Source organism: Thermobia domestica, chromosome 11 (assembly GCF_964235325.1).
Source record: "Thermobia domestica chromosome 11, izTheDome1.hap1.1, whole genome shotgun sequence".
In the NCBI taxonomy this organism is placed as follows: domain Eukaryota; kingdom Metazoa; phylum Arthropoda; class Insecta; order Zygentoma; family Lepismatidae; genus Thermobia; species Thermobia domestica.
In genome coordinates this window covers 65284461-65424616 of record NC_137464.1, presented here as the reverse complement: position 1 = coordinate 65424616, position 140156 = coordinate 65284461, and the positions used below count along the sequence as shown (strand labels likewise).

The 140156-nt window shown below is 36.5% G+C and overlaps 2 protein-coding genes across 2 annotated transcripts; both read left to right on the top strand.

Annotated features, from left to right (window-relative positions):
* Positions 1 to 60051: 60051 nt before the first annotated feature.
* LOC145665153 (uncharacterized) lies at positions 60052 to 120622 on the top strand. Its single transcript, XM_081732433.1, has 7 exons — positions 60052 to 60119; positions 66187 to 66194; positions 67981 to 68135; positions 91410 to 91547; positions 99683 to 99830; positions 109998 to 110164; positions 119456 to 120622. Exons 1-7 carry the CDS (start codon positions 60052 to 60054, stop codon positions 120527 to 120529), a joined length of 1758 nt encoding a protein of 585 aa, XP_081588559.1. The 3' UTR covers positions 120530 to 120622.
* Positions 120623 to 125924: 5302 nt separating this feature from the next.
* LOC145665152 (uncharacterized) lies at positions 125925 to 133066 on the top strand. Its single transcript, XM_081732432.1, has 3 exons — positions 125925 to 126038; positions 130962 to 132156; positions 132963 to 133066. The coding sequence occupies exons 1-2, from the start codon at positions 125925 to 125927 to the stop codon at positions 132036 to 132038; spliced, it is 1191 nt and encodes a 396-aa protein (XP_081588558.1). The 3' UTR covers positions 132039 to 132156; positions 132963 to 133066.
* Positions 133067 to 140156: the final 7090 nt, after the last annotated feature.

Below are 140156 nucleotides of genomic sequence, written 5' to 3'. Positions count from 1 at the left end.
CTTTTTTTTATTCAGATCAAAATTTTTGAACTGATGCGTAGGTCCATTAGTGGAATTCCTTAAAAATGACCAGTTTCAGATATAGAAGCTATGATTTTTTTTAAAACTGATTTTGTAGCACTTTCATGTTATGAACCATATCTTCCACACTTAAATCGTACTAATTTCCAAAAGTCATTTCATTTCAAAAGTCATAGCAGAACCACCAGTAAGATGCATCCCATCTTACAAATAAGAAAAGTTGAGTTGTGACGGAGTGCTCAATGGACAGTGAAGCAGATTATTCGAGTAACTAATCGTTGTTGGAAGCAGAGATTGGTGGAAGAAAAGCAAGTATATTCTGTTCTCTCGTAAACGTCGAAATGTACACGAACCTCTGCATCTTCCAGATGTAACGCTTTCTCCGGAGACTCACATCACGTACCTTGGAATGACACTGGATCATCGGCTTCACTGGAATCCACACTTTGCTTCGCTTGTTACCAAAGTGCGACATATACTCAATTTACTCACAGGACTGAGCACCAAACAGTGGGGCATGGATATAGGGGCACAACTGTGCATCTATCGTCAATGCCTGGAGGCAAAACTCTTTACAGTAGTTCAGCTTTATCGCTTTTACCCCAAAGACTTAGCGCTACGTGCATCAAGCTGCAAGCCACTGGACTCCGCATTTTATTACGACAACCTCGGAACGCACCGACCATGGCCCTTCAGAAAAAGCAGGTTTCATATCCGTATCAAATTAGTGCCTTCCATGTAGCTAAGATATTCCTCTTGACGCGTATGGCTATGACAACCTCGCCGATCATACCCACAACGCAATTATTATACTTCAGTGATCGCCGGAAACGCTTACCTAATCGCCACCAACTTCCTTGGACCTACTTTGTCTACGTTAAACTTCAAAAATTATGCAACTGTATTCATCGAGGACGTAAACTTCCTTATTATCAATCTTCCTACCAGACGTCTTTAACTACCTGCCAGGTGGAATTTCCTTTCTGTACCTCTCATGGACAACGCACCGTTCCTACATTCATGATAGCGCATTTATGGGAGGACTGTATTACTCAGCACCACCCAGACGCTGTTTTCATATACACGGACGCCTCTAAGCAGTACCGAGTAGGACGAACATATGTAGGTATTGGAGTCTACATTCCTCACATTAATCTGGGTATAACTCAACCATTATCTAATTACACATCCATCTTCCTTGGAGAAGCAATGGTGGTTCGAACTGCACTTCTGCATGTGCTCCGTCTACGCTTAATTAACACCTGCAGAGTGATAGAGGGTTCTTCGATGTCTCCAACCCAGCGCTCCCACATGCAGAACAACTGGATTTTCCACAACATCTTTCAACAGGTAAATCAACTACAAGAACGGGGATATCAGGTAACCTTTTTGTACAATTATTCGCACTGTAACATACCTGCAACAAAACTGCTGATGAACTAAGTAAACTGGGGACATTTCTACAGCCTCCGAAACTTAAACTACCGTCCAGTACCTTCCTATCACAACTAGACGATCAACGACACCGAGAGTGGTACAATTTCCAACGGCAGACACGAGGAGGACCAGGTAAATATTACTGGCAGATTGAACCATCTCCTACTACCCGTAAATGGCCTCATTATTCCTCCTGGACACACTCACATCACATTTTATATAGTCGCCTCCGACTGCATACGAAGAAACATGAGTCGTGGACTCATTTCAGTAATATTTTTTCGTATGGCTTTGAGATTTATCAATATTGTCCCCTTAATAATTTTGTAATGTATGGAATGGGCCCAGGGAGTAACAAACGGAACCGCATACTTTGACGTGCGGGAGGGCCCACATACTCTGGGGGGCCCATACAGATTAAGAGAAAGTTGGAAAGAGGGAGCCCAATAATTAAACAACTTTTTCTAGGGGGCCCAAATAATCTTATTAATACTTGCCTCCCCAGATAAGAATCTAAGTTACGGCGCTGGTCATCGGTTGCAGGGACGGTCCCGATTTACATTACATTTCGTCTTTTCCATAACTTCTAATTTCCAAAGAAGAAAAGACGACATAAATTATTGTCACATTCCTTGAATTGTATCAACACTTGTAGAAATAGACAGTTCTATGTTATGTTCCATAACTACTAGTTTATTTTCTTATATTCATATGAGGAGTTTGTGACAAATTGAGCCGGGTGATCTCGGGCGTTCGGCTTCTGATCATAAGGCGCAATCCACTAGGGTTTCGAATTCCTCTGAGGAGCAAGGTTGGAATTTTAACTGTCCTCAGTATTTCTGTGTTCATATTCCTGTAGTGTTTAGAATACGTCGAAAGGGCATGAAATATCGAACAATACTCCGGTTGGGGCGATTTGTTTTTTAAAAAAATGTGAAAGCAGGAAACTGTGACATTTTAAATAGGATCATTCTCGTGACTAGCGATCAACATCGTAAGTTTGATCACTATTTGCAATTTGTGGACAGCTAGGAACAATTCCTTGGAACTCATTTTTCTTCCATACTACAGCAGTAAGGACGTATTTAGCCCTTACGTGTTCATCAATTCTTGTCCAAACACGTTACTTGCCAGACAGTTACGAACGAAGGTTGGTACGGATGACGTAATTTTGTGTTGTTGGCATTTCACCTTTAAAGGAAGTCATCTTAACTCTTAGACCCAGAGAAATTGAATATTTTTCATGTTAGTGTACGTCAAAAGTATATGTTTTGTAAACTATAAAAACTTCCTAAATTGCCACAGCCGGAATCTAACTCGCGTCCCCAACATGAAACTAACGCGTAAGACACTACTCTAAGACATCACTCTTCTGGGAGAAGGAAAAAACTGGATGTGTAATGAATTTAGTAATTACACACTATTACGATTCCAGTGTAATAATGCTGAAACTTTCTGATTTCAGTCATGATAAAATAGTAAAGTACTGTGCAGAAAGAATATGCCTGAAACTTTAAATTGTCAACTCAAATGTACGGAGGCGCTGCCGTGTGCTCTTGCCTTGGGCACTGATTTTTCACTTCACGGCATTGGACAGATACTTATATTGATTGGAATCTGATGTTTCAGGGCACTAGATTATTTTTTTAAAAGTTAACTAATTTAACGAACCTTCCTTAGTTCCTTGTTTCCTATTTTGATGCGTTTTACTAACTTTTATAGTTTTCTCACTAACTCTTTAAGAACAGAGACAAAAACACAGAAACATTGAGGAGAGTAAAAATCACAAACACTATTCGCGCGTACTTCCTTTGTCTGAAGTAAAACAATAAAATATGGTGAACATGCAATTTTTGCTCTTCCATTTTCTACGTGGTGTCAAATCCAGAGTTGGAGTGGGTCAGTGGGTCAAATGGATCGAGTTTTCTGAGTGGATCAGTAGGTCATGGGTCAAAAGCATGTGACCCACTGCGACCCACCACCCACCGTGAACTACCACTCACTATTACGCACTCTGACCAACCGACTCTCTCTGCTCACTGCATTGTAGACAGCATCTTCTGACGCGACGAAACGAAAATGAACTACAAAATTACTCCCCCAAAATATGTTAAATCGCCTATATGTGTGATTTGTTTACATTAAAGTGAGTCTAAAAATAATAAAAATAGTACCAAACAAGTATCCCGGAGGGGGCTCGAACCACCAACCTTATGATTACTGAGCGAGTGTTCTTCCGACTTCGCGACAGAGGCGATGAAGGAAACGTCGCTTGTAAAGGGATAAATTGTTGAGATCTTTAAAATTTGATCAACCAAAGTGCTCCTTTAACCCTGTATATGAGAAGGGGTAAGATAAAATGCCTTCGCCATGTAATTTCATAAAATAACGCGTGTCTATTTACTTTAGTTCATAATTCTCCCATAGTCACTTTCTAATGATCGACGACAGTTGCCATCTAAATTCATACAATTGTCGCGCTCAAGATTTTTCGCTTCATGATGTTGAGGCAGAGGTTATTCTTGACCCCCGGAGCTCTCTTTAGGAACAATTCGTCAGGGAAAAATAATTTATAATAATAACCGCATGCACATGACTGGCGAAGGTTCGGTTGGTCTCTTCGTGACTCTCCGCGATGAATCAAAGGAGCACGAACCAAAACGAAGTCCTCGCTGCGACGCGGTGGTAACTTCAACACCCAGACGCGAAATATCTGTTTCGACTCGACGAAACCTTGCCACCAGTGGAACACTAGCAGCAATCCTCTGACTCGTCAGTATATTGACGATCTACGTTTACCCGCAAGTGGCCCATTACGTGTTGGCGACATTTACGGCATAGGGTAGATCCATGTTTCATATAGCCTCTCTGCTGAAAGGGACGTTAAACTCAAAATCAACTCAACAAAAAATACAGTGCTTCGCATCATATATTCATAATATTTTTACCATGCGCGTTATAATTGCTGAAGCTTGTTTATTGTATGGAGCGCTTAGAGCACAGGGCAATCAACCCATAAAGTTGTGAGAGAAATAGACATAAAATTTCTAATGTAAGCTTCTCTATGTTGGTCTACGTACCTTAATTTTGGACTTTCAAATTTCATCCCTTTTTCCACTGAAAAGTATCGATAATTCAACAAGGAAATAATTAGGCCATGATAATTTAATTAAAATTCATCGTAATTTTGCCCATGACAAACACTTTACTATTTTATATCGTAAAGGTGAGATCCATCATTATTGTAACAGTGCTGTGCTTGAGCGATTGACCATAGAAATTCAAACTCCGATTACTTAGAATTTGACAACCTGGTTGTATTACAAGTATAAACTCTTTAGTCGGTAAAAAGGAGGCCGTGGATGATGTGTCAGAGTTGATGACGATGTGTTTTGGTGGGTCAGTGGTTCATGGTGGGTGATGGGTCCGAGTGGGTCATGGTAGGTAGTGTGTCAGAGTGGGTCACGGTGGGTGGTGGGTCAGTGGATCGTGGGTCAAGTTTTCATTGACTCACGCCATCTCTGACCAAATATGTAGAACCAAACCAAATAAAGAGCAATATTAATACGCAAAACGCTCAACATCTTAGCTATTCATGAAATAACTATTGCATGATCCGAATTACTCTATTATATCCACAATCATTTGTCATATTTTACCGAAATACATCATGACAACCTGATACTCTAAATGTTGTTAATAAGCAAAGTTCGTTGATCTCATCACTTATTCATTTATTCTCTTATGATCATCACAACCCTTAGGGTACTTCCCGTAGATATAGAAAGATGAAATGTAGTATCCAGGCTTGGTGTAGCGTGCAAGCAAACAAATGAAAAGCAACAGGATATTTCCCTCCCTCAAACCCCCTAAAGTGGAGTGTTTTGATTATTCAAGAAAAAGACTTGAAATCCAATCAGAAAATTCATGAAATATAAAATATGTAGCCAAGTCTCGACTTTGCAATAATAATAATAATAATAATAATAATAATAATAATAATAATAATATTAATAATAATAGCAGCAGCAAAAGCAGCAGCAGTAGTAGTAGTATTAGTAGGAACGGGTTAGGATCCTAGGTTGGTTAGTTTCTGATCTCTTGCTCAATTTTTTCTGTACATTTTACATGACCAACTTTAAACAGCTGGCTAGGATAGCGCGTGAATACTGAAACTCTTGAAATCGGTGTAAATGTTGCCGGCTCTTCTTCTTTGGAAATTAGAAGTTAGGATGAGGAAGAATAGTAGTAATGCAAATCGGGAACAGTTAAAACGACGAGGTAGCCTCAACTTGAAGAACGTTTCGTAATATTTTCCTCATTGACGAAGGTCTATATAACTTGCTTTTGAGTTAAAGAAGGAAATCTTGAGTAAGTCATTGTAACACTCATAAGGAACGTCTTCTCATACGAACATTAGAATTTTGTATAGTCTTATATGCAACGACTTTAACTAGCTAAATTTTAGATACAAGTTTAAGTGGCGCGGTAGATAAGTGGTTAGCGTATTGAACTTCTGTTCGGCGGGCCCGGGTTCGAATCCCGACCAGATTGAAACTTTTTTAAATGTTTCAATTTCAATTTCAATACATACTCAGTGTCACAAGAAAGATCTTCTCCCCTCCAGAAAGAAAATGATGTTGGAATGAGGATAATTGGAGAAGATCTCTTAATGGAGGCAATCATTTACAAACATATTTCCAGCAGTTGTTCTAGATTCGATATTTTCGTCTAATTTCAAGCATTTCCTGAGAAGTGCGTGGTCAGTATTTTTATTTCTCTAAACATAGAGTATACAAAGAAATAATACATTACATACACAGCAATATTGAGATTAATATATGGTGTTCTTTGGAAAACACGATCCGAACCATGGAGATTCATCTTAGAATGGGGTACTGTTTCGTTAGTCACCTACTTTACAATTTTACCTGCATAAACACCTGGATCAGGTCTACCAGCTGCTGTCAGTGCCGAGAAAAGTTACGTGTAAGTTGGGTTGCATCTGTCTAGGAATCTCACAACTGCAAGTGACCTGAACCCCAAGTAATGGAATTAGAGCACTTAGGGGGAAAATACTTTTGTTGTTGAGTGTACGAGAGTCAATTTCCATCGTAGCTTCCATCATGGTCTTTACTGCCTCTAAATGCTAATGTGTTTTTTTGCAAATGTGAGTGTAATATCGAAAGTCTCAACAGAATCTAGACCCAAAACTTTGCTTCAGATTTCCTTTCGCTCTCCAGTAAGTCATCAATGGTTTCATCCATTTTCCACCTATCAAAATACAAACAAACTGTAATGTGATTTTGAGATTTGCTGTGCTTCTTTATTTTTTGATAATCCTTGCCCAGTCTCTGATCCCTGTTGCCCACCCACTTTTACATTCATCACCAGAGAATAACCAACATGGCAAACAATATACATAATCCAGTTTTTTTTTAATAATTCAGCCATTACCGGCAATGACTGCCCCGCTTTTGTAATTGTTTTGAAATAGACAGAGGAAACCCTCTATTCTTTTCATTTTTTGGGAACTGGACCATTAGGTTGACAGGATCTACACCTGGCAATAAAATGCTTAACCACTTCAGCAGCGTTGAAACTCTTGCAAGAGGCACAACGTGCAGATAAGCTTGTTTTAAAACCGCTCGAAAGTAAGATATTTCGTACGTCGTTGTCAGTCCTGGTAGCTCATTGCTTATTTCAAATGATTAAACTATTGTGAAAATATTATTTTTCAAGTGTTTTAAAAATTAGTATTTACAGGCAAGATGCAGGGGGACCTTTAAAAGTCCTTGGGCCCCTTAGTCTCGGTTCAGACGAGCAGAAAAGTCTGCTGATGGTCAACAGCAGGAAATTTTGCTGCGGATCCGAGCGAGCCAGAAATACATTGGTTCTTATCATTCATGTCATATTAGCTGCGTACCCACAGCGGGCAAAATTGAGTTGCGGGAACTGCTGTCTCGCAACGAGTCCGGGCAAGATGTAGCAGGTCGACAAACCATTACTGGCAATGAGTCAAGCCACACAAGCAGACTTTCCCGCGCCCGCACAAAATGGAAATCGAAGAACTCTATAAACGAAACTCAAAAATATCCCGAGATATGGTATTTAAAATGTGAAAAATATCGAGACAGAAATAAAAATTGAGAGCAATGAAACAAGATGTGTCAGATCGTAGGCCTATGTGAGAAATTTAACGAAAAAAAATAAGAGAAAACAGCATTGATATGTATTATTATTACTTTTTAATGTGAGAATCTAATTTTCACGTTGTGCTACTAGTGACATAGTAACAGCTTAAACCTAGAATCCAGATATCGTTAAGTCTTAATTGTTTTGTTTAGTTATCTTTTTGCTATGTTTTGTTTTTGTTTATCAATTCCTCGTCTGTGGTTGTCCCTGACCTTCCCTTCCCTTTTCTTTTTCTCCCTTTCTGATTTACTCATGAAATAAAGGATACGAAAATAAAAAACATTCCCAATGCTGATACCTCCCCGGCTTTGAATGTTCAAGGCACCGGCTGAGAGGCAGCTGAGCGAATTTAATAATAATAATAATAATAATAATAATAATAATAATAATAATAATAATAATAATAATAATAATAATAATAATAATAATAATAATAATACCGTATTTCTTCGAATATGAGGCCCACTTTTTTGTCAGCTTTTAGACGTCCAAAGTTCGTTTGCGCCTTAGATTCGATGGCGTCCTGGATTCGATGTATATAGTGCAATATACATATTTATTCATTGCACGTAGGTTACAACATAGAATTTACTGCAGTCTTTAATAGTGGTAGTTACAACTAATTTGCTTAAAATTGGTTGTATTACAAGAATGACTGCACAAAGATGGTAATCGCTCACGAACAATGAACTTTTCGTTTTACTGATAAGAAAATGCTTATCGAAATAGGAATGTATTTGACGAGTGTGAACTTAGCAGGACCACTTTTGAAAATTATAAATGTTTGCACACCATGTACCGGATTGTACCGTAAAAATTTTCGTTTGTACCGGTCCCAAATTCCAAAAAATCGAAAAATAAAGTGGTCCTGCTAAGTTCACGTGAACTTAGCAGGACCACTGATAAATTTCTACAAATTTGATGATTTTTCTGTACGATTCGTTTGTAGTGCGTTTGTACCGGATTGTACCGTAAAAATTTTCGTTTGTACCGGTCCCAAATTCGAAAAAATCGAAAAATAAAGTGGTCCTGCTAAGTTCACGTGAACATAGCAGGACCAGAATACAAATTTCTGCAATTCTTAAGATTTCTCTGTTTGAATCGTTTGTTCTACGTTTTTACCGGATTGTACCGTAAAATTTTTCGTTTGTACCGGTCCCAAATTCGAAAAAATCGAAAAATAAAGTGGTCCTGCTAAGTTCACGTGAACTTAGCAGGAGCAGGACCACTGATAAATTTCTACAAATTTGATGATTTTTCTGTACGATTCGTTTGTTCTACGTTTGTACCGGATTGTACCGTAAAAATTTTCGTTTGTACCGGTCCCAAATTCCAAAAAATCGAAAAATAAAGTGGTCCTGCTAAGTTCACGTGAACATAGCAGGACCAGAATACAAATTTCTGCAATTCTTAAGATTTTTCTGTTTGAATCGTTTGTTCTACGTTTGTACCGGATTGTACCGTAAAAATTTTCGTTTGTACCGGTCCCAAATTCGAAAAAATCGAAAAATAAAGTGGTCCTGCTAAGTTCACGTGAACTTAGCAGGACCACTGATAAATTTCTACAAATTTGATGATTTTTCTGTACGATTCGTTTGTAGTGCGTTTGTACCGGATTGTACCGTAAAATTTTTCGTTTGTACCGGTCCCAAATTCGAAAAAATCGAAAAATAAAGTGGTCTTGCTAAGTTCACGTGAACTTAGCAGGACCACTGATAAATTTCTACAAATTTGATGAGTTTTCTGTACGATTCGTTTGTACTGCGTTTGTACCGGATTGTACCGTAAATATTTTCGTTTGTACCGGTCCCAAATTCGAAAAAATCGAAAAATAAAGTGGTGAGCCTAGCAGGACCACTGATAAATTTCTACAAATTTGATGATTTTTCTATACGATTCGTTTGTTCTACGTTTGTACCGGATTGTACCGTAAAAATTTTCGTTTGTACCGGTCCCAAATTCGAAAAAATCGAAAAATAAAGTGGTCCTGCTAAGTTCACGTGAACTTAGCAGGACCACTGATAAATTTCTACAAATTTGATGATTTTTCTGTACGATTCGTTTGTAGTGCGTTTGTACCGGATTGTACCGTAAAAATTTTCGTTTGTACCGGTCCCAAATTCGAAAAAATCGAAAAATAAAGTGGTCCTGCTAAGTTCACGTGAACATAGCAGGACCAGAATACAAATTTCTGCAATTCTTAAGATTTCTCTGTTTGAATCGTTTGTTCTACGTTTTTACCGGATTGTACCGTAAAATTTTTCGTTTGTACCGGTCCCAAATTCGAAAAAATCGAAAAATAAAGTGGTCCTGCTAAGTTCACGTGAACTTAGCAGGAGCAGGACCACTGATAAATTTCTACAAATTTGATGATTTTTCTGTACGATTCGTTTGTTCTACGTTTGTACCGGATTGTACCGTAAAAATTTTCGTTTGTACCGGTCCCAAATTCCAAAAAATCGAAAAATAAAGTGGTCCTGCTAAGTTCACGTGAACATAGCAGGACCAGAATACAAATTTCTGCAATTCTTAAGATTTTTCTGTTTGAATCGTTTGTTCTACGTTTGTACCGGATTGTACCGTAAAAATTTTCGTTTGTACCGGTCCCAAATTCGAAAAAATCGAAAAATAAAGTGGTCCTGCTAAGTTCACGTGAACTTAGCAGGACCACTGATAAATTTCTACAAATTTGATGATTTTTCTGTACGATTCGTTTGTAGTGCGTTTGTACCGGATTGTACCGTAAAATTTTTCGTTTGTACCGGTCCCAAATTCGAAAAAATCGAAAAATAAAGTGGTCTTGCTAAGTTCACGTGAACTTAGCAGGACCACTGATAAATTTCTACAAATTTGATGAGTTTTCTGTACGATTCGTTTGTACTGCGTTTGTACCGGATTGTACCGTAAATATTTTCGTTTGTACCGGTCCCAAATTCGAAAAAATCGAAAAATAAAGTGGTGAGCCTAGCAGGACCACTGATAAATTTCTACAAATTTGATGATTTTTCTATACGATTCGTTCGTACTGCGTTTGTACCGGATTGTACCGTAAAAATTTTCGTTTGTACCGGTCTCAAATTCGAAAAAATCGAAAAATAAAGTGGTGAGCCTAGCAGGACCACTGATAAATTTCTACAAATTTGATGATTTTTCTGTACGATTCGTTTGTTCTACGTTTGTACCGGATTGTACCGTAAAAATTTTCGTTTGTACCGGTCCCAAATTCCAAAAAATCGAAAAATAAAGTGGTCCTGCTAAGTTCACGTGAACATAGCAGGACCAGAATACAAATTTCTGCAATTCTTAAGATTTTTCTGTTTGAATCGTTTGTTCTACGTTTGTACCGGATTGTACCGTAAAAATTTTCGTTTGTACCGGTCCCAAATTCGAAAAAATCGAAAAATAAAGTGGTCCTGCTAAGTTCACGTGAACTTAGCAGGACCACTGATAAATTTCTACAAATTTGATGATTTTTCTGTACGATTCGTTTGTAGTGCGTTTGTACCGGATTGTACCGTAAAAATTTTCGTTTGTACCAGTCCCAAATTCGAAAAAATCGAAAAATAAAGTGGTCCTGCTAAGTTCACGTGAACATAGCAGGACCAGAATACAAATTTCTGCAATTCTTAAGATTTCTCTGTTTGAATCGTTTGTTCTACGTTTTTACCGGATTGTACCGTAAAATTTTTCGTTTGTACCGGTCCCAAATTCGAAAAAATCGAAAAATAAAGTGGTCCTGCTAAGTTCACGTGAACTTAGCAGGAGCAGGACCACTGATAAATTTCTACAAATTTGATGATTTTTCTGTACGATTCGTTTGTTCTACGTTTGTACCGGATTGTACCGTAAAAATTTTCGTTTGTACCGGTCCCAAATTCCAAAAAATCGAAAAATAAAGTGGTCCTGCTAAGTTCACGTGAACATAGCAGGACCAGAATACAAATTTCTGCAATTCTTAAGATTTTTCTGTTTGAATCGTTTGTTCTACGTTTGTACCGGATTGTACCGTAAAAATTTTCGTTTGTACCGGTCCCAAATTCGAAAAAATCGAAAAATAAAGTGGTGAGCCTAGCAGGACCACTGATAAATTTCTACAAATTTGATGATTTTTCTATACGATTCGTTTGTACTGCGTTTGTACCGGATTGTACCGTAAAAATTTTCGTTTGTACCGGTCTCAAATTCGAAAAAATCGAAAAATAAAGTGGTCCTGCTAAGTTCACGTGAACTTAGCAGGACCACTGATAAGTTTCTACAAATTTGATGATTTTTCTGTACGATTCGTTTGTGCTGCGTTTGTACCGGATTGTACCGTAAAAATTTTCGTTTGTACCGGTCCCAAATTCGAAAAAATCGAAAAATAAAGTGGTCTTGCTAAGTTCACGTGAACTTAGCAGGACCACTGATAAATTTCTACAAATTTGATTATTTTTCTGTACGATTCGTTTGTACTGCGTTTGTACCGGATTGTACCGTAAAAAGTTTCGTTTGTACCGGTCCCAAATTCGAAAAAATCGAAAAATAAAGTGGTCCTGCTAAGTTCACGTAAACATAGCAGGACCAGAATACATAGTAGTCTTGGAGACATATTAGTTTTCACAGAAGTGTGAGGTGTTTGAGTTGCTAGGGGTTTTCTATGAATAGCGGCAACAGAAGTAAATGAAACTGGAAGTGAGGTTGTGGGAGCCACGCGATTGATCTTCAGAGATCTGATAGGGAGAACGAACTTCGAACTGGCGTCTGCCATACATGTAGGCGGTTTGTATAGAGTAAGATGTGTAGTACAGACGTTCTCATAGTCTAACACTGTACGCAATTACTGAGACAACCTTTGGCATAGAAAAGCTGAAGAGCAAAAATTAAAGAAAAAGAGCACATACATTTCTGCGTTAGGAGTTACACTGCAATTTAGATGTGTACAAAGCACACAATAGTACATCAGCTTAATTGTATTTCTGTGTGGGATTTCCGGATCCACTGCCTTGAAACTACAGGATGCACCAAGAAAGTAATTACCATGCAGAGAAATTCAGAACACTCAATTCGATAAGCACTTAGAAATCTATAGGACACTTCACTATAATCGTGACTGCCGCAATGACCAACTAGATAAACAGAGAAGACGGAAGCCAAAATATTACCAAATGGAAATACTTTAACAATTTCATCTCCTGGGAGAGCTATGGAGACAGAGCAAATCTTCTTAAAGGAGTCATCTAATATTCACAGATAGAGGATCAGCATCTGTTCTCGATTTCTCTTTTATTGGGTTTCTTCTTCGTTACCTGATGTCCTGTGTGATCGAGTCTTACACTAAACAAAACGTTAACTACAGTAATTCCACAATTAAATCACAGGTTAATGAACTTCTTGGAGGTGTTATATCATGAAGTCACTACAGAGTTGGTGTAAATAGAACATCAACACTACATTGTTGATCAAGAAAAGGAAAAGCATGCGAAGATCTTCCGGCGGAGAATGCGATTAACTTATTTTCGGCATTGGTCTGGTGGTACAAAGAAAGACCAGCGTAATCACAGTAGTCACAGATGCTTACGCGGGGCTTAATCTGTTGAAAGATGTCTTCGTATGGCTTCGGCCCAATCTCTCAACGTTGACTCAAGTGATTTAATGATTTGATATAATGAAGCTCAGTCAAAAATGGATATGCGCTTTGTTGTATTGGTTAGACCGCAATTCGGATGTCTGAAGCACATCTTAGTACGGCAGCATGGGTTTTGTGTTTTTGTGTGGACCGTTGGGATCCACTGCCTTGGAATCACAGGTTGGATCAAGAAAAGTTTTACAATGCAGAGAAACTTAGAACATACAGTATCAATTGAATATGTGTCTTTTAGTCAGATGACACACATTTAAATATGTTTAGAAATCCCTCAATTGAATCATTATCTATGTTCTCGATTTCCCTTATAAAGGATTTAACCTTTGTTACCTGAAGTCCTGTATTATTCGAGGTTTACACCAAAAAACATGGCAAACTATTGAAATGGGATATCCAAAATTTTGTATGTCACACAAATAAGTATCTAACTATTACTTTTATATTAATTTTTGCTTTTCAACCATGTGTAAGGAATCTCAAATTTACCCAGATTTTCGGTATTAGAAACTTTGTGGTTTAAGATTTGGGCAGACTTGTCTATGAGATTTCTAACCTCATCAATGCTGTCGTCATATTATTCGGTAACCACGTTCCTTAGCTACGAGTATCAATGGTACAACACTCAGACTCACGTTATTCAGGCAGTTTCTTGAAAGTGAACAAGACGTCCCCTTCCCTTTTTTCCAATCGTCAACAGATGAATGGAACTGCTACCCTTAAGTAAAGATCAAGAGTAAATAGTTGTTCCATAGCAACGATTCAACAATGAAATTTTTAATCGATTGTTGTACCAAGATTCTATATTAAAGAATGGGTGTTGATTACCTACGAGTTGTATTGTTTTAATAATAATTACCACTGCTTTTTATTAAATAAGAATCAGTTTCAAAGCAGTGGACAAAGATCTAAGAGTATTGCGTGAAGTCTCTTCAAGGAACACGTGGATAAAAGAATCATTGTCACCTTAATTAACAGGACGGCGACTGCTTCAGAAACGCCGGAAGATAACACTTCATATTATTAGAGCAACCCAGCATACTCTACTCGGTATACACCTTTTATTATGGCCTGATAGGAACCGAGCTCGTTTGGGACAAGATGAGACGATGCCTGTGCGCTATCCGAACCAACTTGTCCCAAACGAAATCGCTTAACTATGCCAAACTCTATAGTTAATGTATAATATATAACACTATATAACAGAATATTATACACCTTACTTCCAACAGGCCTTGTTTATGTATGTCGGACACCAAAAGAAGCTTACGCTTTGAGCTGTGCGTGAAGCTGTCATACATGAATTGAACTTCCCCTGTATTCTGTAGATACTGTGATTACGCTTGTCTTTTGCCATGAGTATCATTCGATTCGTTGAGGATTTGGATTTCTAAGCTTTCGGCATCTATGGCCATGTTAGCCTCTCACTTTTGAGGGATGACGTCCCTCGACGAGCACATTATTCGTGGAAAGGGAAGGAATGAAGCGGCCTGGGACCAATATGTTAATTACCACTCCGGCATTTGGCTGGAGTGAATTACGAAATAATATTTTCCCGAAAATTTCATTTTTACCCGGGAAATTAATAAAAATTCGGGTTTTGGGCAATATGGACAAGTTCCCAATTGACACGAGACACGTTCTGAGACGTGGGGCCTGCTGAATAAAATTTTTAATCTCCACTGAGATTCTGATTAAACACATATGAGAGCAACCTCCTAAAAAAAAGAAAAAGAAAAAACTCTCCAAGCATAACAAAAGTATTATGTGCACTTTTGTTTATGAAAACCATGAATTCGCCCCTGGGATATTCTCAAAATTTATATGGGATCTTCTGTAAAGAATTCTCTTTCAAGCACAATAATAGAGTAGGGTCGGGCAGTATCGGACGATTAAGAGTGTTTCAAAATATATTTCATAGGCTTTGGAGTAGAAACCGAAAACTAGTTTAATATCAAGTGCAAACTTTATTCTAACAATACATGCAATTTCCATATGGAAAACGTTCCTTTCCACATCTGAGTAAAGAAAATGAAACTGGACAAAATTGAAGTATTTCTAAACTTTTGTCGGGTAGTATCGGACACTATACTTACCTACAGTTAAGTTCGTAAAAAAAAATAGAGCTATTTATTTCTAAGACATTGATTCATTGTTGTTACATACATGAAGCTCTGGACAACGCTCTAGATTTGTACAGTTTTCATGAACCCAGCCACTGCAACGATAACATTGTATCCAATCTTGAAATGACTCATCACGAATTATGCAACGCGTATCTTCGTCGTCTTGAGCTGGTTCCTGTTGTTCTTCCTGGGATCCATTTCGGTTAGTGCGTTGCTTATTTACATTGACTTGTTTGGCTGAAATAGACCTGAATCTGCCGTTCTCTGTGTTTCGAGTCTTTGTAGTTGCAAGACGGACTCTTGCTTTATTTGACATTCATAAGGATTAGATGTCAATATATCACTTGGCGCAACACATCTCTTTCGTCGCTTCATCGAGTTCTTGGACGATGTTGGACGGCAAAATACTTTGGTTATGATATGTTTGTGCAACACAGGTGACCACAGCGGCTTTCATATTTGCTTTCTCCCATTTTCCTCTCATACCGTGTTTTGCACTTTCCTTCTCTTGACATTTCTCGTGCCTGTAAAAGAGGTTCTCATATTATAACGACATCACAATGTGGAGAATGAAGACCAGTTTATTTTCTATGAATTTAATGACTTTCCTTTGGTCCGATATTACACGCCAATAAAGTGTCCGATACCATCCGATTCACACGTTTGCAATTATTCATGAATTGTGTCGCACACGTTAGTTTTGAACAAAAGGTTAATATATGAACTTACTCCTACATAATGTGCGTTTTATATAATGGGTACAATACTCTCTCTGCTCTTACCTGTTTTACACTCATGCTTCCGACAATTTCGTGAATACACACAGAGAGTGTTTAGGAAATGCAGTCACGCCCGCTTCCATTTACCTGCTTCACGCGCCTCAAAACAAATGACTGCCAGACTTCGACACGGTAACAGGTGTTCACTTTTTGCCTGGAAGCATACTCTAATTACATTAATTTCAGAATAATCTGTTCTGTTCGATACTATCCGACCCTACTCTAAATCTAAACCGATCAACGTTTAATGAAAATATACTTGGGTATACATAAATATAAAATCATGAAGTGCACTAATGAAACACTGCATTTTAGACTATTGAGGCCTATACATACTCGACTGTATTACTTCACATGTTAAACAGAAAAATAAAGAAAAAGGGGGGAAATGTATAGAGCAATATTGGCTTGTTTAAGCTTCGAAGTTTAATGTAAACTAATATTAATGGTTCTTTTGCTATTCTAAATATTTTTCTTTGAATTCACTTACCCTAAGCATTGATTTCTTAGGTTTATATAATTAGTAGATTAGGGAACAAGTGGAAGTCTGACGGACCAAATTTGGAGAATAGGGTGGATGAGGGACGAGTTTAAATACAGATTTGTGAATAGTAGCCATGTCAACTGATAATGTATAACTGGGAGCATTGTTATTATGGTAGAAAAACATGTCTTTGAACATCATTTGTGGTCTTTTGAATTTGCACTTGAAGTTCTTTAAAAAGATCATGTGACCCCCTTTGCAAGTAATTAATGAATATTACGCGTTAGGAATCTGAAATTAGAGATTACCACTTTGTCAGTGTACCTTTGACTTTTTGGGTAGGGGATGCCTGTATTGTTTGGATTATTATTGTTTGTTTTGGTTGGTAACAGTATACCAAACATTTGTCTATAGTATTGAATCGATAAAGAAAATTGTTTCGCATTACGTTCTATTAGTTTGAATTTGTCTATGGTACCGAATACAATTTTGTTCGGGAGTTAGAAGACGTGCGTCCCCTTGAGCAAAAAACTTTTGCTAAACGAAACTCCTCCTTCAGAATATAGTCTGTTTGCTGCTGTGATATGCTCAGCCCGTTTGTTATCTGTTGAGTTAACAATTGCCTATTTTTATAATCATATTAAGCACCAAATCAATGTTTCCGAGGCGGTACCACTTGATTGTCTTTCAGATCACAGCTTATCTTTAACATTTTGCCTATTACGCTTGAATTTTTGCGTCCATCTTTTGACTGCGGGGTAAATTTATCTAAGGCATTGACCATATCCAGCTGAATATCAGACACCGACATTGATTTTAATTGGAGATACTTAATGACTGATTGTACTTGCTTTCCATTTTTCCGGCTTTTACCATTTCACTCACTTCAAAGTCTGTAAAAAACAAAGAAATAGAACCAAGAGATTAATACACATTAATATCAAAGGTTATATTATTGTAATACTCTTGCTGTACTGTACTGTGGGGTTACAACCACAGTTATTTGCTTAATTATTAGTTTTTTACTGAAAGAATGTGGGGATAGCACTTTGCATGGCAAGAGATTTGAGCAGTACAGCGCTGAAGTAATTAATTGGGGATGAATGAAATGAAATGCATGTTTTTTAATAGAAGAAATTATAGAGACATAAAGGTTAGGAAAGGAAAGGGTTTACTGTACCTTAGCCATTTTGATGTGATGAGCTTTTTTAAATATTAGGTGAAGCTTTATTTTTTTAATTTGTTGAGTGGTTTTGTTTGGTATCGATTTTGGACCTCACGTTTGAGAGTGAAGAACCTCTCGACCTCAGGGCAACAGCTCCCAGATGTCCTGGCCTCTTTGGAATGACACCTCTGTCATGCAATGGATGGTGAGGGCCCAGGCGTGCCGACCGTCTCTCAATTGCTGCTAGCACGACTTTTCTAAATAGGGGTCCAAAGTGTGTCTCTGGCGGCTTCTGTTACACTTCTCACCTGGAGGGTTTCGTGTCCCCTGGTTTTGTTTTACTTCCTAGCTTTTGCTTCTTCCTGGTGCTCCGCACGTGGATCACTAGCTCATCACAATTATCTTGGTTAATAGGAAAGTTTAATTGCTGAAACGGCGTGGCTGAGTTTGTTTTGGTAAAGTTACGGAAACTAGGAAGAGAATGGTAAGCATGAATTTGTATTGGGATGAGGTGACAACATAGGGAAGTTTCTTCTTTATTATTTAATAATTACAATTTCTTGTTTGAAGAACAATAACAACATACAGGAAAAATTCAAAATAGGCGCTAAGCCTAATATCCTCTACAATACATATAATTATTTTATTGTTTCTCCTCGTACAAATAGATGAGGAAGAGAAAGAGATTGTATACTAAGTTTCTTTGAGGAGAGAATGACGACATTTTTGGGAACCAATGCCCCATTCACATTAATTCTATTGAACAGTACCAATGCATTTATACTGGTGAAGGAAACTTCAAGTTGTAGAATATGCAATTAATTGCTATAAGTGTCAAGCTTAAAAATGAGATCATAAACGTTTTAGATTTAATTTGAGATCAAATCTTACAGAAATACTGTAATAATACAAACTAAATAGAGATTAGTGTAAAAAAATAAAATAGCATTTAGTACAAATGTTGAGGGATCGACTGTGTTCAAAAGTGTACATTCTCCGAAAGCAGTATTAGTAGGACATATTTGAAACACTTTTTTCAGCGAAGAGATCAAAAAACACAGTGATGACCCATGGGACATAGTTGAACAACACACTATGCACAAGGGGAGTGAATATGTATCAACCAAAGATGACCAAAGAGCGTCATTAATATGTAGAGTATCCTATTGTGTCTAAAAGTAGTTTTTTGTATATTTGCAATGTACTATACACATTTTATGATCATAATAGAACTAAATGTGTTCTGAAAGTGCCACAGGGTGATTTTATTGTGATTGTAAATGACTCAGTTATTCACCTGAGTCGTCTTGAGTTTGCAGTTCCCTATCGTGGGTATATTAGACGTGAATTTGTTGATTATCGGTGGATCCGAAGTACACGAATTTTTTTGATCGGTAATTAAATTCATGTTTCTGTCATTATAGTTGTGTACACCAGACACAAAGCAGCTCAGTAGCTTATTCAGTTGTAATGCGGGTGAAAGGAAGAAATAGATTAATGAATTAGTAATAGAGGGAAGAATGGAGGACACAAGTATATATTTATTGTTGGAAGATAAAGAGAGTTTAAAAGAATCATTAGGGAAAATAAACAGAAGTTGGTGAAGATAAAGTTGTTGAAAGAGAGAGACAGATTAAATTAGTAAGGGATGCAACGCGTAGAGATATATAGTCGGTGAAGTAAAGAAATATAAATAAAGAGAACTGGTAGGAGAAATGCATAAAGAATAAATGAGAAGAGTAAAAGTATAAATGCATTTTTGTTTGTCTTTCTTTAAAAATGAGATGATACTATACAGAAATAATTGCATGTGAGCTTTCAACTTTGATTTAACTGCTCATGACGTAGCATATTGTATTATCTTTTTGATACTTGAAATACATTCGTTTATCTAAATTCATTTATTCGATAAATTAAAGTTGTCTTTAAGAAATTTCAAATGTATATATTAGCTTTAATGTTGCGTATGTATAAAATGAATTTACCTTAGCTAGCCATTGGTATAATATGAAGTGTTTAGAGATTACTTGATCAGGATCTAGTTTATTTGAATTGTGCATGTTTATATATGCTGATTATCTTTTCTCCTCTTTGTTTTCAATGCATTTGTATGTATGTTTCAGTTATACTATAACCTTAACTTCTATACACATTAATATTGCAACATTTTAATTGATTCTTTCCTCTTTTGCTTTTCCTTGATTGTAACATGAGCTAACTCAGTACTGTATGCATATATGGTTTGTCACCTTATGAAATATTTTTGTGCATGGACATGAAAACTTACACGGCAAATATTCAGTAACGGAAAACTTAAAGTACGAACGAGAATACGAATACAAAATACAGTATTCTTGTTAGTTAGCAGACAAATAACATGTATAATAATAACTATCATTTAGTTCTTATTTGTCCGTCCGATCTCTATATTTCGAGTAACTTATTCTTATAGCAAGATTTAAAGTATATCTATTTACTTTAATTTCTATTATATGTTTATCATTGTAATGTTAATTTCATTAGTTAAAGAATGTTTCTTACAATTAGTATTATCTGTTGACAATAATTGCAATTTAATTTTTTGTCATTAGTTTCCAAGTGAAAAGATAATATTTGACATGAAACATACTTATATAGTTAAGCTTATGTAGTAAAAATGGTTTAAAAAAATTAGAAATCTAATCGAAAAAAATGTGCGTTAGGAATTCTTAAACGCAAACGGAAAAATACAAATAGAAATTTTGATGTAGTTAACTAACGAGAAAAGTCATTAAAGAAGTTTCTAAACGCAGCATTATATAATGAGTTACATAAAACACAAAACGAATTGGACGATATCAAATAAACTTCTCTTTTTGTTATATATGCTGCAAATATATTTTCGCGATTTCTATTTTCCTTGCACTTTGTAAATATTATCTTGTAACATTTTCTGAATGAATACTTTATTTTCCTTCAATGTAGTTGATGTTGATCAAATTATCATTTTAGTATTGTTGTAAACATGATCACGTAGCCTACTTTGAACTATTGTTATAAGATATATGTTTGTTTGCATTTTTATAAAAGTTTAATATTCTTGTTAAAGGAGCAGTTTGAGTTAAAAACAGGTTTGGTGCAATAGAAAGAGTAAAAAAGATAAGAGACCCATATTTTTTTAAAATCTTGATAGGCTGTCTCGTTCAGCTTCTATGGGCATTTGTTTTTGATGAATCGCAACTGCTGACGTCATCGGTGGGCTACGCGAGAAACTCAATGTGACTCAGCAACCACTCCCTTGTACGCTGCTGATAAACCTTTAATAGTGTAGTGGAGTTAATAGTTTGTGTTTTGGGTTCGTTAGCAGTCTTGCTTTGTGTTGAATTCGTGAAGGACGTTTTTGTTAGTTGTTTCTCCTACAGCATTAGTATAAACATTATAGAGAGAGCAGTGCCGTGCGAAGTAGTGTTTCTTCCAGACATGTTTTTGGTGGTGGCACTGCCTCCTGGAGCTCTAAGATTGCTCCCAGGAGGATACCAAAATAATGCGTCTATAATGTAATAAATGTAATAGTACTGTGTAAAAATAATGTGCCCTCCGGAACATTTTTTCTGAAAGAAATACTGGTGCGAGGTAGAAAACAGGTGTTAGTACAGCGCGTGCTGTGTCTGTGAAGGGAAGTAGAAATGCCTAACACGTGGTGTTTTCGGTAGTAATTGTCGTCCGATTAAAGCTGAGAACATAAAGTATCCTTTTTTATGTTTCCAAGTGTGAGAAATCACCAAATCGATATAAATTATGGCTCAAGAAAACCAATAGGAAAAATTTGGTGCCAAATAAAGACGTTCGTGTTTGTTTCAAACATTTTGAAGAGTCCGACTTCGAGCAGTCATATTTACTGAAAGACAAGCTAATTTCAGTAGAATTATTTACACGCAAACTGAGAAAGAATGCTGTTCTAAGTATATTGAAAGGTTTAGAATCCGAGCCACTGAACAAGCGCCGATCTATGTACAGTTACCAACGTAAAAATATCGTACAAGAAGCAGTTGACGATTGTAGTCAAGATGAGACATTAGAGATAATAGCGACGGTCACTCATGATTCTGAAGGTACTGGTAAATTGGGGAGTGAAATATACCGGCTTGTAGAAAGAATCAATGATGACAGTGTTTCTCAAGACATTGATTCATCGTTTAATTTTTCTGTTTCAAGTAATACTGATTATGAAACGGGTAGGAGAGTTGTTCAGTGAAAAAAAAAAAAAAACAGTCATTTATCATCTCCTACAGCTCTTCATCCTCAACCATCTTGACCTCTAACTTGTGTCCTGTGGTCCCGGTAAATTTTATCTACGCTATGCCCCTAATCTAATCTCGTTCTAGCAACCCGTTCAGCCTTGTACTACCATTGGTTTGTTCAAGGGACTCTCCGGAACATAAAACGGGAGGGAACATGAGTTCCCCCTCAAAAGAAGAAGAACATTGGTTGTTCGCCATCATTGTTTTTGTTATGAAGGCAGCAGCAGCTTACTCTAGGTTTTTTGAGTACTAATTGTGGAAATTTCGCGCAAATCATTTTGTTTATTAGTCATTAGAATATAAAACAAGGAAAATTAAACTAGATCCGGACATATGTGAAGAAACCAACGTTAAATTGTGTATGTAGGCCCAGGGGTAAAAGTGTGGGGGAATGCGGGGGAACGCCGTCCTCCTGCTTCCAAGAAATATCCTTAGCATCCCCTTACTTTCTAACAAAATTACAATGGAAAAATATAGGCACAGGGGACGGCGTGATGCCATGCGTCCCCCTACCTTTTCAGATGCACTTTTACCCCTGTGTAGGCCTATGTATGTTGTGTATGTATCGTACCGCAGGAGGGTGAGACTATTTTTTTTTTTTAAAGAAAATTCGTGACTAAACCAGGAAATTTTACCGGGATCTTCAGTGATTTACAAAATGGTTTTAGCGCCTGTCTTTGAATTCACCATGAAGTATTAAACTCGATGTTCCAGTTTCCCTAGGAACCGCGATCACACTGACATGTCACTGACCTGAAGTGTATACCTGAATGAGCAAAGGAAGGGGTTGTAAATTACTCACTCCAGTTTGGCACAATAAATGACTTGCGTGCCTTGTGCGCATAAGTTCCAAAATTCATTAAAACAGGGGTTCTCAAACTTTCCAAGAACACAGACCCCTGTTCATTCGGAAAGTGATCTGCGAACCCCCTTGTAATGCTATCTGAAATTTCACATGGTATTAAAAAATATACTAATTAGAATTACCGCTGACAAGGAAAAGATCAAGAAAAGTAATGCAATAACTAATTTATTCTAAAGATACATGATTGTTTCCTAGCGAACGAAATTTCAATTGAAAATACAGTACCTTTCAAGACTGATAATCAATGTCTTTTTAAAAGGAAATCCACCTGATAAATAATGTTCTCAAGTGTAAGGTCACTAATGTGAGGAATTAAATTCTTTGTTTTTCCAAAATTGCATTGAAATCTGGAATAAGTTTTGTCACCATCAATCTTCCGATCCGATTCCATATCAAGAAGACTTTTCTTTAAGGTTTTAATACTGCAAAGAGTAGAAAAGGTCTGCTTACATAAGTAAGGGCAGGAAAAGGCACCAAATGTTGCAATGCATTCTTAGACAACCCTTCATACTTACAGGACAGAAATTTAGTAAAGTAGTAAAGAATTTAAAGGTAGGTATAATTTTTAATTGCTTTCTTTTTAATAACTGAAATAACACTTCTTCCATAACAGCTGCGAGTTCCATTTCATTAAAGCACATTTCAGTTTAGGCGCCGCGGACCCCCTGGCTAGGTCCCATGGACCCCAAGGGTCCGCGAACCCCACTTTGAGAACTACTGCATTAAAATTTCGATCATGTAATTTAGCAGAAAAGGAATTGTTTTAGTATTTGAAGATAGTTTTGTTTCGATTTAAAAGGAACACTGCTCTTTCCTTACACAAAAATGTCCGAAGGTTGTATTCAGGGGTGCCCACATAAGGGGGGGCTATGACGCAAAGTGCGTCATTGAAATATTTGGGGGGGGTAAAAATCTGTATAAATATGTTTGAGGGAGTGTAAAAATTAATCGAGAAGAAGATTTTTTCCATGAAAGAACACCTACGGGTAGACAATTGGGGGGGGGTGCGTCATGGACATAAGGGGGGGTGGGCACCACTGTTGTATTGGTATATTTATAATTAATCTAAAGCAAAATTTTACATGATTCCCACTCGTCATCATTATGTCTCGTACTCCAGCACAAGTAGATTGTGTGGGTCACCATTAATAGCTGACAACGTAAAATTTTTCATAATAGCTCATTCAACATTATTATATTCTGCTAAGATTGACAGTATTTTAATATTATTGAGAAACATAATTCAAAATTTATTCTGGAAGTTAATGTTATCCCAGTTTTTCCATAAGGCAATCGTTTTGATGTCGAACACATCCTTGTAAAAATTATTGATGTGGGAGCTATTGACAATTATAAATGTACGGAGGAATATAATACTACTATTTTCTTGTGTTAGGTTAAGTTAGCTTAGATTAGGTTAGGTTATGCGTAAGTTAAGGGTTTTTTTATTGGTATTTTCGTTTCATTTTGATTGTAAGTGTAGAAACTATATTTTATGTGGTATGAAAATAACATGGTAGAACAGAAATTCCGAGCTATTGTGGCAGGTTGCCATGAAGGTCGTAAATCCTGAAGCCGGAATCAGGAAACCATGTGTGAGAGAACTATGTAAGGCTCGAGAAACGAAAGAAAATATGAAACAATAAAGCAGAAGGTTCTAGCCCACCATACATGTGTTAAAGCTGCCGTAAATAAAAGAATTGGGTATTGTGTAGTAAAGATGTTAAACGGTACTATAAGTACACAAGAAATAATGATTGGAAAAATATTCTTGTTGTTTTAGGTTAATATCAACAGAACATACATATTGCCACATACTGATTTGTTTTGAAACCAAATATCGTAAAGATTGTAAACATATAAATACGAAAGATTTTTCTCTTCTTTTCATTAAAAAAATTTGTACAATTTCGTACTATTTTTCAAATAAAATGTAGAAGCCGTGACTGTGATATTTTCTTCAAGTAGGATTGGAAATCTAATTTTCTGATGATTTATGAAAGTTTAAATACAGTAAAATTTATAAATGTGTTAAGAGAGCAAAGAAAAGGGAGGAGAGCACTATAAGGTATATATTTATAGTTCAATGTGGAATAACGTTACAGCAGTGGAATACACAGAAGTCTCCTTAGTGCAACCGGGAATATATACTACGAAATGCTGTGAAAAATATTTTTTCCAAAATTCTCAATTTGGATCTTCCGGTTTTTTGTTTGTTTATTTTCCGTTGCGCAAAATTCTAGTTCAAGGTAGTGTTGATTTTTTATTGGTAGCAGCCTCACATATCCATTCATTTTCAGTGATCATCAGTGCCAGTCCCAACTGGGAGGTCAATATTTTGTATCGGTAGTTTAGGATTTGTAACCATTTTCACTTAGGGTTACAGATAACAATCTCCAGGCCTTGATGTTGATATCTAAGTTGCGATGGAAGATGCTCTGGAAATCTTCTTTGGGCAAATTTTACTTCTATTTTCCAGGGACAGATGGACGAACAAATATATTATTAATTACTGGCTACGTATTTGCTGTAGCCCGATAGCTGGCGCAATTACCAGTCGATTATACATTTGGAGCATCCATAATCTTAAGGCAAGTGAACGTCGCATTACACAAATACACAGTTCAAATATATATATATATATATATATATATATAAATTAAAAGTAAAATGGCGACCCAGCCAGGATCTATGCTAGGCATGTGCTAAAAAAGAAAACAATCACAGCAAGTCATGTAGTGAGAAAGTATTGTGACAATCGACTTATTTAAGTAATGTCCGATCACTGGTAGGTGAATGTGTGCGTATTTTCTGGGAAACAACTTATGAAAGTTAATATAATGTATAGAAACAGTACATCGAGTTGTGAATCTCCTAACCCCGAAGAGTACTTGTGATAATGAAGTGTCGGGTTATAGTGTTTTTGTGACGGTTGCCATTTAAGGATACATGTTAAGTGTTATGACTTAATGTCGGAACAAGTGCAGAAGTTCGACAGGGATGAAGAACCGTACTTTTGTAAAATCTGTATATTCAAACAAATGACAATAGTACCACTTTCAGATTAACCCGGGAATAAAATATGTAGTGAAGGGAAACTGTGGATCTTAGTTGATCCATGGAACGTAATACGCCAGGCACTAGTGTTTCCCGTCACGACTCAAATGGGAAAAAATGAGATTCAGAAAACGTTGGGATCAAATACTCAAGAAAATATAATTGCACAAACAGGTTCGACTGTAACTCCGGCTGATATAGCTGCAATTTTAGATCAATTCAGATTCTTGAATGTTTTAAGTGAGACGAAGTTCCAAATAATTAGTGACTGCTTTAATGCAGTAAAACCTGTGAACTTGGTCACTTCTTTAAGCTGGCCACCTGCTTATCTTGGCCTGGTTCGTCTTGAACTTGCATTTTCCCATAAGACATTCGTTACTTATTACTCTGTAAGTTGGCCACCTGTCTATTTTGGAAGTTGGCCACATTGAAGCAATGTTTACCCTATGATGATAATGATAAATTTACCTGCGTATCTTGGCCACGCAAAATATCGTTTGGTTATTTTTCTTAACTTTTTCGTACTCTCATATGGGAGGCAGATGTTCTATATTTGTGACTGGACACAAAGAAGCATGGATTAGCACGATTTGTTCTTGGAGATCAATGGCCAGAACACTACCCTTACTAGGGATGCGCACGAGACGAGTCGAGACAGGATTTTCCTGACAATATTCGAGTCGAGATACGGCTCTTCCAATAGAGAAATATACATTTTTCGAGTCGGGACATCACTTTTACAGCACATTTTCGAGACGAGACAGCCACAAATCTTGTCTCGTGCGCATCCCTAACCCTTACAAAGGGTTCGTGAAGGAAGATGTGAATATGAAAAAGTACGCACAGGAATTCAGGTAATGGTTGTATGTAGTTGTTTACCCTGTCTATTTTGCTAAAACCATTAGCTATATCAGCACGGGAAGCTTTAGTAATTCCGAAAAATTCTCAAGATTAAAGCTAACAATGTAAATTGTCAACTATTGGCACCTGACGGCTTGGTAGTGGAGGTTATGAGATATGAATTCCCTTAAGATTTTCTCAAAACATATTTTGCTCCGAGGGAAACACTTGTAGCTAATTAACAAGAGGTAGTTAACTACAAAATTAGAACCTGCATATGTGCCGAAAAGAATAAAAGAAGTACGTTTAGAATGAACCACCAAGAATAAAATTGTATAATAACTGATTTGCTACTTTTTGGAAAGGTATCTACAGAAAATATTTGTCCCTGTCGAAAAAAGTCATATAAACTACACATAAATTGTTCCATTTATAATTTTGCTGTTCTTGAATCTGAATAACTAATCTGAATAACTTAGTGTGCTACTGTAGTATTTTTCTAGTACTGTATATTGATATGATTACTCTATATACATTATTTAAAAGTAGCTGTAGTGCCATTGCTTATTAAAATTTTACAATCAAGTAATACTAGATATCCTGTTTTTAAAATACATCAATCACACTTATTTTCTATAAGTTGGCCACCTGTCTAAGCTGGCCACTTTTTAATTGAACCTATGGTGGCCAACATAGACAGGTTTCACTGTAGTAAATTTCAAGCTATGAGCGAAAAGGTTGACAATGTTAAGCAAACGGGTAACAGTAAATTTCAGACAATAAGTGAGAAAGTAGGTAACGTGAATCAGCCTCTTAATAAGAAATTTTAAATTTGGAAATAGAAATGTTGCAAGTAGTAAATAAAAAGATAGCGAATGTAATAAAGACGTAGACGAAGTCAGGATGGAAGTTCGGGATTTGCAAAATACTGCCGAGTCTTACGAGAGTCAAATAAATGTCAATATGGATGGGGTTCAGAAGGATCTTCGGTTATCAGAAGATAAGCAAAACTGTCGACTTGATGGTCTGGGGAGATCCGCGGTGGCTCAGTGGTAGAGTATTTACCTCTGGAGCTTGGGGTCCCGGGTACGATCCCAGCCCCCGCCAAGCGAACCTTGTGGTGGACAAACACCGTGTGCGTGGGTTTTCTCGGGTTTCTCCCATTTCCTTCCACTTTCTTCATTCCACCATTTCATCCATTACCCATCATCACCGTCTCCTTTAGCGTAACCGGCATAACCATGGGACGTAAAACTCAAAGATTTCATTTTTGATGGTCTGGGTCAGGAGATATCACATCTCGAGTCTAGCAGTTAAGAAGCATATAATCTGCTTGATGCCAAAATTCATTCACTTACTCAGGTCCAAAAACAAGAAAGAAGAGCACACGCTTGCACAAAAGGACACGTGACATTAGTCCTAGTGACCTAATCGAAAGTGACAGATCAGATACTGACATCCCGGTGGAGATGCCAGTTTCCTTCGTAGGGGAGACTAGTACCGTACTCATTATGATGGTGTCTGTCAGTCGAGTAGCATTCATGGCCCGAATATGATCCCTCTAGAATTTCTTCTACAACCTAAGGAAAAGGATTATATTAACGTGTCTTGTACAGAAATTTTGAGATATAAGTCCAAACTTAGAGTGCTGAATCCTCGACCCACTTGTACAGAAATTTTGAGATACAAGTCCAAACTTAGAGTGCTGAATTCTCGATCCACTTTGCCTCCGGTATCAACCACTAGTTACTGTAGGTTCAACCATTCTCTGTTGGTAACCAACCAGGTAATAACTACTTCGAATGCTGGAATTCAGGAAAGAATGCGCAGTCATACAGTAGTTTCGATGCTAAGTGGAACAATTTCAGGTCAAAAGTTTCCAATCTATACAAATTTTCGAACGCTAAGAACCCCGTTGATGGCTGTAACTGTCCCCTAAATGCCAACAGCCACGAAGGATGTATATTTAGTCGTGTGTTAAATTTAAGGTTATCAGAATTGAATTGTTTACCTACTTTCGCGGGGGAATATGGCTTAGCTAGATATTTCTTAGAAAAGTTGGCTCAGACATTTAAATTAATTTCAGCTTTGGAATACGAGAAGTTAATATTGGTACTTTGTTGTCTAGCATCTAGCACAATTTTTCCAGGAACATTTCTTCTCCATGAGAATAGGAAGACTCCAAAAGAAGTTTATTCAGGGAATGAGGTACAGTCGTGCGAAATATAGCCAATCGACCGAATTCACACGGAAGGTAATCGCGGAGTATTATGACATAAGCTCAGAATCCGGACGAGACAAAATTAATAGATTGTCTTAAATTGTTTACCAGCAAGCGATGCTAAGATGTTGAGGACAGTTAAGCCCAAAAGTGTACAACATTTTATAGTCAAAATCACTTAAATCGAGGAACTCCTAGGTCAAGTGGACGCGGTGACTGACAGGAAGTTTAAACTCTTTCATGTCCGTCAGACCAAGGTAATGAGAAAGACAGAGAAAAATCGAAACAGACTACGAAGGATTCTTCTTCACAAACGGAAAAGATAGCAAGAAAGATAGCTAAGATACAGAGGGTAAAAAGGGGAAGAATAGTCAACCTTTTAGAAACAAAGGTCGAACAAAAAATTGAATTTTCAACCACGAAAGTCTTGGAAAATTGTAATAACGGATATCAATGAGGGAAAGAAGATAGAGAAAATCGGTATACTCCGTACGGTTCTAACCGACAACATCATCAGGGAGCGATGAACACTGGGTATAGTAATCAGAGTGAATCCCAGTGATATATGCCCGGTTCGATGTACCATGCTAGAGCGAAAGCCAACCCAGTGTACGCACCTAGCTTACCTCCTGGAGTGGGAGTGGCGGCTCTCACTACCACCCCTTCCCCAGTGGTGAACATGGCTGCATCCATGGGAGAGCCTTCGTATTATCCACCGTTCATTAAACCGGGGGTTAGGCCGTCTGAACCGAATGGGAACAGTTTGGGCAATGCATATCACAGCTCTCAGTAGGAGGAATATAGACCGCGAGATGGATCCTTCAGCTCCCCCCCAAAAAGAAAGTCATCGGGAAATCAAAATTATAGTTAGGCTAAAAACCTCCTTTAGTATTAATCCAGAACATCTAAATCGAAAATTAATTACTTCGGCTAATTAGGAGTATGAAAATAGCAATTGGGCACGCCTTTGTTCTCGATTCACTTCGTAATAGACGGAAAGGAGTGTGACTCCAGTGCAGAGAAAGGTATTCTCTAGCCGTACCTTTCACCCTACACTGATTTGTTGGGGGATTGATTAACTTTGGTTTGTGTTCTCGACTCGGGAGTGAATATAAGTTTGTAGTCTGGCGATATTTTCCCTTTGGATAAACTTCTCTCGCTCTCGCTCAAAGGCTTTGCACGAGACGAGACTTTTCAAGTAAAAAGGTTTTCGAATCATAAGTTTCACTATTCAAGATCATGTCTTTGAAGACCTGGTGTACGTTGTACAGAAACTCAAGGCCGACCGTATTTTAGGTTTTCCATTTTCATAAAATATAATATTCTTTAAATTGTAAATTTAAAGAAATCACTTTGGAAACAAATTCGGGATTGGTCATTTCGATTAGCATGGAACAATAGCATTGCTGTTTAGTACCTATTGCAGAGTCGTCATCAGATACAAGTCTTTGTATTGCCCTTCAGTTACGAAAGAGGAAATTCGAGATTTCGTTTCGAAGAGGACAGATTTCAGTTTCGAGTGTCATGATCGGTTATTTTGCTTATTATTAAATTATCGTTGTCTCTTCACTGAGTATCCAAGAGTTGTAAGGATTGACCTGACCTATACAGCTTTCTAACAACATTCCTGTGGTAGAAAAGTTGTATCCTATATTGGTCCACCCCAGAAGGAATTCGAGTAAGTGCTGGAGAACTGACATGGAAGGCAACGAGTAACATGGAAGTAATAAACATTACTCACAGAAATGTAATAAGATTATGTCACCCATATTGTAAATAATTTGTTTATGCCTACAGTATTTTTCCAGTTACAAATTGTTTTGATTTGCCAACATTAAAAACATAAGCGTAACACATTATTCTGCAATGTCTATTTGCGAAGAGCCTGGAGAGATTTAACATGAAATACCTTCCAAACGGTACAAGCTACGATAAAATTAACTACACCAGTGAATTTCGGAGAAAATTATACATCAATTTGATGTATCACTTGTACGTATTCCCATTTGAAAAACCAAAAGTTGAATCCAATATGTCGGATCCAAGATAGCGGCCGGGGTGAGTAACATGTGTCAGAGAAGCAGTAATTGATCCAATTTGTTTTGCATAAGCCCATATTCATGTCCATTTATATCTAAAGAAACTAAAACCAATGTGTGTCCAGGCGTTTAGTAGTGTATGATTGATTTCCAGATATATCAAGGTCCATAAATATGCAAATTACCCATATGGGCCGCTAAAATTAGTGCAATACACATTGGGGTGCGGAGAACTTTTGAAATAACTAGCTGTGATGTTTAGGTTGGTCAAATCTTTCTCTTAAAGTTAACAAAATTACGTCTAGAACTTTGTAGTAAAAATCGATCTTGTATCTTGTTTGTGGATCTTCAATGGCTTCATCCTCTGCCTCGTTCTGAAACTGTCTCTTTTTCTTTCGACTTCGAGCTTACACTGTATTATCTATCCGTTTATCATCATATCTAATGCTGATGCCAAGTCCATCGCATTAACTAAATAAGACTGAAGCTTTGCATCATTTCTGCTCCTCTCAAAGTATTTAGATATAATTTCAAGAAACCCGACTGCATCCAACACATGAGAATCAATGCTTTGGAGACTTTTGCTTACTATGTTTATGTGAGGTAAAAAGTCATATCACATAACGAGTAAACAAAGGAAAGTAAAGTCTTGGAAAGGAAAGGCTAGATCGGCCTGTCTCAAGTGAGAGTGTACCGTACCTTTTGCATACTTGGAGTGGAGGGTTAGAACCAGTGGCGTGTTTAAGGGGGAGCTTCCAGGCTTAAGTCCCCCCGAAATTGTATTTACTATATTAAAGTAAATTAAATATCTTGGATAATTTTCACATTTGTAGGAACAAAGTTAGCCAAGCCCACCCCACCCCCGAAACAAAATCATAAATACGCCATAGGTTAGAACATTGCTGAATAGAAAAAGATATAAAAGATACCTTGATAATCTTATCCACCCTAGCTGAAAATGTTATCTACGCCGCTGCAAGGGAAATATTGAATGAGATATCTGTTGCTAGTAGTTTGATAATTGAAAATGGAGGAGAATGCTCTGAATTTCCTGAGTGAAAATGTTACTGAATGTAAGTGAAGTGTAAGTTCAATTACATTCTCAAGTGAACACAATTTTATTTTTCCATGTGGGCCTGTTAGGAAGCATTATATTTTGATAGTATTCTTTTCCGTTTCAAATTTTGTTGCCCATTAGACTTGCCACCTTGGGCAGTGGCACTGCTCAACCCCCTTCCCCTCGCGCCGGCCCTGTCCGAACCACATGTATTCTCACAGAGATTTGAAACAGACGCTCTGCTCCAAAGCCAAGTGCACATATCTTTTCTCGCCGTAGTTTATGAGGTAATTAAATTATGACAAATTTTCGAAGTTACTAACAACTTTTTGCTACTGAATTGTTGTAACAATAGATTTTTAAAACTTCGTAACCTAAGATTTAGATGTGCGCCAACCTATATTAAAGAAACACATCTAATTTAGTAGCTGAAAAGCAGAGAAAGCATTACACAGTAATTAACAAAGTAGTAAACGTTATTACAACTACAATGGACGAGGTAAGAATATTAGCATTTCAATCTCATATCTAGCACTGAAATATTAAGCATTTCAACAGAAGAGTGAGGAAAAAAGGACCCCCCCCCCCCTGAAATTTCAAAGGGCGACCGTCGTTCGAAAAAACATGTCAAAACATATTTGCTTACTCACACATTATAGCATATAACATATTTATATCAAATACTATTAGCTACAGTATATTTACGTGAAGTATGTAATGTGCGTAAATAAGAGTTGTTTTATGTGAAGTATTATGTCCCCCCTGCATAAAAGGGGTATATACAGTACAGCATCATCATCATAAGTATTCTCCCATTATTGGCAGGTCACTTGCTGCAACTGAGAAGCTTCCATGCTCCCTGGTCTTAAGCTAACCTCTTCGTATTCACATACGATTTTTGTTATGATATGTCCATTAATTGTAGTTTTCTTCGCCCCTCCCTCTTTTTCTGGCCACCATACCCTCTAGCACGTCCCTCATGATACAGTTCCTTCTTAGCCAACTCCCTCTTCTTAATAATAATATTTAAAATAGTTCTTTGCCCCCACCATTTCTAATACCCTCTTATACGTTTTCCGCTCAATCCAGGTAATTCTTTTCATTCTTCTCCACACCCATATTTCGAAAGCTTCCATTCGTTTTCCATCATTTTAGCGTATCGGCTGCATTTATGTCTTGGTCTAAAATAACGTCTAAAATAACGGTCTAGTCGTCTAAAATAACACTAAAATAAAGAACGTTAATATACTGAGGGATATTGTTTAAGGATTCCCGAGACGGATCGCTTGAAACGCAGGTAGCCACTGTCTTCGAATCTCAACCAACCTTATCCTTATCACAATGTATTTCTACCAACGAGGGTAGGTGAGAAAGGGCTCGGGAGTTTCCATTTCGAGGCCCTCCTCCATGGGCGCCGGCCTCCCTGACTCATGAATATATTGCTGCACGATTATAACAACAATTTAAATTTCTTAAGATAACATTGTTTAAATACAAATAAAAAATACCAAACGTAATATAGCAACTAAGGAGATGACCCCACATAGAAAATTTTCTTCGGGCGCCCTTGCTCTCCTCTCTCAGTTTCTGAATGACACGAGAATTTTCTCGTTTTGTCTCGATTCTCGTCTCGGTATCGAAAAGTATATTTTTAAATTCGAGCTGAGACGAGTATCCTTGTATTGTTTTCGAGACGACAATTGAGACAAGACATTTTTCGAGTCCCATGAGGAACATTAATTCACTAAAATTTTAGATCTAAAATATTGCTTTAGTGTTGCATGATTTATATTATAAAAAAAGACTACAAATTCATAAAATGCTTGCACGAGCACAATGAAGAGCATTTATGAATGTTTAAAACCCTTTCGGCCCTGACTGTAACATATTTGTACGAATTAGTCCCAGAAGCGACAGTCCTATTAGCGACAGGAACTGTTATCTGTCCTATGAGCGACCGATTCACATTTACATTGAGATGATGGAAGATGATATGATTCCATTTCGTAAAATATGTTTGCCTCTGGCGTTATTAGCTCCCGAACAACCTTGGTATGAAATATGTACGTGCCAGTGATACTGTTCGTCAAATATGTTTTTCCTCTACTGTGAGTGCAAATAAAACTTATTTTAATTTTGAGTTAGATTTGACATAAAACATATAAAATAACTTAACGAGACAGCAAGGATATTTCCATGAAAAGAATATTCCTATGTAATTATTGAAAATCCAGTTGTAATATCCCCTTTCTTCAAAACCTCTGTTTTCTGTATTTAACTTGATTCAAATCTAATCACACACAGCACAGTAATATATTTTATTTTGAAAAACTTAAACGTGTAACAGTTTCGCCAACTGTCTACTTTTTAGATTTCCTAAGACTCTATGAATAAAATTTTAAAAAAATGGCAATGATAAAAGATAGCTTTTGAGATCCCTTATATCTGTTGGCTATTCTCAACCAATCCCACCAATTACAATGCAGTTCACTCTAAACAATTCAAAAGGTAAACAAACTCTTTAAACTACCTCCCCCCCCTATTGTAAGCTACTAAAACGTAAACTAATTGCTTAATTTGCCTTCCCTCCCTTGTTTTGACTTTGTCATGTAGCAATCTGAAATAATCCCTTATAACTAGACGAACTGTTAAGTCCTGCGAGAGATTTGTAACTTGTGTAATAATTTCTTCAAATACACCGTATTTTAGATTTCTTTGATATCCTCAAGTGGTGAACACCTTTTTTCCATGGGCACCCGATGGGAAGACAGGGGTCGCCCCCCTGGCTCACAAAAATGTATACGTAATATAGCAAACCACGTATATTAAATACCAGATATACCAGACGTGATACAGCAACCATGGAGATGCCCCTCCATAGAAAATTTTCTTCGGGCTCCGCTACCTCTTTCTGATTTCTTTCTTATGCTATAAACATATTCAATCTAAACTTATGCTCCGTATCATTTTAACATGAAATTTTTAATTATATTAGAATCTATTAGAATCATAGACAAAGGCAGAGCTACTCTAAATGTATTTAGTTAGTTTTCCCCTTGATAGAGTCAATGTATTCATAGAAATTAATTCAAAAATATATTAGGAAAAACGTATAAAAGATTGTTAATGTAATGAGAGCATTCTCACGTATTAAATTCAGGTAGAGGGAAATTTTTCATAGTACATTTTGTTAGGTTCTAAATCACATTAGCATGAAACAAGTTGAAGAAGGGAGAACCTTATCTTCTTCCATTATCTTAGAATGAACGAATCGGTGACTCATAGAGCTGTTAACAGATCGAATCGGTCGCTCATAGGACAGTTAACAGTTCCTGTCGCTAATAGGAATGTCGCAAGTGGGAAGACACCTATTTGTATATCATATTTCAAGATAAATATAAGTATTCTGGAGGATTCAAAATGGCTGGCACCAGAGAAATAGCGGAAAGTGATTTAGACAAATTCAAAGAAAACTGACATGAAAACCCAGCCTTTTTGAATTCTCCAGAGTAACTATAATAATCTTAAAATATGATGTAAACATACACTATGTTACAGTCAGGGCCGAAAGAGTTAAAATTACACAACTCACTATTCAACATACTCCAATAATAAATATGGTTGACATGTTGTTAAATCAAAACCATCGTTGACCTCTCGTGACGCGGGAAGATTTTGATAACTTCTATATGAAATCAAGAAAAATCAGATCGTAAATTTTCAAAACGAGACTAATAGCCCAGGAAATAAAGGATTTTTGTTGGACAAAATTAGTGACAAGCTGAACTAAAAGTGTATTTTTTCCTACCCCTTGAATATGCAGTTTGCAAGTTTTTTTGTTTACTCTTCGTATTTCTGTTATTATTAATATCCCTAAAACTATTTTCCAGTTCCCCCTCCCCCCTTGAATTAAGGTCGAAAAAATAGTCATTGATATGTTTTGCTAGGTCTAATACCTTAATAGATATTCATTCAAGTATGTAAAATGTTATATTTTTGAAGTTCAGTTTTTAAAAATATGTAAAAACTTTTTTTTTTTATTAGGGATAATTTGAAGAAATACTTCAATTAAAAGTTATAAAGTGCTTCTCTAGCTTTCAAACGATGTATATATGTATACACTTAGAAGTATGGGAACATGTAAAAGAGCTTCTTGTAAGACAGAGAAATGCGCACTCGTCATTACCGTGGATTGGCGTCAGACTGCCGCGTTCTCGCTCATCCTGTTGATCAAACAATACTCGTTATTGTCATTGCTGGCCCTAGATAACTTTACGATTTTGTAGAATACATATAAAGGTAACCAAGAAAGTTCTTTTGCTTTTTCACCCACCATTTTCGGACATCGATATCTTACCTAAAACGTTCCTGGAAGATGAAAAACACTCCCCATCAGCATCGACGATCTTCTGCCAACATTCTGGAAGGCCAAGGATCCCATCACGGTAGAACTTGGTGGGCCGTGAAGTGAAGAAGGTATCAAGTGCATTTTGCACCTCTACTGGGGATTTGACCTGGCGTCCTCTAAGATGAATGTCCAAGGAATGAAACAGGTAATAATCGAATGGTGCAATGTCCAGGGAGTATGGCGGATGCAATAGTGTTTCCCATTCTAGGTGTAGCATCGTGTCCTGGGTCATCCTACCCACATGGGGCTTATGCGTTGTCTTATTAACAAGAGAACTCCTTTGCGATTCAGAACACGGCTCAAGTGCTGACAGTACATAGTTGCATTGATGCTCTGACCAGCTGGTAGCAGTTTCCGATGCACGATGCCACGAGCAGTCCACCGAACCCACAGGAGGTCCTTCTTCTGGTGAATTGCTGGTTTCGGCGGCATTGGAACCGGTTCGTGGGATGCTAACGAATGATAATGGCGCCTTGGAGCTTTGTACAGGACCCACTTCTCATCACATGTCAACACAGTCCAGAAATGGTTCCTTCCTCAGACGAGACAGCAAATAAATACAGGTGTCTGCTCGCGTTGCCTTCTGGCCCAAAGTCAAATCATGTGGGAGCCATTGACCTAACTTGTAGCGCTTCCCAAGTTGATGGAGGTGCTGCCGAATGGTTTCTCCACTCACACTGAATATTGCAGTCCCAGTTCCTTACATGTCTGTCCACTGTTCACTCAAGTGCTGCCTGAAGATTTCATTTTGTACGTGAGTTAGTCTTTCGGGACGTGGTGCGTCTTGAGTGTTTCGTCACCGTCCTTAAACTTGAAAACCAGCACTGCACTGTTCACGTGGTCACGACACCCTCACCAAAGGCTTGGCATATCTTCCGTCCCGCTGCAGCGGCACTTGACCCCAGTTTGCACTCGTAGAGCATACACGCCCTTATTACGCTCTGTGGAGGTCCCATGTTCACTTTGTCCTTACGCAAGTTCACATGTAACTGAACTGCCTCAACCAGGTAGTATGTTGGATATACCCACACTAGAACTGACCTTCGCCTTATCTCTATTCGCATTCAACTGACTGTGTGAGGGCCAATTGAACACAGACTTGCACAAAAAGCGCCAGAACTTTCTTGGCTATCTTTATAAATAATTATTCAATTATTCTTATCACTTTTGTTGGTTTGAGCGCGGGGAGCTTGGCCCAAACTCATATATAGGATCTATCTTGCACTTCTTTAAGTGAGTACTGGCATTGATCACTTTTTTCATTGTAATTGCAACATTAAAAACAATTCTTTACCCGTGATCGCTCTGCCTACAACTCCTTCACCTGGATTTCTCTTTGAAAAAGTGGTGTGATATTTTTTATGATAACGTGCTTCAAACACAACAAGATCACTCACACTTAACATACAGGCTCTTATTCTCCCCCTACCCCCACCATTCATAATTTCGTTCTTCACAAGTTTGTATGAATTCTGATGCTGCTACTACACGAATTTTCTTCCTACGATGTAACAGTTTTAGAATCGATTATTGTCATGTTTCCTGACAAAAAAAAAAAAAAGCGATTAGTTTTGTGCTCAAATTTATCTCCCATACTCTGGAGAGAAGTGGATGATTTTGAAGTAAAAGATGCATCAGAACTTGTAATAATGCATTCTTTTCTTTCTTTCTCTCTCTCTCTCTCTCTCTCTTTAATACTCGACGGCCGCATAATTTTGCTTACACGCATTGAACACTCAAAGGCTTGATTTTCCTTCCAACTTCTTTCGCATACCCCATATCATAATTCCGTGTTATACTAGCCACAATACTAGCCCACTAGTAAACAACATACAATATCTACTTTAAGATTTTTACTGCATAGAATACTAAACAATTAAGATCGTCCATTGTATTGTTGTTAACAATTTAAGTTCATGTCAAAAGAGATTCCTTTTTTGAAATATACGAACAGATTAAAAGTCACAGAACGAAGTGGTCGAACCCAGAATAATCGTGAATCAGGGCCGTACTGACCAGGCGGGAACCGGGAAATTTCCCGGTGGGCCCCGGACGGTGAACTTTTTAGTGGGCCCTTCGCCTCGTATCGTAAGTAGCGGTATATGAACAAAAAGGCTTACGTCACACACTCCTCGCATATGAGTGTAAATGAACGAAGAACGATAACACGTCGAGTACCGGCAATACAGTCAGCTAAATCCCAGACTAGCGATTAAAAAAATGTAACGGAAATTCAGAAGAAGCCTTCTTTCCGAATTTCTCAATATTAATCGATGGAGATGAATAATATGTTAATGTTTCTCTTCAAAATCCAAATGTAGTTTAGCTACTAACAGTGGCGTATTTACGGGGGGGCTTAAGCCCCCTCGAAATCTTACTTACTATAATGAAGTATATGAAATATCTTGCAGAATTTTTACATTTTCAGCCAAAGCCCCCCCCCCCCCCGAAACTAAGCAAAGCCCCTCCTGAAACAAAATCGTAAATACGCCACTGGCTACTAAATATATTTGAAATTATAGTAATTACTTAATTTCTTAATGAATGAAAGTTCTGAATTTAAGGCTACTTATTATTAATTAAGATATTGAAAATATACTAACGCATACACACATATATGTTAATATATATATATACTGTGTGTATATGATTGTATATATGTAGATAGATAAAAATATCACACAAATTGACACGTATGCACAAAAAAAATCCTGTCGATGCAAGTAGTTGATGGTGAAATCATTCCAATAAATTCCTTCAAATTGGAAGCATTTTATGTCAAAGGAATAAAAAAAAAAAAAATCATTGGTAGTGCTCAGTCTTTGAAAAAGACGAAAATTCGTTAGGTTAAGTTCTGAACTCTTAAGACTAGTGCTGTCGAAATCGGTTTTTGAAAAAAACCGAAAACCGGATTTTGAAAAAAAGTGAAATTTTATAAAACCGAAATGTCGGTTTTGAAAACCGCATTTGCAGTTTCGGTTTTCAGAAAACCGGTTTTCCCAAAAGCCGAAAACCGCAAATGTCTCAAAAATTCGGCAGCACTAATATCAAGTAACGACGAGAAAACAGCAAAGAATCTTTACCCACTTCGGCTCACAGTTGCCAGATGGAGGGAGATTTCCTTCGGCGTAGGGAAAAAATGCTCAAAATTTGCAGAGGGGAAAGAAGGTTTTTTTTTTTCTTTCTTAAAATGTCTTAAAGTGTAGGGAAATTCTTGTTGAATATACTTTTACAATTGGCAGAATAAAAAAAAATAAGTTGCAATTTCTCACAAAGAGGCACGGTTTATCGTTATTGGGAAGTAAAAAGATACAGAATAAATATGATCGGTGTTTCCTTCAGGTATAAACTATTGCAGGTGTCTGGGACTTGCGATAAGAAACCAGTCAACACAATGCAAAACCACAACATTCACAATTATCGGAGTGGCAATTGTGTATTAAAACCTAGATGTTCTTTCTTTCTTTTCTTTTCTTTTATTTACAAGAATGACGAACGACGATTTCAATTGTAACTTTAAAGTCTCTTATAGAAGCGAATTTACGTTTGTTAGCCAGGGCAGAACTCAGTTTGAAGCAAAATGTACACTCTGGAAAACTCAGTTTTGTTTGAAAAGTAGACTGCAGAGAAGCAAACTGAACCCCACCTGATTTTTATATATTTTGTAAATTAGACCACGAGGAACACGAATCTGAAGGAATTTCGACATTCCGAATTTCGGAACTCGAGATATTCGAACATAAAGCGACCGAGGAAGCAAACTGGACTCCACCTTATTTTTATATATTTTGTAAATTAGACCACGAGGAACACGAATCTGAAGGAGTTTTGACATTTCGAATTTCGGAACTCGAGATATTCGAATATAAAGTGACTACGGAAGCAAACTGGACCCGCCAGATTTTTATATATATTTTGTAAACTAGACCAAAATGAGCAATAATCTGAAGGAATTTTGACATTCCGACTTCCTGAACTCGAGATATTAAAACTTAAAGTTTAATATAGACGCTACGCATCTATATGAAAACACAATATTCTCTATACGAAACATATTATGTCCTGTGATATATATAAAGGTAACCAAGAAAGTTCTGTCGCTTTTTGTGGAGGTCTGTGTTCAATTGGCCCTCACACGTGAGTTTAATGCAAATGGAGATAAGGCAAAGGTCAGTTGTTGGTGTGGGTATATCCAACATTCTACCTGGTTGTGGCATTTCAGTTACAACCTTAACTTGTGTAAGGACAGAATGAATATGGAACCTCCACAGAGCGTCATAAGGGCGTGTATGCTGTACGAGTTCAAACTTGGGTCAAACGCCACTGCAGCGGGGCGGAAAATATCTTATTCCTTTCGTGATGATGTCGTAATTACGCAGACAGTGCAAGGGTGGTTTAGCAAGTTTAAGGACGGTTACGAAACACTCATGAAAGACGCATCACGTGCCGGAAGACCAAAACATGTACAAAATAAAAATCTTCAGGTAGCAATTGAGGCAAACAGTGGACAGACATGTGAGGAACTAGGGCTAACTTTCAATGTGAGTGGAGAAACCATTCGGAAGCGTCTCCATCAACTTGGGAAGCACTATAAGTTGGGTCTATGGGTCCCACATGATTTGACTCCGGGCCAGAAGGCTACGCAAGTAGACACCTGTGTTTCTTTGCTGTCTCGTCTGAGGAAGGAGCCATTTCTGGACAGGATGTAGGCATGTAATGAGAAGTGGATCTTGTACGAAGCTCCATGGCGTCGTCATCATTGTTAAAATCCCATGAACCGGTTTCAAAACAGCTGAAACTAGTAATGCAGCAGAGAGTCCTTCTGTGTGTTTGGTGGACTGCTCGCGACATCGTCAATCGAGAACTGCTACCGGCTGGTCAAAGTAGAACATCAATTCAACTGTCTACTGTCAGCAGTTGAGCCGTGTTCAAGGAAAACTCAAAACCCTGGAGCCAGCACTTCTCAATCGCTAAGGGGTTCTCCCGGTGCGGGACAACGCTAAGCCCCACATGGCTAGAAAAACCCGGGACACCATCCTACGGCTTGGGTGGGAATTCTATTGCATCCGCCATACTCCCCGGACTCCGTAGTAGAGGTGCAAAATGCACTTGATAACTTCTTCGATTCACGGCAAACCAAGTTCTACCGCAAAGGAATCCATGCCCATCCCAAACGTTGACAGAAGGTCGTTGATACTGATGGGTACTATTTTTGATCTTCCAGGTACGTCTTAGATGACATATCAATGCTCTAAGGCAGCGTTTCCCAACCGGTGTGCCGCGAGGAAATCGAAACAAAATTATTAATTCTATAGCAACCAAATTGCAAGACATAAGGAAAAAATGTACATTTTTTTATTTCACATTACTATGAATATTTGTATTTCACATTGAATTTCTACAATGGAAAAATTACTGTAATTGTAATATATTATTCTACATCTATTACTGTGTAGCAGACAGCATTTCGGCTCGTACACATTTCCACGGTTAGCTGCTATGTTACGCTTCAATTGAGAGTCATGCTAACACTGAGAAATGGAAGCACTTGTACGGTACGCTTCAAGTGAATGTTTGTAGAACACTCATTTGCACGTGAATGACAGAACAACACTTTGTTCAACAGCTGTGTTTTGACTTCGACGCATCGCAAGCTGTGTGATTTCAATAATATGCACCGCTTTTGGTTAAAACAGCAAAATTAAATCTACAAGACATTTGTTTGTTTGTTCGTTATTTAGTGATCTTCGTTCTTAGTGAAAGGTTGGATATAGTTTTCGAAAAAAGAAAGCGTATTTTAAAAAAAACTGTCCTATATTTCATTGCAATTGTTTTCTATTTTAAAATTAGAATAAAAAATAAGCATAATGAATTAGCATAGGGGAAAACCAATGATCGAGCTTTCATCTCTGTGAGATGATAAGTAATCACAGAAAAAAATTACCATGGTATTTTATATTTGCAAACAATAATAATAATAATAATAATAATAATAATATCTATGAGTGTGCCGCGAGAATTCAAGTTACACCCGTAGTGTGCCGCAAGTTGAAAAAGGTTGGGAAACGCTGCTCTAAGGTGATAGGTCAAAAAGCGACAGAACTTTCTTCGTTACTTTTATACATACTATATAAAACTACTGTATAAGTTCTTGTATCTCGAGTTCGGAAAGTCGGAATGTCAAAATTCCTTCAGATTATTGCTCATTTTGGTCATTTACAAAATATATACAAATCAAATGAAGTCCTTTTTGCTTTCGTGGTCACTTTATGTTCGAATATCTCGAGTTCCGAAATTCGGAATGTCAAATTTCCTTCAGATTCGTGTTCCTCGTGGTCTACTTTACAAAATATACAAAAATCAGGTAGGGTCTAGTTTGCTTCCATGGTCACTTTATGTTCAAATATCTCGAGTTCCGACATTCGAAATGTCAAAATTCCTTCAGGTTCGTGTTCCCCGTGGTGTAATCTAGAAAATATATGAAAATCAGGTGGGGTTTAGTTTGCTTCCCTGCAGCCGAAAAGTACATTGGAAGTGTCATCAAAGAAATAACTAAAAAAAAAAAAAGAAAAAGAAAGAAAGAAAAAGAAAGAGTGCGAAGGATCCTAGGTCAGTATTTGTAATACGCAAGTTCACATCAGTACTTACGGATTAGATACCCCCACTTTCTGATTTTAAAATATGGCAACTCTAACTTAACTGTGACTTGTAAAACCACATATCCCTTTCGCACAGTGCTGCACATATTACCATAATAGTCTTGGAGCAAATAAAAAAAAAAAGTTAAAACACACACATCATAAATCAATACAATTGTCTCGATTGATAGATACTTTCACAATTGTTAAAAGGTGTAATTAAAAACAGCAAACATTGTTTCTGCTTTGAAAACGACAAACATGGTTTCGCTTAGAAAACTGCAAACAGGGTTTCGGGCGGCTTTCGCTTTCGAAAAGAGCTTTTGCCGTTTCGGTTTCGAAAACCACCTTTGAGGTTTCGGTTTTAAAAACCTCATTTGCGGTTTCGGTTTTGAAAAACGCATTTGCGGTTTCGGTTTTGAAAAACACATTTGCAGTTTCGGTTTTGAAAACCGCATTTGCGGTTTTAGGTTTTCAGAAAACCGGTTTTCTCAAAAACCGAAAACCGCAAATGTCACAAAAATTCGACAGCAGTACTTAAGACCCTATTCTATAGCTGCTTCAAGTTCGAAAATGTGATTATTCCCCTTGTTTACTTTCATACTATTCTCGCGCAAAGAGCAGCTTGCTGCCTTCTATATGACATTGTCATTAACAAATCATATATGGTAACTTTCATTAAGTAATAAGTAAAAGCTTGTTGTGACTTATTGAAACGTTTGGGTTGCGAGCAAAGCGAGGAAGAATTTTTTTTTAACAAATCTATTTCTTTGCAATCCCAGAACAATATTAATTTAATAGGGCTCCAATGGTATTTTACTGTTTTGCCTATTCCTATTCTGCCTGCTAGCCTTCCAGCAATATTTATCAAGATTCCTACTCAATCAAGAGTGTAGGCGAAACAGGAATTCCTGTTTCGCCTACTGTTAAGATAAAGGGATATTTTTAAGTTTGGGATTATTCTTGGGAATTTTATTTTTAACGTGAATTCAGTTAGGAATATTTCACAAAATAATTTAATATTAACGCAAACTCATCAATAGTCGCGATTTAAACAACTACAGTACGATTAACAAAGAATACGAACAACAGTAAATGCGAGTAAATGTACGTACGTTCACTTTTACCAAAAATCATCCTAGCCAGTTGAAAGAAATATTCCGCTCTGATTGGCGTTTCATTTGAATCGAAACTTTTAATGAGCCACCAGAAATGTAACGTGTGTGCTAGTGTTGTGTTGAACTTCGTGTGTGTCATATAATTAGAAGAGAAGAATAGAATATTTTTTCATTGTCATTAAAGAACGAATGTTGTAATAGACAGCGTCAATAATATACAAAAATCAGATTGTCATAACTGACATTTGTATTCGAATTCATTAAATACTATAAATAACATTATTTACAAGAAATGTTTTACATTGGTTTTTGAAATCGACATTACACATTTTTCGAATATACGGTATATTGGTAATACATTATAAAGTTTCACGCCGGTATATTTATAGCTTCTTTGGGTTGTATTTAGCCTAACTTGTGGGGTATTTAAATCATCTTTATGTTTTGTATTATATGATTGAATATTATTGCGATAACCAATACCATCCTGATTTTCTTTATCGTGCATAAGGCACCTAAAAATGTACAAAGAAGGAACTGTCATGATCTGAATTTCCTTAAAGAATGGTCTACATGATACAGTATCTGGCAAATCTTTTATTGCTCTTATAGCTTTCTTCTACCATTGGAAAACAATTTGAGTACCCTTTGAATTACCTCATAAGAATATACAGTAGTGTAAATGACAATGAAAGTAAACATAATACGCTGTAAGAAGCACGGTTTCGGTAATGGTTGTCCTTAGTTTGCGAATTAAAAACAATATTCTACTGTAGATAGTATTTTAAATACATTTTCAACATGTAATTTCCAGTTTAGCTTTGGATCTAGATAGATTCCCAGAAGTTTTACAGAATGACATGCATCTAGATCAGCCACGTGATTACGAAGATAAAAATGAGTGGGTTTCTGTCTTAGATTCATTGAGATAAAGTTTTTTATATTTTAACCATGTTGCAATAATCATGATGGCATTTTTAACGTTTCGTTATTTTAACTCCCATTAAGGTCTTATCTGCACTTAGAAATCTTGTGTCGTCAGCATATAAAACAGATTTACAAGGTAGAAAAATTGGGAAGTCATTTACATGGATAAAAAAAAAGTAAAGATCCTAACAAACTCCCCTGAGCCACCAATGATGTTACATTCTAAAAACTTCACCTTTCATTTGGAATACGGACAGCCTATCGTCTATTACTAAGATAGGAGTTTATTAATGACAACTCAATTCCCCTGATACCATGATAATATAGCTTTGCAACCAATGAATCGTGTGATACTGTATCGAAAGCTTTGCTCAGATCTAGCAGTGTTCCACAGCACAAATATATAAATTACTTTCAAAATTGTGTAACAAATGTATTACTATATTTTCCACAGCCTTAGTCGTGGAAAACCCCGGGCGGAATCCAAATTGCGAAGTATGGATCAGTCAACTCGTTTCTAGATAGTTTAATAATTGATTTTTAATACATTACTCAAAAACTTTGGAAATAATTGGCACTAAGGATATAGGACGATTGTTATTAGGTTTACTTTTATCGCTTTTCTTATTTATGGCTACAGTGGTTGTCAATTTAAGGCAGTCAGGGAAGATTCCCCCTAAAAGTATCCAGTTAAACAGGTAAATTAAATGTTCAATTATAACATCACACTTTTTTTTTTTAACAAGGTGTTAGAAAATCCATAGAAATCCTCACTGTTTGAAGGTTTCAGTTTACTAACGACTGATAAAACTATTCTGGTATTGATTGCAGTCCATGACTGAATGTTATTTACATTTTCTTGTGCTAATAAACTTCTAAAGTCAAAGTTTTGATTTTCGGAGGAACAGTTTTCATCTTTTGATTTATCATTTAATTCTGTTATACTATTCATAAAATATCCATTGTACTCGTTTATGGATATTATTACGGGGTCTCGGACAGCGCGTTTCCCAATTTCCTTATTAATTATAGACCAAGCTGCAGCACATTTATTCTTTGAATTATTCATCAAGTTTTCATTTCCAGTAATTTTTGTTGCTTTAATCTTTCTGTATATTTTTTTAAACAGTTTTATATTTTTATTTATTAGTTCGTAATCCTATAGTAGTGGCAATATTATTCAAAATGATTAGTCTATTCCGTTGTGATTTAAGATGTCGCCTATACCAATTAAAATTGTTTCAATACTTTTACTTCCTTATGGTAGTTCTCTTAACCTTTTCCGGACAGCGTTAATTTAGATATGTAACCAAGGTACGAATAAAAGCTCAGAATTGTGGAAATTCAGAAATTTCCTAGGCTTTGTCCTGGGCCCGTCACGCACATCTTTGAAAATTATAGATAGAATTGTCTTCAGAGTGTTCTGTGAGAATATTTTTGTAACAAGAATCTTTATCCTCATACATATGTCGAACTTTGTTATGATTAAGCGTGCAGGTTAATTGTTTGAATATAAAGATTATTTATACCGGATTAACAGGCATAATGGTAAGAAGACACGTGAAATGTACACTCGGATGCAAAGCCACTGTAGTTCTTAGAGATGAACCCATAAAATCGTCAGGTATACATTCGCACGAGCCGCAAAGAACGTCAATTGAAGCCAGACGTTTTGCGGATAAAATGACGAACAGTGTAATCGAGGATCCAATTCAACCACTTCCAAAGATTTACAGGAATGTTCATTTCTTTGCTGTAAGGCACAACACAGTGGCATTTAGTTTCTTTTTTCGGGGGGTGGGGGTATTGCTATTGTAGTGCAAGCCACAGATTTTCGTAGTATAATAAGCACAAGGTTGATTTGTCAGATTTCACCAATGAACAGTGTAATAGCCAAGTGGAAGAGTGAAGAAAATTTCATAGTCACCCAAATCATCCATTTCTTTTTATTGTATTGTATGAAATATTAACAAATGTGATAAGGGGCAAGAACGACTAACAGTGTTGAGAGATGGCATTGAAAACTGAATAAAAATGGTCCCAATGGGGTAATGAATCATCCCAATATACAGTATTTACACTGTTCGAGTTATTGAAGCAAGGACAGCAGGAGAATGAAGTAAAATGTTGTTGCTGGAGGAGGGAACAGACGAAAACTGCAGAAATTGAAGTACAAATGCTTAGATCAACAAATTAATACTTCGAAAGAGAGATTAAAATCTACAGCTATAGGTTTAATGGAATGCGTTGATACAGTATCCTATTGTATACATTTGAAAAACTGAGTAAGAATGTACGACAGAAAAAAAAAGTACAAATTATTGAACATGTACGATAACATAGATCTTCCCTATTTTTCATTTCTTTTCAATCTATCACTTAGTTTTATTTCATGCTAAAACGTTTTTACTTACTTTTGGTGACTTGCATTAGATCAATATCCTGGATCCATATAAAGCTAAAATCCCCAAGAAAAATCCCCAGCTCAAAAATTTCTCTTTGTCTTAACAGTAGGCGAAACAGGAATAGACAAAACAGGAATTCCTGTTTCGCCTACAATCTTGATGACGTAGAAATATTGATAAATATTGCTAGGAGACGTAGGCGAAACAGGAATAGGCAAAAAAGGGAGGAATCGGCTCCAATACTTTTTGGGGGCGACGCATCGTTTATTCATTTCCAATACTTTTTCTTCCTTCTTGCTCGTTCGGCATTTTCTTGCTATTATCGCCCGGGACCACGGCTTCGCTCGCCCACCCTCTTAGTTACGATTTTGCTGTTATTACAGGACAATGGAGAAGTGTTGCATTTGTATAAAGTATAAATTACTTCTGATGCTTCATATATGTATTTGTATATGCACCAGGGGCGCCTATAAAAGGTTTATGCACAAGTGCGGCATTGTTATTTTAGGGGGATATATGAAATAATCAAGCTTGTGCAGATGATTGTACAGTTGCAAGAGAAGAATGGAGGATTGGGAATTATGTTAAATCAGTCAGTGTCAGGGGAGAAATTACTGCCTTAAAAAAGTTTTAAATCTGCATTTTAAGACTTTTTATCATACTTGATCCGAGTGACACTCCCGGACTCCTTTTATTGTCGCGGGAGGGTGCAGTACGTACATGTAAGTGGACCCCCGAGAAAGTACTTTCCCGGTGGGCTCCTAGGTTGCAGTACGGCCCTATCGTGAATCGTAAATTATTGTTATTTTAAAAAGTATAAGGGCCAAAATATAATGAAATACCGCACATATAATAAACAAGTTTATTTTTATTTTACAATTCTTAAACCAAACCTTACTTTACTTAACCTGAAGTCTGAACTATGTAAAGTGGATCAGTGATACCAACCTGAACAGTTATAAAATCCCATTTTAGGAAGCAGAATTGCTCTTCAATTTCCCATTTTGCTCTTGAATTTCCCACCCTATACTAACAACAAAATTTTCTAAACTTAGAAAACATGAACAGTGAAATTAGTGTATATCAAACATGTTCTTGAATATATGAGTGAATGATTCGAAAATTCCGATTTTCCACGTTTATCAAATAGCTTATAAACGTATTTTCCTTAATTGAAAGAGAGACAATTAAAAATACTGATGAAAATAATGTTAAGTACATTTTGTTGTAAATTTGTTATTCCCATCACGCTTTTGTGCCACGATATGCCACTGATCATAATAAAACTAGATAATTCTTCAATCATTTCACATGGAATGTTTCGGAAGTTAGACGTTTCTCGTTTAACCTTCTTGCGTTAATTCTGGATGTTTGGACCTAAACATCCAAAGACAGTTCGTACAATATCTAAGGGAAAATTCAAACCCAACGTCTCTTTTGTCTCTGTCCCAAAAATGGCCCGTCTCTACATGGAAGAGAACCGACTTATGTATTGGTTCTTCTAAAACAGACGATGAACGCTTTTACGACGGATTTTTTTAATACTCGCAAACGAAACTTAAAAATTAAAAAAAAAAAAAGTTCTGTACAACAATGACAAAAGAAAATATACTTCTTCCAAGCTAACAAGGAATAAAGATTACAGGGAACACTGAACAAAAAACCGGAACTTCCATTCCTAGTTTCTCAACAGATCTCAAAGAGGATTAAAAAAAAGAAAAGAAAAGAAAAGAAAAGAAAAGAAAAGAAAAAAGAAAGATAAAAAGCTGCAATCTATGCTAACATGGAAAACAAGGGATATAAAGTAAAGTTTAATGTTAGATATTTACGAATTGAATGTGCAACATAGTACAAATATCACATATCAAATAAATCTCTTAACTCTAGAATATATGTAAATATAACGTACCTTAAATCATGTACCAAGCCTAGATTTGAATTAAAATTAAAATATGTTATATATATATATATATATATATAGCGAGAGAGAGAGAGAGAGAGAGAGATGGCTATACTAACATGAAGTTTTTATAGTTATTTCTTTCTGAAACTAGCCAGGTGCTGAAGATAGAAGAAGAAGTTTATTTTGTCTATACCCTAGTGCACAATAAATGATGTGTTGCAATGGAATAAAATTATCAGTTACTAGCATCAATTACCCACTACACTAGGTTAAATTTTAAAAAAAATAGTAATGTCATCCGTTACGCAGTCACATTTTGCTACTACTATAGCGCTCTTTGATATCGGTCCTTGATATACAGTATATATATATATATATCCGCCCCACCCTATGTTGCAGGGCACTGCATCGTGATGTCATTCTTCATCTCTGCGACCCCGAAGACTATGAATTCGACACTGATATTCGTCATTTCGATCATTTTTATATATCTACCCCCTTCCTCACCTAAGCTGTGCGACTGAATTTGGATTTAAACAGCATAGGAAGTGTCATTGTTCATCTCAGGGACCCCAAAATCTATAGATTCGACATCAATAGAATATTCGTCATTTTCGATCATTTTTTAATGTTTCTCTTCCCCCTCCCTTAAGTTACACCGTCAGAGTAATATGACAAAAAACATCTCATGTTCAAACTTTATCTAGGTGGAAAATTTGATCGAGATCGGTCCAGTGATTCAAGACTTATTAAGTTACATCTATCTATCTATCTATCTATCTATCTATCTATCTATCTATCTATCTATCTATCTATCTATCTATCTATCTATCTATCTATCTATCTATCTATATCTATATATATATAGGGTCAAGATACCGAATATCGGATACCGAGAAATATTCCGTGTTAGGTGCTGCAGCCTAGTGGCCGTTATCGTAACTGCACACCAATAGGTGGGCCATTACACATTTAAGTTATGATATCTTTTGCAACATGTTTATTTGTGTGGTAAAGTGTTTTGTGATTTTGACCTTATGAAATATTTCCAATACTGCAGTTGATTGCGTTATGTCGTCCATGAAGATAATCTAATCATAATCATACTATACTTATAATATAGGCTAAGAAGAGTGATTTTAAACTACATGATGTTTTGGTAGTTCGTTTCTGTTTACACGATGTATATAGTTGAAAGTTGCCACACGACCTACGTTGCCAAATATCGGATAGTACAGCGCTTCAAAATATCGGATAGTAGATATTAGGGAACAGTATTGCTGGTGTCATTCATCGGTTATTACAGTTGACAGAAATCGCTCGAAGGAAGAAGTGGGATTCTGAGGCTATGCTCCAGGCTGTTGCTGCGTCAAGGGAAAGAAAATGGGATTTCTCAAGCCATCCAAAATCTTCAATGTTTTGTTCACAGCCTATAAACTTGACAAAGGTAGTGAACTATGGATACGATGTATGCAATGTCTTAAACGGGCACACGAGCTATATGCAGGCACTGATTCAGAAACGTGGAAATTCTTTGTTTGTGATTATTACCAGTAATTTAACTTTTTGGTAGAGTAGAACAACGTTTAGTCACAAATAAATCTATATTATTAGAAAGTAGCTACTTTTGTTGAACATTGTTTAAGTACCACAAAATCTGCATATTTAGATAGTTGTATGTTTGATACAATAATGCTTAATTGAAAGTAAATCTACATGTTGAAAACGTCTTCGATTTTGTAGAACAATGTTTAGTTAAAATAAATTTACATATGCACATATTTAGAAAGTAGTCTATTTTATAGAACATTGCAGGGGCGTCATTTAGAAGGGAGGAGGGGGCAATTCCCCCCCCCCCCCAAGAGTTTGAGGAATACCTATACTTTAATCTAATGTCTACTAATATAATAGTACAAAACGTGAAAGTCTTATTTCGGTGGTGCTCTTGCCCTCCTCAAGCGAAGTCTGAAATGACGCCCCTGGAACATTGTTTAGTTAAATCTACATGTTTTGCAACTTTACGTTTTATTTACACCATGTAATATAATTAAAATAATGCACAGTCTTCTCCAATTGTGGTTTTACTTAAATTCTTCTCATTTAATTTCCGTCCGAAATTAAGAACCCTTATTATCCGATATTGGCCAACCTTTTTCAGAACTGACAAAAATGCCACTTTGTACCAAAGTGTATATATCTTTCTTTTAATATTTCTTTATTGCTTCGAAACTTAAAAATTATAAACTAGAAACATAACAGAACATTTAGAGAAGGTTATATCAATGAAATATCTGTTGGTAAAGATTTTATTCCTTTTTTACAAACAGTATCCGATATTCGGCACCTTTCCTATATATATATATATATATATATATATATATATATATATATATATATATATATATATATATATATATATACTGCTTATATATATGTATATAAGCACACGTACTCTGTTTCAAAAAGAATATACGTATTTCGAATGCATATATTTATTAAACTTTAAGACATACGAATATGAAATTTTACACACATATTTACGAACCTCTCAAGTTCAAATTACAGTTCAAAATTCAAATTACAGATGTTCAATATGTACTCCATCAGCGACACGAACAATATCACATCGATACTCAAATTCCTCCCATACTCGGGCAAGCATGTCCTGCGTCACTGATTTATCGCAGTACGGATCCGGTTCTTCAACTCTTCCAGGTTCTGTGGGAGTGGTGGTACATAAACGTTGCCTTTAACGAAACCCAACAGGAAGAAGTCACAGGGTATGAAATCCGGTGACCGTGGAGGCCAGCTGAGAAATGCTAAGTCGCCAGCTCCTTGACGACCAACCCAACGGTTCGGTAGAGTTTCATTCAGATATTCATGCACTTGGCGACTCCAGTGAGGGGGGGCTTCGTCTTGTTGAGAAATGAAGTTGTCTTCGTGCAGCCTCGGAAACAACCAGTTTTGTAACATAGCGAGATGCTGCTGATTGTTAACCGTGTTTCCATTAAAGAAGAATGGGCCGTAAACAGATGATCGGGATATCGCACAAAATACATTGACTTTGGGCGAATCTCGTACATGTTCAATGACTGCATGTGGGTTCTGTAGGCCCCAAATTCGAACATTTTGTTCGTTTACCTGACCACTAACACGGAAAGTCGCTTCATCAATGAACATGATGCGTTGTGCAAAACTTAATAACTCTTGAACCACCCTACCGATCTCGATCTCACTTTTAACATAGGTAATGCTCTGGCTTGGGATGTTTTCGTCATTTCACTTTTACGGTGCAACGTAGGGGAGGGGGACAGGGGAGATATATATGTTAAAAAATAAAAATTAAAATGACTGTCTTTGTAACTTCATCACGCTTAAACCACAAGACCGATCTTAATCAAATTTTTAACATAGATGAAGTTTGGACCTGAGATGGTATTTATCTATTCACTTTGATTATAAAACTTAGAGGAAGAGGAGGAAGGAGTTAAAAAATAAGTAAAACCTAATAACTCTTGAACTAAATTATTAATCTCGATCAAATATTTAACATAGATGAGTTTCGGGCCTAAGATATTTTTTATGATTTCACTTTGACTGTAGAACTTAGGGAAAGTGGATGGGAGGAATATATATATATATATATATATATATAGATAGATAGATAGATAGATAGATAGATTGATGATAAACAGGTTGAATTGGGAATGTCTTCCTTTTTTTAAGTCGGCTAAAAATTCCTCACAAATCCTTTTTTCTTCTTCCTGCAAAACTTCAAAAAATTATTGATTCACAATCTTCCATACCACATGATTTCTGCTAAAAATGTCACCAAACTTTGTTTCCACTAGGCTAACACCAAATGGCATCAGTCCTATAACTTGATACCTTACAAGCAAAACCAAAGAAATATATTATTGTGTATTATTTGCATTTTCCTATGTAATGCATAAAAAAATCAACACAACCAAATTAATTCATGTATTTAAAGTATAAGCATGCATGATTACAATATTGTTACACAGCCCATTAGTATATCTTAATGGCTCTCATTACCATATCTATCTTTTAAATGGTTGTTCTGGAGTAAAATAATATTTCCAGTCATGAACTATTTCTCGTAAGAGTTACGTCAGTAACTCAGCAACCAATCATGTTTTAGTTGCACGTGGATTTGTTTATGGTAGTTTGAAGTAAGCAGAAATAGATAGTAAGTTGCTTTTCCTTAAATGCTACCTCTCAGTATGGTTTATAAAATATTTTTGACATATTTTTTACTTGATGCATTCTACTGGTTCTTTTTCAGCATCAAGAAGAAGAAAACTTACTGATAGATAATCCGAATATCGAAAACCAATTCATAGGATATCAGCACTTTAATCCTAATCTCAATGTACCACATACTCGTTCGCAAGTGCTCCAGGTGATAATAGGTAACGAATACTTCATTTATTTAATTCTATGCATATTAAACCAGATATTGTATATTTACAAGAAACACATATGACTCTGAAAACATAACTTCAAACTTATTTCAAATTACAAATTAGGAGTTATTGATAAATTTAGATTATTAGGATTACGAAAGAGCGCCTTGAGAAATTGTAATGTTAGTACATCCGTTATTTCACACGATAGCTCATGAACGAAATCGAATTTTTCATTTTTTTTTTTCGGTAACCAGCTGAAACAATTATTACGGAAATCCGTTAACATCTTTAGCTGTAACTTCAACATTAATAGTGTAGACCCTTATCCACGGGAGACCAGTCCTCTAATTTTTACTGCCTTCCCCCCTAAAATTTTCACGGTAGGCTTGCTAATGAATTATAATATCATGATATTATATATAATGATCAATAATATGGTTGGATCGGGCCCCCTAACTTCTAACGGTCGGTCCCCCTACATTTTGGACTGGCTATTTACCTAGTTATATCACAGTTTTTTACTCTTGAAAGAAAAGTAGTACAAGTTACACATCGTGTAATTACATGAAAGCAAACACCCTCCAGCGATTTACATCTACTAGATGAAATTGAAACTTTAAGTGCGTGATGCTTTACACTGTCTACCAGAATTTCTTAAGTATCTCATTAATCATAATGTGCATGTCTTCTTGCAAGTATCATAATGAAAGACCAGGGAGATACCTTTTAGAATAAAATTTAGTTAAATAGATGACCATGTTATTAAGTCTTCTGTTGTTGGTCATTAATGACGTACTTTTAGTTACACAAAATTTCACTTCGTTGCTTTTCTCAAAAACTACGCATGAAGATTCATGCTCACATCAGGCATGGGATGGCCTACCGAGACATGCGCCCTCCAAAGCATCACATCATAAATAAAGACTTTTTTTTTTAAATTATAAATTCCTACACTTGTTATTGGTAAAGAACCCGTGAAAGATACAGTGCGCCCTTTACATAAGGCGCCCTGAGAAACATCATATGTAAGTGGTTTTAGTTGTTCTTCTGTATATTAGTTCTGTATACTAAATTCATACAGTTAGTATTGGCAAAAAACACGTAAAAAAATTCAGTTTAACGTTCCATGATTATGCTCGTTAGGCTAAGGGATACTGATGATTAAGGCAAGTGAGTGATAATGGAAGACTTGGTGGAAGGAGAATAGGCCTATGGGAGGAGGCTAAGGGATACTGATGATTAAGGCAAGTGAATGATAATGGAAGACTTGGTGGAAGGAGAATAGGCCTATGGGAGGAGGCTAAGGGATACTGATGATTAAGGCAAGTGAATGATAATGGAAGACTTGGTGGAAGGAGAATAGGCCTATGGGAGGAGGCTAAGGGATACTGATGATTAAGGCAAGTGAATGATAATGGAAGACTTGGTGGAAGGAGAATAGGCCTATGGGAGGAAGCGGAAGTTCCTGAGGAAACTCATGGACTTATGTTGTCCACCAGAAAGTTACTTGACTGGGGATCAATCCAGGTACCCCACGCACCAGAGGTGAGCGTCTACCACTGATGCGTTGTCGCCATTATTATTCAATTTTGCTCTGGAGTACGCTATAAGGAAAATCAAAGAGAGCAACCAGGGCCTAGAGCTGAATGGTATTCACCAGGTTATGGCATATGCTGATTTGTAAATATAATAGGGATGATAGAAGAACAATAGAAAGAAATGCAGATACCTTATTAAACGCTTGCAGGGACATGGGTTTAGAAATAAATGCAGAGAAAACTAAATACATGGAAGTTCATCAGGATAGTAATACGCCAAATTATGGATGCGTTAAAATATCAAACACTTTCGACAAAGTGGATACTTTCAAATATCTAGGATTACTAGACCAAAGACGTATCTACGAAGAAAATAAATGTCGACTAAAAACAGGGAAATTCATGTTATTATTTAGTTCAAAATCTTTTATTGTCGCGAATTCTGTCGAGGAATTTGAACCTTAAAATATATAAAATGATAATCATGTCTGTTGTCCTGTATGGTTGCGAAACATGGTCGCTTACTCTTAGGGAAGAACGTAGATTGTAAGTATTTGAGAACAAGATCCTGAGACGAGTATTCGGACCCAAGAGGAACATGAATAGGGAATGGAGGAAACTTCATAACGAGGAATTACATAATATATACCGTTTACCAAACATCGTTAGGGTTATCCATCTAGGAGGCGGGTCATGTAGCCAGAATGGAAGAAGGTAGGAATTCTTTTAGTTTTGAAGACGTAGGCGCAGATGGGAGAACAATATTAAGATGGATCTCGCAGAAATAGGAATACAAAGTAGAAACTGGATCCAGTTGGCTAATTGTAGAAGTCAATGGAGAGTTTTTTTCTGAACGCAGCATTGGGGCTTGGCTCACATATGTCGTTTTGTTATCATCACATCTCTAGCGATTGATATTTCTCATATTTGGATTTTTTTCTTATTATACACTAATATTGTAATTTTTTTTAAATAAATTGAAAGTAACTTCTGCTCCACATAGGTGATTTTTTTATTGTTACTAGTTGTTTCTTTCAAGCCTTTGGCTAGTGCATATTACCTACCTACTAGCAACAATACTTGGCGTCAGACAAGGGGCACCACAACTAGCCTGATTCTGAGCCACTGTAGGAATTAGCTTGACTGATATACTGAGATGTCCAAATATTTTCGCCTGGATTTTTATACAGGGTGATTTTTTTAAAAAAACTCACGGATTTCATTTGGGTCTAGAATTTCTAACTGAAGTCCAATTTTCATGCGGTTTGTGGCAAATGATTAAGGAAGGATGGGAGATTTATGGAACTATGTTATTCCTTTCCCATGTTATTTATATGGAACGTCTTCTACACCCCCAATTTTTTGAGCACTTCCTGTAGGGCTACAATTATTAAATTTGGCATGATTGTAGCTTTCCGGGACAAACCCACAGGAAAATTGCCAAAAGTGAATATTTTTAATTTTTTAGGGGTCTAAAGGGGGATGAAGAGATTCCCATGTTATTTAAACGGACGTTTTCTTGGGATACACAATCTTGAGCAACTACTGAAATAGGAAAAGAACCTATTCCCATATTATTCAAACGGACGTTTTCTTGGGATACAAAATCTTGTTATATAAAATTAATGATGATGTAAGTAATTAGTCATTCTGACAACTGCAGAGTGTTCCTTATAGTCTGTTCTACGATATCCGTTATTATTGAGAATTAAGAAAGATGTACTAATTAGTCATTCTTACTACTACAAGCTGTTTTTATAATTTAAAGGATATGTTATAGGAAATTAGAAAAAAAACTGTCATTTCTGTAACTGTAAAGGAATTTTATAGGTCTGTACTATGATATGTATTAGTATTGAAGAACAAATAGTAACCATTCTTTCAGTTTTGTACTTACCTTGTTTGCTTTCAATCTATATTTTCTTGTAGTTAGAATTGGTATAAGACCAAGTTATCAATTGGAAGATGGTTACAAAGAAATAAAGTCAAGAAAAAAGCTAAGATTTGTTAAGTTTCAAGTTAAGTTTGGATAATGATATTTATCCTCTTTTACGCTCTTGGTTCAATTTAGCTGTATTTATATGCTTTGAACATTCGAGGCAGAAACGACTAAATCGAGAACCGTTACCTACTAACAAACACAATAGGTGAAACCTAAAAATACGAGCCCCAGGAGTTATAATTTTTGCCAAATTAACTTCCTGCCATTCCGTATGCTGCCATTTTGTCTCCTGCCTTTATTTCCTGCCATTATGTCCCCTGCTATTTTGTCCTCCTGCAATTATGTCCTAAATTCACCTCGACTATAGCCCTCCAGATTCACCTTGTCATAAACAGTAATAGATGCCAAAAAAAAAAAAAACAACAACAACAAAATGCTTGTAACGAGCAGCTTGCAAAGTTTGGTGCGTTGTTTTGAGGCTTTCATTATTTGTACTAGTTAAGTATGTATATGTGTCTTATGCAATTGTACGCGATTGGTTGATAACACTCTAGGAATAAATAGATAATAAGTTTTACGCTATTTACATACTGCATTTATAGACATAAACTTTATGCCCTCCTAAGGTTAACCTTTACTGGAAAATTATTTAGAAAATACATTCTCAAAAATACTATGGGCTGATTTTGTCAAAAAAAAAAAAAAAAAAAAAAAAGGTACAGTGTATATGTAATTTATTTCTAGTGGGATCTATATTGTAAAGCTACAGCCTCACACGTTTTCTAGCTACATATCCTGCTTTTTTTTTTTCTTTCGAGTTAACTGTCTTTACCGGAAAATTAAAAAAGAACTGTATTCCTAATCTACACCGTTATTTTTCCACCTTTGCAAGAACAAAGTTCAGAGAATTTATTTCAATTTTTTTTGATATAGCATACATTGTATCTATGCAGTTGCTGCTTACGATGTTAATGCTTTATCATAGTAGAATTGAGCTTTGGAGTGTTACCTTCAATTTTTTTTTTTTTTTTTTTTTTTTGACAAGATTTTAGCCTCGCTCGAGATGTGGCTAGACCAATCAGCCCTCAGTGTTAACCGTACCTAAGGGATCACTTTGGAAGCTTTATGCATTGCATAGTCAAGGGGAAGGTTGAGGTATCCCACAGGTACGGTTAGTCTAGGGGACCCCTACGTGTGGTCTACTATGCATATGGCCCAAGTGGTTGCACTCTCTTGACAACCATTAATCAAACAATTTACTTGCATAATAGTTACGAATTTCTCCACTTTGCAGCGCTTCACTCAACTTTTGTTTTATGTATTGTGGATAAATATACGAGTGGAAGGAAAAGGGAGAATAAATTATTGACAAAAACAAATAAATATGAGCGTGATTGTGGTGCACAGAATTGAATCAGTATTTATTAAAAGAACGTAAGTCACTATTTTCATTTTTCGTGTTTTTCACAATATGTACGGATGACCGCAGTGACGTAACTAAGGTTGGGAGGGACAAAGCTTGTGTCCCGGGCACCGGATTGAGGGGGCGAAAAATTGGGCAAATATTTATTTTCATTATAAGACAAGGAAAGGACTTTTAGCCAGTGGCGGCTTTAGCGGGTAGGCCAGGTAGGCAAGACCTACCCCAAAATTTTGAAAAATATATAAACGGTAAGGGATACAATAAAGAGTAAATATACTTTCCTCTATTTATATTAATGGTAGATAATTTAACAAATAGCATCAACCACTACTGTAAAAGTAATTTTCTTTTGTCATAAATCAATTAAATGTGTATATGTATCCATAAGCGAGGGAGCGGACCTACCCAAAATTAAAATCCTAAGGTTTTAGGGAACTAAAGATCACAAAAAAGTACCGGTACCTCAGAAACTTAACAGGACAACAACGACTTACCAAACTTAAGATCACATCCGTAGAGCATAAGTTAGTTTCAAAGCTATCTTTTGAGGACATTGTAAAAACTTTTGGAGCCAAAAGAGCCCGGAAAGTTAAATTTTATTTCCAGCTTTTTGTTTTTATTTAACTTACATCTATTTAAGAGATTGCAAAATGTCCGAGTATAATACTCGAGACAACAGCTTGACTATTTGTCATAATTAAATATTCTATTCAGTAGCGTACGCAGGAATTTATTTCGGAAGGGGATCCAAACTCAATATGAGGGTATGTTATATTAAAATTCCTAAAATTGTCCTTAAAATTAGACTAAATTTACATAAAAGTCCAAATTTCGGGGGAGGGTTCGGACCCCCAGAACCCACCCCCTGCGTACGTCCCTGATTCTATTCTAAATCAGCAGACTGTTGATTCATTCTACACATACGCACATCCCGACTAAATTCCAAAAACACTGTGATTTGCAGTTATTATGATAAGACTATAAGAATATGTCAAGCATGCTACTTTCACATTATTTGGCAATCTGATACTAATTAGTTTGGTGTTTTATCTTGTACTATAAATTATGTAATGCAATTTGGAAATCAAACTTTACCACTTAAAGAAAAAATAGAATAGGAGAATTACTGTGTGATGCCAATATCAGGTGTAGTTGGGAAGCGTTTTGCTTTAGTTGGTCAGGAGTGGCGCTTGGCGCTAAGGTGAGTTCTTGCACCGGACGGCAAATTGCCTAGTTCTGTCGCTGGATGACCATCTGCAACGGACGGATAGATGGAAGGGGAGCAGGTACCTCCCTTTTGGACTCTCGATGGGTGCTCGGTTCTTAGAAGTACCGTATATGTCAAGACACTAACTCACACAATGTTTCTACCAGACATGTTTTTGGAAGGCACTGTCCCCCCCCCCCCGTAGCTCTGAGAGTGCCCTCCCGGAGGAGACCAAACTAATACGTCTATAATATGATAATAGTACCGTGTGAAAATAATATGCACCCCTCCGAATACTAAATGTGTCCCTACGGAATATTTTTTCTGAAAGAAACACTGAACTCACATACTATAGTACTTAATATATTTACATTAAATACTATAGGACTGTAGCTGATAAGGATATGTGCGTAAATATTGTTTTATATGATGCATGCATGCACATAATGCATCATATAAAACAATATTTACGCAAAACATGTGCATTGTTATACAAAGTGTGTGTGTGTATTCGCGACTGTGCTTGTGTGTTGGTCGTTTGTCCCCCTTGGAAAGAATCCTGCAGTCGTCCATGGATAATGGCAGGCACGTACGCAGGAATTTAATTCGTGCGGGTTGTCCAAATTTAATATGAGGATAAATTCTATTCAAATTTGTAAAATTACCCCGTAAATTAGACTGAATTTATAGAAAAGTTAGGATTTCGGGGATGTGGTTCGTATTTCCAGGAACCCATTTCCTGCATACATCCCTGAGTATCATTTATTGTTACAATAGAACAACACCGGAAGACAAGAGAAACAAGCTGTTGAGTGATAGCCCTATCGATTCAGAGTTTGAAATAGTAGAGAACAAAACAGTAATCTTTAAAGCAATGAATGCCATTTTTTAATAAATACTGATTCGAGTTATATCCGAATTCAGCCAGCGAAGAGTTTTTTGAAATGTTCCGAGTGTGTTTCTAATCCTATAAAATGTTAACTACCGTGCATTGTTATACTGTTTTACTGGAAGCATATCTGGAGGACGTGGTAATGCTTTTGCTTTCAATTTTGCAAATGAAGTGGAGCACACGTAGGCCTAATTATTAATATGTAGGGTGATTATAAAGTTTCGACCCATTTCAGTGAAAAACATATATTAGAATCAAAGCAATAATGATAATGTAACATAATTACTAAGAATCCATCAAAACTGTTGACAATTTAAATCCTAACTCACATTAACACATAACAAAATCCCCCAACTTAGCCTCCTAGGTGATTCTTTGGAACTTTTAATAATTGCATCTTCTTTCCGTTGCACAGTGTCAGCTGACACCCTGGACCTAATGAAACGTTTTACGTCAGGACTAGCTCCGGAGTGTAATACTTCGGGAAGTAGGAATTTAATACACGTTCTGATTAGTTGGCGTTATCATTTTCTTCACGTAGTATACATATAACAGAGACTACTATTGGTTCTCGTGGCCGAGCGTGCACCGCTACGGCCTAGTAACGAAAATCGCTTTTGGCGTGGGTTCAAACCGGGCCCAAGGAAAGTTTTTTAAAATTTCATAATACTTTTTTCATTAAAATTAGATGTCAACCATACTCAAAAGAGATATTTACTTACTTTTGTGGAGATAAGTAGTAGTAGTAGTATTTTTCTACTTGTAGTAGTAGGAGGCAGTGTTTCTTCCATACACGTTTTGGGGGGGGGGCACTGACCTCTCGAAGCTCTGAGAATGCCCCCCGGAAAAGACCAAAATAGTACATTTAAAATATAATAATAAATAGAATAATACCAGCAGTTCCCCCCGGAATACTGAATATCCATCCCGGAACATTATGTCTGAAAGAAACATTGGTAGAAGAAGTAGGAGTAGGAACGGGTTAGAAGCCCCGCAGGGCTCGTTTTGTTCCACCTTGACCCCCATGATATAAATTTTGTGACCAACTGACTAGGTTAGCGCGTAAAACAGCAGGCTAGGGTAGCTCGCGAAAAGAACATTTCCGGGAATATTACTCTCCCGAGCAGGTCGTTTTTACATCCTGCAAACTACTTATGGTTCTTGAATTTCTCCATCAGTAGTCTGATATTAACTGGTGGGAGCAGCTTTATGGAATGTGTTCAAAGTTTTGAATCTCCTATGGAGTACATCTCTCTCTTCAAACACTCACAAACCACAGCTATTGTGTCCTTCCGGATAGTATGTATTCGATCACCTACTAAAGAATGTTTTACTATGAGTTAGGATCAGGGTTTCCGCCAGGATTTCAAAATCAGGGGTGTTCAAAAATTTAAGGGGGGTGTGGGTGCTTGACTTTTAGAAAACTTATGCTATTATTTTTACCTTTCTCGTATTATCCTAAAATTCTGCAATAACACAAAAAATGACACCTTTCCACTACAATCCTAATTTCAACAAAGTAGAAAATGTTGAATTGACCTTCATTTCGTTTTTTGTATCAAAAAATGCAATATACTTCAGCCAAAAAATTTTTTGTAGGCCTTATATCTGGAGAACTGCATATAGTGTAACCAAATCCAAACTATCACTTAACTTATTATGATGTACTTACTCCGAAAAAAAAAAAAAAAAAAAAAAAAAAAAAAAAAAAAAAAACCGATTTGGGGCAGTTCAAAAATATTGTGGCCCTTGATCCAAAAAATCCAATATATTTCATTCAGTCAAAAATTTTCTTGTACGCCCCATGTCTGGAGAACTACGTATAGTGTAGCCAAATCAAAACTATCACTTAACTTAATATGATGTACTTATTACGTAAAAAAAATACGAAAACTGGATTTAAAAGCCGTTCAAAAATTTTGTGGCACCTGATCCAAAAACTAATTAGTGGCCAAGGTCGCAATCTTTTGATGCGTTTTTTTTATCATTCCTAAAATTCTTGGCCAAGATCGCAATCTTTTGATTCATTTTTTGGATCATTCCTAAAATCCTTTTTATTTATTTATTTTTATTTTGTGTGAATACCCATTACAATCAAGGTAAGTTATAGTATTAACGAATTAATTCACTTAGACTAATGTTGAACTAAAATCCATCATAGTTTTCTTGATTAATATATGCATGGACAAATAAAAGTCAGATGTTCTAAATTTATCATTTCTCTTTTCGTTCTTAAATTTCTGTTTGCTCTGCCTAAAACGGAAACTTTTTCGCGACTGAGATCCGTCAGTGGTTAGGTTAGGTTAGATGAACTCGATCTGATAACTGAAGTGCTAAAACAACAACATGATACACTAGAACATTTATTGCTAACTGCAGATATTGTACACTCATCTCCAAAATGAGTGTCGCATATCTATAACTGTCTTCTGGTAAGAATATAATTTGATAATGATTTTGCAGGGTACTTTTAATACTGATACTATGTGTACAATCGGGAAATGTATGTTTGTGGTAAATTTCATAAGAAAAGAATTGTAAATACGAAAATTAGAATGATAAAATAAAATGTTGCTAAATGAACAAGGAAGCTTTATTTTTGTTTTATTGTTCTTATTTACTGCTCTTTTGACAGGAAATTTGCCACATACATGTCTTTGCAATTATACACATACTAACATTATAAGAAATACCGTGCGAATTCGTTATCAAATTATATTCCTATATCAACATATTTATAGACATACGACAATAAGTTTGGAAATGAATGTACCTTTTATTGCAACATTGTAGGTAACTAAATTCGTTTAAATTTATAGCCAATGTAATTTTGTACTTTGTAGTTTTGTAATTTTTTACCAATGCGACTCATATATTCATGAATGTATTAAAAGTCTTGATGACTACCGTATGCATATTTTGACAAACTCTCCTCTGAACCGTCATTAGGCTTTTTCACATTTTCACACATTGTAACACCACTTTATAACCTAAACATGCCTTATGCGAGTTTGTGATCCTAATGAAAAAAAGTATTATAAATATATTTACAAGCATACTTGTGAACCGCGGCGCAGTCTTACAAAGATTGAAAATCACTGTTCCAAGTTCTTTAATGTTCTTTGAAACGCAAATTCATTTATTTTGATTCACTCATGGCCCAATTGAACCAATGCCACTCGTATAGGACTTCTCAACCATTTCAAGTAATCACAAACAGGCCGGTAGCCAGCCCGAACATGTAGGGGGGGGGGGCGGAAGAAGTTAGAGATGGCCCGATCCAAACATATTATAGTTCATTTGCAAACCTACCGTGAAAATTTTAGGGGGTAGCAAAAATTTAGGGGAGACCGGCCCCCCTAGACCCCCTTGGATACGGGCTTCTTGGCACAAAACATGAAATAATTGTGAAAAATTATCTATTCAGGCTCGGATCAAGGCAGAAGTTTAGGGGGGTCTGGCGGAATCCCTGGTTAGGTTTTACATTATCAGTATTGGTTTAATTCTAAAATCTGTTTTTCAGTGAAATGAATCGAAACTTCGTAATCACCCTGTATATACTTAGTGTTTTACAATATGTGCTATATTTAATTTAAGTAGTGTTTAATAAGATTAATATAGCAGTTTTGCGTAATCACCCTGTATATATTTAATGTTTTACAATATGTGCTATATTTAATTTAAGTAGTGTTTAATAAGATTAATATAGCTAGGAAATATCGTAGGATTTATTTTCGGAAAAATGTTATGACATATCTCGTAGGAAATACTACCGTTTTTTGCCATACACGTGAGGAGTTTTCCTGTCTGACTGAATGACGTTTGTCAATATTATGAAATAGTTCTATTTAATAAAAGTGCAAAATTGATGAATTCCTAAGCTAACCACACTGCATATCTTACTAATAGTAATACCAGGCGCTATATTATTAAATTGGATACTTCTTAAAAAAGCATAAAAATCAGAAGGGTGTTGGTGTGCTTTTGGTGCAACATATTTTAGAAGATTTATAGGTAAAATTCAATACTTTGCATGAACAGACACATTTATAAAGAACAAATTTCTGCAACCATAGAATTAAATACAAAGTAATACACCTATATTTTACGTTTACAAGTGTAAAATCATTATAAGTGTTTTACGACGGATAAAATAAGTGAGGGACAATGTTCAACAGAAGGGCCCAGCTATTTTTCCTAAGAAATGTTGAAATTTCGATAGTTTCTGTTCACATTAGTTTAGTTTAGGTTAGTTACGATTAGGTCTTGTTATGTTAGATTGTATTAGTATAGAGGTTCAGCATAATTTTCAAAAACTGATATAATTTCGCTTTTTTCTGTCAATATAAGGTTAGTTTAGTTTCATTAGGTTAGATTTGGTTAAGTTGTGTGAGGTCTAAGTACTTCCATTTCTCCTGTAAATTTTGTATTTTTTTACGTTCTCCTGGCTTCTTTCTGTGAAACATTTACCTGAGTGCATATAAAATATTACAGTTGGTACTATTTCCACCACCGGTGTATTTCTGCACAGTTTACAGAAGCTGTACGTTATGTTTACAAGTGGAGCGCTACTAGCATGATACCATGACAAATGCTATTCAAACTCGTGTCATTGCTAAAAAAACCTACTCGTTTTCAGTACCTTCACTGACGCACCTGCTTCCTTCCTTCGGGGTGCCGCATCATCCTGCTCTGACTCGGTTAGATAGCATTCGTGTTTTTCAGTGGTCACCTAGCACAGGTGAAAGTAACAAAAGGAGTACTACAAGGATCAATATTGGGTCGTCTTTTGTTTGTTGTATATATTAATGATTTGGTAAACAGTCTAGGCTGTGTGAAGTCAACTTTGTATGCTAATGACATAAATGTTCTTGTCAGTGGAGACTCAGTAAATGAAGCAGAAAGGCTCACTACAAAGACGCTAACAAAAATTATTAATTGGTTAAACATAAATAAATTAACTATGAATTTAGGAAAAACTAACATTGTCAAATTTCGATTCCCGGACCAAAGAAATGAACTTGTACTAATAACTAAAGACACTGTAGAATTTTGTCAAACAACATCTATTAAATTTCTAGGAGTATATGTTAATGAAGATTTAACATGGAATACTCATGTTGAATACATTAATATTAAACTTAATTCAATCTGCTTTACATTCCGTAGGTTGCAAGGTAGTTTGTGCAAGGAAGCTGTCATGTCCTTGTACTATGGCAAAGCTTTTCAATAATTAACTATGGTGTTATATTTTGGGGGAATTCGAGAATAAGTGCTAGTACATTCCGAATACAGAAAAAAATATTAGAATAATGTTTAGTATGCCTGAACGATCCTCATGTAAAAATGTTTTTTAAAAATATAAATTATTGACATTACCTAGTTTATATATATATCGCACAATTATGTATGTAATCGAACACAAGGATCTATTTGCATTAGCTAACACGATTCACTCATACAATACTAGGCAGAATTGTAATATGTATATTATCCAGCAGAACTATGCAAATTTTAGCAAAACTGTATATATGAATTCTATAAAATTATATAACAAATTACCAACAAAGTATAAGGACATCAACGAAAAATTGATATTCAGAAATACTCTGTTAGAATTATTGTTAGGAAAAAGCTATTACTCTGTGGAAACCTATCTTACTGATAACATATAGAGAATGTAAACCATATCTGACAACTGTAATGCTTAATTGGAAATTGTCCTTATATTGTAAGCTATGAACAGGCAAATAAATATGAATATGAATATGAATATAGTTTTTATACTATACATCCGGACGCCGTATTTATAGGCAAATCGTAAACGAATTGTAGTTTTTTAATAATTGATTTGGATGGTCTCTCTGAATTTTATCTATGCCATGTGACATATTTTCATGTTGCACAGTCAAATCATTTAGGAAATAATAATAAGGAAATGAGTGACAGATTATAATTTTTCAACAATTATTTCGAGTGGTGCACCAAAAGTAAACCTGCACGCTCAAAAGATAAATTAGCAGAACATACCGCATCAGTTGTTTGTTTCACTTTCTTTCATCTGATGTCGCTTAAATTTTCTTTTCGAAACAGAGAGTGCTCTAAACAAGAGATATCTCATACAATACCGGACAATATCTCATACAATATCGTTCAGAACATAGGAAATGGCATGCGCTCTGATGTCATACACGTTGAGATTTTGGCTCTAGGACAAATCGTAAGAGATTTCCTAGGATATATCCTATAGTGTATAGTGGACCTAACACTTGAAAGCAGTAACACTAGAGTGCGCTCATACTTTTGATAATATAACCGTTGCTTTCACTGGCCAGAATCCCTACTGCTTCTTGTTGTCCATGATGACAATATAGAGTAGCAAGAGAAAAATCAAACTTCAATTTTGAAATCGTTCGACTCGTTGACAGGCTGTCTCTGGTTACTAAGGTTCATTGGACAGTAGTCCTAAGCAGTGTGCGAATTGAAAAATTTTCCCAGGGGGGGATGAATTTCACCCATATGCACACCCAGTTAGTATATATATATATATATATATATATATATATATATATATATATATATATATATATATATATATATATATATATATATATATACTAACAAATACAAAACAGTTGAGATGTGAGATCTTTCATAAATTTTCACTCAAGTAATATTTAGGTTAGCTACGCAAAGTAAGAATTGTTCCCTTTTTCTATCTTATCTTTATGTCCATTTAAAAATACTCCAGAGGGAGAAAAAGTTATCCCTGCCAGGGATAAAATTTTTCTTCCCCAGGGTGGGAAAGATTTTTGTCAGGGGGGGAAATCCCTGGCATCCCCCCCGCCAATTCGCACCCTGGTCCTAAGAATAAGAAAAGCTGATTTAGTCTGTAAGTCAATTGTCAATGGAAAGGGCTTATTATTGATTCATAAATGTTTTATTTCATTTATTTTCACACAGTTAAGAGAAAAGCCATAAATGTCTTACAGCAACAGATAGCTCGGATCGAAAGGCAAGTTTCCTATTTACGAGAGGAAATGGAACTAGAAAATCTACGGTACGAGCCCCTGAGGCCCTACGTTTACTGTACTGATAGATATCAGACGAAACAACAGGTAATACTATAAATTAAATTTTAAATGTAAGCTGGGTTTATTCGTGGCTATGTGAATAACGTACATACCTTTAGTGCGGGAGTCTTGGATTCCATTCCCGGTGAGAGCTTATGGGGTTTGGAGATCCTGGATTAAGCTGTAGAACTAGGTCTCGTATAACCTCACTGGTCACTGCTGAATACCAATGTAGACTCTAATTCCCCTCTTATAAAACTCTGGAGATGCCATTGAGTGATACAAATATGAGGTGAAACAATAAGGCTACCTTCCTGCGTGGACCTTTTAGTGCAACTCCATATTAGGGAGATCTTAAGTTGACAAAACCAGAGCACCACACAATATGACGTCACTAAATGTGATAGGAAGTTGAGCAGTGTTTGCAACTGATTTGGTGTCAACTTATTAATTTTATACTAGAGTGACAGATCGGTAAAGAAAATATGTTTAAAAATGATTATCTGTTAATGAAGTAATATACTTAAAGAGATATTTGTATATTTGTATGAAAACATAGCATCTCCACACGTGAAATTTGATGATGTGCTCCGCGAAAGATTTGTTGCCACAAAAAATTTGGACATCCATAATATATAATTGACATAAAAATTAATGATAGGTTTACATCATATCAGTATGTGACAGGCCCGTATCCATGGGGTCTAGGGGGCGGGCCCCCTCTAAATTTTTACTGGTCCCCTAAAATTTTCACAGTACGCTTGCAAATGAACTATAACAGGGTGAAAAATTTCAAAGTCATACGCACTCGCCAATCCAAAAATAATGGTTGCCAGTATCTCTCATGTACAAATTTAGATGCCCCCCCCCCCAAACGGCCTTTGGTTTGACAAAGAAAGACTTCACATTCCGTGTTTTCTCTCACTCAGTGACAATTATTTTCTTACGAAACAGAAAATGCGCTGCCCTGTGAGTTCAGGCAGAAACCATTTCTACTGAACACTGGTCGCAAGCCCTAAATTTCTAATCGCCAATGGCGACTTGGCGACCGGAAAATTTGTGCGCTGAGCTATAATATGATGATTAACTATAATACGTTTGAATCGGGACCCCCTCCCAAACTTCTACCGGGCTTCCCCTAGATTTTTGGGCAGGCTACCAGCTTAGTATGTGATAAGTGACAGGGCCGTAACTTGAGGAGGGAGGGGCAAATCCGCAAGGAAGCTCCTCGCTGTTCGAGGGGACCCATTTTAAGACAAAATTTTCTTACTCCGTATACGATACAAACATGAAATTATAAATGAAGCATCGAATATGTCCACTACATTACATAAACAAAACAACACATAAAAGGTAAATAAAATAAAAATGAGTCGTGGGCCCATTTCAATAAAAAAGTTTAATATTAGGGGCCCTAGAAATAATGTTTATTCGTATGGCTTTGATATTTGTCAATATTGTCCCCTTAATTCATTTGTCATGTATGGAACGGGCCCAAAGATGTAACTAACGACCCGAGCCCATAAAGTGTGCGAAAGATGGAAAGAGGGAGCCCAAGAATTAGAGAAACAACTTTTTTCTAGGAGCACCAAATACGCGTATTAATGCTTACCCCCCTCCCAAGAAAAAAATCTAAGTTACGGCGCTGGATAAATGGATGCAGGTGTAGAATACATAGACATAAAACAGTAATTTATGATTAAAATGAATGACTGCGTGTGAAAGAGGACTGTACTACTAATTTTTAAAAATTATATAACGTTTACTGTATGTAGAAAACGATGATGCTGTCCTATTTTATGAGTTTGAATTTGCAAAATTTACGAAAGAAATATGTAATATATTTCTCGGGTTCTCTAGGATTACGGGGGACCAACACTTAGTAAAAAAAACAGAATGTTTATAGGTAGAATGAGTTGAAGTTGCGGAAAGATAATTGATATTGATATGTGAGTAATTTGTGAACTGAGTAAACTGGAAATGCCGTGTGCGGAATGGAAAATTTTGCAATTACTATTTGCTATTAATCATAATGGATGAATACAACGTGCATTGCGGCGCTCTAACCCGACTTCGCTTGCTAGCGCTCGCTCGTCAATACTGATTTATTTATTTATTTATTGATACAAATCATGGCCATTACCGGCATCTATGGCCTTAAGCACGTCACGTTAGAGGGATGACATCCTCGGCGAGCACACAATATCGGTACGGGGGAGGGATATAAGGAACGGATAAGGAAAGAAGCGGCCTGAGGCCTGTAAATTAGATACCATCTCTTCATTTACCTGGTGTGAATGAGGAAATCACAGGAAAACCTTATTTAGGATAGCTAGCCTGAAAAAGCTGTAACACATTTTCGACCGACTGACCCTGCCGGAAATCGAGCCCAGGACCAAAGGCGAGAGAATTAGCGACTACTCATACTGCTCAGCAATACTGTCTGAAACTCTTTAGTTAGTGGTATGTTTGGCCTTAGGTAGATTAACCTCAAAATCATTTAAGAGAACAGCAATGATTTTCAACAAAAAATGCTTTCTCCCCGTAATCCGACATATGGCTAGTTTTCAAAGCACATACTGAGGGAAAAATGTAGGTAGCGTACTTAAAACGGTAGGTTACATGCGTAATTGCTGTAGTTTTTAACGTACAGCAAACGTATAACTGAAAACGCATGTTTTATAATACTTTCCGTATAAGTGTTCCATCTATACACACTTTCCGTATGAAACAATATAGGCGGTCAGGATCTCACATACAAATCGACGCAGAATGTCCATAGTAGAATAGAATATAGCTGCAGAATGTAACATAGGTGATATACGGAAAACTGTTAGATGTCAGACATCCTGCAATGGCATGATGTAACATCTATAAGGGCAGTGCGTATGTAGCATATGCTCCATACTGATTTCTGTAGTAAGCAAGAGGATTTCGTTGTCCGGAGAACGGATTTATCTTAGTGTGCAGTTCATAAGCAAGGGCACCCATGTTGTGGTTTCCAAGGGGGGGGGCAGTATAAGCGACGTTTCAAATATAGTTTCAAATTTTGCTGTAAGTAATGTAAAAGTTCTATTGGGTTTTCAATATTCCCAAGTACAGTTTCCTCTTAGGGGGCGAGCGCCCCACCTTGCCCTCCTGATGGGCGCCTTTGTTCATAAGTAATGCAGTTATATGGGTGCTGAACCTGTGGGTTCAGTATTTCTTGATAAATCCATTAAATGTTGTGCATGTAATCCACAACGCTCACAGATATAGGCGGGAATTCATGTCACTTAATGACCTTCCCATTTTAAAGAAGTAATAAATGCGAAAATTGACGATAAGTGATTCGCCTACTTTGATTTTGCGAATAGTTCGTACTATGTGCGACTTTATCCATGCGGCGTCTGGGGTATGGTCGACGTCGATAAGCTAATAAAACGAAATACTTCAAAAGTTGAACCAGTGGGTGGGTAAACGTAAACCTCGTGTAACTTAGGTATAGGCTGTATAATTACTTTATTACATCAGTGTTAATGTGCATCCTTAAATTGGGATAGAGCAGCTTCCGCAGTTCAGATCAACAATACGTGGACAAATTCATATTACTTTGAAACTAGCATTTCTTGATGAAAATAGTGTCATCACGCCTTCTAGGCTGTACATGTGTTGGTGCATGCCAGTGATACACCAGGAACAGGTAAAATTCAGAGGCGCTACGAAAGATAATTGTTCAAAAACTACATTAAAAAAAAAAAAAAAATATGGGTGCACACTTAGTAGTAGTAATAGTAGTAATGATAGTATAATAGTAGTAAGGCAGTAGTAGGGTAGTAATTCAGTGGTAGCCAGGCCCGCAACCAGAGGGGGCTAGGGGGGCCTAAACTTTTTGTGGCCCCTCCAGACTTCAATACAAAATTTTATTATTAATACAAAAATACAATTTAGATATTTATAAGATAATTTTATTGACTTGGCCCCCGTAACATATTCACGGCCCTCCCAAACCTTCTCGCTGGTTTCGGCCCTGGTAATAGCAATGATAGTATAATAATAGGCTAGTAGCAATAGTAGTAGTAGTATAGTAAGGCAGTAATGGTAGTAGTTGAGTAGTAGTAGTAATAATAGTATACTACTAGTAGTAGAGTAGCAGTAGTTCAGGTTAGGTTAGGGTAGGTTCAGGCAGCGAAATAGTCATATATCAAGTCTCTTGTACATTAGTTTGCAGCCCTGGAATAACGCCCTTATGGAGAGTTTCTTAGAAATGAAAGCAACATCTTATTGCTGTATCTATGTTCACAGATGACTTACATATTCTGCGCCTTCATAAATAAATTCCCTAAACATTTGTCTTTTGTTCTGAATTAACACCTTTCACCTGTAAATTGTAATTTTAAAAATGTCCACGTATTCTTAATCCCGTTCTGCCACTCCAAAACACTTACTAAACCTACAAGAGTTCATTTGGTGCTAAAAGAAATTGATATATCATGAATGTCAGACTGACATTGCCAGTACACTTATAAAACAGAACATAACTGAGGAAACCTGAAATTTCAATCTTGATACACGTATCAGTGCGCAGCACGTTCTTCCCGCCTTTGATGGGATAAGCCGCAATTATTTACGCATTATTCACTGTATTGTTTGTGTATAATCATGTTCGTTTGTTGAATGTAAAACGCAACTCACACAACCGCTGTAACAACATAATATGTTTTTTATTGTCCACCAGTTCACGAACAAATTCCAGGTATGTCTTAAATTATAATCCACCTTGGCATAATATATCAGGCACAGTACATTGTAGAACGAACCACAGGTTAAAGTAACTGACAACTTCCTTATATCTAATTCTGACTGATAGTTATCAGAAAGAATATCAGGATATTGTAGGACTGGCCCTATCTCAGCCGTAATGCTGTCGACAGAGCTGTCTTGCTTATGGATACACTGCGCATGAAGTACTCCTGGGTAGTGACGACATTAAGTGACGTCATGTCCTGTTGCTCTCGTTATGTCAACTTAAGAACTCCCCTATGGCAAAATCTTGGGTAAGAGTTTCCTATAGGTATTTTATTCAATTGAATCGTTCAATGAACCGATTCATAAAGAACCGGTTCCTGCCCTTGAACTATGAAATGTTGGAAATAATAGTGGAATCATTACATTTCATAGTTCAAGGGCAGGAACCGGTCCTTTATGAATCGGTTCATTGAACGATTCAATTGAATGAAATGCCTATAGGAAACTCTTGCCAAATCTTGTTTAATTTGGGGTGTGCTCAGTATTGCTTATGAAAATACTAAGTCGGGTATTTATGAGGGGTTAACTGCCGCAGATAGCGGCCCCGAAATATAAAATTGACGGAGGAATGAACAGAATCAGACTAAATGTGATAATGAGAGTAAGAAACGTTAGAAAGGTCATTAGTGTAGGGTGATTAACAAGGGAGAAAAAACGTAAGTTAAATTGTGTGCTGTATGTGTTCGCGGATTGTTGCGATATGAAGTAAGGTGGCAGTAGAGCATAATCTGGCAGTGTTAAAAACCCACTGTGCTATTAACTAACTTAGAATCTGTATGCTGCTGTATTATCATGGGGTCAAGGTGGAACAAAAGGGGCACTACGAGGCTTCTAATACCTTCGCTCCCTGACGCTCGCTCGGCTATATTTCGTAACGCAAGTAAATAACTTTTTTCATCAACTTTATTGATTGTGTGCGAAGTGGAATAAATACCACGTGGCATTACGTCACGCTCGGGTTGTGCAACTTCAATGTAAGTTTAACCTTATCCTTTGGGAAGACAATATATTTGATGGGCCGCACTGTTTGAGTCATTAATGAGTACTATGTAGTTTAAGACACTTGACAGTTCCAAGGTACTAATTTTGCGCAGTAATACTATATTAATGCATACAGATGTAGGAAAGAGCAAAAGAAGCATTAATATTTTACTTGTAGTTACAAATGGCTACTTTATTAGTAAAAGGAAAAAACAAAAAATTGACTCGAGTGGGAACCGAATCCAGGACCCTTTGAATGTGAGATGTATGCTCCTCATTCTGCCACGCCGTTACTTGATAGATTGACGCGTCGTATCATATATGCGGCGAGTCGGAAACTTTAAGACTCTTTTTGTCCACTATTTCTGCCTATTGCGCTCTCTCACTTTGTAATATTAACAGTTTAAATGTACTACTATGAGCAAAATAAATAACGCGTCTCTTTATTTTGAAGTTTTTTTGAAAATATCTCCGTTTTCTTTATATGTTTGAAATTTCGGAAGGTTTCCCAAGCAGGAAACGTTAATAACAAACCCGTTTTTAATATTTGTGTTACATATTAGCTTAAAATAAATAAATTAGAAGCAAAAAACATTAAATCGACCGACATTACGAGAATTACCAACTCTGCTAAAGTGGGAAATTTTCAAGAACGCGAGGGAATTCTGCAGTTCAATACGAAGCAACGACATCTGTCATTGAGAAAAATGTGGATTAGATCTACAAACGAAACTTTTCTAATATGTCTTATTACGTGCATTATCTGCAAACTCCAAATATATGAATCTATGCCAAGTATTAACGTATAGATAGAGCAAATAGTTGAAATTACCTATGGAAAAGGACGAATTGGTAGCACGATCATAATGAAAAATTATCTTTACCGTAGAACAGAGTTAACTGATGTAAGAAAACAAATAGCTCAGTTAGCTAAAGCAACAAGCCTGTAAACCTCAGGTAGCTGGTTCGAGCCCCAGAGAAGTGCAAGTGCCACTTTTATTACTATGGTTATTTTATTTATTTTTTATGTGAGAAACAATCGAATTGTAACATATGTGTAAAACTCATGACAATACCAAAAAAGAAAAAAAAATGTCGTTGTCGCACTTGCATTAGTGCCCCTAATTTTTGTTTGCAAACAGTTTCGTAATTATTTTCCCTGTGCTCACAATATGCTCGCTGGTGTATAACAAATGTTTTACAGTAAACGTTAATTCTAATTTGGAGAATTTTATAAAGTTTCACAATGTTTATCATTAAGTAATCTTCTATCTACTTGTTTGGACATTTTGATAACAGATTTCCCTATTAAATGTTTAATTTTCCCTAGATGTTTAATTACGGAAAAGTTTTACAATGTATTTGTTTTAAATTGAAATTGCTTTGAATTTACCACTCGAGGTAAGTAGCCCGAAGGAGGAGAACTGAAGTAGCTGATATTCTACGTAAAAGCAACCTATTGTAGAATGATGATGCTTCTTACCTTCAGCACATAATCTTTACGTTAGAGAGTCAGACAGAAAAATCCTGGATTTTTCCTCCCGTATGACCACCCATCTTAAACCTCTACATACCACTGTTCGTCTTACACAATTTCGGTGCTCCAAAGACATTCATATAATAATAATAATAATAATAATAATAATAATAATAATAATAATAATAATAATAATAATAATAATAATAATAATAATAATAATAATAATAATAATCCTGAATATGCCATCCTTACCTAATGTAGTAACCTTAGAATCTTAGTTTAAAATGCTTTCTTTAGTAATAATTTGAGCAACCATGTGGGAGGCGGCACGACATTTTTTTGCCCCTCTCATTTCAGTACCCTTCCAACAGACAAGGACAATGTTACTGACAAAGAGGGACAACGTTACGTAATTTCTGATAAGCAGGGGAGACAAAATGAATAAGAAATATATTTATAGCATCCTCTCCCCCTTCATGATTGGAATATCACGTAGCATTTTTTATTCTACCGAAGATGGCCCTGTGCGGTTTGGGGTAGGTAACTAAAGAGATACCTAATACATAGTGCCCCTTGATTTTAATATTACCGCTTCTTTATTTGCTCGAGGGATCTCCTACACAACCAAGGGTGACAAAAAGAATAGGAAAAGTGTCTATTGATTCTAGTGGCTGATCCAGCACGGACTCCTGGGGGGGGGCGGTGAAGTGAAGGATTCTTTTGATGATGTGAAGCTGTCACAAATTACCACTTAACTAAACTAAACATAATAGTGTGGTTAACCGGAACCCAGTCAGTTCAAATTAATGTAAAAGTTTAATTTTTTACTTCATATTAAAATTTTGGTTCCAAATGAGAATTTCAGTCCGAGTGGTCAATGATCAAATCTCGGGGGGCTCTTCAGTGTAGACCCCGTTATGGGAAAAGGCAAAAATATTAAAATTCTTGAAACTTTCGAAGTTTTCGTCTATTTTAAAGGAATTTTTGGCTTCATATTAAAGTGTTTGTTCCAAATGACAATTCCAGTCCGAGTAGACGATGATCAAATCTCGGAGGACTCTGCAATGTAGGAATAATAATGACTTCTATATCGTGATCCTGTTGGTGACATCACGAGTCATGACGTAAATATAGCACAAAGTAAACGCCAACTGCTGTCGGCTCTCGTAGCTCAGTGAGCTAGCGCAACAAGCTAGTAAGGAAGATTGGTTTTGGCGTGGGTTCAAACTCAGTCTGTGTTTGCTTGTTGAAGTGTATAGACGTGTCTTCGCTCTGTGCAACAAGCCTTGGCGCTGTTTAACTTTAGCGTTGCCTTACTTACCAATCACCCTTGCTATTATTATTATTATTTTTCTGTCTGTTATTGTGACTGAATTGGTTTTGAATAAATCATGTCGTTAAAAGGGTAAATACCTTAAAATATGATTTTGGTAATGTTTCGCAACGACCAAGTACAGTGAATTTGCACCAGTGGCTTAGTGATAATTTCAAGTTCTCTGTTGATGATGTCCTAAGCATAGAAATAGATGTCTATCGTAAGTTGTTGTATGTGAAACTTCGTACGGAAGACCTATGTGAAAATGTTTTGCGTACTTCTGGTGGAACTGTGTATTATACTGATACAGATGGCAAACATACAATTCTAGTTTCATGGGCTGATGTTCAAATTCTTACTGTTAAGTTGTTACGTACTCCAATGGAACTTGCAGATTTAGAAATTAGGAAAGTCAGGGGTGTAGCCAGCAGGTTTGTGTAGGGGGGCCCGTCGTTTTTTAGGGGGGGGCAGCTACAATGTACAAAACCCAACAAAATGTGTTGCTGGTAGTGTTTTTGAGGCCTGAAAGAAAGGAAAATTTTGGTTTCTTCTGGGAAACTAAAAACACTATTTTAGCTTCTTCTTCTTCTTCTTCTTCTTCTCCTTCTTCTTCTTCTTCTTATTATTATTATTATTATTATTATTATTATTATTATTATTATTGTTATTTATCCATAAATTATATTCGACATAGTTTTTATTATGCTTAATCAAGAACTACTGCCCAGGACCAAACGCTACACTTTTGTGCATAACTATAAAGGTAACCAAGAAAGTTCTGTCTCTTTTCGTGGAGGTCTCTGTTCAACTGGACTTCACACCGTGAGTTGAATGCGAGCGGAGATAAGGCGAACGTCAGTTGTTGGTGTGGGTATATCCAACATACTACCTAGTTGTGGCAATTCAGACACACCGTGAACTTGCGTAAGGACAGAGGGAACATGGGACATCCACAGAGCGTCATAAGAGCATGTATGCTGAACAAGTTCAAATGGAGGTCAAACGCCGCTGTAGCGGGACAGAAGATATGCCAGGCCTTTGGTGACGGTGTCCTGACGACGCAGACATTGCAAACACCCGAAAACACCACGTGGCCAACACTTGTACAAAGAGGAACTGGGACTACAATTCAGTGTGTGGAGAAACCATTAGGCAGCACATTCATCAACTTGTGAAGCGCTACAAGTTGGGTCGATGGGTCTCTCATATTTTGACTCCGGGCCAGAAGGCAACGCGGCAGTCGCCTGTGTTTATTTACTGTTTCGGAGCCATTTCTGGACAGTCCGTTGACATGTGATAAAAACTGTGTCCTATACGAAGCTCCACGGCGCCGTCATCATTGGTTAGCATCCCATGAACCGATTTCAAAACAGCCGAAACCAGCACTGTACTAGAAGAAGGTTCTTCTGTGTGTTTGGTGCTTCGTGCATCGGGAACTGCTACCAGCTGGTCAGAGTATCAATGCAACTGGTAGTGTCAGCAGTTGAGCTGTGCTCAACAAAAAACTCAAAACTCTGGAGCCATCATTTCTGAATTGCAAAGGGTCTTCGTTTACGGGACAACACCAAGTCCCACGTGGCTAGGATGACTCAGGACACCATTCTCCACCTTGGATGGGAAACAATATTGCAACCACTATATTCCCCGTGTATTGCACCGTCCGATTATCACCTGTCCCATTCTTTGGACAATCATCTTAGAGGACGCCAGTTCAAATCCCTAGTAAAAGTCCAAAATGCACCTGATATTTTCTTCGTTTCACGGCCCACCAAGTTTTACCGTGATGGATTCCATGGCCTTCCAGAACGTTTTCAGAAGGTCGTCGATGCTGATGGGGACTATTTTTGATCTTCCAGGTTAGGTGACATATCGATGTTCGAAGGTGGTGGGTGAAAAACCAATAAAACTTTTCTTGCTTACCTTTATATTTAAATTTAAGACCTTGTATACAGAACCTATCTACACAAGATTGATTTTCTTTGAAATTTCACTTAATTTCTTTACGGTTTCCTGACAAAAATATTTATTTATTATTCGTGACTAAAAAAACATAATTATTTTATTACACTGAGTAGAAATAAAAGAGAGAGCGAATGAAATCCAAATTCAATAAAAGCATTGTTTCTCACCAAATTTTCCATCCTCTATGTCTTTTAAAACACTTGTTAAAGCATATAAAAATAAACTGTACTTACAAATCAGTTTAATACCTTTGTTTTATGGCTGTATTTGTAGTACCTTGTTAAAACGTTTGTCTTCAAACTGTCAAATATAAATCGCAGTAAATTGTGTAATCTGCTGTCACAAAAAAGTATCCTATTTTTCGATCGGTATAAGGAAGAGATACTATACTATTTTTCGATCGGTATAAGGAAGAGATACTATACTATTTTTCGATCGGTATAAAAAAAAACAATATTTCTCCATACTATTTTACCATAAATTATTAATTGTCAATAAATTTTGTTACATTTACATGAATGAAGCGAGATAATTTTACTATGATGTTTTAAAAGCTGGTCATTTGGGGGGGCCTGGCCCCGAGGGTCCCCCCCTTGGCTACACCCCTGAGGAAAGTTCTTGGTGAATATGGTGTTATATCTAACATCTCTGATGAATTGTATTCTGTAGATCATGTGTATCCAATAAGAACGGGACGTAAGCTAATACGCATGGAAGTTAAAAAACCTATTCCATCTTTTGTACTTATACAAGGGCAAAAGTTTTGTGTAACATATCCAAATCAGATACGGACTTGCCTGAGGTGCAATGGGGCACACATGTATTCGAATTGCCCGCTTCGAGTTCCTAGTGATCCTAACAGTTATGCTGGAAAAGTAGCTCCTACAATTAGACATAGTGACCCTTCAGCATCTCTTATGCCTAAATTTGATAGCATGCCCGTTATCTCTTGCAACAAGAATAAAACATCAAATACAGTTTCGTGCCCATCTGATCATAGTATGCCTACTTTTGACGAAAAAAATTTTCCGCAACTTTTAAATAATACAAATTCTGTGTGCGAACTAATTGTATTTTGTATTTTGTTTATAATACGTACCGGTGCGATAAACATTTTAGACAAGATCAGATCTTCAAAGATAAACTTGTAAATTGTTGTTATGCAATTGAAACCTGCTTTTTGTAACAATACAAATAGGACCTACCTATTTGCTAATGAAAGTCTGCAATGCTTTTAACAAATGTTTACAAAATAAAACTTTAAAAAATGTTTTCTGGCAGGCTTCTTTCTAACAAGTAAGCCTCAAAAACGTTGAAAAGGTTAACAAGGATATCATGATCTATCTCCTAATGCAGCAATATCTGGTTAAGGAAGTATACGTATGACATCAGACACAGAAATATCCCCTCCTACTCGCTTAAAAGTTTTTTTTTTTTTAATGAAATGAAATGAAATCTTTAAGTTCTACGTCCCACGGTTATGCCAACTAGGCTAAAGGAGATGATGATTATGAGAAATGAATGAAATGGTGGAATGAAGAAAGTGGGAGAAAACTGGAGAACCCCGAGAAAAAACACGCACACGGTGTTTGTGCACCACAAAGCTCACTTCGCGCGAGCTGGGATCGAACCAAGGACCCAATGCACCAAAGGTGAACGCTATACCACTGGGCCACTGCGGTCCCAGTCTTTTGGTCTGCCATTTAGACCCATTACTTTGAATTCATTGTTGCTTAACACATTCAACACAGTAACAAGCTAACAACACATCTAAATATGAAAGAAAATGTAAAATCATGCATATACAAGCAGAATTGATGTCGAATTTCAATGGTCATAACAGCTGTTTCAATAGTCCTTGGAACTGTCTCATAATAACCTCATGACTTAACAGCTTCTACCCCTCCCTCTCCTTTTCAGGATGCTTGACACGTGGAAATTCTTGATGATTCTAGTAGCTATTCCGGAATGTCTACTACCTGCTGATATTTTGGATTACGATGTATATTTCAAGAGTTATAATAAAAGTTTTCTGATAGATAACAAAAGATTTTGTCACAAAATGGAAGGTTTGGGGAGGGAATTTTTGTCATACCATTAGTCAGGGCTACTGGCGCAAATCCCGGGGGTATGAGGGGGACATGTTCCCCTAATCTTGGATCTGGGGAGACTGTTTCCCCAATAATCTGACTTAAAAAGTGCTTTTTGGGATAAGTGTGATGATTTGTGTCCGACTGCCACAAAGGAATGTAAGATGAAATTGATTTCTCTTGGCGTTTCCATTAAAAAAAAAAAAAAAAGAATCGTGTTCTGTAGTATTTCAAACTGAACTTCGTGCTGTAGTGCATTTAGTAGTCTCATCAATAGAGACCGGATGCTAGGCAAAATGCCTATTCTTTAATATTAAAGATATGATCAAAAATAACGTTTTAAAGTTTATATAGGGGGTTATAGTTTCGATTTAAGCCAATTTTATTTTGCCTATTTTGCCTATTTCGACCTTTACTGCCTAAATATTTGCTTTAGTGCCTAATGTTGCCTATTCTATGCATTTTCTTCAAAATAAGCCTTCGTTGGGAAAATATATAATTTATATAATATAAATAATACATACATATATACATATATTAGGTGTTTGTAAACATAAGTACGTGGTACGTTACAATATATACACAGGGTGAACTTCAAAGATGTGCACATACTTCCGAGGTGATTGATGATATCAAAAGTTCTCTTGTAGTTTGTCGAATTCAGTGTCATGTGCGAGTGAAGTGATGCCAATTTGGAATCGAAAATCGAATCTTGACATTTGAAATGGCACAGATCGATGTGCACATACATTGGGAGGTGATTCGTTACATGAAAAGAAGACAAAAAGTCCTTTTGCATGTGGAATTCCGCGTCGTGTACGAGTGACAGGGGTGCCAACTTGGAATCGAAAATGGAATCCCGACAATTGGAACGGAACAGATAAATGTGCACATACGTTGGGACGTGATTCGTGATATGAAAAGAAGACAAAAAGTCCTCTTGAATGTCACGAATCACCTCCCAAAGTATGTGCATACTTTTATGTCTCGCTCCAATTGTTAGGATTCGATTTTCGATTCCAAGTTGGCCCCCCTGTCACTCGTATACGACGCGGAATTCCACAACATGCAAGAGGAATTTTTGTATTCTTTTGATGTCACGAATCACCTCCCGAAGTATGTGCACATCCTCCAGGTTCATCCAGTATATAAGGAAGCATAATAAGCTTCGTTTTTATATATACAAGATATTGACAAAGAAGCATGTTTCTATATTCTTTGAGCATTGTTTATGACTTGAATTTATTTTTTAATGCTATCGAGTATTTATCTTCATTATTTCGAGCTACATTTTAGTGTCTATTTTACTGCCTATTTTTAAAATTTTAGTGCCTATTTGCCTGCCTATTTTCTAGGTTTTTCGTGCCTAAACATCCGGTCTCTACTCATCAATATGTATTAATTCCATTTCCGCTACTTGGGCACAAATTGCAATAAACGCCAAAGGATGGTATATCCCTTTCTTCGTGCTGGAAAGTTGTATCAGCTGTAGGTAAGGTCACAAATTCCGGGGAAATGGGGAGACATGTCCCCTCAACATTGGAACTGGAAGTTCTCCAAATAATCCGATTAGAAAAGTGCGTTTTGCAGATAAGTGTGATGATTTGTGTCCGACTGCCACATAGGAAAGTGAGATGAAATTTGTTTCTCTTGGCTTTTCCATTTTTTAAAAAAAGAATCGTATTCTTTAGTATTTCAAACTGAACTTCGTGCTGTAGTGCGTTTAGTAGTCTCATCAATATGTATTAATTCCATTTCCGCTACTTGGGCACAAATTGCAATAAACGCCAGAGGATGGTATACCCCTTTCTTCGTGCTGGAAAGTTGTATCAGCTGTAGGTAAGGTCACAAATTCCGGGGAAATGGGGAGACATGTCCCCTCAACATTAAAACTGGAGGTTCTCCAAATAATCCGATTTGAAAAGTGCGTTTTGCAGATAAGTGTGATGATTTGTGTCCGACTGCCACGTAGGAAAGTGAGATGAAATTTGTTTCTCTTGGCTTTTCCATTTTTTAAAAAAAGAATCGTATTCTTTAGTATTTCAAACTGAACTTCGTGCTGTAGTGCGTTTAGTAGTCTCATCAATATGTATTAATTCCATTTCCGCTACTTGGGCACAAATTGCAATAAACGCCAGAGGATGGTATATCCCTCTCTTCATGCTGGAAAGTTGTCTCAGCTGTAGGTACGGGCACACATTCCGGGGATATGGGGAGACATGTCCCCCCAACATTGGAGCTGGAGGCTCTCCCAATAATCCGATTTGAAAAGTGCTTTTTGCAGATAAGTGTGATGATTTGTGTCCGACTGCCATGAAGGAAAATGTGATGAAATTTGTTTCTATTGGCTTTTCCATTTTTAATGAAAATGAAGGCGTGCGACCATGCGTGACATAACCTGATATGAAATCTTATCTCCTCCTCTCCCCTAGGCCCTAGCACACGAAGAGTATACAGACTATCCAATCTCAGTAGAACCCATCTTTTCAGTAAATGCGCATTTAGTGTATTTGTTGTATCAGCCTGGGCATCTACTCATGCTTCGTAAGCTAACTAACTCTATAGCCTATGGAACCCGGAGGTTAAATGCCGCGTTCACAAAGGCTCTCCACTGACTTCTATCCTTAGCCAACTGGATCCAGTTTCTACTTTGTATTCCTATTTGCGAAATCCATCTTAATATTGTCTACCCATCTGCGCCTAGGTCCTCCTAATGGCCGTTTTCCGATTTGTCTTACCGCTAACACTTTGAAAGCGTTCCTACTTTCTTCCATCCTGGCTATATGTCCTGCCCACCTAAGCCTCCTAGACTTGATGACCCTAACAACGTTTGGTAAGCCGTATAATTTATGTAGTTCCTCGTTATGAAGTTTCAGCCATTCCCCATTCCCGTTCTTCTTGGGTCCGAATATTCGTCTGAGCATCTTGTTCTCAAATACTTTCAGTCTATGTTCTTCCCTCAGAGAAAGCGACCATGTTTCGAAACCATACAGAACAGGTATGATTATCGTTTTATATATTTTAAGCTTCAAATTCCTTGACAGAATTCGCGACGACAAGAGATTTTGAACTGAATAATAACACAAATTCCCTGTTTTTAGTCGACATTTAATTTCTTCGTGAATATGATTTTCGTCTGTTAATATTGATCCTAAATATTTGAAAGTATCCACTTTATCAAAAGTATTATTTAATATTTTAACGCATTCATAATTTGCCATATTACGGTCCCGACGCACTTCTATGCATTTAGTTTTCTCTGCATTTACTTCTGAACCCATGTCCCTGCAAGCGTTTAATAAGATCTCTGCATTTCTTTCTATTGTTCTCCTATCATCCCCTGTTAAATTTATATCATCAGCGTACGCATAACCTGGTGAACACCATTCAGCTCTAGGCCCTGGTTGCTATCTTTGATTTTCCTTATAGCGTATTTCAAGACAAAGTTGAATAATAATGGCGACAACGCATCTCCTTGTTTCATGGCATTCTCGACGTGAAAGCTCGTGGCCAAAAATTTTCATACCCGGACTTTACTTTGGGATTCATTTAAACATGCCTTAATTAATCTAATTAGCTTTTTCGGTATTCCAAATTCTGTAAGAACGTTGTACAATGTTTCTCTCCTAACCAAGTCGTAAGCCTTCCTAAAATCAATAAATAGTTGATGTACTGGGCGACTATATTCCCACTTTTTTTTAGAGTATTTGGCGAATGGTAAATATTTGGTCGATAGTTGATCGATTTCGTCTAAATTCACACTGATAATCTCCAATAATTTCATCTACGTAGTATGTATGAGGTCAATCTTGCTAATAGATTGTTTGAAAGGATTTTATAGGATGTTGACAGAAAGAGATGCCTCGATAATTATTACAGTTAGATTTGTCGCCTTTCTTGTGAATTGGAACAATGATTGATTCTTTCCACTCTTGTGGCAATCTTCCTTGTTCCAGATAAGGAGAATGAGTTTGTGTATCTTGTTCCACAATTTTTCACCTCGAGCTAAAATTAACTCAGCCGGAATTTCGTTTACACCCGAAGATTTGTGTTTCTTTAAAGCGACTTGTACTTCTATTCGGTTGGGTTCTGGAATATACGGTTCTGCTGTGTGTATCTCCCTTTCTCCACGCACATTAGCTTTTGGCTGCGTGTTAAGCAAATCGTCAAAGAAATCTTTCCATCTATTTAAAATGCTATCTGTATCAGTGAGAGCTGTTCCATCAACTTTCTTTAATATAAGCACGAGGTTGATAGTCTTTCTTAAATTCGTTGAGAAAGCCCCTTATACATGTCCCGAATGTTTTTATTTTTACAATTATCTTCAAGTTCCTAAATTTTAGCTTTCAAAAAATCGCGTTTCTTTGTTCTAAAAGTTTTGGAAGTTTCCCGCCTTATGTCTACGAAAAGTTGTTTCATTCAGATTTTGTAGCCAACATAATTTTGCCTGTTTTCTTTTCTCTGCTAGTTCGAACCATGGTTTGTACCTATGCATTTAAGCGTGTTCCAATTTTTCTTTTGAGAGAGGATGCTTCGTAAGCAAAGAAAAGAATTCAATTGCTGGAATATTTTTCTTCATAATCTTAAAGTTACATCTGTTAACTAAAGAGTATATGACACGCGTCAGATTTCTGTAACGATTCCTGTAATGTTATTGAGATTAACATCATTTTGCTCAAAGAGTATTGTTGCGTCATACATAATTGATATTCTTTCTTCATAGTTTTGGGGAAGTCATTATTTATATTATTATATTATTATAAAACAATTTTAACGTGGATCTTTGTGGATACCTAATTAGAAACATACCAATTATAAATATGTATGTATTCAGATTTCCGAATGTGTTCACGGCAGTGATTTGTAATACTGATATGTACTACTACTTCATCTACATCGCCTAATATATAATATACTCTACAACAGTTGATTAGATTCATCTACCGTAATATGAAATTCATCTTTCTTCTCTAAAATAAGCCTCAAATCTGCCCACCTCCCAATGTTGAAGACAACCAAGGATTTTGTTTCGAGGGGCTATGCCCAACACAAGGAAGGAAGTGGGCAATTGCCCACCTGAGTTTGAGAATTAAATATATTTTAATTTATGCATAAATTGAAGTTATAATGGCAAGAATTGCAGACCGATAAATCCTATATAATGTGATACAAAAATTTAGGAGTGAATCTAACCCTTTATTCTATTCATACAACAAAAAGGAAGCATGCTCTTGACCTTCCTAATTTCCCGGGCTATTTATTCCCCCGTTTTGATTTTCTTTAATTCAAACATTTCCCTCTTTTAAAAATAATTAAACGATATAATTTTTCCTTTGTTATAATAACTAAAGTCCTGTCATGTTGATATCCGCACAAGTTGGTGTGGAACACCAGTTTCGCTTATCAACTCCTCTTAGTTTTGGTATTACTGATGACGGCCGACTTGAATCACAACTGACAACGGTCGATAAAGTATGATAGGCGAACTGAAAGAAAGTAACGTCAAGAAAAAGAAACAGAAAAGTAGAAAGGACGAAAGAAAGAACAAAAGGACGCAATTCTTATATGGAATGAAATTTGACAATTACAGTATTATTTCTGAACAAAGAGCATAAAAAATGGAGTCAATGACGTTCTTAAAAATAGTAAGAAGTATTATTTTTGTACGTGGAATGAGAAAAACTAACAAATTTATTTCGGGGAGAGCTTGAGCCCGATAGCCTCCTAAATACGCCACTGAACACAATTCTGCTTCCCTGATCCTTCACAACATTGTTTTTCAACTTCATAAATATTTTAAACATCGCTTATATAGGGTGTAAAGAAAGGTTGTTTACAACCCTTGGGAGGTGATTCTACAGATGAAAACAAATAAAAATGTCTGTCCATCTCGGCCTCCTAACCGAGTTACGGATGTCCAAAAGGGTGGGAAAATGAACTTTGAAGGCTAATTCTGGCAAAACGACAAGGGTGGTGTTAGGCGGCGCACACAGACTCTCAACATGGACTATCCAAAGATACTAAGATTAGATGTGTACAAGCATGAACATTTCACATACATCCTCTCACCTCACTTTGCCCTCATAAGGTCCGCGGCATGCTTCGCATCCTTTGGGGAATCCCTTGCGCTCGCCTTGTACACATCTAATCTTAGTATCTTTGGATAGTCCATGTTGAGAGTCTGTGTGGGCCACCTAACACCGCCCTTCTATCTCTTGTCGTTTTGCCAGAATTAGCCTTCAAAATTCACTTTCCCACCCTTTTGGACATCCGTAACTCGGTTAGGAGGCCGAGGTGGACATTGTGCTATATAGACATTTTTACTTGTTTTCATCTCTAGAATCACCTCCCAAGCGTTGTAAACAACCTTTCTTTACACCCTGTATCTATCTATCTATCTATCTATCTATCTATCTATCTATCTATCTATCTATCTATCTATCTATCTATCTATCTATCTATAATATATATATATATATATATATATATATATATATATATATATATATATATATATATATATATATATATATATATATATATTGTTTGTATCATACTTGGAGAGTTTTGCTGTATTTTCTATGAGTACATTGCTCTGTCCTGATCATACCACCCTGTCTGGATTCCGCATTCTTTAGTGTACTGCCGGGTTCAATGTTAGAAAACTGCTGAATTGAACCTAGAAAGTGACTTCTGAATAAAATCCAGACTACAATAAGGTTGAGGATGATTCTCGTTAGAACCTCTGTCGGTCGTCTTGGTGATCCTAAGTGAAAGACGTCCTACAAAAGGAGAAGTAGTGGGCCCGGTATGGACAGGAATAGAGGTATGTACACAAAGTCTCTCTAAGTATGATATGACTTTCATCTTAGGCCAATAGACTTATTTATCAATAGGAAGGGAATAAATTCGTATGTAAAAAGTATAAACTTGAATCTGTTCATTTAATTCGATCAAATGTTAGTTCATCAGTGCATCCCCAATTTCTTACTACTCTCGTATAAGACATGTTACGATCCCAAATAAGTATGGTGGAATGCTGCTCTCAAGCACTTATTTATTTATTTTTCCCTTCTCTTCTGATTTTTCCCCATTATTTAGGTGTGCTTAAAATACTCAACTTTGGTAGAATAAAATATGAATTTATTTAGAATCCATTTTATGATTGGCATTGTGAAGGTTGTTGTATAGGTTATTCTTATTTTCTTTTGTTTTTGACGAATCAGCATCTGCTGTTTGAACTGTCTCGTATGTCGTGTTGTTTTCGAGTAATATTCGTTGTATTTTTCTCCTTTTTTTTTCTTTCTTGTATGCGTAGTAATGAATTCTTCTCGTGCTTTGTGTTAAAGGCCTCGTCTGCCAACGCTATTATGAATATGCTGAGTTGAAACTTCCTTTTGTGTGTGTTAGCGGAAAATTCTGTTTCAATAACCACGTTGGCCTTTAGTGGCGTACGTACGAGGGGGCAACTTCGTAGGCAATTAGAATCACAACGTAGCTACACGACTAGTGAAAATCGGAATAATTTTAAGGAGTGTATAGGACAGTTGGTGAAAACTTCGTCTTATACAGGTTATGAGCCACATAAAGTAGATTATTTTTTGAACAGTTAGAAAACGCCGGAAGATATTATAAGTGGAATAATGACAAGTTAGAAGAGGTTTTGCCTACTTGTTTGACAGATTTAACTTTTGATTGGTTCTTAAATTATAAGAAGGAAAGTACAGCTCACAGATGACGAGAATAACCCTAAAACAGGGAAGCGGGGAAAGGTCAACGACATGGTCAAGTCCATTTTCGGTTTTTGAGGTGTGGTCTATATTTAGATGTCGTCTGCTACTCCGGATAGTTATCTGTGTGCTATTCCGTGGTGTCATTTGAAAACCCCATGCGAAAAGTGGGCTAGCCCATACCTACGTCACACTACTTCTGCTAGGGTTCTTTTCGTCATCTGTGAGCTATACATATGATGGAAAATCTTATGGCGATGTAAAGAAAGACATGATTTCTACCTTTAGAGGTATATCTTCGCCTTTAACAGTAGAAGACACGTTACGTAGGGCTAAGCAATCTATTAGTGAATCTCCACAAATGTATGCCATTCGAAAAGCCAGATTAGTCGCGTCGTATTTGCCCACTGGTACCATTCAGCAGACAATTATGTATATTACAGATGGTCTTAGGTCCAAGTACATGAGTGTAGTTGCCGACAAGCATTTTGGCTCAGTGAACGAATTAATAAAGCAGTTGAACACTGTATATCGAAAAGAAACAATGTTAAGTGAACGTATTAGGGAAGAACAGCAAGAAATTAATGCTTATGCACAAAATCCCTTCATTCCGCAGGGAATACCTTACAGTTTTCCTGGTAGCTCTTGGATGTCTGGTCAGACACCAATGTTCCCTCATGTACAGGGAAATTCTCATTCATTTCCGCAGATGCAATATGATTCTTCATTTCTTTCTTCGTATCATTTACCACCTACTTATCAACCGCCAGTACTAGCTCCAAATTCTTTTCATTTCTTTTCATATACAGAAACTTTCTAAAGAATTAGGCGAGGTTAAACAAGCTTTAAGCTTGTTTTTATAGCTATAAGCCATAATGAGACAAGTAAGGGTGAAGTTAGCACCTCTAATACCCAAACGGATATTAAGAAAGTGTGTGAATATATGCAGAATCTTGTGTTAGCTCTTGAACCATCCATGAAGAACAAGAAAAAATATAACAATAATTACAAGAAGAAAAAAGCCACAAACTCAGAGTTATTTTAACCGGGAGAACGAAGCACAGGGTAGCTCATTCAGTAACCAGAACACAGGTTAAACTTATACATCAACTACAGGAAATTGCTTTAAGAAGTCCTTTTTCAATCTCAATAAATGTATAAAATTCCTTAAAAGTAAATTTCAAATATTCCCTGATACAGTCCCTGTCATCTTTTAAAATTACTTAAACTGATGAACAAAACATATTAATCGTTGATAGATGGTGAAAGGTGACACTTGGATTTACAGAATGAAAGTTACTTTTTAAATCTATACTTCGAACTAGATGAAATTGCTTCAAACTAGATATAAATTTGAAAACCCAGCCATAAAGGGGCAAGTAAGAAGTTTTGTACCGGTCACCGGCTTTCATCAAAATAACAGCAATATATCCGACCAGGCCTGTGAAAAACAGGCCAGTTGGCTACCATAGTTTTAGTACGTAATCACGTCTGCATATATATATATATATATATATATATATATATATATATATATATATATATATATATATATATATATATATATATATATATATATATATATATATATAGAGAGAGAGAGAGAGAGAGAGAGAGAAACTAATAATAAACTGTAAACGTATTATTTTAAAATAGTTTATACATGTTCTTTTAACTTTATTAATGTTGAAGGGCTAACGCCGGTAGCCTCGGTTGCCCATAAAATATGCCACTGCTCACGGATGCAATACAGGAATAAAGTCGGAAGTGGAACATATTCTAGCAGTACCATGCACCAGACTACGTGTGTGCTCTGGAACTCCAGAACCCACACAAATAATGTTGTAGGTGGGCCACACCCACAAGATTTTTAGCTTGATAGAAACAAAATAAAATAAATATTTCTCACTTTCCATTATCAAAAAATAATACGCAATTAAAACATTAAAATGGAAGTTAAAAATTTCTAACCTCTAAAAACATAATTGTTTGTTTCAAATTGTTTGTGCAAAGGCAACCATGCAACACACTTAAGTTAGTCACTTTGTAGTTTATGTTCACAACAAAATCTTTGCAAATTCTTTCTGCAATACCATTAAAATTATTTGCTTTCGTGAAGATTTTTTCATTTTAATTTGTATGAATTTGGTATTTTCTTTTACTGTAGTAACGTGTTGATATCATTGCCTCTTGCAATCATTGTGCATCTTGTAAGTTGTTTAAAGTATACACTTAATTTTACGATTACGTATGCTGAAAATATTAATTACAATAACTTATCCATAACCTTGGATCCGGGTTTGAACACGTTTCTCTTGCGTTTAAGTCAGCCGTGTTACCGACTGGCTCCAACTTACCTTATAGTACCTTTATATTTTACTTTATCACAGCACAGACCTTTATGACTGTTCATAAAAGATTTTAACTAAAAGGAAATCAATTTTCAAATATTGAGACCCCTGAAAACATATAACACGTCCCGTCATTGATATGCACTCACATAAATTTTGGAAAGTCGGCGCCGTTGAGCGGAAAGTCGGAGGCACTGAATCTATATCAAAGATTTGCTTCTCTTTTGATTTTAGTAGAGAATTAAGGATAAGGATGAAATATATCTTTGAGATGCTGAATTGATTGCAGTAAACTTCTTGTCGCTATCTATTACTACTTTTGCTTTATATGGTAATCAACGTTAAACTCCGAAACGGTTGATTTCTACCACTTCTAGTTTGCGTAGAGGTCTAAGAAAGAAAATGGAATCTATCTTTGGGACGCTGAAGTGATTCCAAAAAGCAATTCACGATGTCCTTACATCTTTTGCTCTGATACCTGCTGACAGACGAACATAGCCATTTAGAAGGCTTCGATTGCTTATCCATAGTATAGTTAGGAAATCTAAAAATTAGAATTTCAACTGTGCTCAAAGTTCACATCGAACAATTCATTCTTTATTTCTTTCTGATATATTTACAGATGGAAATTCAATATGAAATTTCTAAGCTAGAGGGTGAGATTGCGACACATAGAGCTCAAATCAGGCAGCTAGAGCGTCAAATGCACGCTCTTCAGCATGAACTCGCTTTCTTCCCCTCCCTGGATCAAGTAATTATGGTAAGTAAACTACTTAAATTCATCGCTTTCCTTTAAATTCGTTCACTTCACAGTAGCGAAACCACGGAGTGCGTTGCATTCTTTCCTAGTTAATTGGAACAGACACTTCCTTAAGTTTAAATGGAACGTGGTCTAAAAACGAAATATACCGACAAATTAAACGAAATGATTCCTCATATCAGAATAAGAGAAAAATTCATATAAACCTGTGGGAGAAAAGTGCATGGTTTCAGAGCTAGAGCTACCCAAAATCGCCTAAAAGCTAAATTTTAATAAGCGCTATTTTGAATTCGAGGAACCACTAAGTGCTGGTCCATATCAGCGTAAAGAAAGTCATACATACGCAATCCAAAAATGTATATTTTATCAATATGCAATGGGTGTGCAAGGGATTCGCTACAGAGTATAATTCCCAGACTTGTTCTAAATAGAGTTCTCTCAGATATGCTCTGATTTTAAGGTGAGTTCAAGGTAGACAAAAGGCAAGACGTGTCGACAGTAGATACAAAATGCTTCGATGGAAAGTCAGAAATGTCAGGAACTGCCAGCTCCACAGTTCCTTGTGTAAGGAATAACGCCTGCTGCAATGTATTTTGTCGTTGTATATTTATTTTTTTCCCCACGTATAAGCGTAAAATAATACATCGCAGCACGCATTATTCCGAGCACGAGGGACCATGATGCTAAAAGGGATTTTCTAAATACCATGCTGCAAAGCATTATTGAGGAAAACTACCAAAAATTTATAGATGAGAAGTTCAACATAGTCCTGATGCTTCTATTTTTTCAACTGCTTGACTAGAATTTTCATGAGGTTAAGACCATTGGTGGCACATATATACACACACGCACTCACATAAGGAACCCGTTAAATCGGTTGAACCATGAAGGAATAATTACCGGAAAACAACTTCTCTCACAGAGAAGTTCGTAGTATCCCTGAAATTAGTTGACACTTGAGGGAATAATGGGAACGCCATTAGCCGCAAAATGCTTCTCCACAGGGGCGTCATTTAGGGGGGAAATTGCCCCTCCCCAAGAGTTTGAGGAATGCATATACTTTAATCAATTGTCTACTAATGTACTAGTACAAAACGTGAAAGTCCTATGTCGGTTTTGCTCTTGCCCCCCTCAAGCAAAGTTTGAAATGACGCCCCTGCTTCTCCACGATAAGTCTTCATCAAATATCTTTCAGATTTTTTGTTCTCAAAACATGAGTTGTACTAATAAGAACCCACAAATTGGAAATATCTTGCACAATCGTCTTGGTAGTATAAATATATACTCATCAATAATTTCGAGGGATTTTTTTTTCACACAACAAATAGGAAAGCAATGAAATAGTAAATTGTGAAATTAAAAATGCTTTAGAACAGGGTTTCTCAACAAGAGAATCGCGAAGATTAGCGGAAGGGATAAATGTTAATTACAGTCTAATACCGGAAAATTTTTAAAGTATTCTTTTGAATTTTGTTCTGATAGGCATATTTTTATTTTCATATGTACTAGGGTACAGCGGGGTAATTTGAATAATTTCAGATATTTTCTCATATATCTCGGAAACTGTAATTGGTATTCAAATATAAAATTGTGAACAAAAACTTTGAACCTTACTATTACTTAACAATTTTTCTTAAGATAGTGTCTGAGATACATCATTGTGAAATTTGGGTATTCATTTTCCCCGCCGAAATTTCGAAAAACGTAAATGTAAGGGGCAATTTGAATAACGAGTGGGGTAATATGAATAACCAACAAAATAAAGGCGCGCTGTTAAGATCTTCTTCCCGAGAAGACTGCTCCTTAAAATGTATAATAAGGCCATACGTTTCCGAAGGGGAGAATCGAAATTCTTCAATAGCTTATGGACTAAATTGGTAGATACCAGTATATGAAAACCAATTAACTGCCAGTCCAACAGAAGCTGTGCACTTCTAGGCTTCAGTGAACAAAATGCAGAACTGAGATTTACTAATCACTGACCTCGGGTTTTAGTGAATCCAGATAGTTGCCTCTTGGTGGTAATTGGCTTTAAGGGCCTTAAAAACAGAGCGATCGAGTGGTTATAATACGTGTGTTGTGTCTGGAGGTAGGTAAAGCATTTCGATGTCATGACTTTGGTAGAACTCTAAGGACAAAAGTTGTGAGTGAGATTTTGGGTTTTAAAGTCCGGACTTAGGCGTACGCCTTTGAATATTACTACAGGAGGTATAAAAGACCTTCTGGCATTGCAGCATGCTATCAGCGTTACATTTTCCCCTCGCTCAACAGATGTTAAACTTACCACCTCTTTTCTACCCTTTTCTGCAAAAATTTTAGGGGTCTGTTATTTAGAGGAAGATTACTTTCGTCCATATTATAAATATGGTTACGATGGTTTATGGAGATCATACTCGTTCATTAATTTTCCCAGTAAGTCAAAATAAGAATTCACAGTTTCTTTGTTAACACTAGAAGCTTTCGCTTTTGACAAATATAAAATAGTAGGTCTATAGTTTTAATTTCACTGCTATTCAAATTGCCCCGTTTTGAATTATCCAAATTGCCCCGCAGTCGACGAATATTCCATTCAGAACGTGGTATGAAAACTGCTGATTAGTTTACGCCAGCGTATACTATATCAATGCCCCACATGCTACTGATACGAATATAATCCAGAGCGGTTTCATTTTATCCAGTTAATAATAAGGAAAGCTTAAGGAAACAACGTTGAAAATTATAACGACCTAAAAATACACACATTCGTACTTACCTTGCAGCAAACAAAAAATCGTATAAGCCTTCAGAATCGGAGGAATAATTTGTATTTCTGAGAACGACTTCTGCAAACCACCACCTACAAATCCACCACAGATTCACTAATATGGCGAGCCGCGTTTCCAATCCAGTTGGCAAAATGCTTAACATTATTCAAATTCCCCGCCTATTCGAATTACCCCGCTGTACCCTATTAAGAACAACAAAAAATAAGTCTACTAAACATTTTCAACAGGTACAGAGTTGTTTAAAAATCAATTTAAATGAAATAGGTGCAATATGAAACTAATGAGAAATACCATTAGTTTCTGGTATGCATATTAAAATACCAGAAAAATACAATTACAACAAATCCTGCTTGCAATGCAATTAAAATTGAAAGCAAATGAGATACCTGAGCATGGTGCAATTTTACCAGTGCGGCAATATCGGGTTCAATCTTCGTGACGCACATTATCAAGTCATTTTCAACTGATAAGCGATTTCTTGTCTTTGTTTTAATACTTACCATCGAAGAAAAACCACTTTTGCACAGGCACGATGTAGCAAATGGAATTTTTAATTTTAATGCAGCAGATACCAGACCAGGATATTCTTCTCTCCTCTTCAGCCAGAACTTGTCCAAGTCTTCGTTATAGAAAACCACTTGCAAGGACTTGTCGCACGATAATTCTATTTGTTGGTCAAGAAGTGTGGGCTTAGATCAGCTACATTGATGGCCTCTTCAATGTAGTTGTTTAATATCCATCTTGAACCAGCACTCTCATTGTAGGGAATATATTACGTTTACTGTATCCCCTATATACAAGAAATGGATTCTACTATTTTAGAAATAGATACGTAGATATCGTGAGATCTCCGTAATAGATATATTTAAAATCCCACACAAGCTTCCAGAAATTATAAGGGAGTCGCTGGCAAGAGGATGTGATAAAATGGGGTCGGGACAGGAATTAGGTTAAGAACCACTACTTTAGAAAATGGAAGAAACCTGAGAAAACTCACTAAAGCAATGCCGTCCACTACATGCTTACAGTATTAGAATTGAATTTTCCTTGAGCTTTTTATATTAGTATTTAACAATCTATGACTGAGTTACGGTGCCTTGAATGCGCGAGGTACTAACGAAATACGCAGTAGAAAGAGTTGTACGCAATATGCAATTGGGGATATGAAAGAGACACGGTATATGATGTAAAAACTAACTGGATGAGGATTAACTCCAAATTACCACACTCTTGCGCCCAAGATTACACTTTCGAAACAGTCCCCTACTAGAAAAGTAACATAACGTGAAACACTAATCAATGTAATGGAAATACGTGAAAAGTGTGTAGCCTATCAGATTAATATAGCGTTACACAACATTTTTTTTTCTCTCAGAACAGCTCTGATATATGTGCAATGGAGTCGTAGAGGTCGTGAATGGTAGCAAGTGGAATATTACAACATTTCGCGCGCAAAATATCGTTCAGTTCCGTGAGAGAGGATGAAAGCTAAAATCTGTGTCGGATTCGTGTCTTCCAAACGTACCAAAGATCAATTATTTCCGGATCCGGCGATTGCGCGGACCAATGGGGGTATTTAAGTTTATCTCGATTATCCTCAAACCACGTCACAATAGCACCAGCTGTGTGAATGGTCGCATTATCATCCTGAAATGTGTCGCATTATCATCATCATTGCACAGAAACCACATTTGGACCGTAGGATGTACATGGTTTCTTAGAATAGCGACCTAATCATGAACAATATTACATATCTCCAGTCATCACTCGTCCATGTTGCATGTTTGTGACACCATTGCCGTCGTGCTAAAGCATCATGGTCCCTTACCAGAGGTTTCGCCCGTACAACCTGACACCGTATGTGCATGTAATGTAACTCAGTTGCTAAAGATGACTGGAGTACTCAGGACGTCTAAACCATGTGGTGTAAGAGATACACAACCGCAGATATCTACAGAGAAATGGAGCCGATGTATTGGGACAAATGTTTAACAGTGTGAGGTGCATGTAGTTTGAAAATGGACAAGAAAATGTTCACGAAATGTGCAGTCGGGACGATTTCGTTCCTTACTGACAAAGGACAACATTACACGTGTTGACGAACTTGGAGAGCGAATTGACGTGTTCATCTGAAGGACATTGTCAGCAGGACATTGGATGACATTTTCTATGGTAATGTTTATAAAGCTGTCCACGATTCGTAGGATACCGCAAGGTGTAATGTCGATGGATTCCTAACTCCATACCGTAAATGTCGCCAATACCTAGTGGCCCGCTTGCCGGTAAATGCCGATCGAAGGATTGCCGCTAGTGTGCCACTAGTGGCAGGGTTACGTCGAGTCAAAACAGATATCTAGAGTCGGCGTGTTGAAATTCCTTGGTCCGCGCTCCTTCGATTCATCGCGGAGAATTGCGAAGGGACCAACACGAACTTTCGCCAGTCATGTGCATGCGGTTATTAATAAATATTATTTTTCCCTGTGGAATTGTTTCTATAAGGACTATACTTGAGCTCCTGTGGTCAAGAATAACTCCTGTCTTTACATCATGAAGTGAAAAATCTTGAAATGAGTGCGTATAATTGTATGAATTTAGATGTCGTCTGTTGCCGATCATTAGGAAGTGAATAAGGGAGAACTATGGAATAAAGTGAATAGACGCGTATCACTTTGTTATAAAATTACCTGGCGAATGCATTTTATCTGATCCCAAACGGTTATTGTCGAATATACACAGTTAAAGGAGCACTCTGATTAGCCAAATTAAAAAGAATTCAACGATTTACCTCTCTACAAGCGGTGTTTTCTTCTTCATCTCCGTGGCAAAGTCGGAAAAACACGCAGCTAATAATCATAAGATTGGTGATTCGCGCCCAGTTTGGAATGCTTTTTATTTTTTTTAAAAGTTTGTTTTAGACTCACCTTAATGTAAACGAATCACGCGTATAGGCGACTTAACGTATTTTGGGGAAATCATTTTGTAATTCATTGGCGTTCCGTCGTGTGTCTGCCGTTGGTGGTATAATTTTCAAAATGGAAGTGGAGCCACTGCTGGGATTGTCGCTGCGGTACCGCCAATTTTTGGCGAGATGTCGCTAGTTGCCCGTCGGTGGTCCAACGACGCTTACGGCATGGGGAAGCTTCTTAATGATGTCAACAAAAGCAACCGAATGGCTACGCCACTGAATCATTTGGAACGTTATGTCGAGGAGGATGACAGATTTCTGGACCTCCTTGTCTCTGGCGACGAAACATTGATATTCCATAACACTCCCGAGTCAAAGCGGCAGAGCATCTCGGCTTGCCAATAACAAAGAAATTCTGAACAACACTACCGACTGTAAACTGATCCTCATAGTGTTTTGGGACAGTAGGAGACCACTCCTATTAAATTTTCTCCCAAGATGTGAAACCATCAACACATAACGCTACTGTCACACACTCTCTCATATCAGCGAACAGCAATTAGGAAACACCGTCAGGATATGGTGTCGGTATGGTTTCTCTCCATACAACGCAAAACTACACGTGGTGAACACATTTGCTAAACTTTAGTCTCGAGAGTGGGGAATTATGGAGTATCCTCCTCACAGTCTAGACCTTGCCCCAGTGATTAATATATTTTGGTCCATTGAATTAATTCCTGACAGGACAGAAGTTCACAAACGCCACCTAAGAGCAGAACAATATTCTCTGTTGGTTCCGTGAACGGCCGGCCGCCTTTCACGCAGTGAGCATTGAGAAACTTGTGGTACGGTGGGCAAGCGACTCAATAGATATGGTGGTTACGTCGGAGTATCCTCCTACGTTCCTATCCTCCTATATATATATATATATATATATATATATCTTGTTTTCCGATATAGAAATCAGTACACGCGAAGACTTCTCGATTTTTTCTCGTATCATGTAAACGAGAATGATACAAGTAAGGTAACATAAGATGTTATCGTGTAGTAGTAATGTAATAAACTACTGCAAACAGAAGCAAGTCATGTATTATTTATTCTTTTTTTTCATATTTTTAATGATTCGACTGACAAAAATATTTAATTACCACTAAAGACAAATGGTAAAATATTGGCAACTGAGAGTATAATATTGACCAAAATTATAGCTAGCAGCGAAGCTAATTTTTTTTACTGGCTAAACAGCACGTTCAAATGCCTAGAATTAGCCAGAAAATGACTAACTTGGCTGAACTGCTGCGTATGTCAATGATAAACATTCTCCCAGCAAAGTATGCACATTCAATCTGTTTGACCCTAGCAGGTGCTCGTACATTGGGGGAAATCTTCATGAACTAGGAAAATTTCGTAGCAAAATTTATGAAATAAAGAAGAAATACTGAAATCCAATGAAATAGTCAAGTTGAGTTGCAGGTAAAATTTCATGATGTTTTTCTACTTTCTTTCGAGTACAGTCAATAAGGCTTCTTCCTTTCTGGAGATCTTGGCAAATGATCCAGTCCCGTGTCTTTACTCTTCTGTCACTGCTGTGAAGAAGCATGGCATTATTGAAGGAAAGGACAGATTACAGATCAAAAACTGCTTTCTTGCTCAAGATTAATGCTTTTTTCCAATCAAGAAACACTCAAATAAAGAATTGTCGTAAGCACAGAGGAGCTCCATCGACAAACTAGGGAAACTTTAACTAAAAAAAGGAAAATATTTGTGTTATTGAAGAGAAATTTGTTTCAGAAAATCTATTCAGCAGTATGGATATCTTGGAGGGGAGTTGAGTGGAGGTGATAGATCTACAATATGAAGTGATCAAACGCGAAAGAAAAGTTATCACAGTAGCCATAGTGGATAAAAAGTTAATTTTAAGTACGCTTTACAAAAGCATAAATAGATCTTAAGATTTTATAAGTTCTATCCTTGAAACGACGCCTATATACGGAAATATTTGCAATACATAGTTATATGTGCATATAACTATAAACAGTGTCAACAGTTGGAAAATTGTTTTGCTCACTAACTTGTTATGAGATCGATATCTTATTGGAAATATTGAATAAAAACGGAAATTTAAATCTACTCAAAGTTATGTATAAGACAAATTTATTGAAAGTTTTTTTTTTAATGGTTATTTTTGTATATGGAAACGTTTAAAAACTGTGTCATGAAAACCAGTTGTCATAAAAATACGCAGTTTGCACTTTATGGACACACAATACTTGTTCTTCAGAAGTTAGCACATTAAGTCAGTATTCCTAGGTAGCTTATGCACATTATCATGCCGCAAGTTTCTAAGACATCTTTCAAGTACTAATATTTGTCATGTGAAAAATATTGTAAGCAAATCGTATTTTGTTATTTATTATTAGAAATAACATAAATTCTAATAGTTTAGTATCTTCTCATTCAAGAGTGCAAATATAGACCTAACGTTTGTTCAACCACAAGTGCCTGAACAACAAGTTGAGGAAGTTGATGACATCCCCAATGAGGACCCCGTGGAAGAAGCTCCTCCACCTGTTCAAGAAGCTGCAGCTGCACCAGCTCTACATGTTACAGGTAAGCGCAGAGAATTGAAAATTGACACTTAAACTGATACATAAAACACCGAAGATGTGACATGCGCATTGAGCTATCTATCTGATAACCTAGTTCTCACACAGAATTTTGATCTGGATACTATTCAGAGTCCAACCCACTATTATTCTTTACTGGTTTACAGTTGCTAGGGAACAAACATATAATGTCCCAATATCTTCTATCTATATCTTTCAGTTTTACGTCCCACGATTATGCCGGCTAGGCTAAAGGGGACGGTGATGATGAGAAATGAATGAAATGGTGGAATGATGAAAGTGGGAGGAAACGGGAGAACTCTGAGGAACCCGCACACACGATGTTTTTCCATGACAAAGTTCACTTGGCGAATGGGATCGAACTAGGGACCCCAAGCACCAGAGGTGAACGCTCTATCACTGAGCCACCGCGGCCCCTCAATCTATATCTATCTAGATAGATAGATATAAGTACAGATAGATAGATATTGGGTCAACATGTTTTTGTTCTCTAGTGAAGAGTAATAGTGGGGTTGGACGGCGCCTTATAATTTGTTGTTAGTGACCCCTTAATCTCGGTGTCCTATGCGGTTGCAACTGAGTCTTGCGCTGACCCTGCCTTTATATAGGGATCTATATAAAGGCAGAAAGGGGGCATGAGGAAAGGGCGCTGACCCTTCATACAACAAATTATAGGGGACACCGTCCATACCTTATACTTGAAAAATCATGGTTTTTATTAAATATTTTTACAGTAAATTTTTCAATGTAAATAATTTAGGCCAATAGTATATTCATTAATCATTATTCCTGTAATAACCTAATTCAACATTCCTGTTTCACTATATTAAGTGTGAGTTCTTAGCATTAAGGTGGATGAAGCTCACTGTTTTATGTATTTTTAATTTGCTTAAATTTAATTATTTTTATTTGAATAAGAACAAGTACTTTTTTAAAAAAATAAGAATCACTGTAAAGGAATATTTTTCCTCTTCCATAAATTATTGCATATGTTCTCGAGATCAATCTAGTGTATCGATGTATGATTTTGTTTTAGTTGAAAGAAGATTCACCTTTTCTGTTTTGTGATCATTAATACTAAAAATCTGAAATTATTCCAGTATGTGTAAAGTTGTACTCCAGGAATAGTCGACATGACAACCATTCGTTGATTATTATTTAGTACTAAAGTAAAAGGATATAATCAACTAATTGTTGTCATGTTGAGTATGCCTAGGAGCATCACTATACCAAAATTTCAAATGTATGAATGTACTTAAATTTACTATACTAGTGTCCATATACTATACATGAATATTCCCAAAAGATACAAACAGTTCAGCTGATGTGTATTTTCATCTGGTATAACTTATTAATATAAAATAGCAACATTTGAGATGTTCATATCATGGACTTCGACGATATGGCTGATGAAGATAATACCATTTTAAGCATCGTGTCTTGCTATTTTGAACGCAGCTAATCTAAGAGAACTGGAAGTTTTACGTTGTTTTAGCAGTTGTATTTTTACTGTATTCGGTATAGACTGATAACTACATTTTATGCCTTCTTTTGGAAATATTTCCTATGTCAAAATTCTTCTTTTGATATACTGTAATATACTCGAAATATCGCCAGTTAAGGATGAACCACATCCTCTTGCATAGTTTGGAGTAATCTTACTAGGTGGACATTTTGAAAATTTGCAGAAACCGTTTTTAAAGTTCAGGTGTGTGTAAACTCATCCCTTCGTTCTTGATAAGCCACAAAGAAATTTATAGGACATACTGTATCAAAATTGAATAATTTTTGTGGGTTATTGAGGAAATTTTTAAAATCAAATTATTTAAACAAGGAAACTTCGAAGTTTTGTGCAACTTACCACTTTTATCCCCTTATACTGATTTCAACCGGATAAAATGTATTAAGATACTCTTAAAAATGCACTCTCTTTTTCAGTTTTAGTTAGAGAAGAAAGTTTTATGAAAATTTAATTTTTATACAATTGATACTGGAAAATTGTTTTCTAGGAAATGCGCAAACTTACAGCATTGGGAAGATTTAACTCCCTTAACCAATGCCGCATTCATGAGCTCAGTGTTCCTAGGCACTCTTGCTGTGACAAAAAACGACAAATAGGAAATATGTTCTGAATTATTTTTAGACTTCTTACGCTATCATTACACATATTCGAATAGAAAAAAATGACTGTTCATGAAATAGTATAAATTGTGCAAATCATCATAAAAGTCTTTATCTTCGTTTTCCTTTTCAAGTTTTTTTAACATTTTTAGACGTTGCTTGGTTTTAGAAAATTTATCTAATGTTGCTTCAAAGTTGAGTGTTGAAGTCAGGTCACTTTCGATCGCCAGAATAGCCAAGCCGTTCAATTTGATATGTCCCATGAAATTTCTCTAGTAGCTTTTGACACGTTTCAAAATTGAAAACGAACGTTTCCCTGTACAATATCATGGCGGCCATACTTACACAATTATTCTGAGAAGATAGACGGTTTTCAATAAACGTAAAGACCATAATGCCATTTACTGCAACTTCGTGTGTCAACTCGTTCCGGAGATATTATTTGGTAAAATCTGCAACACTTCGTAAAATTATGAAATTGCAAGAACTTGTTGTAATTACAAATATTGAAAATTTTTCCTCTAATATTATAAAAGTAGACAGAAGTAACATTTTTAAAAACAATTTCCTACAATTACGTCATTTTAAACATTATAACAAACTACAGGCCTACTATGTTTTTCATATTCCCTGGTGAACAAACACCGTGTGTGAGAGTTTTCTCGAGGTTCTCCCGTTTCCTTTCACTTCCTTTCATTTCACCATTTCATTCATTTCTCATTATCAACGTCTCTTTTCGCCTAGCCGGCATAACGGTGGGACGTAAAACTTAAATATTTAATTTAATTTCATTTTTCATATTTCAGGAAGGTAATAAGATATCAAATTTCTGTAAACTGCATTATAATAATTTTCCCGTTTATTAGAAACAATTTATGTAATTAAATGGGACCCTTATCTAATTACTATTTAAATAAAATATTGGAAGAAAGTAAAATTGTCGATGTCTTGTAACTTTGTTCCTACTCATTACAAATACGTCGTAAATTATGATCACAATGTTCGTTAAGGTACTTCTATTGTGCATTGACTGACCGTCTTACAGGGGCGGATCCAGGACGAACTTCGGGCGGGGGGTTGTAATACTGCTTCTTAGAGCTACTTTTAAGAGCTCCAAACTCTACTATGGGTTTTATTTATATATTTTCTCTTCGGAAGGGGGGGCAATCGCCCTGATCGCCCTCCCCTGGATCTGCCCTTGCCGTCTTATGAGTTTGCTACTGTTGTATAGTCCTCCAAAATGTTGATATCTGCGGGTGTTTGTGATGCTGTAACGTCCTTAGTAACACTGAAAATAAGAGTAATATTATAAGTTTTCGTTGAATATGCAGATTTAAAATATGTAATAACAGCGTGATTCAAAGAAACGGGAAATTTTGAAAGTTGTGTTAGCAACAGTGGGAGTTTGGTAACACTGAATAACGTACGCCAGCCTGTCAACGACACCTTGCCATTCAGTTATCATGAATGCTTGGAGTGGTGCGGAAACTGCTTTCGCTATCAAAGTATTTTGCAAGAACAATGGCAGTTTGGAGGGGACACCTAGAGAATTCCGCTTCATTTTAATTTAGAACGCCACAATAACAGGGCAATTTTATGGAGCTACACCAGCATCCATTGGACAGCAACAAAGTTACTGTGTGCTGTGTTATGGCATCATACGATATGAGGGGCCGTTATTGTTTTGAGGACGAGAATGGTCATGCGATTAGAGTCACATCGAATGGTTACTTCGTCATGCTTGAAACCTTTGTTGTTCAACAACTACAGAGATTTCCACACATTATTGTCATAGCCTAGTTGTAACAAGATGGATCAACGTCCCGTACAGCACGAATATCAATGAGTGCTGTACGACAATTGTTTGAGGAACGTGTAATTTCGAAGAATGGTTACATTCAATGCCCTCCCAGATCCCCTGATTTGTGAGCTTGTGATTTTTTGTGTATTCTAAAATGGCATTATTTTTACTATTAAATGAGGTTTAAAAAATTAAAAATTTATTTTTATGAAATTATTTAATTTTCAGAATTTTCCTTTTTTAAAATCACTTTGTAGTACCATTTAAAAATGTATATAAGAAAGGTGCCGAATATCGGATACTGTTGAAAAAAAGGAATGAAATCTTTACCAACAGATATTTCACAGATATAGCCTTTTCTGAATGTTCTCTAATGTTTGTAGATTATAATTTGAAAGTTTCGAAGCAATAAAGAAATATTAAAAGAAAGATATATACGGTACACTTTGGTACAAAGTGGCATTTTCTCAGTTCTGAAAAAGGTTACCCAATATCGGATAGTAAGGGGTCTTAATATCGGACGGAAATTGAATGAGAAGGATGTAAGTAAAACCACAATTGGAGAAGACTGTGCATTATTTTAATTATATTATATGGTATAAATAAAACGTCAAGTTGCAAAGCATGTAGATTTAACTAAACATTGCTCTATAAAATAGACTACTTTCTAAACATGTGCATATGTAAATTTATCTTAACTAAACATTGTTCTACAAAATCAAAGACGTTTTCAACATGTAGATTTACTTTGAATTAAGCATTGTTCTATCAAACAGACAACTTTCTAAATATGCAGATTTTCTGGTACTTAAACATTGTTCAACAAAAGAAGCTACTTTCCAATAATGTAGATTTATTTGTAACTAAACGTTCATCTACTCATCTGTAGTAGGATCTACCAAAAAGTTAAATTACTTTCAATAACACTGTTCAACAAATTTTGATCGAAAGTATGTAAATTCTTCGAAATTGCGATTTTTACATTCATTTAAGCATAATATGAAAGGAAATGACAATAGAAGAATTTTCTTAGCTCAGGTTGTGAAAAAAATGCCCTTGTACAACAGTAGCTGTATATATAGAAATGTATTAATATTTATAGAACATTTAAGCAAAATCCTTGTAAAAACCTACATTTTACTACTTTTTTTTTTATCTATTTCACTGTGATGTGATAAGCTGGGGAGTTAAGAAGTACCCTAACCTATAGCTTTCTATACCCTTGTACTTCCTTTTTCAAAATTGCGCAAATACCAGTTTCACAGCGATACAGAAAATAAAGTAACCGTGGTCAACTTAAACATTAACAATTCCGTAATAAAAATCAGTATTAACATCAAAACATGAAAAATATGTACAAATACCTCTTTGTGCAAGAACTACACTGCAATGTAGACAAAAGCTTCAAGTGATCGCTTGTACAGGATTATGTTTATTTTATTTTGAGCGTCTTCGCTTGGCTTGCGTTTTGTAAAATACATCTGGAGCATCCTTTGCAATAGTCCAACAGTAGTCGGCCAATATGTTAGAACTCCACTTTCCCTCATATCACTACTCCATGGCTGCAATATCTTGATGGAAACGCTCACCATGTTCGTCACTTACTGCTCCACAATCTTCGGGAAAGAAGTCTAGATGTGAATGAAGAAAGTGGAGTTTCAGAGACATATTGCAACCAAGATTTTCGTATCACAATAACAACTTTGCTACCAGTTGTTTGTAATTTGTTGCTCGGTGTCTTCCCAAGAACTGTGAACGAACACTCTTCAAGCTTTCCCACTCAGCTTTCTCCTCATCTTGGAGAATTTCGTCGAACTTTTGATCTTTGAATAGTTGCCTAATCTGTGGCCCTATGAAAACACCCTCTTTAACTTTGGCATCACTTAATCGAGGGAATTGTCCTCTTAGGTACTTATAGGCCTCATCCTCTTGGTTCATGCTCTTAACAAAACTTTTCATAAGACCTAATTTAATATGTAGAGGGGGAAGCAAAATTCGGTTACGATCTACCAGTGGTTCATGCTGCACATTTTTCACTCTCGGCTGAAGAGTTTCTCTGGTACTCCAATCACTTTTGCGGTAATGAGATCCACGATCTCTACTGTCCCATTCACATATAAAGCAACAATACTTTGTATACCCTAACTGCATACCTAGCAACAGTGCTATTACTTTAAGGTCACCACAAATGAGCCACTGAAAATCGTAATATTTAATGGCTTGAAGTAAACGTTTCAAGTTTTCATAAGATTCCTTCATATGAACTGCTAACCTACAGGAGTTGAAGGAAGTTCATTTCCAATATGTCAAATCACTGCCTTTAGACTCACCTTGGACGAATCTATAATGAGCCTCCACTCCGTAGGTTCGTAATTAATTTTAAGTGCCCTCATGAGGCCATTTACGAGGGGGAGTCAAATGAAAACCATAAAAGTACAAATAAAAATCCGCATATGGCGCCAGTGAGCTGTAAGTTGGCATGCCTGTTTACGATAGTATACCGGATGTCTCCTAGGTGGCAGCAGCCGGCAGATGCACAAACACTGGCGCAACAACAGTTCCAAAATGGCAGCCCCACTAGCCACATGCACCAGCGAGGAGCGTTCTGTGATTCGGTTTTTGCGAAGTGAAGGTGTGAAACCGATTGACATTTTTAGGCGAATGAAGGTTCAGTATGGAGATGCGTGTTTGTCACAGCCACAAATCTATGAATGGTGCCGGAAATTTGCAAATGGTGTTACGTCTGTGGCTTCAACGGCTGCAATGGTCTCTGGAGTCACTACGCGCCGAGCCTGGGGCTGCCATTTTGGAACTGTTGTTGCGCCGGTGTTTGTGCATCTGCCGGCTGCTGCCACCTAGGAGACATCCGGCATACTATCGTAAACAGGCATGCCAACTTACAGCTCACTGGCGCAATATACGGATTTTTATTTCTACTTTTATGGTTTTCATTTGACTCCCCCTCGTACATCTGTACATGCCACAAGTGTGTCTTCCATAGTAAAAAATGAAGTGAACATCTTCTCCCTATTCCGATACACTGAAAGATTTACTTTTTCCTGCAATAAATTCCATTGCTTTAAGCATGACGCTAAAATTTCGGCTTTGCTTTTCGAGAGGTCCATGTCTCTGATTAGATCACTTAGTTCCTCTTAAGTAAGTCTATGTGGTTCACATGGAGGTTCTTCTACAACAAACGTAGGGTCCTTCGAAGTACTTGATTCAGGAGCTTCAACTTCTTGATCATCATAAGAAAAAAGATCGTATTCTTTAGGTGGGTCAGAAACAGGTAGTCCTTCTCCATGTGGAACAGGACGCATTGCAGAAGGAATGTTAGGATAGATCAAGGCCCGCTTTTTCTTCGTGGAAATTCCCATCTTGACGGAAGGAACCATACAAAAATAACAGTCTCTGATGTGGTCGCTTGGCTCCCTCCAAATCATGGACACTGCAAATGGCATTGAGCGCCCCTTCCCATTAATCCAATTTCTTAGATTGCTGGCACAAGTGTTACACACAATGTGGGGTGCCCAAGATTTATCTTGGTCTCCAATTTTACAACCAAAGTAATATTGATAGGCTTTTCTTATTAGTGGTGTTATAGTCTGCTTTTGTGAGGAAAATGTCACTTCCCCACACACGTAGCAGAAGCTATCCGCACTGTTTACACAATTTCGCGGCATTTTTGTTTATTGAAATCCTCAAAATGTCACTTGAAATAGTTCCGACAACTATTTAAAAATATACATTCGAAATTCCAGTATTTTTGCGTACTTGTAGTTGTATTTTTATGTCCTGCACTACACAAACGTCACACCCAAAACGCTGATAACTGCACTAAACCTGTCTTTTCTAACAATAGCAGAACACTACTGAGATAAGGAACACAATGAAACCAAGCGTTCATATAGTTTCTCCAGTGTTGCCAGATCAGTGTAACATTTTACCCCAAACGAAGCGAATATATTTATTTTTAAAGCGTTATTATTAGACATGCCTGTAAAACGAAAAGTGGAGCTAATATTCGAAAATAACTTTCAAATTCGTGATCAGCACCACAAAATCAATAAGAATTAGCTGATTTTGTTCAATTTACATTTTCGTTGTTGAACAGTGTAATCACAAACAAAGGATTTCCACGTTTTTGAATCAGTGTCTGCATATAGCTCGTGTGCCCATTTAAGACATTGCATACATCGTATGCATAGTTCACCACCTTTGTCAAGTTTATACGGCTGTGAACAAAACATTGAAGATTTTGGATGTCTTGAGAAACTCCATTTTCTTTCTCTTGACGGCAGCAACAGCCTGGAGCATAGCCTCAGAGTCCCACTTCTTCCTTCGAGCGATTTCAGTCAACTGTAATAACCGAAGCATGACATCAGCAATATCCGATATTTGGAACTTCTGTACTATCCGATATTTGGCAACATAGGTCGTGTGGCAACTTTCAACTATATACATCACGTAAACAGAAACGAGCTACCAAAACATCATATAATTTAAGACTACTCTTCTTAGCCTATATTATAAGTAAGTATGATTATGATTAGGTTATCTTTATGGACGACATAACGCAATCAACTGCAGTATTTGAAATATTTCAAAAGGTCAAGATAACAAAACTTTACCACACTAATAAACATGTTGCAAAAGATATCATAACTTAAATGTGTAATGGCCCACCTATTGGTGTGCAGTTACGATAACGGCCACTAGGCTGCAGCACCTCATACGGAATATTTCTCGGTATCCGATATTGGGAAACCATCCGATATTCGGCCTCTTGACCCTATAGCTTTGTGTTGGATTGGCAACACTGTTAATCAGATATTTTAGAGGATGCCGAACAATGTCACCCTGTAGTATTTCCATGTTCCAAAATTTAATCGATTTTTATCAGTTAGTTTAAAGAGTTACAAGTGGTCGTTTGAGACCAAATGGCTCACTCTGTATATATAGATCTATAGAATGTACTTGTAGAATATAGAATGTATATACAGAGTGGAACGAAAATGCAACGACAAACTGAAAGAGATAATAGTAAACATGAAATTAAGAGTCCTCATCCCGGCGAAATTAAAATACCGCTAATTTTACATTAATTATGTGATATCTTCAAATAGATAAAAGATAATCGAAATGTGGAACAAGAGCGCCCTAGACAATATCATTTTACATGAGAAACCGTTATCACGACTCACTTATCTGCTTTCGGTTTCGAGCCATTTTGAAAATCGTCATTTATTTTCGCGTTTCTAAACAGCTGAAAACATAAAGCCACTAGGTGACTTGTGATAACGGTACCTCACGCAAAATAATATTGTCTAGGGCGCTCTTGTTTTACATTTCAATTATCTTTTATCTACTTGAAGATATCACATAAATACTGTCAAATTAGCGGTATTTTAATTTCGCCGGGATGAAGACTCTTAAGCGGAAAATGTCTATTGAACAGCGGTGCCGTTTTCACATGAGATACGCTGAAAAATCGATGAGTGCGCTGTTTTAATGCCGAATATCTCATGAACGCGAAAAGATATCTATGTTGGGTCAAAAGATTACACGAAAAGTTGCACCCAGCAAATACAATTGACGTACAAATGAAAGTGGAGAGTTCGCTACGACACGGGAATCTGAACAGACAAGCAAGGAAAATGCAGACACGTATTCCTCATATGTGGGGATCATAGTGATTATGAAGACATATTACAAATTGATTAAACATTTATAAACGTTTCAAGATACACAAGTCATTATGCAAAGTACTTCAATAATAGTACATATGGTTTAAATCTTATGTCACACGCGACGTGGATATTTCGTGACTCGAAGGATTCTAATAACTTCTATAGGAAACTTAGAGGAAAATCAATGTATAAATATTGTACAAAAATATACATAACAGAGCGAGAAAATTTTCGATTCGAGAGGAGAAAAGCTTTCTGAGAATGGAGGCAACACGAAGATTTGACAAGAATTTAGGAGACGAGACGAAACACCTTTATTTCCCGTCTCGTCACGTGTGCAACACTAATCTTTTGTTGAATGTCCCATTTCTTGCAATCCTCTCTACTCTGTTCCTGTGTTCGTTACTAAACGTGCGACTGATTATAATGTTAATGCTGCTTCCCTTACAGAATCTCAGATAACAATTAATTAGTATTTACTTTTACTATTACAGGTCGTGATATTAGTCGAAGACATAGGCATTTTGAATTTATTAAGTGGTGCAGGAAGTGTCTCAGAAGGCTAAACAGGTGGGGAAGACATACAAAATCTGGAAGAATCACTGTAGCGATATTGAGCTTTTTGGGTTACTTGGTTTGTCTTTGGAGACTAATTGTATGCTGCCAATAATTCTGGTCAGTCTACACTGTCTGAATCTTAACATGGTAAGTGACAAATACTCTTTATTACTGCTACAAAAACAACAATTACTACTACCTAGTGATAATAATAATAATAAAGAAAACCAAGAAAGTTCTGTCGCTTTTTCACCCACCACCTTTGAACATCGGTATTTCACTTAAGGCGTACCTGGATGATCAAAAATAGTCCCCATCAACATCGACGACCTTCTGCCAACGTACTGGAAGTCCATGCATGCCATCATAGTAAACATTGGTGGGCCGTGAAGCGAAGAAGGTATCAAGTGCATTTTCCACCTCTACTATGGATTTGAACTAGTGTACTCTAAGGTGATTGTCCAAGGAATGGAAAGGGTGATAATCAGAATGTGCAATGTCCGGGGAATATGGCAAATGCAATAGTATTTCCCATCCAAGGCGTACAATGGTGTCCCGGGTCATCTACCCACATGGGGCTTAGCGTTATCCTGTAACACGAAGACTCATTTGCAATTCAGAAGTGCTGACTCCAGAGCTTAGAGTTTTTGTTTGAACACGGCTCAAGTGCTAACAGTACACAGTTGCATTGATACTCAGACCAGCTGATAGCAGTTCCCGATACACGATGCTGCGAGAAGTCCACCAAATACACTGGAGGAACTTATTCTGATGCAGTGCTTGTTTCGGCTGTTTTGGAACCGGTTCGTGGGATGCTAACCAATGATGACGGCGCCGTGGAGCTTCGCACAAAACCCAATTTTCATCACATGTCAACACCCATCCAGAAAGGGCTCCTTCCCCAGACGAGATAGCAAAGAAACACAGGCGTCTGCTCGCGTTGCCTTCTGGCCTGGAGTCAAATTACGTGGGAGCCATCGACCCAACTTCTCGTGCTTCCCAAGTTAATGCAGGTGCTGCCGAATGGTTTCTCCACCCACACTGAATTTCAGTCTCAGTTCCTCACTTTTCTGGCCACTGTTCACCTCAATTCATGCATGAATATCTTCATTTTGTACATGTGTTGGTCTTCCGGCACGTGGTGCGTCTTCTAGTGTTTCGTCACCGTCCTTAAACTTGTTAAAGTCACGACACTCTTACCAAAGTCCTGGCATACCTTCCGCCCCGCTGCAACGGCGTTTGACCCTAATTTGAACTCGTACATCATACTAACTCTTATGGCGCTCTGTGGAGGTCCCTTGTTCACTCTGTCCTTACCCAAGTTCAGGGTATAACTGAACTGCCACAACCAGGTAGTATGTTGGATATACCCACACCAACAACTGACCTTCGCCTTATCTCCATTCGCATTCAACTTAGGTGTGAGGGCCAATTGAACACAGACCTCCACAAAAAGCGACAGAACCTTCTTGGTTACCCTTTTAACTGAATCTGCGCTCTCTACACAGCGCATCATTCACATATAAGCATGAATCTTCTTGTTATTCCTCACAACATTTGTACATGTCCTTTAACAGACACAAGTGAAAGACGTCTTAATAAACATCGGCAAGGGGTACCATAAAGGGAAGATTTTTTCGATTATTTTTTCAATATCTCTCACTGTTTGCAAGATTTGAGCCTACTTCCGGTTAGAGTTTCTAATTCATGTATGATCAGTGTTTTCTTTCTTGTTACATGCAGTATGTACAAAGCAAATTCATTACCTACACAATTAATTATAATGTCAGTGATATATGGTGTTCATTGAGGAAAACACTACAAACAAAAACTTTCATCTTAGACTGGAGAAATGATTATACTTCGTTTTTATAATTTGGTCATGAAAAAAACACCTGAGAGATATACAACACCTACATGCAACTATGTGGTGTTGGAATTATAACTCGTAGGATAGGATGCGTTACATTTTAAAATTTCAACATGTCCAGTGTACTCTTAAGAATGTAATTAAGAAATAATCACCATATTTTAAATATTCGCTTAGAACTGCACAATCTATTCAAAATTTGAAATCGTCCAGTGAAAACGGCACGTTCCTAGCGCTTGAGTGTTTTCGAGATTTCATTGTCGAAAGGATTGGGGACGAACATATAAACTTCGCATTTTAATATATAGACTAGCTAAGTAGTATAGATGACTTATCTCACTATAATTCCTTGCCAACCCTTAAAATTAAATTATGTTTTTATACTATTTTACTAAATTTTTACAACTTTTATTATATTTTTCGTACAATTTATGGTGATTTTGTATTCTTTTATGCTAATTTTATACTGTTTTTGGTGATTTTTCTTATATATTTGCCATTTTTATACATATTTTCAATGTTGCCATCCAATAAAAATTACTGTAAAACATTTTTGATAATATACTTGGGTATCTAAGAGGGTGGCAGTTGATGGAAACACATAAATGGTTGAGAATACAAAGTTTATATACAATTCTTCCTAAGCCTATAAATAAACTTGTTCCTTCCCTTTTTGTCCTTCCCTGAAGTTGTGAAGAACAGTTGAATGAACTTGAAGAAACTAGCTGGAAATGATGGGAGGAAGGAGACACGTGTGCGTGAAAGAATGTTAGGAATTTCTTTGTTCAAGGAGTAGTGGTAGAACGTAATGGTAGCTGATTGTTATGCAAATTAGGGTTGATCATTGCACCTGTGCGTTCATTTGTTTACAATAGGTCTTTGTTGACAGGATTGTCGTACGACCTTGACTACACATGTGCACGTGTGCAAATATTGTATGGAATTTAACACGTGTTTGTATGTGAAATAAATTAGGGCTATTGACAGAACGGCTCTGTTTATCCTTTGTTGACAGGAAAGTGGTTGGAATGATTACGTGACCGGATGGATGTACGCAGGTGTTGAATGTTTTGATTACATTCAAGAAAGTAGGTGGAATTATTACGTGACTAGACACATGGGGAAAACATGACAAAAAAGTAGTTTGATTGTTTGGGACACAGATGATGATTACTGTATTTAATTTTATGTATTTATGTTCGAGAACTTACTGTGCTTCTGTTTTGCCGACGTTGTTTAAAGAAAGAAGGTAAAATATTTAAATAATTGTAGGCAATACAATTATATGGAGTGAGGGGGATTCCACCTAACTGCTAGTTGGAAGAACAACATGTTTTTGTTGTGTTATAGAAATGGTTATTGATACTTTTATTGATAGGTAGATAAAATATGCATATTATGTCTTGAGAACATATTGATAGAATAGAAGAAGAAAATCTAATTAATAATGTTAATTTCTATTCATTTATGTTTAAATTTGCATGAATTATAAGCACTTTTTGGTTCTTAAGAGATAGGAAAATATACTGTTGTAAGAGTTAGTTATTTCTGCTGTAGCTTGTTTGAACTTCGAGGCAGAAGGTGATGTTTGTTAACTTGTATAGAAAGACTCCAGCAAATTAAAAGCGAGCGGCGGACAATGGTTTTACAACTTTTTATTCCACCCAGAAACTTGTAGGAACTAATAATAAAAGGAGAGAGGAGGGATTAGATAAGAACGAGGAACGAATGATAATTTGATTCACATTCCTTGAAGGACGTCCTTCTTGGGTAAAGAAACCCTTTTTAATTGGCCTGCCCCCTGCCAACCAGCTTGATTTATGACCCTGCAACCTGAGGTTAGAGAAGATCGACCATTGTTTACCTGAGGTGTTTTATTGCAGGGCCAATAAAGTGTTTATCTTAGTTTGGTTTATTGCAGAGTGTAGTATATGTACAGATGTTGAAGTGAGTTTGTAGCAAATTTGTAGAAGTAACTCGATATCAATTGGAAATATTATTTTTCTAATAAATCTATATCCGCCAAAATACGCCTCATTGCGTCTCTTGGGGTCTTTGAAGTTGCCAGCATGCAATAGATTTTGCCATTCAGATTTAAGGAAAGTGCCTCCAGTATCCGTAGCCCGCCATACGTAACTTTTCTACTGATTACCTAACACCGTAGTTTCGGCCTGCAACAATGTTAATCTTATGGGATCAAAATGGTCCCTAAAATGTTGAATAGAACAATAACGGCGGGATTTTTGAAAATTTGAAAGAGAACTGGGCAATCTACACAAAATTTGGAATTAACAAGGGAAAACGGCACGTTACTAGCATTTGTGGTTTTAGAGGTCTTATTGTCAAAAGGATTTCGGACAAACATATAAACCTAGGATTTAATATATAGATAATAATATATAGATAATAATAATAATAATATATAATATATAGATAATAATAATAATTTTAGCCAGTGAGAAAGAACGTGTTCGTCCAGGAGCGGCTGCTGTCTTAGACGAAAAATCTTGTACACATTAACGTAAGTGAATAATGATTATCTTACTGCAAATTTCAGTTTACCGGAAACTATGATGTCAAATTAGGCTTGCACTGCTTACTCGAATTTCTTGATGTCTGCTTGAGCTCGTTAGCATGATTAGTTGATCAGATTGGACTTTACCGTCCCTTTCAGCACGATGATATATGAGACATGAACCAGCAGTATAATACGGTGTGCGAACTGCCGTAATTTTCACAAATTTCAAATACTCTCAAATTTCAAAACTCTCTAACCGGGAATGGAATCTGGAATCCAGTGCCCCAAAGGGGCGCAGACAGTAGCACAAAATGATTTTGCGAAGTTAAATCATAAAGTATTAGTCTCTGTAATGCCCACAGTAAATAAAGTACAACAAAATCTTAAATTTACAGAACAGGTGATCGGTTGTAATTTGTGGCTACGCAAGTACTGATTAGGGATGATACCAGTGCCAGATCTTGAATCCTGCGAACTACGCGTTCACAGGAAGCGCCAGGTGAAGAGGGCGCCGAACTGGGTTAGGAATTTTGTGTATTAAATGTGAATATTTGTTAGAGAAAATGTTATGAAAATTTTCCAAATAGCTTCAAGAAATCTTGTACAGACTTAGGTACTGATAAAATACGTGAAAAGGATATAAAGTCGAATCTTTGAGTAGTTGCTATAAAACACACCTTTAAGTTTGAAATGAACTCATACATCACTTGGTGTCAATGCCACATTCCCAAGTGATGCTAGTTCGAGGAAAATTTCGCACTGCGCAGGGAGATTTAGGAAACATTTTTAAAGGGAGGAAAAGGGGGATTTAAGAATATGAGATAAAATCTAGGGGAATTTAGCTTTTCAATAAATGCTATATTAAACACTACGGCAGTACGACTAAAAACAGCGGTATTCTTTCCACAATACCACCATACGCACAAAATACAAATGTACGACCTAACGAGAGAATATCATTGCCAAATGTGTCTTTGAAATGGGAATGGATAAGAAAACGAAAGGAAGTCAACTGCTTATGGATTGGGCGGTATTATCACAAGAGATAGAGATGGTTTTTTAAAGGATACTCCGTCTTGTCATAAACAGTGTCTCAGCATAGTGCTTCGGTTCAATGGCCACAGTTAAGGGTTGAAAAAAGTAAGTGTAAATAAAATGCACATTATCGTAGCTAAGAAACTAGGCGTTTGTTTTCCATTGGTCCAGGGAGGTGGGCAAATAATTAGAAAAGATGGGCGGCGCGTATGGAATTTTTGATCATTTCTGAGGGAAATTTTAACTTACCGATAAGTTCCTAATATCACGGACTGACAATCGCTGAACATTGCTTAATGGTCACTTTGTTAATGTCTATTAGTCCATGTGTCATTCGTCAACATTTTCATTCCTATCCTGAGCAGTTTTGTTGTTGTTTTTATTTATAATGCGTGTGTTCACTTTTCAATAACACAGTTTTCTTGTAAAAATATTGATCAACGATTAAGAAAAAGTGGAGGATTTTATGGGAAAAGAAAGCTACAAAACTTGAAAGAAGATGAGAGGCAAGCGAAGGCTTTAAAAAGTTTCTTTCGATTTCTGGACAAAATTTCGAAGGTGATAATCATACAAATATTGAGATGGGGAAATTGTCAATACCAGTTACTGTTAACGAAGCAACTACAAGTCCACAAACTATTGAAACTATAAGTTTATTTTACTTTATTGCAGTAATTGAGTTGTTAAATTAAAATGGAATGGATACGGTCCCTGCGGTTACAGAAAATGAAATGAAATTTTGAGTTTTACTTCCCACGTTAATGCTGGTTAAGTTAAAGAAGACGGTAATGATGAGAAATAAATGAAATTGTGAAATGAAGAAAGTGGGATGAAACGGGAGCACCCAGAGGAAACCCACGTACATGGTATTTGTCCTCTTCGGTTACGAGTCTGAGTTAAATTTAATATATGTAATTTTTTTATACAATTAACAGCATGTGTATACTTAACTCAAAATGGTAACTGTAATCTAAATCGCAACTGTAATCGAAAGGTCATTAGGATTATTAAATAACATTTTTTGCAGACCTCTGATTGTCAATCACACCAGCGTATACATATGCTCGTTGTATTATAACAATGTAACAATCATTATCAATCTATTCTCTCGTATTAAATTCAGATTGAGCGATATTTTTTAAACATTTGGCACTAGTTCTAACAGTGGCGGCCGGTGGATTGTGGTTTCGGGTGTTGCAGTACGAATGATCTAACCAGAAGATATACACTAGACTCATTGATTAATCAGCATAAGTTTAGAAACAAATGCTATCTGACATGTGAAATTAACTAAAATTCTATTTTTTTAAATAAAAAATAATGCAGAACATTTTATCCGATTAGTCACCTTATTTAATTATTAAGTCCATTCTCCTATCTTTGATTGGAGTAAATTTGTCTAATACATGCTGGGTTGAATTCTGGGATTTCCATTATCAGGTCTTTTCGATGGAAAGCATAATCATGTATTGGCATACAAGTTCTTCCCTCATATCTATTCCGTCTATCAACACAAAACTTAGTACACACATTTCTTATCCCCCATACTAATTGTTAAGAATGACAATTTTATTATCATGACGGAGTTGGATGACATCAAAAGTTACAAAATGATCTTACTTAAGCACAAACTATTTACTGAGCAAAACAATATATTCACAATATATTCTTTCATCATTAACATGGAGACTAGAATTATGCAAATAACCAGTGAAAGAGACAAGGCGGAACAGACTATACAGTCATTCCATAAGCAGCTGGAGAATAATGGATACGAAAGAAAGAGGCTAAAATACAGAAGGAGATGGGAGAACAAAAACGAAGAAAAAGAAGAAAGAAGCCGAGAAGGAGAGCAAAGTGGAGGAGGAATAGAAGAAAGAACAAAAATGTGGTTGGGAATAGAAAGTTTGGGAGAACTAACAGAAATCATTAAAATAGTGCTTAAGAAGATGGAGGGCATCTCAACTTACAGAAAAGGGAGCAAGAGGCTTCTGGAAGTAATAAGGGAAAAAAGAGGGAAGAAGACAGAAGAAGAACAAGGGGTAATGGTGGAAAAAAAAGGAGTGATTTATAAAATTCAGTGCGGCGAGTGTGATATGTGTTATATTGGGGAAACTGGAAAGAGACTAAGAGAGCGTATAAAACAACATAAGGATGACGTTAGGCTAGAAAGGAACAAAAATGCAGTCTACAAACACGTAAGGGACACGGGACATTTAGTTAATTGGAATGAAGTAAAAATTCTAGGCCAGGAATAAAAGAAGCATAGTTAGGAAATGGAAGGAGGCACGGTTTATAGAAATGGAGGGTAATAAAGCAATGAACTGGAATCAGGACTAATTATCGACCAGCAGTGGAATAGGTTGTTAAAAAAGCTTAAAATATAAGATTTGATTACACATATCTATTAGGGTTGTTGTATATATATTGATTGCCTTACACGTGTTTATGTATTTATTAGTCCATATTAGTTATTTCTATATACGTGTGTGTATATATGTATATATGTAATGGTATATTTATATATAGTTATATGTGGTTGTATAAGTATATGTGTATATACTGTATGTGTGTGTCGTCTTTTTAAGCGTATGCGTATTTGTATGTTTATCTGTTTATTTATATATATATATTTATTTATGTATATTTGTATATATTTATATAATTATTTAATTATTTATGTCAATTATTTGTTAGTTTAGATTAGTTGTGCTAAGATAGTCCTTTTTATGTGTGTGTGTAATTTACAACAGACTGGAAGCCTCGGTATAGGAAAATACAAATCAGAATACTTCAAGGGGATTGGCTGCTGCTAGGAGCCAATCAGAAGCAAGATGTCTCAGCTCTTCTTTGTAATAAGACTGCACATTTCTCATGTATCTCAGAGTGTCTGATGAAGCCAAAATGTTGGTTGGCGAAACTGTAACACGTATGTAGTTTTTTATGTGAATATATTGTTTTGCTCAGCAAATAGTTTGTTTGTGCTTAAGTAAAAACATTTTTGTAACTTTTGATTCATCCAACTCCGTCACAATAATTAAATTGTCATTCTTAACAAATTGTTTTATTCTCTTATTTGGAGTTTGCCACACATATATTTGTTACAAAATTGAAGTTTGGTCAAACGCCTTTCGAATTCGCAACCAACCCAATCACCGAGATTTTAGTTATGCCTGCTACTGCAGCAAAGGGAAAATAGCAGGTGGTAATGCACTTTTGGATTCGTGTATACATTCACAGACAGTTTAAGTAAAAATGTATATCCTCATTGCAAAAGCTACTAATAAACATAAACCTAGTTTCCTTTCCTGCTTTGGTGCATTCCCTTCCGCTTAGCCTAGAACTTCCTCGTTCATTGATCCTAACAGTCATCGTTTTCTGATTAAACAAACCCATAGAAGATATGTCTACAAGGGGTGTTCATCATGAAGATTTGATAGAGGTTACGTCGAGTAAAGAAGCACACTATACCATTGGAGACGGTTTAGCTCCATATTTTTTGAGATACCATTCTGCAGTTCCATTACCATACATCCAGTTTGGCAGAATACCTGATTTGTTAAGCAGAGACGGAAAACAACGTTCATCGCAGATTTGATTCAACGCCCCTAGCAGATTGACAGGATTTAGTTCCAGATATCAACTAGCTCCCATTTCTCCAGTTCCATCCAGAGACTAAAAGACGCCAGAAAGAGACATTCGTCATTCCAGACGACAAGGACGACGCCAGTCACCCACAAATTATTCAAGATAGTACTCATCATTTATACTCATAATCTCACCTTATATCCATATAATCCAACTAAGATCCAATCGTATTGAGAGTAATTGCTAGAGCATAAAAAGATTCTGATTGTATACCATACTGTTAATCAAGGTTAGAGATATTGTCTAGTTTTGAAATTGTATAACGAATTTACGTTTTAAATTTCATTAAACTTATTCATAGCTTTGCAATTCTCACAAACGTATATGCCTTACGTTTCGATTTTATTTTACAAATCTTAACTTTCAGGCAACTGGAGATAACTTTAGTGCAGACGACCAAAGAGCCTATTTGAACCAAAGCGGAAAGGACCGAATAACACTGAACGAAAAAACGTGTGATATTACGAATATTCAGAATCCAAACACTGAGTTGGAACAACAATACTCAGAAGAATGGGACCCAAATGTGGTGGACTATCCAGTAAATCGTGTGAAGAAAAGTACTTGTAAAAAACATGTTACGTTTAAGTTAGACTCTCCTGAACGTGACAAAACACCTAACAAAAAGGACAAGGGAAAAGGAAAGAATTCCAAGTCTACTGATTCTTGGAAATCAATTAAGAATGCAAGACGAAGTGAAAAGGCACCAGAGTGCTTTATCTCTAGGCTCAAACGAAGAGACCCCGAAACTGGAGATAGTTCAGAATCTGTTTGCGCCGATAGAAAGACAGTGTCAGTGAACTTAGAACTATTTTCAGAAGAACTACAAACTGGTGGTGGTTCCATCTCTCGAAGTAGCAAGAACTGTATTAATAACAATGACTCTATACGGAACAGTTTTAAAGAAGTCAAAAGACCAGAAAGTAGTTTATCCAGTCCTTGCACAACTTTACCACAAGGTGATGCAACAGATAAACCATCGTCATATAAAATTCGTAATACAAAAAGCTATCCTGATCATGATAGGAAATGCCAATTTGAAAAAGAAGAACAGTTCTCTACAAGTAATCTAAGACACGTTGTTCCTTGCCCATTAAAAGCTCAAGTTCCATCCTATTCCGATGTAAATAAATCTAATATTAAGCGGCATGGAAGAAAAGGTAAAAATTCTAAACAAAAGAGTTATACATCAAATCAGGAAACACAAAAACATGGAATAACAACACAGACTTCTGAAATAAACTGTTACGACCCGAATAACCGAACTGTGGACTGGGCGGAGGAAGTAGAAATGAGTTTGGACTCTGAGCCATTTGAGGAGAGAACGAAATGTTCAAACATGTGTGAGACTACACGCTCGGTATCGTTTACGTTTCTTTTGAATTTCTTTGTAACGGAACAAATGCGAGAAGAAGAACCAAAGAAAGCGCCTGCAATATGAATTCTTCGTGAACATCTTTATCGATGTCGTGTTATACCAACTTTTACTAAGACAAAGACGAAAGGATCAGTTCATAGCCCTCGCATCACATACTCCTGTAATGTTCTAGGGTTTGAAGGTGAGTTAAGATGGAATTAGATTAATCAATTAATTGAATTTAATTAATTAATTAATTAATTGAATATCAAAATTTTCATTATGAGCTGTGTGAAATGTGCATTTATGTAGCCACTATAGTTTAACTTGTGGTCCGAACAGTATATAAACTTTACATACAATTTCAAAAATCAGATTTCAGTTGTACACTTGTTAGCTACCATATTGGTGTTGTAAGGGAAACAAATATTTTGAATTTTGACAAAACACCACACCACAATTACTCGCTAATCAATAATACTTTATTAATAGCATGCTTAAAATCAGTGATATTCAGCTGGTTCTCCCATGTTGGATGTTCAGATTTCCGAGGCTTTCGGAATTGGTTTTAAAACTACTTCTAGATCCAATATTGTGAAGTAATAATAATAATTCTCTAATGCAATTTTTCAGAATCAAGTACTCTTTCCGACTTTTAAGGAGATATTTAAGTCATGCTGTAGTTGACAAGTCATACGTTGTTTTTCTAGAACGCTTAGAAATATTTCATAGACTTTAACACTGCATCCTAATATTCTTCAGTAGGCCTTTCACACCTGATGATAGATGTTTAGTACTGGGATCGTACCTGTTTGTAAGGGAGAAAATCGTTGCCACAGCGAGGTAGAAAGTGTCCTTGCTTATTCAATACTTAACATCTCTAGTCAATTCTTTAACTCTTAGAATTCATATCTACCTGTCTATAAAAAATAAAGTTTTTCTTACTTCTTTTTTGTTCAAAATTACGAATTTTGTGTTATATTTTATTCTTTTTGTTTTTTCTCTATTCTATTCACTTGCTGGATCATCGTTGTATAAGTAGCCCCAGTCTGCAATGTACAATATAAATATTGTTTACAATGCAAGATAGGTTTCGCAAAGGATGTTACAAAAGTTAAGCAGTGGCCCATCAGTACAGTTTTGGGGTCAAAACTGTTTAATGTGGATTGATAGGCCAGTGTCGATGTTGTGTGAAAGGTAAGTGATAAAATCTACCTGGTTATAAGATAAAATCTAGATTATCTGCAAACGATATTTCCTCAAGCATATTGGCTATTAAATTTCAACATTAGGAAGCAGAATGGTTCTCAACCTCAAATTTGGCAGATAAATACCTCATGGTACAAGGGGAAATGTTTATAGTTATTGCTCTGTGTTATGTGCAACGCTACTTCAGGATTTTAGCAGAAAAATCTACATGTTAATGTTCAATTAGGTACCCACTAGACATCAATAAATTTCTACACCTGCAAATGTGTATGAAATGTAAATGGGATTCGGCTCTTGAGGCATAAAAGTAGAATAGCGACGAGAATTAAAAATAATATTTTAAAAAACGTCGTCTATCTCTAGCTAAATATAAATGGAAAAAGAAATAGACAAGTAATTACACGTAGGATCACTTTGGACTAAATTCCCTATCGACATCTCTAATTGGTTACTTAAAATGGTACTCAGTTGTAATGTTCTTAAATATTGATGCATCGTCGAACGTCCCAAAGTTCATTATGCTTACTCAATGTTCTATTGATCACTGATGTTAGGTACACACTCCAACCAGAACAAGTAAACCTGGTGAAACTAATTCCAATTACACAAATACTCAAGTTCTAGCAGTATGATGGAATTCAGTTGGAGATGTATCGAAGAATTTCTGCTGGTTGACTTTTCGATGACTGACTGCAGACTACTAATAGAAGACTGATCACGCATCGATCATGAACTGACCCTGAATCGGTCTTGCGATTTCTTATATAAGTGCAAATAGCGTGGGGTCGTCGTTTTCTTGGTTCCCACGTGTCGTAGACTTGTTATTTAACTCATATACAGATATTTTCGAAAATGTCACTTGCACAATCGTGCATAGTCACTATTGCCTTTTGTTACAAGTAACGATGTGCTAAACGGTGTTACAGGTATTTATACTTCACATGTGATCTTTTGATGATGTCAAGAAAATTCCGAAAAAAATAAATACTATTCATTACTTTACACATTATATACGTCACTGTGATACCTGTTTCTATGTGAAATAAAACCAACAACGAAAGCCTGTCTCAGACGGGACTGAAGTAAGGATGCGATTCACGATCTAAAACTCACGACTTTACTTAACGATCGTATGAGAAGTTACTTGTCGTTACTCCAGGTTGAAATTTTCTGTTGTCCTTATTTGGATCCTGACTTCGAAGAAATAGAAGCAGTTTCTATTTTCTCCTGAACTTACATACAACTACTAATCAGAGAAGAGTAGCGCCTGACGACATCCAACTTTATTTGTCATTTCAAAACAATGCTACCTAGACAAGAGAAGCATTAATGGTATTAATAGAAATACGAAAAATGACTTGTATAACGTGAAACACAGCTTGTATTATTTAAAAAAACTGCAAGAATAGAGGTCTTAGAGAAGGTATGCAACGAAGTAAGCAGTGTCCGCCCAAACATTACAGGAGTGAACAAATGTAATTACATCTTTTAAAAGGCTACAAATAGGTGATTTAAGTATACTGTGAATTTGTGTACCAAAAGATAATGAAATATGTTTTAAAAAAAGAAACAATGAGAGTTACTTGTTATTAGTGTTGTGTGTTATTTCTGAAATTTTAGGGGAATAGTTGCTGGCGCTATAGAAAAAGTCCGGATGTAGTGCATGAGAGGGGGCCTCCGGCGTGGTACAAATTTGTTTCATGGGCTTTGTGGGTATCTTTCGTGGATAGTGAGCTGAGCGAATACCTTCAGTACCTATACTGAAAATTGCTCTTCCTCCTTTATTTTAGCTTTCCGTGCCTGATAACTGCCCTGATTTACGTTTTTGGCCAAGTCATTTGATTTTCAGTTCTATAATCTGGTTTATGCACAAATCTACAAACTTTTTTTTTTAGCTGATACAAACTCCCTCATGTTCGTATCTTGCTTCCGAATTTTCAAGTAGCGTATGGGATTCTGAGTAGTCCATTCTGTAGAATTTGTTGTAGGAACGAGGATTTTCAGCAAGTAGTTCATTATTCACCATTAAAAATACGGTGTTTTCCTGTGCAATATTGCGGCGAAGAATCCATTTCGTGGCCCAGTAACTCTCCTTCTCTCTCTTTTTTTTTGGGGGGTGCGTGCGGTGGGGTGGGATTTTGTGCCAACAACAGAGCAGACATCGCTGCTATGGCTATTTCATCCTCTTCGGATGAACTTATATTGTGAAATAGAAAAGCAATAATATTTACGATTGCGACAGTTGATTGCTCTGTACGTAACACATTCTTCAAGTGTTTTTCGTCTGTTTAACTCTTTCTCTGCCACCTTGTTTTCAGTACCCCAACCCAATGTGCCACCTACACTTTTACATTTAACCTTTTGCAACAAACTAGCTACATCTAGCGGAAACAAAGCACACTACAGAAAATGACCTGGCCAACACTGTGTGCCACCAGAGTGCATCGATTACCAATTCCGACTTTAATATTAATCTTCATATAGTAAAAATGATAGAAGATAAAAATAAAGCAATTATTGATTTTTTAACATGACTTCTTCTATCACTGACCTTATTTCATTATTACAACTTGAAGCTATAGCTGTACTACGTCTGATTTTAGCGTTGAGTTCGCATAGTTTTGAAGTTTACCGTAGTTTCACGCTATAAAACGAAATACATTTGTAAAAAAAATTCATTTACGTCAGATTTATTGAAGCAAAAGACCTGTTTGGTTAGACCTGAGTGTAACGAATTCTTTGAATTTGAGGAAAATACAGAGTATTTCATATTTGGCATTTAAGTAACATTGTAGATCGAAATATGCAAAATAAATTTTCTTGAAATTGAAGCAAAGAACCACCAAATGAACTTCAGCGTGTTCATTTCCATAATGAAAAAAAGAAAATGAAGTATTTAGTTTAATGTCGCATGATTATGCCCGTTAGGGTAAAAGAAAATGAAGATGAAATCTTTCAGCTTTACGTCCCACGCGTATGTCGGTTAGGCTAAAGGAGACTGTGATTATGAGAAATAAATGAAATGGTGGAATGAAGAAAGTGGTAGGAAATGGGAGAACCCCGAGAAAACCCACGAGCACGGTGTTTGTCCACCACAAAGTCCACAGGGCTCGAGCTGGGATCAAACCAGGGATCTCAACAGGGTAAAAGAGAGGGAGGACTAATGAAAGTGAATGAATGTGAAATTTATTATTTTTTCAGCTTTCCATTCGGAAATTGAACTCTGGACCACGTTCACCAAAGGAGCACGCGCGAGCCCATAAATCTAATTCTTAATACTAATCCTAACAAAGAGTTTAGCTGAAGACCGTGGTTCATGCAAGCTTCTCAGTTAGCAGCAAGAAACTTGTTATTAATGGCAGAATACTTATGTTGATTATGATTATGATAGTAAAATACTATATTCAAATTGTTTTACAAATATGTGACTTATAGAGGTAACCAACTTAGCAAATTTTACTCTACTTAAAACGGATAAAAATAAGACATTAAATTTAATTCGTTTTGTTTTCAATTTTTGTCTGCTGTTCTCTTATGTTAAAAGCATGTATGTGTGCACTGCTGTTTGTTGAAGATACCAACACCAAGAAGGAATTGTGAAAATGTGCCCTATCGCGAAGGATATGCACAACAGTGTATAACATACGAACCTAGAGGCGCTTTTGGTTTAGTGCAAAGAATAGAATCACAACAGGGAGATTTACGCAAAACGCTAGTGTAGGAGCATTAACAAACGAATACGAAACACGTGAGCCAACGCCAGTAGGCCTCACCAACTTCAAATAAACATACGGCTAAATTTCAATGGGCTGCATGGTTGGCCTTTTGGAGGACGACTTCTCGTATGCAGAATTGATAAATCAGTGATGCGTGTCTGAAAGAAATTTATAGAAGAGAAACATACACTGCAATGATCGAGCAGTAGATGGTGAAATGTGACACCACCATGGGATGACATATATTTTGTCCTCATGGCAGTAACTGCTTATAACGTGAGGTCCACGGTATTATATCGACTTCATCGCGTCGAAAGTCCGATGGCCTCTGCTGAACACTAGACTTAATGGTTTTCATGCCTTTGAGTCGGTTTTTATAGAAGAAGAATAAAATGAACTTATCAGAATCGTCACTGATATGCTGCGTGATAGACGTTCATTTTTCGGAAGAATTCCCCTTCATCCTATCCTACAGTGACGGCGTTATATTCTATTGTAATGAGCACAGTCTTCCAGCGGGAATTGCCTAGCGTCCGAACGGGAAGTATCATTAAATGGGACTCCATTGGGTGCAAAACGCTTTGGCGGCTGATACTTATGAAGGGAATTTCAGTAGTAAACGCTCTATCAATGAAGTTATTGAGGTCAAGATCATAACTTCCCTTCTGGTAACTCCTGTAGTATAATTTCAGCAAAACAATGCCTGGCCACAAGTATCCTGAAATATGCTAACCCTCTTCGACTAACAATGAATATCGCTGTTTACCTGACCTGCATTAGGCGCAAATCTGTCTTCAACATTGGGGGGGACGGGTAAGGCGTTCCCATATATATATATATATATAAGCGATGTTCAAAATATTTATGAAGTTGAAAAACAATGCTGTGAAGGATCAGGGGAGCAGAATTGTCTTCAGCGACGTATTTAGGAGGCTATCGGGCTCATTCTCCCCTCGAAATAATTTGTTAGTTTTACGCATTCCACGTACAACAATAATCGTTCTTACCATTTCTAAGAATGTCATTGACTTTCCATTTTCTTATGCTCTTTGTTCAGAAATAATACTATGTTTGTCAAATTTTATTCCATGTAAGAATTGCGTCCTTAATTGTTCTTTCTGTCATCCTTTCTATTTTTCTGCTTCTTTTTCTTGACGTTACTACTTTCATTTCGTCTATCATACTTTATCGACCGTTGTCAGTTGATTCAAGTTGGCCGTCATCAGTAACACCAAAACTAAGAGGAGTTGATAAGCGAAACTAGTGTTCCACACCAACATGCACGGATATCAACATGACAGGACTTTAGTTATTATAACAAAGGAACAATTATGTCGTTTAGTTATTTTTAAAAGAAGGAAATGTTTGAATTAAAGAAAATCAAAACGGGGGAATAATTAGCCCGGGAAATTAGGACGGCCAAGAGGATGCTTTCTTTTTCTTGTATGAATAGAATAATACTAGAATACTTGTATGAATGTATGAATAGAATACTTGTATGAATAGATTCACTTCTAAATTTTTGTATCATATCATATAGGATTTATCGATCTGTAATTCTTGCCATTATAACTTCAATTTATGCATAAATTAAAATATAATTAATTATCAAACTCAGGTGGGCAATTGCCCACTTCCTTCCTTGTGTTGGGCATAGCCCTCGAAAGAAAATCCTAAATACGCCATTGGTTGTCTTCAACATTGGAAGGTGGGCAGATTTGAGGCTTATTCTAGATAAGGGAGATGAAACTCATATTACGGTAGATGAATCTGATCAACTGTTGTAGAGTATATTATATATTAGGTGATGTAGCTGAAGTAGTAGTACATATCAGTATTACAAATCACTGCCGTGAAAACATTCTCAAATCTGAATACATGCATATTTATAATTGGTATGTTTCTAATTAGGCATCCACAAAGATCCACGTTAAAATTGTTTTATAGTAATATAATAATATAAATGACGACTTCCCCAAAACTATGAAGAAAGAATATCAATTATGTATGACGCAACAATACTCTTTGAGCAAAATGATTATAATCTCAATAACATTACAGGAATCGTTTCAGAAATCTGACGCATGTCATACTTTACTTAACAGATGTAACCTTAAGAATATAGAGAAAAATATTCCAGCAATTGAATTCTTTTCTTTGCTTACGAAACATCCTCTCTAAAAAGAAAAATTGGGACACGCGAAAATACGTAGGAACAAACCATGGTTCGAACTAGCAGAGAAGAGAAAACAGGCAAAATTACGTTGGCTACAAAATCCGAATGAAATAACTACACAAAATTTCGTAGACATCAGGCGAGGAACTTCCAAAACTTTTAGAACAAAGAAACGCGATATTTTGAAAGCTAAAATTTAGGAACTTGAAGATAATAGTAAAAATAAAAACATTCGGGACATGTATAAAGGGATCAACGAATTTAAGAAAGGCTATCAACCTCGTTCTTATATATGAAAGAAAGCTGATGGAACAGTTCTCACTGATACAGATAGCATTTTAAATAGATGGAAAGATTTCTTTGACGATTTGCTTAACACGCAGCCAAAAACTAATGTGCGTGGAGAAAGGAAGATACACACCGCAGAACCATATATTCCAGAACCCAATCGAATAGAAGTAAAAATCGCTATAAAGAAATTAAAGAAACAAATCTCGGGTGTAAACGAAATTCCGGCTGAGTTAATTTTAGCTGGAGGCAAAAAATTGTGGAACAAGATACACAAACTCATTCTCCTTATCTACAACAAGGAAGAATTGTCACAAGAGTGGGAAGAATCAATCATTGTTCCAATCCACAAGAAAGGCGACAAAACTGACTGTAATAATTATCGAGGCATCTCTCTTCTGTTAACATCCTATAAAATCCTTTCAGACATTCTATTAGCAAGATTGACCCCATACGCAGATGAAATTTTTGGAGATTATCAGTGTGGATTTAGACGAAATCGATCAACTATCGACCAAATATTTACCATTCACCAAATACTCGAAAACAAGCGGGAATACAGTAGTCCGGTATATCAACTATTTATTGATTTTAGAAAGGCTTATAACTCGGTTAGGAAACATTGTACAACGTTCTTACAGAATTTGGAATACCGAAAAAGCTAATTAGATCAATTAAGGCATGTTTAAATGAATCCCAAAGTAATGTCCGAGTAGGAAAATTTTTGGCCACGAGCTTTCACGTTAAGAATGGCCTGAAACAAGAAGATGCGTTGTCGCCATTATTATTCAACTTTGTCCTGGAATACGCTATAAGGAAAATCAAAGATAGCAACCAGGGCATAGAGCTGAACGGTGTTCACCAGGTTATGCGTACGCTGATTATGTAAATTTATAGGGAATGATAGGAGAAAGTAGAAAGAAATGCAGAGGTCTTATTAGACGCGCTTGCATGGACCTGGGTTTAGAAGTAAATGCAGAGAAAACTAAATACATGGAAGTGCGTCGGGACCGTAATACGACAAATTATGTATGTGTTAAAATATTAAATAATACTTTTGATAAAGTGGATACTTTCAAATATCTAGGATCAATATTAACAGACGAAAATCATATTCACGAAGAAATTAAATGTCGACTAAAAACAGGGAATTCGTGTTATTATTCAGTTCAAAACCTCTTGTCGTCACGAATTCTGTCGAGGGATTTGAAGTTTAAAATGTATAAAACGATAATCATACCTTTTGTTCTATATGGTTTCGAAACATGGTCGCTTACTGAGTGCAGAGCATAGACTGAAAGTATTTGAGAACAAGATCCCGAGAGAAATATTCGGACCAAGAGGAACGGGAATGGGGAATGAGCCTCCGGGTTCTATATTATATAGAGTTAGTTAGCTTACGAAGCATGAGTAGATGCCTACCTGATACTACAAATAGATTAAATGCGCATTTACTGAAAAGATGGGTTCTACTGACATGGGATAGTCTATATAATCTTCGTGTGCTAGGGCCTAGGGGAGAGGAGGAGATAAGATTTCATATCAGGTTACGTCACGCACAGTCGCACGCCTTCATTTTCATTAAAAATAGAAAAGTGAAGAGAAACAAATTTGATCTCACTTTCCTTTGTGGCAGTCGGACACAACTCATCACAGTTATCTGCAAAAAGCACTTTTCAAATCGGATTATTGGGAGAGCCTCCAGTTCCAATGTTGGGGGGGACATGTCTCCCCATTTCACCGGAATTTGTGCCCGTACCTACAGCTGAGACAACTTTCCAGCATGAGGAGAGGGGCATATCCTCCTCTGGCATTTATTGCAATTTGTGCCCAAGTAGCGGAAGTGGAATTAATACATATTGATGAGACTACTAAACGCACTACAGCACGAAGTTCAGTTTGAAATACTACAGAATACAATTCTTTTTTTTTTTTAAAAAATGGAAAAGCCAAGAGAAATCAATTTCATCTTACATTCCTTTGGGGTAGTTGGACACAAATCATGACACTTATCCGAAAAAAGCACTTTTTAAATCAGATTATTGGGGGGGACAGTCCCCCCCAGGTCCAAGATTGGGGGGGACATGTCCCCCTCGTCCCCCCCGGGATTTGCGCCAGTGATTATCACATGACATGTATATCATCCAATATGTGTTTAATATGGTGATTACCATCTTCCTCCAAGAAACAGCATAGTATGAAGTACCCATAGTTATGTTTACTTCTGTTATAAATTGTTAAATTTAGTCATAATCGTTTAATCAGTTTATTTTCCTTTCTTCAAATAAAATACATCAAGATAATTGAAATCACCAGTTCAATTAAAACAGTTTATCCATTTTGTACTTTCAGACAGTGTAAGTAAACATGTATATCCTCATTGCAAAAGGTACTAATAAACGTAAACCTAGTTTCCCTTTTTGCTTTCGTGCATTTCCTTCCGTCTAGCCTAGAACTTCCTCGTTCATTGATCCTAACAGTCATCGTTTTCTGATTAAACAAACCCATAGAAGATATGTCTACAAGGGGTGTTCATCATGAAGATTTGATAGAGGTTACGTCGAGTAAAGAAGCACACTATACCATTGGAGACAGTCTAGCTCCATATCTTTTGAGATACCTTTCTGCAGTTTCATTACCACACACACAGTTTGACAGAATACCTGATTTGTTACGCAGAGATGGAAAACAACGTTCATCGCAGATTTGATTCAACGCCCCTAGCAGATTGACAGGATTTAGTTCCAGATATCATCTAGCTCCCATTTCTCCAGTTCCATCCAGAGACTAAAAGACGCCAGAAAGAGACATTCGTCATTCCAGACGACAAGGACGACGCCAGTCACCTAGAAATTATTCAAGATAGTTCTCATCATTTATACTTATAATCTCACCTTATATCCATATAATCCAACTAAGATCCAATCGTATTGAGAGTAATTGCTAGAGCATAAAAAGATTCTGATTGTATACCATACTGTTAATCAAGGTTAGAGATATTGTCTAGTTTTGAAATTGTATAACGAATTTACGTTTTAAATTTCATTAAACTTATTCATAGCTTTGCAATTCTCACAAACGTATATGCCTTACGTTTCGATTTTATTTTACAAATCTTAACTTTCAGGCAACTGGAGATAACTTTAGTGCAGACGACCAAAGAGCCTATTTGAACCAAAGCGGAAAGGACCGAATAACACTGAACGAAAAAACGTGTGATGATATTACGAATATTCAGAATCCAAACACTGAGTTGGAACAACAATACTCAGAAGAATGGGACCCAAGTGTGGTGGACTATCCAGTAAATCATGTGAAGAAAAGTACTTGTAAAAAACATGTTACGTTTAAGTTAGACTCTCCTGAACGTGACAAAACACCTAACAAAAAGGACAAGGGAAAAGGAAAGAATTCCAAGTCTACTGATTCTTGGAAATCAATTAAGAATGCAAGACGAAGTGAAAAGGCACCAGAGTGCTTTATCTCTAGGCTCAAACGAAGAGACCCCGAAACTGGAGATAGTTCAGAATCTGTTTGCGCCGATAGAAAGACAGTGTCAGTGAACTTAGAACTATTTTCAGAAGAACTACAAACTGGTGGTGGTTCCATCTCTCGAAGTAGCAAGAACTGTATTAATAACAATGACTCTATACGGAACAGGTTTAAAGAAGTCAAAAGACCAGAAAGTAGTTTATCCAGTCCTTGCACAACTTTACCACAAGGTGATGCAACAGATAAACAATCGTCATATAAAATTCGTAATACAAAAAGCTATCCTGATCATGATAGGAAATGCCAATTTGAAAAAGAAGAACAGTTCTCTACAAGTAATCTAAGACACGTTGTTCCTTGCCCATTAAAAGCTCAAGTTCCATCCTATTCCGATGTAAATAAATCTAATATTAAGCGGCATGGAAGAAAAGGTAAAAATTCTAAACAAAAGAGTTATACATCAAATCAGGAAACACAAAAACATGGAATAACAACACAGACTTCTGAAATAAACTGTTACGACTCGAATAACCGAACTGTGGACTGGACGGAGGAAGTAGAAATGAGTTTGGACTCTGAGCCATTTGAGGAGAGAACGAAATGTTCAAACATGTGTGAGACTACACGCTCGGTATCGTTTACGTTTCTTTTGAATTTCTTTGTAACGGAACAAATGCGAGAAGAAGAACCAAAGAAAGCGCCTGCAATATGAATTCTTCGTGAACATCTTTATCGATGTCGTGTTATACCAACTTTTACTAAGACAAAGACGAAAGGATCAGTTCATAGCCCTCGCATCACATACTCCTGTAATGTTCTTGGGTTTGAAGGTGAGTTAAGATGGAATTAGATTAATTAAATAATTGAATTTAATTAATTAATTAATTAATTGAATATCAAAATTTTCATTATGAGCTGTGTGAAATGTGCATTTATGTAGCCACTATAGTTTAACTTGTGGTCCGAACAGTATATAAACTTTACATACAATTTCAAAAATCAGATTTCAGTTGTACACTTGTTAGCTACCATATTGGTGTTGTAAGGGAAACAAATATTTTGAATTTTGACAACACACCACACCACAATTACTCGCTAATCAATAATACTTTATTAATAGCATGCTTAAAATCAGTGATATTCAGCTGGTTCTCCCATGTTGGATGTTCAGATTTCCGAGGCTTTCGGAATTGGTTTTAAAACTACTTCTAGATCCAATATTCTGAAGTAATAATAATAATTCTCTAATGCAATTTTTCAGAATCAAGTACTCTTTCCGACTTTTAAGGAGATATTTAATTCATGCTGTAGTTGACAAGTCATACGTTGTTTTTCTAGAACGCTTAGAAATATTTCATAGACTTTAACACTGCATCCTAATATTCTTCAGTAGGCCTTTCGCACCTGATAGATAGATGTTTAGTACTGGGATCGTACCTGTTTGTAAGGGAGAAAATCGTTGCCACAGCGAGGTAGAAAGTTTCCTTGCTTATTCAATACTTAACATCTCTAGTCACTTCTTTAACTCTTAGAATTCATATCTATCTATCTATAAAAAATAAAGTTTTTCTTACTTCTTTTTTGTTCAAAATTACGAATTTTGTGTTATATTTTATTCTTTTTGTTTTTTCTCTAGGCTATTCACTTGCTGGATCATCGTTGTATAAGTAGCCCCAGTCTGCAATGTACAATATAAATATTGTTTACAATGCAAGATAGGTTTCGCAAAGGATGTTACAAAAGTTAAGCAGTGGCCCATCAGTACAGTTTTGGGGTCAAAACTGTTTACTGTGGATTGATAGGCCATTGTCGATGTTGTGTGAAAGGTAAGTGATAAAATCTACCTGGTTATAAGATAAAATCTAGATTATCTGCAAACGATATTTCCTCAAGCATATTGGCTATTAAATTTCAACATTAGGAAGCAGAATGGTTCTCAACCTCAAATTTGGCAGATAAATACCTCATGGTACAAGGGGAAATGTTTATAGTTATTGCTCTGTGTTATGTGCAACGCTACTTCAGGATTTTAGCAGAAAAATCTACATGTTAATGTTCAATTAGGTACCCACTAGATATCAATAAATTTCTACACCTGCAAACGTGTATGAAATGTAAATGGGATTCGGCTCTTGAGGCATAAAAGTAGAATAGTGACGAGAATTAAAAATAATATTTAAAAAAAAGTCGTCTATGTCTAGCTAAATATAAATGGAAAAAGAAATAGACAAGTAATTACACGTAGGATCACTTTGGACCAAATTCCCTATCGACATCTCTAATTGGTTACTTAAAATGGTACTCAGTTGTAATGTTCTTAAATATTGATGCATCATCGAACGTCCCAAAGCTCATTATGCTTACTCAATGTTCTATTGATCACTGATGTTAGGTACACACTCCAACCAGAACAAGTAAACCTGGTGAAACTAATTCCAATTACACAAATACTCAAGTTCTAGCAGTATGATGGAATTCAGTTGGAGATGTATCGAAGAATTTCTGCTGGCTGACTTTTCGATGACTGACTGCAGACTACTAATAGAAGACTGATCACCCATTGATCATGAACTGACCCTGAATCGGTCTTGCGATTCCTTATATAAGTGCAAATAGCGTGGGGTCGTCGTTTTCTTGGTTCTCACGTGTCGTAGACTTGTTATTTAACTCATATACAGATATTTTCGTGCATAGTCACTATTGCCTTTTGTTACAAGTAACGATGTGCTAAACGGTGTTACAGGTATTTATACTTCATATGTGATCTTTTGATGATGTGAAGAAAATTCCGAAAAAAAAATAAATGCTATTCATTACGTTACACATTATATACGTCACTGTGATACCTGTTTCTATGTCAAATAAAACTAACAACGAAAGCCTGTCTCAGACGGAACTGAAGTAAGGATGCGATTCACGATCACGGATGCGATAAAACTCACGACTTTACTTAACGATCGTGTGAGAAGTTATTTGTTGTTACTCCAGGTTGAAATTTTCTGTTGTCCTTATTTGGATCCTGACTTCGAAGAAATAGAAGCAGTTTCTATTTTCTCCTGAACTTACATACAACTACCAATCAGAGAAGAGTAGCGCCTGATGACATCCAACTTTATTTCTGTCATTTCAAAACAATGCTACCCAGACAAGAGAAGCATTAACGGTATTAATAGAAATACTAAAAATGACTTCTTGTATAACGTGAAACACAGTTTGTATTATTTACTTACAGAGGCCTTAGAGAAGGTATGCTGCGATAGTGAGCTGAGCGAATACCTTCAGTACGTATACTAGAAAATTGCTCTTCCTCCTTTATTTTAGCTTTCCGTGCCTGATAACTGCCCTCATTTACATATTTGCCAAGTCATTTGATTTTCAGTTCTACAATCTGGCTTATGTAGGGATCTACAAACTTTTTTTTTTTTAGCTGATACAGACTCCCTCATGTTCGTATCTTGCTTCCGAATTTTCAAGTAGCGTATGGGATTCTGAGTAGTCCATTCTGTAGAATTTGTTGTAGGAACGAGGATTTTCAGCAAGTAGTTCATTATTCACCATTAAAAATACGGTGTTTTCCTGTGCAATATTGCGGCGAAGAATCCATTTCGTGGCCCAGTAACTCTCCTTCTCTCTCTTTTTTTGGGGGGGTGCGTGCGGTGGTGTGGGAGTTTGTGCCAACAACAGAGCAGACATCGGTGCTATGGCTATTTCATCCTCTTCAGATGAACTCATATTGTGAAATAGAAAAGCAATAATATTTACGATTGCGACAGTTGATTGCTCTGTACGTAATACATTCTTCAAGTATTTTTCGTCTGTTTAACTCTTTCGCTGCCACCTTGATTTCAGTACCCCAACCCAATGTGCCACCTACACTTTTACAACATTTAACCTTTTGCAACAAACTAGCTACATCTAGCGGAAACAAAGCACACTACAGAAAATTTTTTGGCCATCACTGTGTGCCACCAGAGTACATCGTTTACCAATTCCGACTTTAATATTAATCTTCATATAGTAAAAATGATAGAAGATAAAAATAAAGCAATTATTGATTTTTTAACATGACTTCTTCTATCACTGACCTTATTTCATTATTACAACTTGAAGCTATAGCTGTACTACGTCTGATTTTAGCGTTGAGTTCGCATAGTTTTGAAGTTTACCGTAGTTTCACGCTATAAAACGAAATACATTTGTAAAAAAAATTCATTTACGTCAGATTTATTGAAGCAAAAGACCTGTTTGGTTAGACCTGAGTGTAACGAATTCTTTGAATTTGAGGAAAATACAGAGTATTTCATATTTGGCATTTAAGTAACATTGTAGATCGAAATATGCAAAATAAATTTTCTTGAAATTGAAGCAAAGAACCACCAAATGAACTTCAGCGTGTTCATTTCCATAATGAAAAAAAAGAAAATGAAGTATTTAGTTTAATGTCGCATGATTATGCCTTTTGGGTTAAAGAAAATGAAGATGAAATCTTTCAGCTTTACGTCCCACGCGTATGTCGGTTAGGCTAAAGGAGACTGTGATTATGAGAAATGAATGAAATGGTGGAATGAAGAAAGTGGTAGGAAATGGGAGAACCCCGAGAAAACCCACGAGCACGGTGTTTGTCCACCACAAAGTCCACAGGGCTCGAGCTGGGATCAAACCAGGGATCCCAACAGGGTAAAAGAGAGGGAGGACTAATGAAAGTGAATGAATGTGAAATTTATTATTTTTTCAGCTTTCCATTCGGAAATTGAACTCTGGACCACGTTCACCAAAGGAGCACGCGCGAGCCCATAAATCTAATTCTTAATACTAATCCTAACAAAGAGTTTAGCTGAAGACCGTGGTTCATGCAAGCTTCTCAGTTAGCAGCAAGAAACTTGTTATTAATGGCAGAATACTTATGTTGATTATGATTATGATAGTAAAATACTATATTCAAATTGTTTTACAAATATGTGACTTATAGAGGTAACCAACTTAGCAAATTTTACTCTACTTAAAACGGATAAAAATAAGACATTAAATTTAATACGTTTTGTTTTCAATTTTTGTCTGCTGTTCTCTTATGTTAAAAGCATGTATGTGTGCACTGCTGTTTGTTGAAGATACCAACACCAAGAAGGAATTGTGAAAATGTGCCCTATCGCGAAGGATATGCACAACAGTGTATAACATACGAACCTAGAGGCGCTTTTGGTTTAGTGCAAAGAATAGAATCACAACAGGGAGATTTACGCAAAACACTAGTGTAGGAGCATTAACAAACGAATACGAAACACGTGAGCCAACGCCAATAGGCCTCACCAACTTCAAATAAACATACGGCTAAATTTCAATGGGCTGTGTGGTTGGAATTTTGGAGGACGACTTCTCGTATGCAGAATTGATAAATCAGTGATGCGTGTCTGAATGAAATTTATTGAAGAGAAACATACACTGCAATGATCGAGCAGTAGATGGTGAAATGTGACACCACCATGGGATGACATATATTTTGTCCTCATGGCAGTAACTGCTTATAACGTGAGGTCCACGGTATTATATCGACTTCATCGCGTCGAAAGTCCGATGGCCTCTGCTGAACACTAGACTTAATGGTTTTCATGCCTTTGAGTCGGTTTTTATAGAAGAAGAATAAAATGAACTTATCAGAATCGTCACTGATATGCTGCGTGATAGACGTTCATTTTTCGGAAGAATTCCCCTTCATCCTATTCTACAGTGACGGCGTTATATTCTATTGTAATGAGCACAGTCTTCCAGCGGGAATTGCCTAGCGTCCGAACGGGAAGTATCATTGAATGGGACTCCATTGGGTGCAAACGCTTTGGCGGCTGATACTTATGAAGGGAATTTCAGTAGTAAACGCTCTATCAATGAAGTTATTGAGGTCAAGATCATAACTTCCCTTCTGGTAACTCCTGTAGTATAATTTCAGCAAAACAATGCCTGGCCACAAGTATCCTGAAATATGCTAACCTTCTTCGACTATCAATGGATATCGCTGTTTTCCTGACCTGCATTATCACATGACATCTAGATTATCCAATATGTGTTGAATATGGTGGTTACCATCTTCTTCCTCCAAGAAACAGCATAAATTGTTATCTTCTGTTATAAATTGTTAAATTTAGTCCTAATCGTTTAATCAGTTTATTTTCATTGCTTCAAATAAAATACATCAAGATAATTGAAATCACCAGTTCAATTAAAACAGTTTATCCATTTTGTTCTTTCAGACAGTTTAAGTAAACATGTATATCCTCATTGCAAAAGCTACTAATAAACGTAAACCTAGTTTCCCTTTTTGCTTTCGTGCATTCCCTTCCGTCTAGCCTAGAACTTCCTCGTTCATTGATCCTAACAGTCATCGTTTTCTGATTAAACAAACCCATAGAAGATATGTCTACAAGGGGTGTTCATCATGAAGATTTGATAGAGGTTACGTCGAGTAAAGAAGCACACTATACCATTGGAGACAGTCTAGCTCCATATCTTTTGAGATACCTTTCTGCAGTTTCATTACCACACACACAGTTTGACAGAATACCTGATTTGTTACGCAGAGATGGAAAACAACGTTCATCGCAGATTTGATTCAAAGCCCCTAGCAGATTGACAGGATTTAGTTCCAGATATCATCTAGCTCCCATTTCTCCAGTTCCATCCAGAGACTAAAAGACGCCAGAAAGAGACATTCGTCATTCCAGACGACAAGGACGACGCCAGTCACCTAGAAATTATTCAAGATAGTTCTCATCATTTATACTTATAATCTCACCTTATATCCATATAATCCAACTAAGATCCAATCGTATTGAGAGTAATTGCTAGAGCATAAAAAGATTCTGATTGTATACCATACTGTTAATCAAGGTTAGAGATATTGTCTAGTTTTGAAATTGTATAACGAATTTACGTTTTAAATTTCATTAAACTTATTCATAGCTTTGCAATTCTCACAAACGTATATGCCTTACGTTTCGATTTTATTTTACAAATCTTAACTTTCAGGCAACTGGAGATAACTTTAGTGCAGACGACCAAAGAGCCTATTTGAACCAAAGCGGAAAGGACCGAATAACACTGAACGAAAAAACGTGTGATGATATTACGAATATTCAGAATCCAAACACTGAGTTGGAACAACAATACTCAGAAGAATGGGACCCAAGTGTGGTGGACTATCCAGTAAATCGTGTGAAGAAAAGTACTTGTAAAAAACATGTTACGTTTAAGTTAGACTCTCCTGAACGTGACAAAACACCTAACAAAAAGGACAAGGGAAAAGGAAAGAATTCCAAGTCTACTGATTCTTGGAAATCAATTAAGAATGCAAGACGAAGTGAAAAGGCACCAGAGTGCTTTATCTCTAGGCTCAAACGAAGAGACCCCGAAACTGGAGATAGTTCAGAATCTGTTTGCGCCGATAGAAAGACAGTGTCAGTGAACTTAGAACTATTTTCAGAAGAACTACAAACTGGTGGTGGTTCCATCTCTCGAAGTAGCAAGAACTGTATTAATAACAATGACTCTATACGGAACAGGTTTAAAGAAGTCAAAAGACCAGAAAGTAGTTTATCCAGTCCTTGCACAACTTTACCACAAGGTGATGCAACAGATAAACCATCGTCATATAAAATTCGTAATACAGAAAGCTATCCTGATCATGATAGGAAATGCCAATTTGAAAAAGAAGAACAGTTCTCTACAAGTAATCTAAGACACGTTGTTCCTTGCCCATTAAAAGCTCAAGTTCCATCCTATTCCGATGTAAATAAATCTAATATTAAGTGGCATGGAAGAAAAGGTAAAAATTCTAAACAAAAGAGTTATACATCAAATCAGGAAACACAAAAACATGGAATAACAACACAGACTTCTGAAATAAACTGTTACGACCCGAATAACCGAACTGTGGACTGGGCGGAGGAAGTAGAAATGAGTTTGGACTCTGAGCCATTTGAGGAGAGAACGAAATGTTCAAACATGTGTGAGACTACACGCTCGGTATCGTTTACGTTTCTTTTGAATTTCTTTGTAACGGAACAAATGCGAGAAGAAGAACCAAAGAAAGCGCCTGCAATATGAATTCTTCGTGAACATCTTTATCGATGTCGTGTTATACCAACTTTTACTAAGACAAAGACGAAAGGATCAGTTCATAGCCCTCGCATCACATACTCCTGTAATGTTCTTGGGTTTGAAGGTGAGTTAAGATGGAATTAGATTAATTAAATAATTGAATTTAATTAATTAATTAATTAATTGAATATCAAAATTTTCATTATGAGCTGTGTGAAATGTGCATTTATGTAGCCACTATAGTTTAACTTGTGGTCCGAACAGTATATAAACTTTACATACAATTTCAAAAATCAGATTTCAGTTGTACACTTGTTAGCTACCATATTGGTGTTGTAAGGGAAACAAATATTTTGAATTTTGACAACACACCACACCACAATTACTCGCTAATCAATAATACTTTATTAATAGCATGCTTAAAATCAGTGATATTCAGCTGGTTCTCCCATGTTGGATGTTCAGATTTCCGAGGCTTTCGGAATTGGTTTTAAAACTACTTCTAGATCCAATATTGTGAAGTAATAATAATAATTCTCTAATGCAATTTTTCAGAATCAAGTACTCTTTCCGACTTTTAAGGAGATATTTAAGTCATGCTGTAGTTGACAAGTCATACGTTGTTTTTCTAGAACGCTTAGAAATATTTCATAGACTTTAACACTGCATCCTAATATTCTTCAGTAGGCCTTTCACACCTGATGATAGATGTTTAGTACTGGGATCGTACCTGTTTGTAAGG

Coding starts and splice junctions, on each gene's coding strand:
- LOC145665152 (XM_081732432.1), top strand. CDS start 125,925: ATGGGACTCCATTGGGTGCAAAACGCTTTGGCGGCTGATACTTATGAA. Junction 126,039..130,961: donor AGATCATAACTTCCCTTCTG/GTAACTCCTGTA, acceptor CTTAACTTTCAG/GCAACTGGAGATAACTTTAG.
- LOC145665153 (XM_081732433.1), top strand. CDS start 60,052: ATGCCAATATCAGGTGTAGTTGGGAAGCGTTTTGCTTTAGTTGGTCAG. Junction 68,136..91,409: donor GATATCAGACGAAACAACAG/GTAATACTATAA, acceptor ATATATTTACAG/ATGGAAATTCAATATGAAAT. Junction 110,165..119,455: donor ACTGTCTGAATCTTAACATG/GTAAGTGACAAA, acceptor CTTAACTTTCAG/GCAACTGGAGATAACTTTAG.